This window comes from Schistocerca gregaria, chromosome 8 (assembly GCF_023897955.1).
Source record: "Schistocerca gregaria isolate iqSchGreg1 chromosome 8, iqSchGreg1.2, whole genome shotgun sequence".
Taxonomy (NCBI): Eukaryota; Metazoa; Arthropoda; class Insecta; order Orthoptera; family Acrididae; genus Schistocerca; species Schistocerca gregaria.
In genome coordinates this window covers 358,164,073-358,308,251 of record NC_064927.1, presented here as the reverse complement: position 1 = coordinate 358,308,251, position 144,179 = coordinate 358,164,073, and the positions used below count along the sequence as shown (strand labels likewise).

At 44.4% G+C, this 144,179-nt stretch overlaps 1 protein-coding gene across 1 annotated transcript; it reads right to left on the bottom strand.

The window, feature by feature from the left end:
• Positions 1-33,308: 33,308 nt before the first annotated feature.
• Positions 33,309-129,885, bottom strand: LOC126285186 (uncharacterized). The gene is made up of 3 exons (XM_049984493.1): positions 129,677-129,885; positions 43,477-43,685; positions 33,309-33,475 (listed from the first exon to the last, which is right to left on the bottom strand). Exons 1-3 carry the CDS (start codon positions 129,883-129,885, stop codon positions 33,309-33,311), a joined length of 585 nt encoding a protein of 194 aa, XP_049840450.1.
• Between the last annotated feature and the right edge of the window lie 14,294 nt (positions 129,886-144,179).

Below are 144,179 nucleotides of genomic sequence, written 5' to 3'. Positions count from 1 at the left end.
AGAGTTATAAAAATATCATGTGCGTTTATGCACCATCCCGAATGGTTTCCAAGATAGAACAAATTCAATGTACATTTTTTTTTGGGATAGTGGCACGCACGTGTGTGTCTTACGCAAGCAAGCTTTTTGGCTCTTTATCCTAGCCAAATTACCTCATTTCTTTCAACTTCTTTGTTCGGGATGTCTTTCTGTCACTAAACTAGCCCCTAGTAAGATCAGTTGTCCTCGTAGTGTTATGAATGAAGTAGTGCGAGGGGCTGAGAATGTATCAGAGTAGGGCAGCGGTTAACTGTGTTTGTAGAGGCTGTGGCTAAAATTCCATACACCTACAATAATGGAGAACCTGCAGAAATGGGTTATGTTGAGGACTTTTGCGACTGTAGAGCTCCTTCTGCTGTCGAAGAATACAATCAGTGGTTTCCAGCATACCGAAAATCTGATCGGAGAGTGTTTACCAGAGCCATCAGTAGCCCTACATTGCGTGAAACAGGTATTCCTCCAAGTTTTCGTTTTTCTTCTGAACGTCTAGTTCAGAATCCTAAGCAAGAACATGTGTATGCGAAGATTACATGCGAGAACCTTGTACTTATTTCACATAGAGCGTATTCAAAATCTGCAATTAGCGACATTGCCCCAAGGCGTCTATATTATCACTGATTAAACGACAGTCTCCACTTGCTTCCATTACTGCTATTCACTGATGAAGCCACGTTTACACGGAATAGGATCAACAACACACATCGACGGTCGCGGGACAATTCACACGCTACAATGGAAGCCACTTACTAGGTTCGTTTTTTCACCAATGTTTGGTGCGGCATGATCCGTAACATGTTAATAGGTCCAGTCGTTTTCGAAGAGATAATGATGGGACAGAATTACTTGCATTTTTTGGGAAAATTGGTTTGTCGAACACCGCGAGGACGTTCCTTTCGCCAAGTGTACTGCAATTTACTTCCAGCTTGACGGAGCTCCTCCACAGTTTATCACGCATGCAAGGGAATATCTCAACCCACTTACCCTAATCGCAGGTTCGGTCGTGATAATACAATTAACTGGCCACCTAGATCGACACACGCTACGCCATTAGAATTTCATTATGGGGTTAAATGAAGTCTGAGGCTTACAAACGAAAGGTGAACACGTGAGACGAAATTCTCTCGCCTCACTACGGAATGTGCAGGAGCACCAGCACAAACAACACAAGAGAGCACAAATGCACAGAATTTGACGCTGGGATCTTAGAACATTTATTGCGAAGTATACAATAGCCGTAACGTGACGTGTGCTACATTGAGGTGCCAAGTGATGGTATAGCTATACGCACACACACAGATGGCAGTAGTATCTCGTAAACAAGATATAATAGAGTACTGCATTGGCGGAGATATCATTTATACTCAGGTGGTTTAAGTGAAAAGGCTTCCGACGTGACTATGGCCGCACGATGGAAATTAACAGACATTGAATTCGTAATGGTAACTGGAGCTAGTCGCATTGAACATTCCATTTTAGAAATCGTTAGGGAATTCAATATTCCGAGATTCAGTGTCAAGACTGAGCAGAGAATATCAAATTTTAGGCACTACATCTCACCACGGACAACAGAGTGACCTAGGGCCTTCACTTAACTACCGAGACCAGCGGCGTTTGCATACCGTTGTCAGTGCTAACAGACAAACAACACTGCTTGAAATAACCGCAGGAATCAATGTGGGACATATGACGAACGTATCTGCTAGGACAATGCGGCGAAATTTGGCGCTAATGCGCTATGGAAGCAGACGACCGACGCGAGTGCCTTAGCTAAGAGACAACATCGCCAGCAGCGCCTCTCCTGGACTCATGTCCATGGTTGGACCCTGGAAGACTGGAAAACAGTAGCATGGTCAGATGAGTCCCGATTCCAGTTGGTAAGAGCTGACAGTGTGGTTCGAGTGTGTCGCAGGCCCCACGAAGCCATGGACCCAGGTTGCCAACAAGACACTGTGCAAGCTGGTAGTGGCGCCTCTCCTGGACTCATGTCCATGGTTGGACCCTGGAAGACTGGAAAACAGTAGCATGGTCAGATGAGTCCCGATTCCAGTTGGTAAGAGCTGACAGTGTGGTTCGAGTGTGTAGCAGGCCCCACGAAGTCATGGACCCAGGTTGCCAACAAGACACTGTGCAAGCTGGTGGTGGCTCCATAATAGTGTGGAATGTGTTTACATGGAATGAAGTGAGTCCTCTGGTCCAACTAAATCGATCATTGACTGTAAATGGTTATTTTCGGCTACTTGGGGACCATCTGCAGCCATTCGTGGACTTCATGTTCCCTAACAACAAAGGAATTTTAATGGATGACAATACACCCTGTGATTGAGGCACGATTGTTCGCAATTATTTACAATTTTAGAGATTAATTTGGCCAGCCGGATCCCCTGACATCAAACCGAACGAAAATTTTTGGGACATAATCGAGAGGTCTGTTCGTCCACAAAATCCTGCAGTGGCAATAATTTCGCACTTATGTACAGCTATAGAGACATCATGACTCAATATTTCTACAGGGGACTTCCAACGACATGCTACACCAAATTCCTGCAGTATGCTGTGCAAATAGGGGTCAGATACGGTATTATCAGATGCCCTATGACTCTTGTTACCTCAGAGGTGAATTTATTAAAAATACATATTTTTCAATTGATATTATGTATAATGCATGTTTTAATGTTTATTAACTGTTGTACAAATGTACAAGTGTAATCCTGACGATGTATTCAATAATACATAAAATAAATAACAATGTACATTTAATGTGTTCTACTAAGAAACTAGTCTGAATAGCTCGTATGTCCATGCGACGCCCTTTCTTGAAATGATCGTTCTTGTCCTATCCCTGTATATTGACTTTTCCTCCTGGGACATCTTGCCCGTCAAGCTCATCAGGCTGACTGCTCAGCATTCCTCACATTATTCAAAATAAATTAAAGCCAAGTGGGTGTTTGCAGTTGTAGCACTCTTGATCTCGAGATGAGAGATGACGGCTCAAGGGATGACCGTGTCCGAGCAGGAGGCTACGAGCGTCCAGCGGCCCCTGCCGGCTCTTTTCCTCCCTTTAATACCCCGTCCCCATGCTCCCCATGCTCCCATCACTCCCCCCACCCCTCCGCCCCCACCCGTGGACCAAGTCACGTGGTGGTTTGCGGGCGGCCCGGCTTAACGGCCTAGAACGCAGAAGAGAAGAGAGCAGAGCCGACTTAATCCAATTTCTGCGGTTCTGCCGTGCCCTTCCCCAAACTGCCCCCGCTGCATCGCTACTATATACGCTACTTTTTTTATTCTTCTTTTTCTCGGTGGCCGAGGAAGGGGGCGGTAACCCCTGCGCGGTCAGCCAGCGCTGCCACCCGTATCCAATTATGAATAATACTGGCGAGGGAGGTTCGGCGCCGTGCGCAGAGGAAGGAATCATCCCTCATCCCTGGGGCCCGACAAAAACCTTCCGGCGTGCCGGCCGACCGCGGAGCCGTCACACCGCGCGAGCCTCAAAACAAACTCCCCAGCTTCCGCCCCCCCCCCCCCCCCATCCCCACCCACCTCTTACACTGGCTGCTCCTCTTGTGCTCCCACTGTGACGTCTTTATCCCACCACGGCGCACCGTGCTAATGTCGAGGCTGCCACACTCACACTATAAAGCCTCCCGTCAGAAGCATCACAGACGCAAACGTCCTCCGAAATACCCCGTTGCTCTACAACATTTCGCGAAGAAATAAAATTAGCTAATTGACCATTTGGAGCAAATATACAAAAAAACTTAAGGTCAAAATTGGGGGTCAGGTGGTACACGAACTGTAGACATTCTGCTAATCTGGAAACAAAATAACATGTGATGGGCGAAGCAAGGAATGTAAACACACCACATAAAACATTATTTACCCCAAGGAGACAGCACGACAATATTGCTTCGTGTCTAGGTAATGGCATCATTTCGACTAGGAAGAATGTCCACAACTTTTTCAGGTACACCATCTGATCAACACCACCCGAACACCTGTTAGTATCGATTGAGGTGGCGCAGTTGTTAGCACAATGGACTCGAATTTTGGAGGACGACGGTTCAAACCCGCGTCTGGCCACTCTGATTAGGTTTCCCATGATTTCCCTAAGTCCCTTCGGCAAATGCCGGAATGGTTCCTTCGAAAGGGCACGGCCGACCTTCTGCCCCATCCCTCCCTAGTCCGATGGAACCAATGACCTCACTGTTTGGTCCCCTCCCGCAAATCAAGGAAAAGAACACTTATTAGTGGACGTTACTACGTGATGAGTGCGCCCTTCGTCTTTATAACTGCTTGAACTCCGCTGGAGACTATTTCAATGAGGTGTCTCAATGTCTGTGGAATAATAAAAGCTCAATCTTCCTCAAGGGCCCGAACCGTGTCGGACACTTTGATCTCGAGCGAAGTAGACTTTTTAACTCAACCCTAAAAGTGTCCTCCCTTGTCGAAGTCAGGACTTTGGGTCGATTTCAGGAAAGTTATTTTTCAGAAAACGTGATTCACAGATGATATGATATATGGCAGGGTGCATCTTGCTGATACAGTCATCGTCTCCGAACTGTTCCTCCACTGTTCGTAGTTCACAGTACTGCAAAATGTGTTCATATCCTTTAGCATTTTCTTCATCTATATCTACATCTACATGGATACTCAGCAAATCACATTGAAGTGCCTGGCAGAGGGTTCGTTGAACCACTTTCACAATTATCTATTATTTCAGTCTCGTATAGCGCGCGGAAAGAATGAACACCTATATCTTTCCGTACAAGCTCTGATTTCCCTTATTTTAAAATGGTGATTGTTCCTCCCTATCAGGTCAGTGTCAACAAAATATTTTCGCATTCGGAGGAGAAAGTTGGTGACTGGAATTTCGTGAGAAGATTCCGTCCCAACGAAAAACTCATTTCTTTTAATGATGTCCAGCCCAAATGCTTTATCAGTTCTGTGACACTCTCTCCCATATTTCGCGATAATACAAAACGTGCTGCCTTTCTTTTAACATTTTCGATGTACTCCGTCAGTCCTACCTGGTAAGGATCCTACACCGCGCTGCAGTATTCTAAAAGAGGACAGACAAGTGTAGTGTAGGCAGTCTCTTAGTAGGTCTGTTACATTTTCTAAGTGTCCTGCCAATAAAAGGCAGTCTTTGGTTAGCCTTCCCCACAACATTTTCTATGTGTTCCTTCCAGTTTAAGTTGTTCGTAATTGTAATACCTAGGTATTTAGTTGAATTTGCGGCTCATACTTGAGCGCAATAAAAGGACCATACTATAATCACGAAAAATACCGTCATACCGTCACAATTCCATATCGTAACACCGCCTTCTCTGTACTTAACGGTGCCACAACACATGACTGCAGATAACGTTTTCCAGGCATTCGCCATACCCAGGCCCATCCATCGGACTGACACAGGTGACAGAGTAATTCATCACTCCAAATCACTCGTTTTCGGTCATCCATTGTCCACTGGCGTCGCTCTTTCCATCACCATAAGCATCGCTAAGCACTGACTACAGAGATATGTGGCTTATCAGGATTTGCTCTATTCTTCTTAACTTCCTACACACAGTCGTTGTGCTCCTGGATCGGTGGTAGCACTTCAGAACTCATGAGTGATTCCTTCCGCTGATTTCAGGCCATTTTTAGAGTTGCATACCTTATTGGTAAAGACGGAACACTTAGGGTCACTATAATCCTGTCCGATCGTTAAAACCCGTTTTTCTCAGGGATGGGAAGACGTACCTAGTTGAAATTTATGTCACTTACTGAAGTCTGCGCTTCCTTGGTGCTATAAAAAATTTGTCTTGGGATTGCCGAGACCAATATCTTGCCAGTATCAGGGGCGACAACAGGCAAAAATCGTCGACACTCGCGATTCCATGGATGGATGAACAGTCTATACAGGGTGAGTCATCTAACGTTACCGCTGGATATATTTCGTAAAACACATCAAATACTGACAAACCGATTCCACAGACCGAACGTGAGGAGAGGGGCTAGTGTAATTGTTTAATACAAACCATACAAAAATACACGGAAGTATGTTTTTTAACACAAACCTACGTTTTTTTAAAATGGAACCACGTTAGTTTTGTTAGCACATCTGAACATATAAACAAATACGTAATCAGTGCCGTTCGTTGCATTGTAAAATGTTAATTACATCCGGAGATATTGTAACCTAAAGTTGACGCTTGAGTACCACTCCTCCGATGTTTTATCGTGTGTATCGGAAAGCACTGCAACATACATCGCGCTTCTACAGAATGATCTGCCAACGTTGCTCGAAAATGTCCGACTGGAAACGAGTCGAAGTATGTGGTGTCAGCATGATGGTGTACCTGCACATTCCGCAATTAACACTAGGCTGACTCTTGATTGGATGTTCGACGGGAGTTTCCTAGGCCGTGGAGGACGCATAAATTGGCCAGCCCGTTCTTACACTTCTGGACTTCTTACTGTGGGGTACGTTAAAGGAGAATGTGTACCGTGATGTGCCTACAACCCCAGAGGATATGAAACAACGTATTGTGGCAGCCAGCGGCGACATTACACCAGATGTACTGCGGCGACATTCATTACGCCAGAGATTGCAATTGTGTGCAGCAAATGATTGCCACCACATTGAACATCTATTGGCCTGACATGTCGAGACACACTCTATTTCACTCACTATTTCAAACCACGTGTGTGCGTGTACCTAACCCCTCATGGTAATGTGCATGTGCGTCAGTGAAAAAGATCAATAAAAAGGTGTTAGCATGTGGACGTAATGTGCTGTTCCAGTCTCTTCTGTACCTAAGGTCCATCACCGTTCCCTTTGGATCCCTACGTAATTCGGTGCTCTCTGATACACACGATCGAACAGCGGAGGAGTGGTACTCAAGCGTCAGCTTTAGGTTACAATATCTCCGGATGTAATTAACATTTTACAATGCAATAAACGGCACTGATTACGTATTTGTTTATATGTTCAGATGTGCTACCAAAACTAACGTGGTTCCATTTAAAAAAAAACGTAGGTTTCTGTTAAAAAAACATACTTCCGTGCACTTTTGTATGGTTTGTATTAAACAGTTACACTAGCCCCTGTCCTCACGTTCGGTCTGTGGAATCGGTTCGTCAGTATTTGATGTGGTTTGCGAAATATATCCAGCGGTAATGTTAGGTGACTCACCCTGTATAAGTTTATACGGAAAGCTCAGAGAGCGAATTCTACTTGCACCTGGTCAATTTTGTTACAAGTTCATTCTGCAATGCTCTATGGTACTGTACGTCAGTACATCAAATCTACCTGGTCTTGGTTATGCACGGTTGTTCATTCGCATTTCCATCGCAGAATCACATTACCAACAGTCGACTTGCGCAGCCTTCGAAGGATTGATATATCCCTGATGGATTTGTTAATCAGGCGACATCCGACGACCAGTTCACGTACCCGAAGTCACTGAGCTCTCCTGATCGGCCAGTCCCGCTATAGCTGCTTGTACTAACGACAACACTACACTCCCCGCCTCCCTACTATAATTGCGGGTTCTCCTCTCGTGGTGTCTAGTAGCCAATTCCGCTTTACAACAGAACCTACGGATACTATTGGTCGCATTGTCTATATCAATTTTAACAGAAAAGAAAATGCTATGAAACTCAGCGATATATGGACAATGGCTCTACAGAATCGGTGAGAAGTTTCTACCTTTGACGCACTATGATCGATAGTTATATTTTATCCTTGACAAGGTTTATCTCTGCTGTCACGTGAAATTCTAACCACGCCCACTTTCCGCGGTATTTAGGCCGTTCTTCGGTGTCCGACTCGTCAGTCGGCAAGACTCAGCACAGCCAGGAGCACCTCCGAAGGTGTCCAACGTAAAAAAAAAAAAAAAAAAAAAAAAAAAAATGGCTCAAATGGCTTTGAGCACCAAGGGACTCAACTGCTGTGGTCATTAGTCCCCTAGAACTTTGAACTACTTAAACCTAACCAACCTAAGGACATCACACACATCCATGCCCGAGGCAGGATTCGAACCTACGACCGTAGCAGTCGCACGGTTCCGGACTGCGCGCCTAGAACCGCGAGACCACCGCCGCCGACTGTCGAACGTAACTTTGGACGAAACGTCAGGGATAGAAGAGTTCCATGGACCACAGCCATACAACCCGGAAGAATTCTCGGCAGTTGAAACATCCGGTCGTGAAAGCCTTGATTGTATGATATATCATACCTGGCCGAAGCAACGTCAATAGATCCCGTAAGCTGTAGTACTGTGGGGAAGTCGGCTCTTACGTTTTGCCCACTGTTACAAACAGTTGCCGATATTCGCTAAACCAGTAAGTTGGGTACTGTAGGTGGTCATTCGAGGTATTTTAGGGTCTCTGGGAGTTCGTCAAATTAGGAACGTGTACCTAGAGCCCTCTGAATATCGCTGTTGTCATGTTGCAAGGCGTGAATGTCCACAACATGCTCATAATAAAGGTAAAGAAAGGCATGGCCATCGATAACATTGAGCTAAGCTACCTGTTTCATGTCCGTAACTAGAATCGATGCATTAAAGTCGTGATAAGAAAAACACCCCCAAAACATCAAGGAGCCATCCCCGAGCTGAACTGCACCCTGAAGACACCCCGGGTTAAATTTCTCATTTGGCCGTCGGTGCTCTCTTAATTACGGATGTCTAAGATACCACTTGGGTTTCGTCCACGTTTACATCTGTTTTCCCCTGCAAAGTACATGTTTAATTTACTAAGTTAATTGGTTCTTTGGGGAAGCTTTGGCTTTCTTCTATATTTTCACCTATTACAAATCGATAAGGCCGGCCGCTGTGGCCAAGCGGTTCTAGGCGCTTCAGTTTGGAACCGCGCGATTGCTGCGGTCGCAAGTTCGAATCCTGCCTGGGGCATGAATGTGTGTGATGTCGAGAGGTTAGTTAGGTTTAAGTAGTTCTAGGGGACTGATGACCCCAGATGTTAAGTCCTATAGTGCTCAGAGCCATTTGAACCATTTTGAATAAAACGATAGTTTCAAACGCTACCGTAAACGGAGTATATTTTGACCGCCGTGATTAGTTTGACTATTCATACACCAAAAGGCTTACAGCTTTCTGCTTGCTCTCATTTGGGTGTTTAGTATACACTATTTGGTGGTAAAGTTCCATCAGTATACGCTGAATGGCACCATGTATTGCCGATTTTCTTGCGCAACAGTTGGCGAACCTGTTGTAGCTTATAGTAGCATACAAAAAAGTGTGTTAAAACCAGGTTGTGCAAAATTCACCAATATCATTTAACTGCAAAGCCATCGGTGTTTTCAAGTATATCATAAATCTTACTCTATTAATTCTCAAAGCCGACCACTGATTAGTTTTTTGTTTACATGTAAACGTCTGCCACTATCTGTTGATTTCTGATGTCATTTGCATGTTTTCTGTTTCGGGGTTACTTTGACCAATGGCCATAGTTACAGAGACACACTTTATTAAACAATGTTGACGCCGATGAGAGTGTGGAACTAAGGCTTACATACGGTAAACATCGGTGTACAGACGAAGACTCATTTGTCATTGTCAGTGTGTCTACAACTAAGAGAAACCGATGTCCGTCATATATTGCTCAAATTTCAAGCTGTTATGGTTCAGGCAGTGATTCATATACATCACACAATGTCAAATATCTCGGGAAAAAGGAATAAAATTCTTTTACCTACAAGTACCAGATATTGTCTCGATAAGTGCAGAACAGATAACCTCACATCTAACTGCAGCGGATATTTTGAAACGTGGATTTAGGTTTAAGATGGATGAAATTGAAAATGTTACGCAGAGCTACATTTGGAGCTATGTTTGTGGCACTCCATCTTAGCATTTGTCATTATATTTATAATTCTGATGATGGATACACTGATTTACGTACCGTACTAGGTTTCTTTTTCTTTTATGAGGCTTAATAAAGCAGTTAGGAAGACTTTATATCAGTGTATTTACTACTGGGTGGTCGAAGTTTCATTGCGCTTTTGAATTATTGACCACAGATGGAATGGTAGCTGGTAGTTGTGGTGGAAGTTTAAGCCGGTCAGTGTATCTCCAAATTAGCGGATATAAAATTTACGAAGTATATGGATTTTTGTTAAAAGTGAAATATTATTCTGATACTAGAGACAGTGGTGAAATCTGTAATTATGCGCATTTAATAAATGTTTCGTTTCTGATTGTCAAAGATCATGACATGAATGTGTATAGAAGAAGCCAACATGTAATCTCTTCCTGCTGTGATTTAATATATATGTAACGGTGGCTGTGGGTTCTGTTCGTTTTGCTCTCTCTTGCTACTGTCTTGTTTTGTTAGCTGGCTATCGATCTGATATGCTCGATGGGAGCAATAGCGAATTGCTGTACTCATGCCTGTTACTATGTTACATTTAATTTAGTCTGAAATAGAGATTAAGCAGTAAATTTAGTTCCAGTTTTTATTTAAAGAAATATAAATCCCATTTGCCACATTCTTGAGTTTTCCGCATTCTTAGCTCACGCTGCTGCGGAGGTGAACGTTACGTAGCTGGTCTCCTTACTGTTCGCATTACGCGGAAATTTTAATTTGCAGTAATTATTTATGAAACAGCGCAGCCTAAAGCGCACATACAGTTAAATCATCATTCCACAGGAGTTCTGAGAGCTGGCTGCCAAAAATATTTTTCTACAAAAGGTATAGAAGCGATGTAAAAAAAAAAAGTGCAGAATCGATAACGGTTTGGCTCAGGGCTTAGCTTAGAATAATTAATTCTCAGTTTATACTGGTGCAAAAGTGAAAGTTACTGAACCTTAGCAAAATTACTAATTTACGGGTGATATTTTTCAGTAATGAAAAGGTGTTTTAGTGATGTCTAATTCACATTTTATGCGCACTTAGGTAGAAACGCTTAACGTCGCGAGATTGTTCCTTCTTCCATAGACAGACGAAATTATTTTTCAGTTGTACCGGAATACTTTTAAGTACCTAAGCTCCAATTAGTTTCAATATAAAAATTACTGAGTTAACAAGTAGATAGATATTATTTCGGGGGTCTACGCGTAATGAAAAAGTGTACTAGCAATAACCCACACAATTATTTTGAAGTTTATAGAGGAAGTATTAAACTTTCTGATCTTAAAGAGCGAACAACCTTTAAACATCTATAACGTACATCATTGGTAGAAACATTCTGTGCCCATAACAATAATAATTTCTCCTTTCAAAAGGCACTAAATAACAAAAATGATAGTAATATTTCCCAATAAGATACTACACTCTGCATTTTAGCAAATGTATTGTCCTAATTAGTACGTAATCCTTTCATACAAGTTCCTATGTTCACTAACCGCTCTGTGCTCGACTCACGTCAAGACCCAAACAGCTATATGTCACCGTTCCTACGTCAAGCTTGTATCGATACTCTCAACAAGACAGGCACTGCAATATTGTACATGCGAAAGAGTAGAAAATTCTGTTAAATAGCGCCTGTAGTGGTAAGCATGATATTCGTAACGCTTTTCTTTATCTTTAAAATGGATAAAATGTGCCAGTTTCATGAGTTGTTTGGTGTGATGTATGGCGTACAGTTTTTTAAACCTTTTTAACTGATGGATTCGATAACTGCACAGATCAAGACCGTTTTCTGATTGAGTTGCTGCGAAAGATACACTGGTTACTAAAAATCTTTAATTGTGGATTAACGAATATTAACTTGCTAGGGGCTCCAGCCAATTACTTGCCGTCACTGCGAACGTTCATAATAAAAATGGCGTAATGAATAGCCTTCTGATAGTTGATGTGATGGGAATCTCAACTGAATGCATACATAACAATTATTCTACTAAAAAAAAATTGTCTTGAAGGAATCCTTCGTGCACAGTTGCTGACTTTTGACAAACAAGGATACGAAAGACCTAGTCTGTGGGTAATAAGATAATATTTTTCCGGAGATATTAGTTCCACAACTGAATTTTATTTTTTATTCTTCGTTCGCTGCTAATTTCGTAGTCACAGGTGCATTACCAAGCCATTTTGTATCCAAATAAAAGTTAGAGTAAATCTCAGCATAAAGATTCAGGTTTTGGTGACTTACTTTCATACTGCTTTATATTAGCTCTTACCTTGCAGTTGCGCTCGCATATGAATATTTTCGGTATGATGAGTGAAGGTGAATGAGTAAACTATTGTAAGTGCAATAATGTCAGCCCTCCTCAATCGTCTCCATATTCGGGTAAGCATTTCTCTCGTCTACCCCCTCCCATGCACCACCCTCTGCCCCCCCCCCCCCCCCCCCCCAAACTGATCTAGCGCACTACGACGTGGCATGTGCAGCATTGCTGCGCAGCAGTGCGTGCAGACAGGAGCGCATCTATACACTGTGCTAAGGGGACAGCTATGCATTACGTATATACAACATGCACGTTAGCGTTAAATTTAACAATTTTTTACAGTGCTTAATGTCCATTCATGTAAAATTAGATGTTCCGTGCCTTACCTCAATCTCTTAGAGTCGATTTCTTTTTGTAGTTTATAAAATACCCTATCTTCTTCCTCAGGATTCAGACTATGTCCATATAAAATTTCACTGGAATCGGTTAAGGTTCAAGCCATTTTCATGTAAAATTTTACTGTAATCGGTTAAGCGGTTTAGTTGTGAAAACGTAAAAGACTAAATCACTTTCGCGTTGAAACTACACGATCCAGTCACGTTAACGTGACCACCACTTATGAGGGCCGTCAGTGTGCAATAACCGCTCACGGACAACAGATGGTAGCACCAGCAATGGAGCGCCAATGGACGCGCAAAACAGTGCAGTCGTTGTCGTCATGCGGAAACCGAGCGATTCATCTGATGCCCAAAATGGCATGATCATTGGCTTTCGGGACAAGTGTGGAAGCATTTCAAAAGCTGTTAACGCCCAAAAGCGGCGCTGAGGCGACATTGGTGCACCACGGGCCGTAGATAACAGTTGTGAACGTCGGCTGCGGAGATGTGTACGCGCGAATAGATGTACAACTTTTGAGCTACTGACCGCCCAGATGAAACGAGGGACTACCAACAGTGTCTCGTGAGCGAACGTTGTGTGCATATTGGACTCCGCAACAGGTGCTTTGTTCACGTAACCACCCAGATTGCTATTTCTCGACGGCGAAGTCTGGAATTTGCACGCCAATACCGCAACTGGTCGTCCACTGAGAGGCGACAGGCGGCCTTGCCAGAGGAATAACGTTTTATGTTCAATTGACACATGGCCAATGGCGAGTATGACGTGAAAAATCTGAATGCAAACACCCTACAACAATCATGGGAAGGATTCAGGCAGGAGGGCTTCCCCTGGGTCATCTCGTCATTCTAGAATGCACAATGGGTCAACACAAGTATGCATCTGTAACTGGAGACGATTTCCATCCCTACACGCAGTATGTCTTTCTTCGGTAAAATGGCATCTACCAGCAGGACAATGCAGCTTGTCACATAGCTCGCAGTGTACATGCGTGATTAGGTGAGACGAGGATGATTTTAACTTACCCCATAGGTCACCAAGCTCCCCGAATTTAAACCCAGTCGAGAATCTCCGGGACCATGTCGATCGAGCTTTCCGCGCCATGGAGCCTCTATCGGAAATCCTATAGCATTGCAGTAAGCTTGGCCCCCATCCCTATCGATACCTTCCAGAACCTCGTAGGTCCCTCCCTGCGCGACTAGCAGCGGTCCACACTGCAAAAAAGATGTTTATTCAGGCTTTTGATAGGTAGTCACATTAATGTGACTGTACAGTGTGTTGGTAAGGCTAACAGGACATTGTAACGGACCAGTTACAAATGTTTTTGTTTGTTTTTTGTCCCTTTAAAATGTTAATTTAAAAAGTAATACAGACGATAACGAATTTGAAACTGTTGCTGAGTGACGGGAGAGAGGCAAAAAGTGGAAAAATGCATTTATTAATAGCTTTTAAAAATCTGTAACATATGTACAATACTGCAAAGAACATCATTTTCGCCACCCTGCATCGCTTTTCTGTGGGTGGAGTACACACGGGAAACTAATGTGGATGCGGTGGAACGATCGCCGTTCAATATGAGGCGTTACTTAACCCATTAGTAGAGGTTCTTTTTAAAAAAGAAGTAATTCAGATATGAAAGCGAAAGAGGCTGTTTTCGAATTGTGTCTACTCTACACTGTCGTGTTTACGACTCTGCTAGGAGGACTACTGAATTAATCGCTGACTGTTATTCACACTATTGGGAAAATTAGTCCTACGAGGCACAGAGTATGTAATTTTATTAGTAGATTATATTGTGTTTTTAACTCCGTGATCGTCGGTTTATTTTTCAGAGTGTTCAAAATGGTTCAAATGGCTCTGAGCACTATAGGACTTAACTTCTGAAGTCATCAGTCCCCTAGAACTTAGAAGTACTTAAACCTAACTAACCCAAGGACATCACACACTTCCATGCCCGAGGCAGAATTCGAACCTGCGACCGTAGCGGTCGCGCGGTTCCGGACTGTAGCGCCTAGAACTGCACGAGGGTGATTGCCCTTTGACTGCTAGACGGTCCAGATCTGTATTTTCAGAGTGTACTGATATGAAAGTGCGCTCAGTTTATTTTCAGTCTATGTGTGTGTCATGCAGTTTTTAAATAGCTGCGGCAATAACTTCACAGTTTCTGATCAGTTGTTTAATTCATGAAAGTAAAAATAACGGGAGTGGGCATGACGTCACATACTTGTATCCGACGTACGCCATCTTATTTACATGAAAACATTAGTTTGTGGTACTTTGGTTACGTGGAATAGTAGTTGCTTCATTAGAAATGACAGCTTACGTACTTTGCAAGTGTAGTAATCGTTTTAATCGTACTCTGAAGTTTAATGGAAAAACACATTTCATTCGTAACTGAACTCATTTAAGTGATTTTTTTTTTCTTTTGTATACGTGAATTATAGTCACGCAGTTTATTTATATTGTAGTGGCTTTATTTTAGCCTTTTTACTACAGATTTGCTATCGTAAAGCTTGTTTTGTGAACGCTGTGAGAAGCAAAGAATGTAAACTGATCAAACGTAGCAAAATATGTTCTCAACATTTTCGAGGAGGAGGACAAAGGCCAAACACCATTGTCGTCAGTATGTACAGGCTATTCTCATCACATACTTCTCCTCTTGATTACTGGAAACGTATAACAAAAAGAAAGTTACGTTATCGGGACTAAATACGATGGATGAAATCTGCATTTAAAATCAGATAAACGTATTTAAATGCTTTCCTGACACTGTGCCATTCAAAAAAAACACTGTAACATTTTCTAATTAAAACAACTGTTGCGGTCCCGCAACAGAAGTTAGGAACAAGCAACAATCGTAAACTGTAGTCTGCTGGTGTTTTGCAGGATCTAACATGTCGGTGCCCGATAAAAAACAATGTACAGCGTAAGACTGTGGCGTCATCTCCACTTATTTTTGCTTCTGTGATTTAATTAGCACCACGGGAGCGTCGAAACATTTTTGATACAGTCGGGCGCTAATTTAGAGCCATAGTTATGATTTTCTACTGATAAAAGTAAATTTCTCAAAGCTTTTTCTTCTTTTCAGTCAGGCTCGTTAACGCGGCGTTCACTCGAGTCAAATGACAAATGCGTGCTGAAAAGTAATGCTTCCAAATTTTTTATGTGAAGACTCTTAAAGCTTTTTAAATAAAACGAACTTTATTAATATTATACTTCTTTATTCTCCATATCTACATTTTTATATCCCATCATAATTAAGCTGCTGACGAACAGATTTCTCCCAATGAGAGACTAGTTTGTCGATACCGTCATTGAAGAACATCTGACTTTGTTGACGGAGCCACAAACTCGCCTCCACTTGCACCCCCTCGTCACTATCAAAGAGAAGTCTTCGAAAACGTTCTTTAAGATTTAGAAACACTCCGAGCTCTGTCACATATGCTGAGGGAAGCATCACCGTTTCCTTCGCTAAGAGCAAAGACAACCCAACGTCCCACATCACTGATGTCCATACAATCATCAACGTACGCAGCTCTTGCTCTACTATGGCTTCCAATTCGAGGCAAGTTTTCTGCGGTTAGAAACTCGTTTACAGCACGCTGTTTCTCAGGCACGATGTAGCTACGTTACACACCGCCACGTTATGCGCTACAATGCGTTAACGGCAAAGGGTTGCAACTTGAGTCAGCGAAGTGGGAGAGTCGACCAAGTAATACACTCCTGGAAATGGAAAAAAGAACACATTGACACCGGTGTGTCAGACCCACCATACTTGCTCCTGACACTGCGAGAGGGCTGTACAAGCAATCATCACACGCACGGCACAGCGGACACACCAGGAACCGCGGTGTTGGCCGTCGAATGGCGCTAGCTGCGCAGCATTTGTGCACCGCCGCCGTCAGTGTCAGCCAGTTTGCCGTAGCATACGGAGCTCCATCGCAGTCTTTAACACTGGTAGCATACCGCGACAGCGTGGACGTGAACCGTATGTGCAGTTGACGGACTTCGAGCGAGGGCGTATAGTGGGCATGCGGGAGGCCGGGTGGACGTACCGCCGAATTGCTCAACACGTGGGACGTGGGGTCTCCACGGTACATCGATGTTGACGCCAGTGGTCGGCGGAAGGTGCACGTGCCCGTCGACCTGGGACCGGACCGCAGCGACGCACGGATGCACGCCAAGACCGTAGGATCATACGCAGTGCCGTAGGGGACTGCAGCGCCACTTCCCAGAAAATTATGGACACTGTTGCTCCTGGGGTATCGGCGAGGACCATTCGCAACCGTCTCCATGAAGCTGGGCTACGGTCCCGCACACCGTTAGGCCGTCTTCCGCTCACGCCCCAACATCGTGCAGCCCGCCTCCAGTGGTGTCGCGACAGGCGTGAATGGAGGGACGAATGGAGACGTGTCGTCTTCAGCGATGAGAGTCGCTTCTGCCTTGGTGCCAATGATGGTCGTATGCGTGTTTGGCGCCGTGCAGGTGAGCACCACAATCAGGACTGCATACGACCGAGGCATACAGGGCCAACACCCGGCATCATGGTGTGGGGAGCGATCTCCTACACTGGCCGTACACCTCTGGTGATCGTCGAGGGGACACTGAATAGTGCACGGTACATCCAAACCGTCATCGAAGCCATCGTTCTACCATTCCCAGACCGGCAAGGGAACTTGCTGTTCCAACAGGACAATGCACGTCCGCATGTATCCCGTGCCACCCAACGTGCTCTAGCAGGTGTAAATCAACTACCCTGGCCAGCAAGATCTCCGGATCTGTCCCCCATTGTGCATGTTTGGGACTGGATGAAGCGTCGTCTCACGCGGTCTGCACGTCCAGCACGAACGCTGGTCCAACTGAGGCGCCAGGTGGAAATGGCATGGCAAGCCGTTCCACAGGACTACATCCAGGATCTCTACGATCGTCTCCATGGGAGAATAGCAGCCTGCATTGCTGCGAAAGTTGGATATACACTGTACTAGTGCCGACATTGTGCATGCTCTGTTGGCTGTGGTTCTGTCAGTGTGATCATGTGATTTATCTGACCCCAGGAATGTGTCAATAAAGTTTCCCCTTCCTGGGACAATGAATTCACGGTGTTCTTATTTCAATTTCCAGGAGTGTATGTATGACATGTAACATGCCGATATTGAGAACAGAATAAAACATTCGCAGGCATTACTTTTCAGCAGGCCCTCGTACAAAACGAGATTACGTTTAGGCTTAACTGCAGCGTTCGGGACTGTAGGAAATTTCTGCTCATTTTAAGAAACGGAGCCACCACAACATGAACCCCTACAAAGTATAAAATACAGTGTAGGTTACTGATAGTTACGTAATCTGCTGAGCAAGGAGTTATACTTCGTCATAGGACTAGAATAGACGTAACGCCCTTAATGGCACTGAAAGCGCCAAGACAAAATAGTGGTAATAAACCACATAGTCTAAACAAAATGTGTAATCTGCATACGTTGGTCAGAGCAAAGCTTATGTCATTGGCATCTATTTCATGTAACTGCAAAAATCATAAAATGAATCTCATAAGTAAGCTTAAGATAAATTTTAAGACAGCTGTAATATTTTGGTATGTACTGCTCTGAAATGATATGACAATGAGGGACAAAGTTACCAAACATTGAAAAATTCGTGCAAAGTTATGTTGTTCGTGTGTAATGAAGGAAGAGAATACTTTAAATTCGCGTTAACATAAACGGAATCCAGAGCCACTTTCACTTACAGAACCAAACGAAGATGGTCGTCCTGCATAGCCAAATGATAAAGCAGCTGAGACCCCTAAACTGGTAGTGGACTAAGAAATAAAAAACATAAAGAAGTGCAACTTTGAAATTGCTTTTTCAAGAAAGAATACTTCAGCAGTTTCGGAGCCACACATAAAAATTTCTTCCCATAAAGTAGTAGAAAAGATGACGGGAAATAATTTGGTAATGTTCAGGAGGAGGGGTCTCCTAATAATCAGTCTCTACATATGATCGCTCAAGAAGAGTGAAGTGTGCAGCGTGGATCCTATTCGGAGAAACAACTTCTGACCACTAAAAGGAAGTGCTACAAATAACCAAAAAAAACAGACACCCGTTAATTTTTAACTAAATCCGTCAGAATATGGACGTACAGTCCTCCATAAAGTGTAAAGGTAAGCAAGAATAAAGTGATTTTGGTTGTTGTGTCTATGCGTCTCAACTGTTAAACATGTATTTGTACTTTTCTATAAAGCGCGGAATTTCTCTCTCTCTCTCTCTCTCTCTCTCTCTCTCTCTCTCTCTTACCTTCTTTTAGCCGAATACAGGCAGCTCCACAGAACATGAATAGAACTATGGTACTGTTTATTTCTTTCCTTATCTTCCTGTCACAATTTTATAAATTCTTGTTGCACTCAGTAACACCTGTATTTGTACTTTTATTGGCTTCTGTCTGTATCTTATTGAATTACTTCTGTAATTGTGTCTTTGTATGTAATTAATCTCTGTGTAAATGTTATTAATGCTCTACCAGTATTGTAATAATTCCGTGCCCTGGTTTAATATATTATTATTGCTTAGTTAGGTACAATTATTCTTTGTTTATTTATTATTATAAATAAATATTCTTTATGTGTGCTTTTATTTTCCTTATTGCTTTAGTTATTGGTTTTAGTTGGTTTACCTTAGTTTCTCATTTCCTTTTATCTTTACTTTCCTGAAACCCTGGAAAACGGAAATATTTCGTTTTAAATACCACAGGAGAGTAAGAGATGTATTCTGCAGCGGCCATCTAGCGGAAGTTCCTCGTCGTTATCTGCTCCACCTGAAATCTCTAAAACCTTTACTCGCTACGCAGATCGTGCGTTCATAGCACGGAACGACCGACCGATTCTCGCAGTGGGTATATACCGTTCCCCACAACATCAATCCGTCGCAGAGAGTTTTACCAGAGGAGAAACAAGTGACATCAGTATCACAAAAGATTTTCAGTAGAAATTTTCGATGTTATCACACACGTCTTCGCCACTGTTGTTACTACGGCAGTTTTGAGTAATCATTGTTCGATCCTAAGCACTAAGAGTTTCAGAACCTCTCTTCCTTGAATCAATACTTCTTTCATCCGTTCCTCGTGTGCACTTTGTTCTATTGAGAAAAGGTAACATTGCCCTTTCTTTATCAAATTATTTTCGAATATTTTACTATCTAGTAAGCAGTACTCATTTTATAACTGGTCGTTTCCCGATATTTTTGTATCCTTTACCTTTATTGCTCTTTAATTTAGCTCACTGTTTTATATTATAATTATTCATAAAAATAGGCACCAATATTCAGTAACTGACAGTAATTTTAAATTTAATTAGCTGTTAAATATTAAAAATATCGTTGAATCTAATTTCAAGTCGCATCAGGAATTCCCTCACATATTTTTCTCTGATATTTATTGACATCATTTATATGTGTGTACGTAATTTTATTCGCAAGACTCGTTTTATAAACTCGGGGCGCTTACCATAATCACATGCCTGAAGAATAGTCTACCCTGTATTCCAAATGTACGCTAATTTGGCGACTTTCACAGGTTCTTCAACCCGTTTTGTTAATTAAATTTTCCTTTCCCACCAGGCACGTTATAACAATGCAATTAATTTAAATCGTAGTGACAAACTGAGGTTTCATATTGTATATATTACCACAGAACTGTACGAAATGTAATCGCTGGACTCTCCAATCTTAGAGCAATTCAGTAATTTATTTGCTGCCCTTTGCATTTGGTGCGCTTCAAAACAAAATATTCCAGGCACGTTTTAATAATACTTGGCAAACGCATGTAACTGACGTGAAATTTAAAAGTTTCCTGACGTGTACATTGTTCCAAGAGATTCCGGGTAGACTTCAGGATGTCAGTAACGTTCTGGCCACTATCTTTCACCGCAAAGTGTATACGGTTGAAGATGGTCAAAAGACTCTGCGCCAAAGTATGATGGCAGCAAAATACTGACATCCGGCAACTCGCCCGATATTTCATGGAACAAGCAGGTAATTCGTGTTCATCATAAAAGGGCTGGACTTCATGTCTTCAATTAACAAGAATTTACTTTATAACTTTCTCGAACGATTGGTCAATTTCGGCCTATAGCGCTTAAGAATGGCCTAAAAAGCGAAAATTGGCTAATCATGCGAAATGTACGAAAGACAATATTAATTAAGCAACTATCGAAGTGGAACCATACAGTGTCCTTTAGAGTCGTATCTTTGGTTAAGTTCAGATTGATTATAAAAATAAACTCAGCAATAACTTCAATTTTTTTCAGTAATTAAACTTCATGCAATGTGATTTGATAGAATTTGTTAGTGTAATTCAAATTTCAACGTCTCCTTGTCACATCGATCCGTCGTCGATGGAGTGCAAATCATTGTCTGAAACGTTACGTCGAGTTATAGATCAGTAATGCCTATAAATATATCTTAGAAAATATACTATAGGATGACCTCGAAAGAACGTTCTATTTTTTCGGAGGTTGCAGATATGTACAACTGAAGTAAAGAAGTTGGTGAAGACTGATGATTATTTCAAATGGTACCAGAGATAAATTTTATAAACTGTTAAACATTATTATCAAACAGATACACTTAGTTTTGTATCGTATTTAGCGCAGTTACTAATAAATAAAAAACAGATGTTGAGAAACCCAGTCATACATTCAGTTTATGTAAATATACTGAAAAATAAATTCATCAATGTTACAGTTTCAGTTATGTTTCATCAGGATAGAAAGGAATTCATAATTCGCGAAGGAGTCAGGCAAGGAGTTTCCATATCACCAAAACTGTTCTTATCAGTTCTAGACTAGCCTTACACATCCTTCAACTGGGAGGAAGAAGAAAATATATATGTAACTGTAACAAGCCTGAATCATCACCGCTTTATTGATTGGCTGTTTACATCTACTGCAGATATAGTCAAAAACCAATACAAGTTTCAAAGCAGACTGGAATATTGATTGTAATAACACTAAAAACAACCAACATATAGAAAATAAGATTAACAACGAATTATTTGAACCAGTGAAAGGTTTTTTATGTTTAGTGGAATTTAAGATAATGACTGGATGGATAGGAAAATAAATAAACTGAATATTTAAATTAACCTGGAGTGCGTATGTTAAAGGGGGTGGACACGGATTTCAAAACTAAGTTTCTGATATGTCTGAAAACGGAAGTTTATCAAGTTTGACCTGTGACAATGAGCAACTCTCAATTAACACCAAAACCATTCAAAACCTGATGGTCGCTCAGTGACATAAACCAGTGTGGCTTGGGTATGCCCAGACGAAATGGTCACACAAGTATGCAGAATCGGAGAGTATGTACAAGTAAGTGATTAGGGTTGCAAATCATCTCTGTCATAGGTAGAACAGCCGCCAGAGCTCATTAGTGCTGTTCTCGTTTATTACTGTAACCAGCCCTGATAAAGAAACACACATAGTAGTCTGAACCAGTGTGAAAATCTCGTAAGGATATCACAGGGCAGACTGTGGTGAATATTAATTGTTAAGGAAAAAATTCTATACGTTGCGCCGTTCCTGAGTTAACTGGTGTCGAAGTTAGCGGATCGGACCGTTGCGGACCCATTCCAAGCGGCCCGTCTGAGACGTGTCGCCAAATATGTACTTCGTTTGGTTTCCTAAAACCGAACAAGAGAGCGATACAAAAATTAGACATGGCTCGACAGCTACGATCGACCCTGAGCCGAAGGCTGAGCAGTCTCGTGCGCTATCACCTACGCTATGTCATGTGACTAAGGCTTCGCGTCGGATAGACCGTTCGTCAGGTGCAAGTCTTTTGATTTGACGCCACTTCGGCGACTTGCCGATGAAATGATGATGATCAGGACAACACAACACACAGTCCCTGAGCGGAGAAAATCTCCGACCCTGCCGTGAATCGAACCCGAGCCTTTAGGATTGACATTCTGTCGCGCTGACCACTCAGCTACCGGGGGCGGACACCTACGCTATGAGAACAATTGACACTAATTGTATCTAACGGACCGCTTGAATTAGCGCTAACTTCAAAGGTAATTGACTCGGAAACTGTGCAGCGTATCAAATTCTTTTCCTCAACAGTTTATTCTCAGCACAACCTATCCTGCAATACCCTTAGGATATTTTCAGGCTGTTTCTCACCACCCCATATAGGAGGTGTGGACAGCGCCAGAAGCTGAGTGATCATTGTGAAGGATACAGGGATACCACGAGCTGGTGTGAGGCAGTGTTCTCAGCATCTGACAGAGTTTGAAAGGCGCCTCAATATGGGTCTCCATTTGGCTAATCACGTAATACCCACACTGAAGCGGAACCAGTGGTTCGCTTCATGGCCTACACTCTCTCTTGGGACATCTTTATTCAATACCCCAACTATTGAACTTAGAAATGGATCAAGACAGGTGTTTTATCTGAAAAATTGCACATTGTGTCACATTTCCTAGTCCTTTCTCTTCTCCTTGTGTGTATGTATGCATGAGAATGGATGAAATGGGCTATAGAAAGGAGTAGGTTGGTCCAAAGATAGTAAGAATCAGCAGTAAGCTTTTCACAGAAGAAACTAGCAAGGTTCAGAGCAGGGATGGCTGTAAAGACCCGGAAAAGATCGGATCGGTGGAGCGTAGAGGGCGCAGGCTAGTCAATCAGTCAATAAGTGCAAACGATTTGAAACAAGGGACGTTGAGTCCCGCCGGAAGCCATGTTGGAGGGGACTGCTGGCTGCGTAGCGGTGAAGAACGGACGCGGACGTCATGGTGCTCCTCGGTGAATACGGTAAGAAGCAGCAGTGTTGGTAAATATTGGTGTAAGATGTTTGGGATTATGTCAGGGCAGGTGCAGGAGTATTCTACGTTACCTAGTAAATTTTTTTAGGGCATTTTCTTGTGTGATCTATTGTCCAGCGCATTTTTGGCGAGCCTTTTTTCACGTGGCACCATCAGTGCATCCTGTAAATTTTTATATGACCAAAGGAGTAAAGAGAGTGGGCCAATATCATGATTCACAGGCTTTTGTAGTAATGTTCGTGTAGTTATTTGCTTGATTCAGATGTTTTCTGTTTTTAATATTGTGCAGACTTGAATAATCTATAAGCATGTATAAACAGATCAACTATTGAAAGAGCAGACACCTTAATTTGGTTTTCTTAGAGGAATCCGTTAGTCAGTGTAGCCAAAGGGCGTCGTCGAATATATCAGGCTAACATCGCCTTCGTTAAACTCATTAAAAACTAGAAATATAAAATAGTAAAATCATTACCTTTTCTAGATGGACGCGAGAGGCACTAAGATGTGCATAACGCGTTCACGTTCACAGGAGCGAGTAACAGAGTAAGATGGGGGCTGATATATTCGACGATACCCTTTGGCTACACTGACTAACGGATTCTTCTAAGAAATACCAAGTTAAGGTATCTGTTCTTTCAATAGTTGATCTGTTTATACATGCTTATAAGTTATCCAAGTCTGCACAATGCGTTCGCGATTCTTAAATACATGTATTTGTTCTCTGTTTTCTATGTAGATAACCTGAAGATGCCTTAATAAGGCGAAACGCGTCGTTGAGAAACAAAAACTAAAATTGCAACCAAGACTGTTTTTAACCAATACTGTTAATCACTGGTTTGCTGTATGCCACATATGTATTGCAAAAATTTCTTGATAACGCTTGTGGGCGCTATTAGCCACAGTGGCGATATCTTTTGCGACACACACCTTACACTTATATATCATTCATTTCTAAAGTAAACTATTGATCACTGATTGGAAAATTTAATTTATTCTCCCAATAGATTTACAGACACGGTATCTTGTGGCATTCGAATTCCTAATAGATTTTAAAATGTCACTGACAGCTGCAATATCTGTGGCCGGGCGCAACTAAAAAATTGTCGCTCCAAGATGAATGTAATGCAGTGACGACTATTTTACAATCTGATCTTAATTGCTTCTATTTAAAAATACATATGTAGGTATGACACGTGGAGACTCTTGTTTCGCGGCGACTTTTAGCGCTTCAACAGCATTGCTTTACCGGTTACTCCATTACCGGTAACGGAAAGCCGCAAGAAGACTCGGAGGTACTTTGCAGTAGGCAAAAATATTTTTTCAGAACTATTAATACAAAGGTACAGTAGCGACATGTTTTTAAAATAATAGTTACACCTTCAATTTTATCCTGAATTCTTCGCTATTGAGTACTTAATATTGTCTACTTTCAAACTCAGTGCACTTAAGAATGCTTAGCTTTGACTTACCAATGTTTATTTGATGGACGAATTAAATTACTGCGAAATCTCTCAAAATGCAAATTTAAAAGGAACGAATTATCTCAATTTTGTATACTAACGTTTACATTAATACATTTTCAATATTCAAGTATAAATATTTCAAAAATTACTCTACGATTCAGCAAAATATAAAATCAATTTTAGTACGCACCTTACTACACAACGCAATTTTTTTTTTAAACTTTGTTTTTATGGGGGCCCACAGCCTCAACGTGTTTCGAGAATGAAAACATCGTCTTAGCAGGCTGTATTCTTTCATCTGTATTGTTTTTATTGTCTGTGAAATTGTCCAGTTTCAACTTTGGATCATTTTCAAACACCTGTAATGCGTTCAAAAATGGTGACAATGGTTTATACACCAATTGTCTGCAAACTCTTGCATATATAGCTTGGCTGCGCACTATCGTTCATGCTGCAAAGAATGTCATGGCTACAGTTGTCAAACCACGGACTACCCATGAAACTATACGACTGTAAAACATTTTGCTTGAAAATGACTACACAGCCAAAACGAAAAATGGAGTGGAAATGTAGAGCAGCCAATGCAGGAGGCGTGTATAACTGGACCGAAACATTTATTTTATATGTCTTCTTTAATTATTCTTCATAATTATAGCCTATAATCTGGCAGGCTAAAATAGGTCATAGAACACACATTTTTTTGAATAATAATAAATGTATATGTTAACCAACTGAACTACCCGGTATTGCCCGAGTACTTTTTTTGTCAATTTTCTATTAGGAATGAATACAAAAATAAACTATGTTTGTAGCATAATATCGAAAAAATTTCATTTCCATGAATTCGTGAAAACATTACGGTATATTGATAATTTTTACTTATGGACCGCCTGATAGCAACTGAACAAAACACAATTTTAGTGCCATACGCGTTTCGCCTTTGTCTTCTGCAAGGCATCATCAGTGGCCTTGAATGTGTGCATATGTTTGCTACTTAATTTACATTTTTTTGTCACAGTATCTGTAGGTTATAAGCTCATACATAGAAGCGCAAGAGTCCATGGAATAACATGTCCATTGTAGTTCTATCTCTTCTTCTTTGGCGTACTTGTCCATTATTTATAAAATTTATCGTAATATTTATTTTACCTTCTTTTTTTAAACCTAAGTCCACTCTGGAGAAACAGTACAAATGATGGTCTATATATGAGTAGGTACGTTCAGTGGCATTCGTGGATAGTGTCTGCGATGTATGTTGCGAACAGAGTTAATAGAAAATAAATAATAATACCAAATATTGTGCAATAAATTTAAACGCCATTTACGCTGCGACGTTTTTCACCCAAACCTGTGTTTACGATGCCATATCTCCTAATCTATATGTCATAGAGTGACAATTCTGTAGGTACATTCAGCGGTATATGTGAATACTGACCGCAAAATGTCTTGCTATTAGAGTTAGTAACAAAGAAGTAATAAATTTAAACGTCATGCACAATGTGGCTGCTTTTCACACATCTCATTGTTTCTGACGTCATATCTCCTAAACTGTGGAGGCAGGTAATTCTTATTTCCACCGTGATAGTTGCCTAACTGTGAGAGATATTTTTCTCAGTCGGTCGAGTGGTTTAAGAGGAAATGTAGAACATACACACATACACATACGCACACATACATACATCCATTTTCGTATGTATTGATTAGTTGTTCCTGGTACTTATAAAAATGCTAATACTAAAACTACTTTGTACCACCACAAAAGTACAGTAAAACCGCTTAAATAGTTGCACCACTACTAATAGCTTACTGCTGCTAGTAGTACAGATTCTGTTCTCAGCTGTAGCTTATTGTCTCCGCTATCGGATCTGCCCTCATACTACCGTGGTCAACAGCCATTTTCTGCTAGATTCCCTGAACGTAGGACAGCACGCCAGAAGCGATTCCCCTGTGGCAAGCGACTCCACGATTCATTGTAACATATTAGAATCCACAATTCCATAATCACTTGCAACGCCGCAATGTAAATTCTCGGATAATCATTTTGTTCAGTGGTCGCCGACCTCAGATGTCTTCTCTCGATGTGTACATTATATTGTCTGGCAGGGATGGCAGCATGCTAATGTGTGGTTGATTGCCTCGTGAAGTCGTCCTTATCCTTCCTGGATAAAGCGACTGCAGTTTCGTCCAAGATGCGCCAGGTTAACCCGTTCTTCAGTGCTGTTTTGAGACTTAATGCCTGACGACCATTACCCGCTGCATCTTCGTAGAGCACACAGCCCCACAGGTGTGCTCTGGAGTGGCCACATTGTCGCTGGCCCACCTGTCATCCACCTGTTATGATTTTGCACAGATACTCACCAAACGTGCCATGACAAGGCAGCCACTCGACGGGTTAAGGAATCTCATTTTTAGTCTCTCCCAGACGTTATGGAGAAATTCATATGTTCTCCTGCCCATGTCTGAAGAGTCCCGTTCATTTTGCCACAGGTGTAAAACGCGATATGTGTTTATCTTTTCGTTTTGGCCTCAGTTCCAAGTAACCTTCATACTTCCATTTGACTGCCCTTGTTTAAAGCATGATTTGAGAGTCTAATAAGCATATCGGAGAACTACTAACATTACATCATTCAGGGTAGTGGAGTAGACGCCCGATAATTTTAGTAGCGTTCCTCCCTGAACTCTTCTCACTAATGAGCTTCAATCTATGAGCCAAAAGGCAAGCACCATATCATAAAATTGCTGCGATTACAGATTGTGGGCATTCTCTGTTTTCCAGGAAAGTCGAAATTGTCTATTTGCAATGGTTACAATTTTGTCCATCAGGTTTCCGCCCGCCTTCTCTACATGCAGTGCAAAGTTACGGCGTTCCTACTCGTATGAGAATATCCTTACATATCTCGTGACTATGCTTTTTCTAATCGTTACGTCAATTCATTATATTTTAGGAATTGTTGTTAGGTTCTTTTTCAGCAGGAGGTACGAAGTTTTGTGAGACGTAAATGATAATTTGACACTTCGACAATATTATTCAAGTTAATGAACTGCATTACATTTATCTTCCGCAATTCGTCTGGCGTCTTAGCCTACGACGAACAACATGTCATCTGCAAATACTACCAGTTTGCTGACGTTGCTGCTATCATGCAACAATCTGTAGTATGGACCACCATTAGTGTCGAAAACTCTGGACCACACACTGAACCCTACGGAAAGCCTACTGATACAGTGTTCGTCATTACTTCAATGGGAACATGAAAGATGCATGTCTGCTTTTCGACAGTCTCTTGGGCAGTTGCACAGTACCTCTGGACATTACAACTCCTCAATGCGACCAAAGAGAGGCGGCTACGATACGTTATGGACAGCGCCAGTAATATCGATCTTCATCGCTGGAGAGCACTTAGAATCAGCGACTGTCGCTACCAAGATCGACTTCTTAATTGCCTCCTCTAAACCGTTATTAGCCAGGACTCATTCCGTGTAGTGGTCTATGATCTTGCACTCTCTTTCACAACGGTTTTTTTAAGTTTCAACATTCTGTTGATTCAGGACCAGCAACAATTTTTTAATAGTTCATGAATTTTTTATTAACTGATCTGTGACAGATGCAGTATATATGTTTGGTGACTAAATCAGTTGGTTCATTCTTAACGCTGACCTACAGAAGCTAAAGAAAATAGTAAGTAGTTGTCCGTAAACGGTGAAGTGTAGAATTACAATATGAACAATTCAAAAGCAACAGACAATTATTTGAATTCAGACACACCTGAACTGTAGTTGCCTAATCTTAATAACTAACATCACAATGACAATACAGAATAATCGTAGAGGACTGTCACAATCAAAATGTGCCGACTTTGCAAATCAGAATCAAGCTAGAGGCCATCGCAGCCAACAGTACCAGGAAATGTTCGATGGCGCTAGTCTCACGCCTCATGTACAAGCCCGCAAGCAGTGGGTGTGTAGCATTTTAAATCAGCATTCGTCGAAACACCTTTGTTAATCTTTAGATCAATGTAGTAAATGACAATGACAAATGACACTCTTTAATTAGATTAGCACGTCCAGCCAGTACATTTGTCAGATCATGAGGTCTGAATCCGACAGGTGCCGTAATTCATGGTGAACAGGGTTGTCAGTACAGTATGTATGACTTGGGTAGCATAATTTCTTTAAATTTATGTAGAATGCTTGAGCATCTACCACAACAGCAGTAGTGGAAACGGATACGCACCTTGTTTACAGGACACAGCGATCTCAGTGTGTTCTCGTATAGCAAGATGTCCGTGCCAAGAAACTGTGTTTCATTGGGGCTATGTAACTGGTGTTTAAAAAACCTATTGGCTAAACAAACAATATGTATTGTTTTTAAGTGTTTTATGTATGTAAATGTTTTCTGTGTGTAAGCTTTTAGACGACAATCATCCATAGGTATGACATTTCTTTATTGATATTTTATATTGACTGTCACTGTTTAGTAAAGGCGTTGCAATGCCTCTATTTTATTTCGATTTGCCCATTGGCCGCGGACGCGCACATGAATATGAAGCGCCTGTTGATGTAAAGATTAATAAAGGTGCTTCGACGCATCCTCACTTAAAATGCGACACGTCCCATGTCTGTGGACGTGCGCTTGTACATGAAGCGTGACGCTAGTTCCATCGAACATTTACTAGTATTGTTCGCCTCCAGTTTGATTCTGGCTTGCTAAGTAGACACATGTTCATTGCGACAGCCATCAACAATTACTTTGTAAGGTATCTCTTGGCAGTTTCGGTGCAAGTATGTCTGAATTCAAATAATTATTTTCTGTTCCATTGAAACAGTTCATATTGTAATTTCACGTCTGTATTCACTGTTCAGTGACAACTATGAATTACTTTTTGTAACTTCAGTAGGTCTGACTTGAGAATGAACCAGCTGGTTCGAAACTAGTCGCCAAGGTATAAAAGGGTAGTGCGTTGGAGGAGTTGTCTTTGTTCAGGCGATTCATTTACGAAGAGATTATGACCGCACGAAGGGAATTAACAGACTTTGAAGGAGGAATGGCAGGCGAAGCTAGAAGCATGAGACATTCCATTTCGGAAATCGTTAGGTAATTCAATATTTCGAGGTTTACAGTACCAAGACTGTGCCGAGAGCACCAAATTTTAGGAATTATCTCTCACCACTGTGGTCGACAGCTTTCCCTTAATGACCGAGAGCAGTGGCCTTTGCATAGAGTAGTTAGTGCTAACAGACAAGCAAAACTGCGTGAAATAACACCAGAAAACAATGTGGGACGCAAGACGAATGTATCCGTTAGGACAGTGTGGCGAGATTTGGTGTTAATGGGCAATGGCAGCAGGCGACCGAAGCGATTGCCTTTGCTAACAGTACGACATAGCCTACGGTGCCTCTCCTGCGCTCGTGATCGTATTGGTTGGACCCAATTAGACTAAAAAACAGTGGCGTGGTCAGATAAGCGCTGATTTCAATTGCTAAAAGGTGATGGTAGGTTTCAAGTGTGGCGCAGACCGCACGAAACCACGGACCCAAGCTGTCAACAAGGCACTATGCAAGCAAGTGGTAAACAGTGGCGTGGTCAGATGACCCCTGATTTCAGTTGATAAAAGCCGATGGTAGGGTTCAAGGCACTATGCAAGCTGATGGTAGCTGTTGAATGAACTGGGTCCTCTGGTCGAGTTGAACCGATCATTGGCTGAAAATTGTTATTTTTGGCTACCTGGAGTCCATTCGCAGCCATTAGTGAACTTCATGATACCAAACAACGATGGAATTTTTATGGATGACAATACGCCATGTCACGGGTCCACAATTGTTCGAGATTAGTTTGAAGAACATTCTCGACAATTGGGGTGACAGCTTCGGCCACCCAAATCGTCCGACATGAATCACATTTATGAGACATACCGAGAGCTCACTTCGTGATCAAAATCTTGCACCGGCAACACTTTCGCATTTATGAACGGCTACAGAGGTAGCATGGTTCAATATTTGTGCAGGGAACTTCCGACAAGCTGCTGAGTCCATGTCGAGTTTCTGCACTATGCCGAGAAAAATGAGGTCCGATACGGTATTAGATAGCCCAATACTTATGTCACCTCAGTGTTCATATATTCTCTGATTAGATAGTCAATACAAATCGTAAAGAAAATGGAAGAGAAGCTACAATCCCCCTTACACCTTTGTTTATACGCATCCTTTCTTCTATAGATTCCGTTTCTGTCATGTTAGGTGACTTGTGATCTTTATATATAATATGTGATCAAAAGTATCCGGACACCTCGCTGAAAATGATATACAAGGTCACGGCGCCCTCCATCGGTAGTTCTGGAATTCAGTATGGTGTTGGTCCACCTTTAGCCTTGATGACAACTTCCACTCCCGCAGGCATACGTGCAGTCAGGTACTGGAAGGTTTCTTGGGGAATAGCAGCCCATTCTTCACGGAGTGCTGCACTTAGGAGAGGTATCGATGACGGTCGGTGAGGCCTGGCACGAAGTCGGTCTTCCAAAACATCCCAAAGGTGTACTGTAGGATTCATATCAGGACTCGGTGCAGGCCAGTCCATTACAGGGATGTTATTGTCGCGTAACCAGTCCGCCATAGGCCGTGAATTATGAACAGATGCTCAATCGTGTTGATAGCTGGAATCGCCATCCTGGAATTACTCTTCAATAGTGGGAAGCAAGAAAGTGCTTAAAACATCAATGTAGGCCTGTGCTGGGATAGTGCCACGCAAAGCAACAAGGGGTGCAAGCCCCATCCACGAAAAACACGACCACACCATAACACCACTGCCTCCGAATTGCGCAGTTGACACTACTCACGCTGGCACATAACATTCATCGGACATTCGCCGCACCCACACCCTGCCATCGGAGCGCCACATTGTGTACCGTGACTTGCCACTCCACACAACGTTTTTCCACTGTTGAATCGTCCAATGTTTACGCTCCTTATGCCGAGCGAGTCGTCGTTTGGCATTTACCGGCTTGATGTGTGGCCTATGAGCAGCCACTCGACCACGAAATCCAAGTTTTCTCACCTCCCGCCTAACTGTCATAGTACTTGCAGTAGATTCTGATACCGTGGTAACCGAGCGGTTCTAGGCGCTTCAGTCCGGAACCGCGTGACTGCTACGGTTGCAGGTTCGAATCCTGCCTCGGGCGTGGATGTGTGTGATATCCTTTGGTTAGGTAGGTTTAAGTAGTTCTACTTTCTATGGGACTGATGACTCCGGATGTTAAGTACCATAGTCTTCAGAGCCATTTGATCCCGATGCAGTTTGGAATTCCTGTGTGATGGCCTATTACACATTACGACCCTCCTCAACTTTTGGTGGTCTCTGTCAGTCAACCGAGATGTCGCCCTGTAAATTTGGTGTGCTATACGTGTCCCTTCACGTTTCCACTTCACTATCACATCGGAAACAGTGGACATAGGGACTTTTAGGAGTGTGGAAATCTTGCGTATAGAAGTATGACGCACGTGACACCCAATCACATGACCATGTTCCAACTCCATGAGTTCCAAGGTGTGCCCCATTCTGCTCTCTCACGATGTCTAATGACTACTGAGGTCTCTGAGATGGAGTATCTGGCACTAGGTGATGGCACAGTGCACCTACTATCAAAAACGTGTTTTTGAGGGTTTCCAAAAATGGTTCAAATGGCTCTGAGCACCATGGGACTTAACATCTGAGGTCATCAGTCCCATAGAACCTAGAACTACTTAAACCTAACTAACCTATGGACATCACACACATCCATGCCCGAGGCAGAATTCGAACCTGCGAGGTCGGCCGGAGTGGCCGTGCGGTTCTAGGCAGTTTCGAATCCTGCCTCGGGCATGGATGTGTGTGATGTCCTTAGGTTAGTTAGATTTAAGTAGTTCCAGGTTCGAGGGGTCTGATGGCCTCATAACTTAAGTCGCATAGCGGTCAGAGCCATTTGAACCATTTAATCGAACCTGCGACCGTAGCGGTCGCGCGGTTCCAAACTGTAGCGCCTAGAACCGCTCGGCCACCCCGGCCGACTTTTGAGGGTGTCCGGATACTTTTGATCACATGGTGTATATACATTTTAGTTATTCAGTCAGGTGATTCAGATATCCTGTTTGAGTCAAGATCAGTTCCTAGACTATATTACTCGAATATCGTCCGCGAACAGTTCTCAGTTTGCGTGAGGAGTGGCTGAGAGGAGCGAGTTTAGCGAGACGACTGGCCCGCCCCCGGCTACTAGTCAGCGGCTGCATGCGACCACCCGGTAGGCGGCCAGCGGCCAGCGGCCAGCGGCCAGCCCCCAGCCCCCAGCCCCCAGCCCCCAGCCGCCAGCTCCCAGCCCACCGCCGCTGTTGCGTGTTCGGCCCAGGAAGGAAGCGGATCCGGCGGCGGCCGCCGCTCCATATGCAGCAGGAAGCCGCATACATCACATATTTCACGCGCGCCGGCTGCCGCCTGCACTCTCCGCCCACCCGCCCTGTAAATCTACGTGCGCGGCACCTGCAGTAGCTCTCGCTGCTGCGCTGCTGCTGCTGCTCCAGGGGGTGGGACACCCGGCACCGCATCACCGCCAGAGGACGGCCCAGGGGGCGACGTCACCTGCGGCGGCGAATTACGGCCAACCACAGTATTTGTACCTGGTACGGTGCTGCCTGGAAGTGTTTTGTACGCTACTGATTCACATTTTAAATAATCGTCCTTTTATGGTGATGAGCCGAAACATTATCACCACTGCCCACTATGAGACTTTCTGTGTACTACTTCGTACCCAACGGTAAGGAGAAGTAGGCTGTCGTTGTAAGCTGGACAGGAGTAAAAATGGTTAGCGAACGCGTAAATACAGTAAACGGAAGTTTTACTTGTGTCATTGTGAGACGCGGCCACAGGGGTGTTCTACTCGTTATTCGGGGGCTCGATCTTGGGTAACGCATGGTGTACGGTACTGGGAGTTTTCCCTACAGATATTACAATTTGCCACAAAGCAGGGGCCTACTGGCTGAGAGAGGGAAGACGCGACAGAATAAGAGGAATAACTGGACAAGACAAAAAACATTGTTCGAATGGCTCTAAGCAGTATCGGACCTAATGTTGTGTTGGCAGAAGAGCCAACACCGTGTTATTACTGGAGGCCGAAATGCACGCGTTTTCGCTCACGCAGTCTGGCGTGAGGAGTGAAGAACAATACTGACGTGAGGTCTGGAACATGCCAAGGAATTAGAATTCAGAAAGCGGACATAATTAGTTTGATATTTAACATTAATCCATTAATGATGAACGTCGCTCTTGGCGGTACATGATTGACAATATTATACGTTCGGAATACATTCTTGAAGAATATGGTGACTTGCTAGGTCGTAGCAAATGACTTAGCTGAAGGCTATGCTAAACTGTCGTCTCTGCAAATGAGAGCGTATGTAGTCAGTGAACCATGGCTAGCAAAGTCGGCTGTACAACTGGGGCGAGTGCTATAGAGTCTCTAGACTAGACCTGCCGTGTGGCGGCGCTCGGTCTTCAATCACTGATAGTGGCGACACGCAGGTCCGATGTATACTAACGGACCGCGGCCGATTTAATGGGTACCACCTAGCAAGTGTGGTGTCTGGCGGTCACACCACACTTAACATCTGAGGTCATCAGTCCCCTAGACTTAGAACTACGTAAACCTAAGGACACCACACACACATCCATGCACGAAGCAGGATTCGAACCTGCGACCATACCATCAGCGGGGTTCCGGACTGTAGCGTCTAGAACCGCTCGGCCACACCATCGCTAGCAAAGTCGGCTGTACAACTGGGGCGAGTGCTATAGAGTCTCTAGACTAGACCTGCCGTGTGGCGGCGCTCGGTCTTCAATCACTGATAGTGGCGACACGCGGATCCGATGTATACTAACGGACCGCGGCCGATTTAATGGCTACCACCTAGCAAGTGTGGTGTCTGGCGGTGACACCACACTTAACATCTGAGGTCATCAGTCCCCTAGACTTAGAACTACGTAAACCTAAGGACATCACACACACATCCATGCCCGAAGCAGAATTCGAACCTGCGACCATACCATCAGCGGGGTTCCGGACTGTAGCGCCTAGAACCGCTCGGCCACACCGGCCGGCTGGACAAGACATAACCGACAAATTAAACAAGTGGAGAATCGACGCATGGCAGACAGAATGGGACTGACGAGGAAAGATGTGTCTATTCTTTCCTCCCCAGTATCCGAGAACGGACGAATTTGAAGTATATAAACTTAACATTCGGCATCGTGCACTTTCTCACGGACCACGGCCGGTATCCTGTGCACCTCCACATATTTACCTTAAAACAGACCCTCACTTGCTCCTACGGTGAGAAGGCTCACCACAACATATCATCTGCAATGCCCTAGGACATATAAGACCGAGGTTAGACGACCAAACATTGGACAGTTAATACGCAGACAGGACGACTGGAACTTTATTAACAACATAACATGCGAAGTATCACGAGCACGACAAACGTCATATAAACAGGAAGAGTGACCATACACTAGAATAATACAATCTACACCTGTGAGAGATCAGCAGTACATAGAAAACGACACAGGAACAAACAAAGACACTGATCTGGATGTTACATCACACACAAGAACTGAAGACGAGATACACAAATATAGTAAAAGTAATGATTATAAAGAATTCGCCTTGATTGCAAATAGAAACCGGATGTTGACCTAGGTTTCGGAGCGGATAACTACACCTTCTTCGGAACACACTAAAACTACAAACTGCCTAACGAGGCATGGTCTGTCGGCAGTTTGTAGTTTCAGTGTGTTCCGAAGAAGGTGTAGTTATCCGCTCCGAAACCTAGGTCAACATCCGGTTTCTATTCGCAATCGAAGCGGATTCTTTATAATCATTAAATTATTCACGATTGCTGACGCGCTGTCATGTTAAAAGTTCTCATAGTAAAAGTAAGCTAAGGTTTTCTAACACTAAATAGAATCAAACTGAAAATGTAACTTTCTATGTAGTCAGTTGTTATGCCATTTCATAGCATGTAACACTATCTGAAGACGTGACGTTCGTTTCTTGTTTCAATGCATCAGGTGTGACTGGTTTGAAGTTTTACCGAGCCCTCTCACCTGAGACAGCTGACTGTGACATATTAAATCGACTCCCAACCTCCAGTGTTACATTAAGCTCGGAAATACATTGTAACCTAATTAATCAATACATTATCAATTAAATATTACCACCGTCAAAACAACATTTGCAAAAGGGATATATTAAACACATAAAAGGTACACGTGTAAGAAAATCACATCATGTCTCAGTCAAATTCATTGTCATCTTTTATTTCTTCACCGAGCGAGGTGGCGCAGCGGTTAGCACACTGGACTCGCATTCGGGAGGATGACGGCTGAAACCCGCGTCCGGCCATCCTGATTCAGTTTTTCAGTGATGTTCCTAAATCGCAACAGACAAATGTCGGGATGGTTCGTTTGAAAGGACACGATCGACTCCCTTCCCTAATCCGATGGGAATGGCGACCTCGTTGTCTGTTCCCCTCCCACAAATCACCCACCCACCCACCCCTTCTAGAGGCGACCTTCCTTCTTTTTTAACCCATTAAATAGAATTTTAATTTTAACCTGAAATACACCCACAGCTTATTATGTATTTTATTTACTATCATTATCCATGTTATCAACAATTTTAAACAAAATTGTATATATACATTTGTACTTTTTTTGGTTTCTTTCTTTTACCCTTTTCTAAAATTCTCGAAAATGTACTAGTAATAAAACTGACTTTGTATGATATGACGTGTAAAACTGTAAACTGTGTGACGCGCTGTATAACAACCGACAGATGGTCTGTACTTGAAAAATATATAACAATAATAGTTTCTCCAAGTACTACGAAGAAGAAAGAACAAACAACAACGAAGTCCAACTATTACATGAAGCAAACTAAAGAGTGTCCAGCAGTGTGAGGTTCCCGCTACTAATGCGTGAGCGAAATATGGGAGGCTGACTGACACTGAAAATGTCGAACACTGCGCCTGAGATTGAGTCATCCGCTGCCACCGGTCAATCTACATCGTGGCAGCACGGGGCGCACGTGTCGGAGCCACTGAGGGCATGGCTCAGCGGACGCGCATCATTCGATCTGTCGGGTTCCCGCGCGATTGCTATGGGCGTCTGTGGCAAACGCGCGTTTCGACTGCCAACTGTGAGATGCCAGTGAGGGTGGTATCGATCTATGATACCACAAGACTGAATGCCACCTGATGGGATTGCAGGCACCTGGCATGCTAAACACACTATTCACTACGATTTTTATGAATGGGGACAATCTACTTGAAACGAACTCTTGAAAGCATAAGAAAGAAAAATGATCATATGGAGATATGGCCGGAAACACATTACAAGGGATGACAGCCCCGCGGGGTAGCTACGCGGCCTAGGGGACGTTGCCACGGTTCTCGTGGCTGCCCCCCTAGGGCATGGGTGTGTGTGTGTTGTCCTTAGCGTAATTAGTTTAAGTTAGATTAAGTAGTGTGTAACTCTAGGGACTGATGACTTCTGCAGTTTGGTCCCATAGGAAATTACCACTAATTAACACATATTTGAAGGTGGAGATAAAAGATCCTTTATAGCCACCCCAGTGCGAAACGACGAACAGGTGGCTTACCAGTACAGCATAAAGGAGGTAACCATGTGGAACATTTTCCATGACTACTGCCACTATCCGTATCAATTACAGCGTGTGCAGGCCTTATTGCATAAATTTTGTTGCAGGTTTGTCGCACAGGGCATCTCGATGCTGTTATCCATACTATTCGCAAATGAGCCTACTGTACGAGGAGTGGTATTGCCAACAATCAAAACACCCAGTTCTGCGCTGTGAAGAATCCTTATACTATGCTGGCAGCGAATTATGAGCAGCAGTTCAGCCCATTGTGCTGGCGGGGCTCATTGGGGACCGCCTCTTGGCGCCAGTCAGCCTTCAAAAAATTGTTCAAATGGCTCTGAGCACAATAGGACTTAACATCTGAGGTCATCAGTCCCCTAGAACTTCGAACTACTTAAACCTAACTAACCTAAGGACAGTACACACATCCATGCCCGAGGCAGGATTCGAACCTGCGACCTTAGCCGTCGCGTGGGTCCAGACTGTAGCGCCTAGAACCGCTTGGCCACTCCAGCCGCCAGTCAGCCTTCCACAATGCCCCCCGGGCGAGGCATATCTGCATTATTCGTGTGGGATCCTACCTCCAGTACAGCAAGACGTGGCCTTGCTGCTACGAAACATAATGTTCCTAGTACCTGATGGAGCTCCGGTTCATTGCCATCGTCAGTGTGGTACTCAAAGCTCAGCTAGCCGAATTTTTAATCCATATTGTAACTGAGTGTAGCACATGGCTCCGTTTAAAAGCTACAAACTAAGATAAATTATTCGGAAATAAATAGAGTATACTTTCACGTCACTTCATTTTGAAAACTAAAACTATTGATCACTTATTTGAAAGCATAAAATAGTCTCCCAATACAGTTACAGGCACTGCGAGCCTTGTATTCAACTCCCTAATAGCTACCTCGCTTCAGTCCAGAATGAATATAACATAACGAATGACAGTTTCAGATTAAAATCTTAATCTCGTTCCCATTTTCCTGGTGTGTTCCTATAAGCAATTTCAATCACTGAAATTTACGCTGTTAACGATCTTTTCGCTCCATCTTCTGGAGGGGATATCTCTGTTCTTCGCCTCTATAGTAACGTACAAATTTTGAGTCAAAATAGTCGGTTGCGTAAATGTGCATAGTTGACGTACTAAGGTGTAATGAAAGCACTACTCAGTGGCTTGCATTTGGAATCTTGTATGTTGAAGTGTAAGCTGATTGCTGAAACACATATTACAACTTTATCATTTCGTTACTAAAAGTACTTTATCCATAGATAAATGCGAATTTTACGAGTATACTCCTAGAACGAAAACTCTGTCAAATCTGCTAATATGTATAATGAAAGTACCACATGGGCTTATGCATTCATTTTGCCCATTTCCATATGTGATAAGGCTTCGAGAGCACCCTCACAACTAAGGGGCTTTTAATACCCAGTGTGTGGGGTGTGTAAACGGCTACAAGTGGTTCTGCGATGTTTTAGGTTTCTCATTCAAGTTGCAGTGAGCAAGAACCAGGATGTTTACTTTAGCATTCTCTGTGACCAAATTTCGTTCCTTCTCCTGCGTCTTCATGATGTGTGTGCCGTGGATAGTCCCATTCCCAAGATGACAACAGCATCGAACCTGCGACCGTAGCGGTCTCGCGGATCCGGACTGCAGCGCCTAGAACCGCACGGCCACTTCGGCCGGCAATAATGAATTTGTGGCGTCACGCAAGTTACCTTGTCCGAAGACATCGCGAAAGTTCGGATACGACTGAGATCAGGCAGGAAATCAGTATGTCAATAAAAAGGTACCCATTAATGTCTGTACCTTGTCACGTGTTACAGACAGCGTGAGTCTGTTCAAATGCGCAGCTACGAAGCGTTAAAGTACTCACATAGTAACTCACTCCTCGTTGGAAACAGTGTGCAACTCGTAAAACCTGTACTCTCACGTGCTGTGACGTACGCCACAGGACACTTACACTATGACAAAACTCATGGGATATTTCCTCATATAGTGTCGAACCTTCATTTGCCTGGCGCACTGCAGCACCTCGATGTGGCATGGACTCACCAAGTCGTTGGAAGTACCCTGCAGAAATAATGAACCATGGTGCCGGTGCACCATTCTGTGCACAAACTGACCTCTCGATTATGTCCCATAAGTCTACGACGGGATCTGTCTCAGGCGATGTGGGTGGCCAAATCATTCACTCTAATTGTCGAAAATGTTCTACAGCCTATTGAGAATAGTTGTGATATGGTGACACGGTGCATTGTCATACATAAAATTTCCAAGGTCGTTTGGGAATAAGGAGTCCATGAAAGACTGCAAATGGACTCCAAGTAGCCGAACATAACCATTCTCAGTCAATGATGGGTTCAGTTGGTCCAGAGAACCCAGGTCGTTTCATGTAAACGAAGCCCACATCATTATAAAGCGACCACCACCTTGCACAGAGTCTTTTTAACAACTTGGGTGCATAGCGTCTTGGCATCTGTGCCGCACTCGAACCATACTATCAGCTTTTACCAAGTGAAACCGGGACTCGTCTGACGAGGCAACTGTTTTCCAGTCGTTTAGGAACGAACCGATAAGCTCACGATCCCGAGAGAGGAGCTGCAGGCGAAGTCGACTTGTCAACAAAGGCAGCTGTAGCCCATTAGCGCCAAATTTCGCCACACTGTCGTAACGGACACGTCCGTTGTACATCCCACATTGACTTCTGCTGTATTGCAGCGTTGCTTGTCTGTTAGCACTGACAACTCTGTAAACACTGCTGCTCTCGGTGGCTATGTGAAGACCATCGGCCACTGCATTGTCGATGGTGAGAGGTAATGCATGAAATGTGGTATAGTCGACAAACTCGTAATACTTTGGTTCTCGGAATACTGAATTCATTAAGGATTTCCGAAATGGAATATCCCATTGTAACGTCAAGAGACAATCCGCGATAGTGTTTTAATGCAGTAGGCGCACGTAGCTCTGGAGCCGGTGGCGGTGACAGCCGTTTGTATCCCGACGTGATTCACTCGTACCTGTCGCAAGCACGGCCGTGAGATGTGCTACTTGTGTCAGTTCCATGCGACAGAATATTCAAGTCCCTAAGAATGTAAAGAAACGATACTAGATATTATTCAATGTTGATAAAAATTAATATGTAGACTTTTGTTATTAAAAAGAGGTTGGTTGCAAAATCTCAGCTTTCTGGCTGAGGTATTTTGAAAATTAGAGAAAATTACCTAAAATTCTGAAAACCGACACTTAGGGAATTAAATTCATTTAGGAACTTTAATAGTTTATCTTTTGGTATCATCTGAAAACATAAACAGAACTCTCATTGTGCAGAATTAATTAATTGAGATTTTCATATTAAAACTTTAATTTTCATTTACGTAATATAAAGTTCGGACAAAATTATTATTTGTGTCTTATATCGTTGTGGGAGTAAATGGGAGTGAGTGAGAGTGCGTATGTCAGACATGCGTTAAATTTCAAGATTAATTTCATACAATGCATTACCCAATCAGCGTGGGAAAGATGTTTGTACCCACATTTCTGATGAAGTATGTCCAAGTGTACTTGTTTTTGTATGAATAGTTATTTGTAGAGTAATGTTTTCCTGCCGGCCGCAGTGGCCGAGCAGTTCTAGGCGCTTTAGTCTGGAACCGCGTGACCGCTACGGTCGCAGGTTCGAATCCTGCCTCTGGCATGGATGTGTGTGATGTCCTTAGGTTAGTTAGGTTTAAGTAGTTCTACGTTATAGGGGACTGATGACATCAGATGTTAAGTCCCATAGTGCTCAGAGCCATTTGAACCATAAAGTTTTCCTAAGGTTATCTCAAGATTAATTTTCGTTTAGTTTCAATTAATAAACATTATAGTAATAATTTGCTTGTCGAAGTGACGCCAATGAATCTGATGTAGTGATCGGCTCAGAACAGTTTAGGCGCGAATATGATCTTGAAAGATTGATCTGATTGGCTGTTCATTTGATCAGCCAATCAGAGTGAAGTCTTCCCGCACTCTATCAAGTAGTATATGCGCTTGGAACAAAGGCATAGAGAGAATCGTGGACCATCTTTTGAGACGCGAAGGGCATGTTAAATGTGTCCGACCGCAAAATGTGTAAGATGAAGAAATGTTCGGTCCTTCGCGTTCAGATGAATTTGTAATGGTATCTTTTTCTTGCTACGAACATTTTGTAAAAGTTTAAGAGTCGTCGGATATTTTGTTCGGGAGATATACCTGTGTGACTAGTTGGACTTAAAAAATTCCGCGTGGTGATGTTCTGTATTCTACTACTGAACATATTTGGCGAGCAATCTTTGCGAAAGAGATCCACTGAATGACTTCTATAAGAAATCAACGTTATGTGTAGAAAGTGACTGTATATTCTCGTGATTATTCTCGGAATGGAGTTATGAGAGTTCTGGCTCCATTGCGAGTGACATAAACCGAGAACTTATGATAGCAGTTTTGCGTACTAAACGCGGTCTGATGACACATGTTTAAGCAAAGAAAATGAAACCTAATTTTACCAGATTTCCGAGCATTCAGTGAAGATCAGGACTCCATTTGCCACCCGAAAATTTATTATGAATATTTACAGGAACAATCATAACGAGATTTCCCCGGCCTCAGTAACGGTAGATATTAGGTGCTGCTTTCATGAACTCTGCTTTTTCATCACCTTGTAAGTGTCTACGTTGCAGACTGAAGGGACAGTGAGCGGACGCCGATCTGAGGTAGGTGAATATCAATTTGCAGCTTGCTTCATTGACAGGAAAACTCAGAGACAGTTCCGTCGCACTATACGTCTACTTCCAATTACCATTCCGTCTTCAAAGTCTGATAATTCCCATTCACATATCTCACCTGAGTACACATGACAGATTCGTCAATATTCTTCCATTTGGTGCTTTGTGTACGCGGTAGTGTCGCCATCTGTATATGTGCATATCCCAGGATTTTTGTCACCTCGATGTACTGAGTGATCAAAAACCGCGGAATTATGTAGATAGAGAGGTAAAAATTGACACACATGCTTGGAATGACATGAGGTTTTATTAGAACTGAAAAAAACACCCCGTATTGCTAGACGTGTAAAAGATCTCCTGCGCGCGTCGTTTGGTGATGATCGTGTGCTCAGCCGCCACTTTCGTCATGCTTGGCTTCCCGGGTCCCCAGACCTCAGACCGTGCGATTATTGGCTTTGGGGTTACCTGAAGTCGCAAGTGTATCTTGATCGACCGACATCTCTAAGGATGCTGAAAGACAACATCCGACGCCAATGCCTCACCATAACTCCATGCTTTACAGTGCTGTTCACAACATTATTCCTCGACTACAGCTATTGTAGGGGAATGATGGTGTATATATTGAGCATTTCCTGTAAAGAACATCATCTATGCTTTGTCTTACTTCGTTATGCTAATTATTGCTATTCTGATCAGATGAAGCGCCATCTGTCGGACATCTTTGGAACGTTTGTACTTTTTTTGGTTCTAATGAAACCCCTTGCCATTCCAAGCATGTGTGTCAATTGGTACCTCTCTATCTACATTATTCAGTGATTTATCCAGTTTTCAAATTTATACTGACTTTTTGATCACCCAGTATATCTCCTTAGCACCATAACAGACGGACTGAAAACAAAAAGAAGAAGATGATGATTCAATCTTCCCCCAAACTTTGCCACTAAAGTCCTGAAATATCTATCCCATTTCTTTCAGGTGTGAAAAGCTCCATCGTTCAGCAGGTGTTGACGTAGGAAAACCAGACCGTGGTTTCGTGTTTCCCACTGACTGAAAGTAGTGCAGGAGCAAAAAAAAAGAAAATTGGCGGACCGCCATCCTCACAGACGGCCGCAAATCATTAATAACGGCGGCTCTCTCGGTGCGGACAGTGGGACGGGATTTATTTACCGCCGCCGGACTTCTCCGCCCACCACTAGAGTTCCTTTTTCCGGACTCTGCCGGCGCACAATTTCCGGCGTCTGGCCGACGGCTGGCGGGGCAGACTGCGGCGGTTTTTTACGGCGCTCGTTATTGCTGCGTGGGCGGTGCCGGCCCACACCGCCCCCACCCCGCCCCGGCCAATAACCGCGCTCTCCCAGCGGGACGAGGCGTCCTTCCTCTCCGAGACGCCGGGCGCCGGTGTTAGCAGCCGCGGGCGCCCGTCGGGGCCGGACCGGCCGGCGCTTCTATTGCCCGCCAATAGAATAAATGCGGTCACTCCGCGAGCGCGGCCGTTACATTGGCCAGTCCTCACTCCACAGCGTGCGAGCGGGGGGAAAGCAGGGGGAGGAGGAGAGAGGAAAACAACTCTGCACCGCCGTCTGCGTGGCGGGAAGCCGCTGGCAAAACACTTGTGCAGGCGGGAAGGTAAAGTGATAAGGCCTAGTTTACGGGGCAGTAAGGGGATACTGCAGCATTTCAACGGGGCACAGAAGGGAACACGACCTAAACGTTACACTCCTACAGATCTTCTGCACAGCTCGAAACAAATATAGACACTTTCATTAGCCAAAGAACAAATTTATAAAACAATTTTTAAGATCCAGTCCCCTTTTGCAATTATCTATTAGCACGACGCGTCTCGGGGACACGCTACCATCATTAGGTGCTTCACAATGGCACGTAAATTATATTACATTAATCTGAAGTATGATGAGAGTATAAGTATTTAACTGCAAGACGAAAACAATCACACACACCATGAAGGAATTATCCGAATGGGACGGAAATCGGTAGATGTGATATACATGTATAGACAATCGTACCATCACAATTTCAGAAAAATCTGGATGATTTTGAAATCTGTTTTCTTAAGACAGTGAGGATCAGGCTGTGGAAAGGGGCCCAAAACAGTTTTTGCTAGTTGCACAAACATACAAACATTATTTTGCTAAAACAATTAATCTCACATGCCCTTAAAGGAAATCAGAAACAATACGGCTGAAGACCAGAACACAGGTTATTAAAATTGCCCTAAGGAATTCACACAGCTGAAGCGCTTACCTTAAAATATTTCCCATAAGGTTCGGCTGAAGGCCATATACTGACCATGTTGTTGTTGTTGTCGTCTTCAGTCCTGAGACTGGTTTGATGCAGCTCTCCATGCTACTCTATCCTGTGCAAGCTGCTTCATCTCCCAGTACCTACTGCAACCTACATCCTTCTGAATCTGCTTAGTGTACTCATCTCTCGGTCTCCCTCTACGATTTTTACCCTCCACGCTGCCCTCCAATGCTAAATTTGTGATCCCTTGATGCGTCAAAACATGTCCTACCAACCGATCCCTTCTTCTAGTCAAGTTGTGCCACAAACTTCTCTTCTCCCCAATCCTATTCAATACCTCCTCATTAGTTACGTGATCTATCCACCTTATCTTCAGTATTCTTCTGTAGCACCACATTTCGAAAGCTTCTACTCTCTTCTTGTCCAAACTAGTTATCGTCCATGTTTCACTTCCATACATGGCTACACTCCAAACAAATACTTTCAGAAACGACTTCCTGATACATAAATATATATTCGATGTTAACAAATTTCTCTTCTTCAGAAACGCTTTCCTTGCCATTCCCAGTCTACATTTTATATCCTCTCTACATCGACCATCATCAATTATTTTACTTCCTAAATAGCAAAACTCCTTTACTACTTTAAGTGTCTCATTTCCTAATCTAATTCCCTCAGCATCACCCGATTTAATTTGACTACATTCCATTATCCTCGTTTTGCTTTTGTTGATGTTCATCTTATATCCTCCTTTCAAGACACTGTCCATTCCGTTCAACTGCTCTTCCAAGTCCTTTGCTGTCTCTGACAGAATTACAATGTCATTTGCGAACCTCAAAGTTTTTACTTCGTCTCCATGAATTTTAATACCTACTCCAAATTTTTCTTTTGTTTCCTTTACTGCTTGCTCAATATACAGATTGAATAACATCGGGGAGAGGCTACAACCCTGTCTCACTCCTTTCCCAACCACTGCTTCCCTTTCATGCCCCCCGACTCTTATGACTGCCATCTGGTTTCTGTACAAATTGTAAATAGTCTTTCGCTCCCTGTATTTTACCCCTGGCACCTTTAGAATTTGAAAAAGAGTATTCCAGTCAACATTGTCAAAAGCTTTCTCTAAGTCTACAAATGCTAGAAACGTAGGTTTGCCTTTTCTTAATCTTTCTTCTAAGATAAGTCGTAAGGTCAGTATTGCCTCTCGTGTTCCAACATTTCGACGGAATCCAAACTGATCCTCCCCGAGGTCCGCATCTACCAGTTTTTCCATTCGTGTGTAAAGAATTCGCGTTAGTATTTCGCAGCTGTGACTTATTAAACTGATAGTTCGGTAATTTTCACATCTGTCAGCACCTGCTTTCTTTGGGATTGGAATTATTATATTCTTCTTGAAGTCTGACGGTATTTCGCCTGTCTCATACATCTTGCTCACCAGCTGGTAGAGTTTTGTCATGACTGGCTCTCCCAAGGCCGTCAGTAGTTCTAATGGAATGTTGTCTACTCCGGGGGCCTTGTTTCGACTCAGGTCTTTCAGTGCTATACTGACCATAGAACAACTCAAAGCTTAAAGTATAGTAACAAAATTAAGATGCAAAGGAAAATTCTCAAATTTTCAAATGATTTTTCAAATTTTAATTTGAGATTGCTAAAGGGCTTATCTTTGGCTGAAGGCCACATACTGAACATTCAAGCAAACTAAATTAATACACGGCAGTAGGCCTCGAAAATACTTGAGACCAAAAGAAAATCACAATCCAAAACAACAGAACAGTGGTGTTTGGAAGTGTTCCAAGGGATCGGCCTCAGGATCAAACTCTAACATAAAATTAAGTGAGACACGCAGCCATGTGTAATACTAAATAGTCGGATAGCAACACGACTTAGGGATGGCTGAAGAACCAACCAACAACTAAACCAATTCCCTTCCACCCGACCAACGGCACGACAACCGAAAATATCAGGTAGGACGAAGATATCAGCAGCACTACGTCTTGACAATGGCGTCTAAATACAGTCAAGGCACAATAACAACTCAAAAAAATATGAAAAATGCCAAGCCTGTCAAACTACACGCCATGCTGGAGAGAATCAACACGGTGAGGAAAACACACTGCCGGAAAACTATACTAACGACCAGGGCAGGTAACAGGAACGTTAAGGGCCAAAAGGCAGAAGATACCGCTGATGCACTTCACTAAGTTACAATCAATTCAACAGCTAAACGCCATACAGGAAGACGGCTGCAAAATTTTACCGACTCCAGCACACCATACATCGCTGCTTGCGGGAACGGCCCAGGAAGCAACAACTGGCAATAAAAGAAGAGATGACACAGAAGTTCAGGTTTCATAACAGTTTAACTGATTACTCAACTCCAGTATCCAGGTTGGGTGGGCGACGAACTTTGCAGCTTTCACAGCTAGTGTCTCACAAATCCGACCGCGCGTGCATGCCACCAGCGGCCGCGGCCTGACCACACACCGCGGAGACACCCTCGCTGCTCTGTCGCAACTGACCGACTGCCTACTCCAGTACACAGACAGTATTAACATAACTGCTCAGTCCAAATTACACAAGCTAGACACAGTTCCACTACCGAGCGAGGTAGCGCAGTGGTTGAACACTGGACTCGCGTTCGGGAGGACGACGGTTCAATCCCGCGTCCGGCCATCCTGATTTAGGTTTTCCGTGATTTCCCTAAATCGCTCCAGGCAGATGCCGGGATGGTTCCTTTCAAAGGGCACGGCTGACTTCGTTCCCCGTCCTTCCCTAATCCGATGAGATCGATGACCCCGCTGTCTGGTCTCCTTCCCCAAAACAACCCAACCCACAGTTCCACGAAAACACTTCCACAAGAACTCGAACAATGGTAAAAGCAATCACTGTGGAACAACTAGGACGAATGAGAAGTCGACACACGCAGAGAACCCGAAGCGGTCACCGACCAAACATGCGTCATCCGATGAGACGACCGACCGAACGACCAACCAAGGCCGTCCCCACTCAAGTCACGTGTGTCAGCAATGGTCGGCCGAGTCTTGGCTGTCTGGACCTCACTGCAGCTCCATCTCGACTCAACTTCATGTCCATTTGGAACTCGGAGACATGGCGACGTGGACGTACTGGCTGGCTCAGACCCAACCATGCAGAGGGAACACTTGTCCATTGGCCACCCGACATCTCTGCACAAGAAAGGAACCGACCCACGTCCTGCAAAATAGCCAACTGACGAGGCCAGGAAACGGTCAAAAGACCAAATACACGTCTTCCGATGAGACGACCGTCCGAACGACCAACCAACGGTCGTTCACGCTCCAGTCTCCTTCCGTCGGGTAGTGCATTTATGTCGCCAGCGGTCGGCGAGTACCGGTTGTCCAGACCTCACTGGCGCTGCGTCCCGACTGAACTGCCAACAGACCACGACCCGGAAATACTATCGGTCGCTCTAGAGATAATATGACAGCGCACTTATTGATCAGCGCTGCTGCTGCCACTCACGGGCAAGCAACCAACAACGCAGTGACGTCAGTAAATCGAATAAAAAAAAGGAGACGGCAGCATCGCAAAGACAAACTGTCAAGCAATGAACGGCACGAACTCGAGCCGCGCACGGCTCAGATTTATTCAAGATGAAGAGAGTCACAATTTGAGCAAGTCAATAACGTGTTAGTCCACGTCTGGTCATTATGGAAGCAGGTATTTGTCCTGGAATTTATTGACAGAGTTGTTGGATGTCTTCTTGAGGCATACCGTACTAAATTCTGTCCAACTGGCGAGTTACATCTCAAAATCCCTAGCTGCTTGGAGAAGCCTGATCGTACTGCCCCAAACCTTCTCGATTTGGAGATGCAGCGACCTTGCTGGCCAAAATAGGGTTTGGCCAGTACGAAGACAAGAAGCAGAAACTTTCGCCGTGTGGCAGTTAAACAGGGCCTAGAATTTCGTCAACGCACCGCTGTGCTGCAAGGGTGCCGCGACTGACAATCAAAGGGGTCCTGTTATATGAAGTTAAATGGCAGTACGGAACATTACTCATGGCTTCGCGCCGTATAGCGGGAGGCATCAGACTGGTATCCCACAACTGTAAGGGGCATCTCCAAACACGTTTTCGAACTGTAGTCTCATTGATTGGAATTCTGTCCAATGATGAGTTTCGCTTCGAACTGAGCCCTGACGACCAGTGAAGACATGTTTGCAAACGTTCCAGACAGTGGTGAAACACCAACCTGACAGTCGCTCCAAAAAATGGTTCAAATGGCTCTGAGCACTATGGGACTGAACATCTGATCACATCAGTCCCCTAGACTTAAAAACTACTTAAACCCAACTAACCTAAGGACATCACACACATCCAGGCCCGCGACCGTAGCAGCAGGGCGGTTGCGGGCTGAAGCCCCTAGAACAGCTCTTCCATAGCGGCCAACACAGTCGCCGGCTCCACGGCCAGACAACCACGGGCAGTGCTCTGCGATGCGATTTCTTTCCATATCCTGAGCTTACCTTTCAGCAAGATAATGCCAGCTCGCACACCACGAGGGTTTCCGCTGCTTGTCTGCGTGCTTGTCCAGTAAGATCGCTCATCACTCCCCAATTAAGAAAGATTGGAACATTGTGGTACAACCCTGCTCGGGATTTTAACGAGCTCACGAGCCAGGAATTCCAAACTGCAACAGGGTCCACTGCAAGTACTATCACAGTTAGGCGGGAGGTGAGAACACTTAGATTTCATGGTCGAGCTCATAAGCCACACATCACGCTATTAAATACCAAATGATACCTCGCTTGGTGTAAGAAGCGTAAACGTTGGACGATTGAACAGTGGAAAAAGGTTGTGTGGAGTGACGAATCACGGTACACAATGTGGCGATCCGATGGCAGGGTGTGCGTGTGGCGAATGCCCGGTGAACGTCATCTTCCAGCGTGTGTAGTGCCAACAGTAAAAATCGGATGCTGTGGTGTTATGGTGTGGTTGTGTTTTTCATGTTGTTTTGCATGACACTATCAAAGCACAGGCCCACATTGATGTTTCAAGCACCTTCTTGCTTCCCACTGTTGAAGAGCAATTCGGTGATGGCGATAGCAGCACCTGTTCATCATACACGGCCTGCACAGAATCCTGACCTGAATCCTATAGAATACCTTTGGGATGTTTTGGAACGCCGACTTCGTGCCAGGCCTCACCGACTGACATCGATATCTCCCCTTAGTGCAGCACTCCGTGAAGAATGGGCTATCATTCCCCAAGATACCTTCCAGCACCTGAATGAACGTATGCCTGCGAGGGTGGAAGTGGCCATCAAACTAAAGGTGGACTAACAGCATACTGAATTCCAGCATTACCGATGGAGAGCGCCACGAAGTTGTAAGTTCAAAAAAGTGGCTCTGAGCTCTATGAGGTCATCAGTCCCCTAGATCTTAGAGCTACTTAAACCTAACCAACCTAAGGACATCACACACATCCATGCCCGAGGCAGGATTCGAACCTGCGACCGTTGTGCTGAAGTGCCTAGAACCGCTCGGCCACTTCGGCCGGCCGAACTTGTAAGTCATTTTCAGCCAGGTGTCCGGATACAGTCTGAAACCGCGCGTCCGCTACGGTCGCAGGTTCGAATCCTGCCTCGGGCATGGATGTGTGATGTCCTTAGGTTAGTTATATTTAAGTAGTTCTAAGTTCTAGGGGACTGATGACCTCAGATGTTTAGTCCCATAGCGCTCAGAGCCATTTGAACTATTTGAATTAATGAATATACTCACGACGTTTCAGCGTCCTACGATGTATGCAGCCCGCACTACAGCACTCGGAACATCACCAGTTTAGTTATAACCACCCGCTAGGTGTTAAACGCAGAAATAGTTTGAATAAATAACGTCCTAAGTGAAATAATGCCGCATGCAGGTAATAAACTTATAGCTGTGATAGCCACTATGGATAATAGATAAATGAGATCGGAAATGATGCACGGCAGGTGTCAGGTGACAGGTACACGGTTCTGCAGCTGTTATCTTAGTGACTCGGATGTGGACACCGTGAAGAGAGTGCGACGCCCAACAGCCACGCCCCCCCCCCCCCCACCCCCGCCCCCACCCCACCCCCACTCCTAATCCTCGCGACTGCTAGCGGGCGCCTTTCATGTCGTAGTGGTCCAATATCTGCGGCGGCCCCATCCCGTCATTTCCTTTTAAATTGGCTGGCGCCGGCAGGGAGGCTCCGCGGATCGTCACGGGACTCCTGCACGGCGTATCAAACGCGACGTGACGTCATTGCGGGGTCCGGCACGTCGCCGCTCCTTCAGTTAGCGGAAACACGTCGGTGGTAAAGTGGAGTGTCGGGGGTTACAGTCGGTGAGACGTTGTTCACGTCGCCTGGTTTCCGTAGAAGCCATTTTTACATGTACTTCCACCTCGCCAGGATCAGCCAGCACTTACATTTGTCTTGACACTCGAATATCGCAATAGCGCATTGTTTATGGAATTTCAGTGTGAGAAATGTGCATTTACCATTCTGTTAGCAACACCTTTAAATACAGCTGGTCTGACATGACAAGAGCGTATCTGCTGCATGCATGACGACAGAAAAAACTTGGAGGCAATTCTAACTCGCGCATCGAAACTAAAAGTTTACCTTCAATTTGTCGGCTTGCTGCCAGGGACTGATTGACACGACATTTTGATTCGTCAAAAGACAAATTGGACATGTAAACCTGAGGCAATACTAGCTGCTTACAGATGCACTGGGTAAACATAGCTCCATCGACAAACTTCCTCAGGGACACTTTCTGAGTATTTTTGTACAAGAGATCGACAGCCTCCAGAGACTTTTTACAAAGTCTAAAACGAGCTTTACGACTTTGATCATGTATGACTCAAAAATGGGATTCGATGGAAAGGTATACTTTACAACAAAATGTTCACACTCTCCCAAAGTTTTGGTAGCTCTTTAACAGAATTCATTGTGTGCGCCATCTGTAGATCGCAGCATATCTAACAAGGGGACAATCAATCTTGTTACGCAAGGATGAGTCTTGGGTATGTTGTAGTGGAGCCTGTCTTGAGTACTTGGCCACGGCTCATAATTTCCGAGAAAATCGATGTCTAAGTTTTATTCGCAACTCCTACACCTGTAGCGTACTGATATTTCGACCAAGCCACTGGAGCGAGGCGGATAAGGCACAGTCTGCTTTTAGCAGCGTCGAGGCGAGGTGGTCTGCTGCATCCCCTCATTAGGGCCACGTGAGAATAGTTCGTGTTTACTTCCTCGACGGTGAACGGTCAGTTTGCATTTTATGTTCAGCGCACTACTGTATATTCCTGTAGGCAATATGATAAGGATCACTTTTCAACCGGACCACGCCCGACCACGTGCTTACGAAGTTGAGCAGTACCTTCGAGACCAACTCAGTGTGGATCCATCACTCATTAAGGGCAAACATTTTTCCATCACGGCCAGTATCGTATATACACTCCTGGAAATGGAAAAAAGAACACATTGACACCTTTGTGTCAGACCCACTATACTTGCTCCTGACACTGCGAGAGGGCTGTACAAGCAATGATCACACGCACGGCACAGCTAACACACCAGGAACCGCGGTGTTGGCCGTCGAATGGCGCTAGCTGCGCAGCATTTGTTCACCGCCGCCGTCAGTGTCAGCCAGTTTGCCGTGGCATACGGAGCTCCATCGCAGTCTTTAACACTGGTAGCATGCCGCGACAGCGTGGACGTGAACCGTATGTGCAGTTGACGGACTTCGAGCGAGGGCGTATAGTGGGCATGCGGGAGGCCGGGTGGACGTACCGCCGAATTGCTCAACACGTGGGGCGTGAGGTCTCCACAGTACATCGATGTTGTCGCCAGTGGTCGGCGGAAGGTGCACGTGCCCGTCGACCTGGGACCGGACCGCAGCGACGCACGGATGCACGCCAAGACCGTACGATCCTACGCAGTGCCGTAGGGGACCGCACCGCCACTTCCCAGCAAATTAGGGACACTGTTGCTCCTGGGGTATCGGCGAGGACCATTCGCAACCGTCTCCATGAAGCTGGGCTACGGTCCCGCACACCGTTAGGCCGTCTTCCGCTCACGCCCCAACATCGTGCAGCCCACCTCCAGTGGTGTCGCGACAGGCGTGAATGGAGGGACGAATGGGGAGACGTGTCGTCTTCAGCGATGAGAGTCGCTTCTGCCTTGGTGCCAATGATGGTCGTATGCGTGTTTGGCGCCGTGCAGGTGAGCGCCACACTCAGGACTGCATACGACCGAGGCACACAGGGCCAACACCCGGCATCATGGTGTGGGGAGCGATCTCCTACACTGGCCGTACACCTCTGGTGATCGTCGAGGGGACACTGAATAGTGCACGGTACATCCAAACCGTCATCGAACCCACCGTTCTACCATTCCTAGACCAGCAAGGGAACTTGCTGTTCCAACAGGACAATGCACGTCCGCATGTATCCCGTGCCACCCAACGTGCTGTAGAAGGTGTAAGTTAACTACCCTGGCCAGCAAGATCTCCGGATCTGTCCCCCATTGAGCATGTTTGGGACTGGATGAAGCGTAGTCTCACGCGGTCTGCACGTCCAGCACGAACGCTGGTCCAACTTAGCCGTCAGATGGAAATGGCATGGCAAGTCGTTCCACAGGACTACATCCAGCATCTCTACGAACGTCTCCATGGGAGAATAGCAGCCTGCATTGCTGCGAAAGGTGGATATACACTGTACTAGTGCCGACATTGTGCATGCTCTGTTGCCTGTGTCTATGTGCCTGTGGTTCTGTCAGTGTGATCATGTGATGTATCTGACCCCAGGAATGTGTCAATAAAGTTTCCCCTTCCTGGGGCAATGAATTCACGGTGTTCTTATTTCAATTTCCAGGAGTTTATAAAGATGACATCTGCAACTCTCACTTGTTCAATAAGTACGGTGGTACCCCAAAGTTTAAACACTCCGACGGTCACATCTTCGGAGCCGTCAAGGGGGCCACACAGAACTCAGCCCACAGATGCTGTAAGTATTTGAACTCCCTGCTGAGGTGCCAGAAGATGTTGTCAGGGCAGCTTTCGACCTTACAGCAATGTGAGCAGCCATATGGCGGAAAAATGGCAAATTTTCGAAACGTACAGTGTCAACAATGGAGTACACTGGGTGAAAATCGACATCTCAAAACATGTCCAGTCATACCTGAACATAGGTGGATATCATATCACCATCATGTACGACGGCGAGTCTCAGACTTGTTACAGCTGGCCATGTTAGTAGATTGGCGTGCCTTCGGCGCCATCTTATGAGGCCTCTAACAAAGGATATTGTTACCCATGGCAACAACTATTCTCCCCCTCCACCATGTTAAACCTCTCACATCGCCCTTGGTGGGCAGCAAAAGAGGCAACATGCTGAAGGAAACAGTAGCTGCAGGAGAGCAGGACGGGCCGGCCGGTGTGGCAGAGCGGTTCTAGGCGCTTCAGTTTGGAACCGTGAGACCGCTACGGTCGCAGGTTCGAATCCTGCCTCGGGCTTGGATGTGTGTGATGTCCTTAGGCCAGTTAGGTATAAGTAGTTTTAAGTTCTAGGGGACTGATGACCTTAGGGGACTGATGACTTCAGAAGTTAAGTCCCATAGTGCTCAGAGACATTTGAAGCATTTTTTGAGAGCAGGACGCCACAACACCAAAGCCTCCGACGATTTCGACGACATCTACTATGACCACAGGCCACCAGCTGCCCACACATGTACCTCAGGAGAAGATTGACGTGGACACTAGGATCGTACCATCATTGGCCTTCCTTACCGATAAATAGGTACCAATGGAATGTTCACTACACACCAAAATGGACGTCCACGTCTGTAAACAACGATAACCTCGGCATGACAAGAAACGGCAGCAGGCTCTGAGCCGTGGTTGCACCGTGTCATCCTTGTTTTCTTTTGTCATTCGTTGCCGTCCAGTAGTGTCTTATTTCTCCTTCGGTTACCGCCATAACGTTGCTGTCTTCTCTCAGTGAGTGGCAACAGCAGCGTGTATCGATACTAGTAATGCTGTACTATCTTTGGTGTGGCGGATATTTGTTCCGGGTGTGAAGTGTGTAGCAGTCGGTCGATTGGGGGAGAGCAGCGAGGAAGTCTCCGTGGCGTGTAGTCAGGCTCAAGCCGATGGCGGTGTTCACGCGTGGTTGGAGTTGTGAGGCCCTTCTTGCGATGCTTACGAAGTTCATCGTCCACCGATCCTAGACACTAAAGCTGAGTGCTTACTTAACCTACTACAAGCCTCAACTGCTATCACATCTCTTCGTTTGATCCTTCTTGTCGCTTTATGGGAGATTCCAGCGAGCAACAACGTGTGTGCATTGAAGTCAGCCATAATTGCACACATCTTTCTGTATGGTTGGTAACTTAATTTAATCCATTCCTTCATTAATCAAGTGTAGCGGCGGTACCTTCTGCCTTGTGGTCGTTGACGTTCCGGTCACCTGCCCTGGTCGTTGACGTAGTTTTCGGCCGTGTATTTTCCTCGGCGTGTTGATGCTATCCAACACGGCGTGTAGTTCGACAGCTGAGGTGTTGTTAGTAGGTTTGGACGTTTATTCTGATTTGAGTGGATTGGGCGCCAGTACCCAGAACGTTGTGCTACTGACATCTTGTTGCCGTTTTGCTGGTCGGGTGGAGGAGAACTGATCTTGTTGGTTGGTTCGTCGGCTGGTTTCGGTTGGGTTGCCGTCCGATTAAGAGGTTGGTCTGGCTGCCTGTCTCACCTGCGTTAGTGTCACCTTCCCAGGCCGACCCTTGGAACCTCCTGAGCGCCGCTCCTTGTATTTTACATAGTGATCTCCTTTTTAGTCTTAAGCACTCTCTGTGGCTTTCAGCCGAGTTTTAACTTATTAAAATTACAAGGCTTTTCTTCTTAGGCCTTAAGCCGTAAAAATAAATTGTTTCTTGTTTGGTATGTGGTCTTCAGCCTTTCAAAATTAAAATTGAAACTTCCTTGTGCCTAGGTCTTAAGCTGTAAATTTGTTTCAAGTTGGTATGTGACTTCAGCCGAGTTTTCACCCTTTTCAGATCAAAAGTTGAAAAATTTTGTCTAGGCCTTCAGCCGTAAGAAATATTTTCCAGTTGTATGTGGCCTTCAGCGGAGTTTTCCAGCTTAAATTAAAAATTGCAAATTTCTTTGTCTGGCCTTTAAGCCGTGACATTGTTTGGGTTTCGTATGTGACCTTCAGCCGAGTTTTATGTGAAGCATTTTAGGATAAAGCCTTTAGCTTATTTTAGTTTAAATTTAGAAGCTCTTCTCTTTAGGCATTTGCTGTAAAATTGTTTTCTGCGTGGTGTGTGCCTTCAGCCGAGTTTTAATCTCTCTTAAATTAAAAATTCAAAATCCTTGTCTTGCCCGTAAGTCATTAGATTGTTATTCTTTAATATGAGGCGTTCAGCAGAGTTTTACATGAAATTTTTTAAGGTAAGGCCTTCAGCCTTTTCAAATTGAAAGCTCTTCTTCCTACGCCTTAAGCCCTTAAATTGTTTTGTTGATATGCTGCCTTCAGCCGAGTTTTCACCCTCTTTGGACTAAACACTGAAAATCTTTGTCTGGGCCTTAAACCCTAACACTGGTCTTCATTAACGTGTAGCCTTCAGCCGAGTTCTATGGAAAAAAATTAAGCTAAGGCTTTCAGCCTATTTATATTGAAGATAAATTTTTTTGTTGAGAAAAAGTGAAACCTCCAGAAGGATTTCTATACCTCAAGTCATTGCTTATGCCTCGTGCCTTGGATTTTCGGTGTGGCCTTCAGCTGATCTAAATCAAATCAAAGGAGGTCTTAAGTTAAAACCTTGACAGTTTTGATTCTTGCTGGTGTGATTGTGTGTTTTAACAAATACAGTTTATATGTTGAGTACAACTGACAGTAACTTATTTTGCCCCAATCCACAAATATAACCTCATCTGCTCTGTCCTGCTAGCCCAGAGATTTCAGGCTCCTTCTGGCGAACACCTCCTTCACGTATCTGGCTTCTAAGAGGAGGATGACAATGATGGTGATTAGGAAGAGACGCTAAACAATGACAGTAGACTACCATTTCCCCACTTCGGCCACGATACCGGTATCGCATCACTACCCAGCCAGGTGCTGTTGTTGGACGGCCAGGATGGTGATGAAAGTAATAGCAAGTCATCACTCAGACCACCACCAGCTCTTACAACAACTGTTGCCCCATGGGCTGATGTTGAGGTTCCTGATGGTGTGGCGATGGGGAAGGTGGAGGGCCATGGCATTTCAAGTGACACCTCTAACCACCAACCCCGTTAAGTGGGGCTATGGGCCATGACGTTCAGGGCTTTTCTATCTCCCACTTGTCTGTTCTGATGGCACCTCCAGCTGGTGGGTCTAAACAGCAGGCCTTTCTTCTAGCTACTGTTAACATCAATACAGTCTGGATGCTCCATAAGCTGTCCTTGCTCTAGCAAATGCTCACTGCACCAGACGTTGATGTTGCCTTACAAGAAGTCCATGTAGCAAGCTTCCCTGATTTCTTTGGATATACAGTTTGTGTGTCTCATCTTCCCCAAAGACAGTGAGATTGCCATTCTTCTCCATGAGGGTTTGACAGCCCCAAATGTGCTACACCACTTGAATGCAAGGGGTATTGCCGTTACAGATGGAGATAATGATCACGTTTCTTCTCAGACAATTTAGTGCAACTGCCAGGGTCGACTGAATGACATGGTGATAGGCGGTGATTTCAGTTGTATGCAGGCACTTACTGACCAACTGCCACACCATTCACCTTGTCTAGAACTCCATGTCCTTATACAGGACCTTCATCTGGTCGATACGCGGCGACATACACATGGTGATGTCCCCAGATTCACCCACCTTACGAGTAGCTCACTAAGCAGGATAGATCGATTTTTACGTGACACATACCGTAACGGTGGTGATAAATGGAGTGAAGTACAGCCTACAATCTTCACCGACCACATGGCGTATATCTGTACTATTGCCCTCCATCTCCAACCACATATTGAGGAGTCGAATCTCCTGTGGAAGACGAACATCGACCCTCTCGCCTCACAAATATGCAGGGATGCAGTGGAGACCACATGGCATCAAGCTGTTGGCCATTTTGCCCTCTTTGGATCAGCATTAACTTGCTGGATCAAAGGTGCCAAGCCTGCTCTCTGGCAGACACAGATGGGATGTAGCAGTGACGCAGCTACATAGAGGTGACACATGGTCAATTTTTAATATACTGTCATACGAGAATGTTCCACTATGCCACCATAACCGAGTCGCCAGACGCTGATCAATCGTGCTAAAGCTAAGATCTACGCTCAGGTGAGCCTTCAGCTACTCGGTTCCACTATAAGGGTATGAGCTAATGGCAGAGTACCTTAGGAATGACCTTCGATGCACCACATCAACTTCACATGTAAAATGTGCACTAGAGCACTGCTGCTTAACCTGGTTATTGATGTCAGCCAACTTTTAGTGGTGCAATGGGATATTGTTGGAGCCTTCCATGTGCATTACTTGTGCCTCTACATACCAGATCTTGAGATGGTAGCCTCTGTTTACAATTACTCCATGGTATAGTTCTGCTGGTTGTGTCAATGGACTTACTGCAGGATGTGATGGAAGATGAAGCTCACGATGTTATCTATAAAGAGGCAGTTAACTAATTTCCAGGGCCCAAAAGGCTCCCATTGGAGCGTTACAGCACTTTCCAATGACTGTTGATACTGTGTTGGACTGAGATTTGTACAGAATTACTGTCTGCTGACATATTCCCCTCTGAGGCTTTCCTCAAAGGCCTGATAGTGCAAATACAAAGACCTCAAGGTGGAAACTGCATAAGAGACTATTGATCCGCAACTATGCTTAATAGTGACTTAAAATTTTCACATGGCTGCTGGAAAACCAAATGTGATGTTCAGTCTGCCACTTCTCTAGGTGGTCCATAATATCAGGTCTGCTCTTGCCAATAGATGGACTTAATCTCCATAATACAGATCCAGCGCCTCTTATGCATGCTGGCTTCACAGGATTTTAGTCAGGCATTCGGTCATGTCGACCCCACCTATCTCACTGCAGTGCCACACCATAAGCGATATCGAGATATCTTTATTGATGCAGTCATGTGCCTCCTACAAAGGGCACCATCAAGGGGATTCTTCAATGGCCACCTGACGGTTACCCTCCACATCAACCATTCAGTTCACAAAGACCGTCATTCATCTTTGATGCTTTACACTTTGACGTCGGAACCTTTGCTTTGTGTCAGCCCCAACGATTAACAGGACTCCAGTTTGACATACCAAATCACGATGCACACGATGTGATGCCCATCGTCCATGGAGACAATGACATGACATAGGCCATGTCCTGGATTGCAACATATGGAGTGACATCGGAAAGTAAACTCAATATCTACAAGTCGCTTGCGCTGCCTATAGAGTTGATGTCATGAGAGTGCTTTTTCCCATTTCAGCTTACTGACACACTGAAATGCCTCGAACTGGACTTCACAGTCGACATCCGGTGCATAATAACGTTGAACTACTGACGGTTATTGCAAGAGACATGGGCCAGCATGGTGTTTCAATGTTTATCGTCCCTCAGTATAGTACAATGAGCACATTATATTAGTCTCTGCTTAGCATCGCGGCTTCCGGACATCGTACAATCTCTGCCCATCATTCTCTCACTAGCTCGTGGCTTTATGGCGCTTATAGTTCCTTTGTCAACTCAGGAATGTTATTTAAAATTATATTTGACTCTCTCACTCTATCCGAGGACAGAGGGGAGAGGAGGCGCGGTTTCGTCAGTTTCTATGATAGAGCAGTGGCCCTCTATACCAGTACCCACCTAAAGTTGCAGCGTAGATGCCCATTAAGCCTGAGGAGCTCGTTACTGATCGCGATGGAACCAGCCTTTCTAGACCCACCAGTTATGTTAAGATATCTCCCTGTGCCATTCAGTCACCTCAGGTGATTCTATTTGGACCACAATTATCTATATCAAGTGATCCGAACTCCACTAGTGAAACAAATCTACAGTGAATGACAGCCTGTCGTGATCGAATCCAAATATCCAAATAGTAGAGTTGGATAAAAAGTATCGGTAACACTGCTGTAACATGAGGGATGTGAGTGAAATAGCATGCACGGTGTCTATAGTTGATAGCAGAAGGTCAGATGAAGTAGTGCAGTGATCAGCGAAAGTGTGTTTGAGTCAGTTGCAGTTTGAACTGTCTGAAAGTGTGGGAGGCTAGTTCGAGCTCCCTAACAGTACGTTTAGGAAACACAAACCACTTTCATGGGACAAGATCGAAGTGGCACATAATTGGAGTGCCTGACAATGTTTTCAGGGACTTCATGAGACACGTGGTGATGCAGCATTGCCATATCATACAGTGGGTATAACAACATGCAGGAGCTGCTACACACCTCGCGGTGGGAGATAGTGTAACATCCGCCATATTCACAAGATATGAACCGTTCGGCTACGAATCGTTCGCCAAAATGAAGAAACCTCTCGTCGCACATGCTACAGCACAAGAAAAAGCATTATCCATACCATAGGGCAGTAATTGCGAAACATCCATAGAGATGGACGTGTTGACTTTCTATGACACCTTCCATCTATGTGGGAGAAGGTGATCGAGATGCAGGTCGATTATATCTAGGTCACATAATGTGTTAAAAGTCTATCAATAAATTCTGGAATGAAGTACATCAATGTTGTCACTACTTTTTGTCCAACCCATGAAGACAGTGAAAAGTGGCGAGGCGGAAAGATACACCATCCCACATCTCTGATGCACAAGCCACTTGACATGTGGCTATCAATATGGAGTAAGTGACAGATCCAAATGGTGTATTTACACAGTTGCCTGATGTGGATACCAACAAACACTGCCTCAGCTCTGGGGACACAAGGCAGGTGTGGTACCTTGCACCAGATTTTGGCGTATGTCTTACGTGCATCACCTCACCATATCGGTGCAAACATAATTCTCCTACCAGATGAAATGTTCTACCTCAGGGGTCAGATGAATGCAGTCTTATGGATCTACAGCTATGCTGTGAAATATATGTATCGTGACGACCCCAAACACGTTCTTGATTTATGGTGTTATCTCCATGATCAGCACCATGCCATTTTTCGATAGTCTCAATATGGTCAGTTTTATTTAATTACTTTTGGAGCGTCTTGCACCATCCAATGATTAGATGGAACGTCCCTGGCTAGAGAAACTAATGTACTGATTATATACTTTAACAAGCCCTGCCCACTCTGCTGCCTGACTCCCTCCTATACACCCCAGATTTTAAGAAAAATAGTAGGCTCACGGATACCATGCTGGCTGTATAGGCTCAAATCTTACAGTGGGAATGGTGATGGAATTAAAAGTTCCCTTGCATGGTCGGGCACCTTTTTTGTATTGGGGTTCACAGCCAGACGCGAACACTTCTAACTCAAGTCGAAATACCGGGCATCCCTGTTAGAGCTGTTGGCGAAGGAGTGAGCAGCTTTTCATATGGTAATTGGCTCAGAGGTTGCAAACTGAATGCTCATGTCTGACTGTCAACGTCATCATTTCCAGTCGACATCAACTGTTATACTTACTCGTACGTGATGCTGGTTTCAATGACACATGAAAATAAACTAAGTGGAATGGTAGTGAGGGGGAATACAAGGAAAGTGTCCCGAAACTCAGATACTTATGTATAAAACACTATCTTTAAATCCTCTGCGTTACAAATAATATGGACGGCCATGTCGCGTAATTATACCAACGTGATGCAACGGAATATTTAATCAATCCAAAATTGAATTCATTGCATGATATATTAATACACCTCCAACGCTCCTTTCGTCCATGCCTCGGAGGTTCCATGGCGTCTGGCAGAAACCTAGTTACGGTTGCGGTAAGTGTCCAGGTACCCTTACGGTCGTGTACGACAAATTATGTGGCGTATTGCTCCGTACGTATTGTCTGATAAAAGATATCAGGACACACCTATACAGTACGAAATCGGCCACTAGTAGTCGCGAGAGACAGACCTGCCCGTATTATTGTGCATTCGGTAGGAAAGCAGTAACAACAGAATGAGGCACTCAAGAGAGCTCAGCGACTTCGTACGAGGGATGGTCTTTGGATGTCAAGAGAGTTACAAATCCATCAGCGACGTTCAACCTTTCTAAAGCTGCCCAAGTCGACTTTCGGTGATGTGACTGTGAAATGGAAACATGAAGAATCAACCACAGATAAACCGAAATAGGTAGACCTTATGTACTGATGGAGTGGGGTCGTCAATCATTATGGTCAATGCATATAAAATATCACATGAAATTAGGGGAAGGAATCACTCATGTGTGCAGCACCGCACCAGATCGGTGCACACATGATTATTCTACCGGATGAAATGTTCTACCCCATGTGTCAGACGAATGCAATCTTGTGGATCCAGAGCCAGGCTGTGAAATGTATGTATCATGACGATCCCAAACACGTATGCTGGACGCAGTACAGCTAGCACAATGAGTGTGCATAGGGAGTTATAAATAAAAGTACGAATTTGAGTGAAAATGTCCTCCTCTGAATGAGAATTACAAAATGTGTGTAGGAGGACAGGTTGTAATGCAGGAACGACGACATACGATACTTTAGGTCTGGCCATGAGTTGCGCGTAGGTAGCCCAAGTGGTCAAAGGAGAAACTGTGTACCTGTCAATGTACTTCACTTACGGTCAGTCTGTTGGTAGAACTGATGCCGACATCCATTCTCCCACGTGCTACGTTTGCCAACATCGCTCCCTCTCTTTGCCATGCCTCGGCATTCATACTATAAAATATTTACGTGCACCCTAATCTGCCCATCACTCGAGCTCTGAAGGTGGGAGATATCTATCGTTTGCTGCTGGGATTCAGAGTAAAAAGGTGGCCGTACTGTGGTCTGAGGTGCGGAAAGCAGTCTAACAACCCTTCCACCCCATGCGGGTACGAGCAACGTGGTACGATGTAGTCAACCATAAATAAGTGACGCGACACTGGTTGCACGCTATTGGGCTGATGGATTCGTCCCTCTGCCCATAGTACCACCTCTGGGCACTGAGGAACACCGTTTCACATGTGGAACAGCATTTGACGTATCGATGCTGCTACAGAAGATCCTCGCCTGTTGCCTTCGTGGCCTGGCTCAAACGCTAGAGTCCCGGCTCCTCTTATGCACAGAGGATAGTTACTTCCCGACTGGGAAGACTCACGCTGTCACGTGGTTTAAAGGCACGTCCATTTATTATTTATTCTGTGTGGTGAGAAGATGGTTCTTGACTATTGACAATACGATCTCCAAGATAATCATGGCACACTTGAGCAGGCTCCTCGCTATCAACAACTCTTCTCCAATTATTTGAGCAATGTCTTCTTTAACCTCCCTCACAGTTGGGGTGCACCGGGCACAAGACGACCCCCGTAGTGGACTTCACGAGGCCAAATAGTTATCGACTTGGTACCACTGAACCGTTGTCCGCAGATGGGAAGCGCGCATGGAATGGTGTGCTGGATTTGGTTTCCACTATTATTTTGATTTCCTTTGGCCGTTTAGCTGTTCTTAAGCAATACAAATATAAGAATTCCCATTCTCCTAATTGTTATTAGATGTTTTGAGTTCAACCGTTTAGCTGTTCTTAAGCAATACAAATATAAGAATTCCCATTCTCCTAATTGTTATTAGATGTTTTGAGTTCAACCGTGTATTGTAAGTAGGACACATGAAGGTAATGTGGTTAAAAAGAATTTCTTTTCTTTAATTTGTGTACAACGCCTTCTTACTAAAAGCTCGCGATAAGCGGGCATTCCAAAAAATAGAAATAAAAGCTATTCTAAGGCGATGAAAAAAAGTGGTTAAGGTGAACGTTCGCGTAAGGTGGGAAATGCAGGTTCGAGTCCTCCTCCGGCACAAATTTTCACTGTCGACATTACCTTATACGAGTTAATGGTTCTTCGTATTCGCAACAGAAGATACACTTCATGTACATAAAAAAGGGTACAGTGGTCAAACATATCCTCATCAGTCGGAGGTAATTTGGGTATAAGCTCACGAACCGTATACGAACCTAAAGTATCGTTACTGCCTCGTGGTATCTATGACAAATTCACACACAGACACACACACACGCACGCACACACACATACACACACACACACACACACACACACACACACACACACACACACACACACACGCACACAAAAAAATGGCTCTGAGCACTATGGGACTTAACTTCTTAGGTCATCAGACCCCTAGAACTTAGAACTACTGAAACCTAACTAACCTAAGAACATCACACACATCCATGCCCGAGGCAGGATTCGAACCTGCGACTGTGGCGGTCGCGCGGTTCCAGACTGTAGTGCCTATAACCGCTCGGCCACCTCGGCCGGCCATACACACACACACACACACACACACACACAAACAGTATGTAGATGCACTTTGTTCCACCGTAGTCAAACAATGAACTTAAGTACAAAGAATACGAAGCTGCTAGATATCATACTCTGCCATATGGCTAACTTTGACATGATATGCATTAAATTGCAGCATAAAATACTAACAGTCATATACAGTGGACACAAGTGAACACTGCAAGCTATAGATTTTTCATGTGTTAACAATATACATTTAATATGGACCACAAACGCTACAGATAGAAAAACAAGAGTGAGATTTTTGTTGCGTAATTAAAGACTGATTGAGTTGCTAGCATACCTGTATGTGACAAGGAAAGACAATATGGAAAACTGTAGGTCTATATACGAACGAGCTTTTGTTTTCAGAATCGAGGCCATGTGAAATAATGAAGAACAAAAGAATTCTGGGTAAAGTAATAGAAGTAAATAGTTCCTACATGAATAAAAGAATAAAAGTTGCAAAAATAAAAGTTGCAAACTACATTGTCTACACAAATGAATACCGAAAGCTGTAGGGGTATACATGAGCTGAATTACTGGCTGCGTGTTGGTGGAATAATAGGTTATGGAGGGGAAAGCATAGCTTACTATCCGCTTTTTTGAAGGTGTTTCGGTGTCCGGATGTCTTAAAAATTCTGGAAGGAAACGCTCTGTGATGATCCAGTTTCACCATTGAGGAATTTGCAGATTGATTTTAACGTGCAAGTCCGGATCTCTTACTGTTCGAGAATACCCATCTACCACCCTGTATCAGCAACGCATAACACAGAAAAGTTGTCATTCATATCACGAAAACAATGTGTTGGGGGCAATATGTTACGCAAAGCTGTACTTGTTTGAGTTTTTGAGTGAAAGGTCATTGAAATTTTCTGTGTAGCAGTTTGTTAATTTTCTCCCTTTTTGTGAGTCTGTTCATGGATTATTAAAATGGTGATTTGCTAATATTCACACTGTCAACACCTGCCTTCTTTGGAACTGGAATTATTATTTTCTTGTTGAAGTCTGGGTGTTTTTCATCTTTCTCACATAACTTGCACATGAGGTGGAACAACTTTGTCATGCTTGGCTCTTCCAATCATCTCAAAATTCGAAGGGGATGTTCTCTAACTCAGGGACTTCGTCCCAGCTTAGATCTTTCAGAGAGATTATATCCATGCCTTTTGCTTATTTACGTAAGTTTGTTCATTTCAGTTACATGCATCTACTTCACCAAGGGGGATTTGAAGCATATGGTTCACAGATGACCTAAAATGCCATTTTATGTTGCTTGAGGTGGTATTAGCTGTTGTCAATGCTTACATCAGTGGGTTTTTGTATTTATCTGGTTACTGTATCTGTTTAAAAGTGTTCATAGTGCAAGATGTCTCTTTTTTAACTGCAGCATAAGCCTTGCAGTGGTAATTGAAAACTGATGGTAGTACAGAAGAGAACATATCAGACATTTGGCAGGAGTTGAAATCAGAGTGTTCATTGACGTTAAAATACAAGTTTTCAGAGTAAAACTTGAGACAATCACATTAGTATAAAATGAATTTAATGTCCCCATGCATCGTCTTGTGGTAGCAGCTCGATCTCGCCATGGTACTGCAGGTGAAAGCTGAAGTGGCTGCGGAATCAGTCATTGGCAGCGGCTAAGTGCAGATCAGCTCAATTTTTTTCTGAGTCTCCAACGCATTGCGTGGAAGTCTGATAGTGAAGGCACCCAAAGATTGATAACTGATTCCCGATTGAATATTAATAAACAAGAAATCTCATATTGCTCTGTTTTGCGTCTCTTACTAAACTCATACTGGCAGGTCTCTGAATATTCTGAGTACCAACAAGTAAAAATGCTCCTCATAAAATACTGATCTCCTTCCACTAGCTGGTTAACCAGTACTGTACGTCCTACCATCTTCTACAGAAAAATAGACGCTTCATTCTCTCTAAACTCTATCTCTCTCTATGACCAATGAGGCAGTCTGTCTCGTCACTTTCCCATTTCTTTCTCTAACCTGTAATTTATTAACGTTAGCCAATACTGGATGTTCTTACAATCCTTTTTGCATGTTCAACAGGTTCTAAATCTACATCCATACTCCGCAAGCCACCTGACGATGTGTGGCGGAGGGTACTTTGAGTACCTCTATCGGTTCTCCCTTCTATTCCAGTCTCGTATTGTTCGTGGAAAGAAAGATTGACGGTATGCCTCTGTGTGGGCTCTAATCTCTCTGATTTAATCTTCATGGTCTCTTCGCGAGATATACGTAGGAGGGAGCAATATACTGTTTGACTGCTCGGTGAAGGTATGTTCTCGAAGCTTCAACAAAAGCCCGTACCGAGCTACTGAACGTCTCTCTTGCACAGTCTTCCACTGGAGTTTATCTATCATCTCCGGAACCCTTTCGCGATTACTAAATGATCCTGTAACGAAGCGCGCTGCTCTCCATTGGATCTTCTCTATCTCTTCCATCAACCCTATTTGGTACGGATCCCACACTGGTGAGCAATATTCAAGCAGTGGGCGAACAAGTGTACTGTAACTACAATGGCATTATACATTTCCAGAGGCCCTAAACTGTAAGACCCCCAATCCACCACTGAAATGTTTATCTTCGGCATCCAGTACTTTTTGGAGTAACAGTCATCTTTCAATAGTTGGACACAAATGTGTCTCTGGCCAAAAAGCGAACCTTCTCACTCCACTTCCAGGATGTAAAATGTTATCGCCAGAAGTTTTTGCCGCAGGACATGCTGCCTGTGTTCGTTCAGAACGAAGCTAGTCATCGAAGTGCGGCACTACTAAAGCTAGGCCGATGGCCGGTGGACTGTTGACCATTGCGTCTGTCTCAGCAGGCCTTGTGTGAACTGGCTCAAGGGGTGACAGCCCCTGACGATACACATGCTTTTCCCACCGTCCGGAAAGATTTCAATGTTCTCTCATTCCTGAAAGGCATCTAAATTCAAACCAAAGGCCAATATTTCTTTTACTCATAAGTCAGATATATGTTCAGTATTTATAAATCCTTTTCTAAGCATTGGGCTGGTGAATTAAATAAAAACTTAGTTTTTACAGGGAATCACATTACTCTCTCGGAAAATGCCTTTCCGAGATTGATGTTTGAAATACTCCTCTGTGATACTGACCAGGGGGATATTGACTCAATAATTAAATCACTGAAGACTAAGGACTCTCGCGGATATGATGGAGTGCCTAGCAGAATATTAAAGTACTGTGCTACACATGTTAGCCCTGTAATTAACCACATTTGTAATTTTTCCTATAACAATGATCAGTTTCCTGAACGATTAAAGTACTCAGTAGTAAAGTATGTAGGCAATTTTAGACCCATTTCTATGCCATCAGCGTTTCACAAAGTTACTGATAAGGCTGTGTATGTAAGGATTACTGATCATTTTGTATCACATAATTTGCTATCAAATTTACAGTTCGGCTTTAGAAGTGGTTTAGCAACTGAAAATACAATATTTTATTTTCTCTGTGAGGTGCTGGATGGATTAAACAAAACGTCTCGAACGCTAGGCATATTTTTTGATTTAACTAAGGCATTTGATTGTGTTCATCATAAAATATTGCTAAAGAAGTTGGAGGATAATGGAATACGGGATGTAGTACACAATTGATCCACTTCTTACTTTAGCAACAGACAGCAATAGGTCATTATCCACAGTGTTGAGAATGGTTGTGATGTGGGATCTGAGTGGAGCACAGTCAAATGGGGGGGGGGGGGGGGGGGAGGAAGAGGGTGCCCCAGGGATCAGTGTTGGGGCCACTCCTATTCCTTATTCGTATAAATGCTTTCGCCTCTAGTGTAAGAAGTAATTCTAAAATATTTCTGTTTCAGAAAATAAACTAACGCTATATCAGAGTAAGACTCAGTTTATACAGTTTCCACCACATAAGTAAACAAAACCCGACGTTTTAATTTCCCAGAAGGGGAATATGATATGAACGGTTCCAATTTCTAGGTGTTCAGATAGATAAACTGTCATGGAAAGCCGACTTTCAGGATCTTGTTCGAAGACGTATTGAAAATTAGTCATTCGCTTATGTAGTATGATATTATATTTTGCGGTAACTCTTCCCATTCTCAAATGATATTTTTGGCTCAGAAACGTGTAGTTCGGGCAAGAAGTGGTGTAAGTTCGCGAACCTCTTGTCAACTTCTGTTCACTAGCCTGGGCATTCTGACATTGGCCTCTCCTTAAACATTCTTTACTGTCGTTCCTTGTTAACTATATCAGCTTATTCCCAAGAATTAGCAACTTTCACTCAGTTAATACATGGCAGAAATCCAGTCTGCATTTGGATCGCACTTCCTTGACTCTTGTGCAGAAAGGTGAGCAGTATACTGCTGCATCCAATTTCAATAAGCTACCACCAGAATTCAAGAATCTTAGCAGTAATCCACGCGCTTTCAAATGGAAACTGAAGAATTTCCTCATGGGTCACGCATTCTATTCTGTCGAGGAGTTACTTGAAAAATTAAGCAGATTCCGTTTGCTTAAACGTAAGGCTTGAATTTTTTTTTGTTTCATAAAACTTTATTTTATCTGTTATTCTTTTTATATTGTAGTTTCATGTACTGACGCATTCCATGACCTCGAAGATTTGCTCCTCGATTTGGTCCTACAGAGCTAGACGTGTAAAATAAAAAAAAGGAAGAGTAAGGTTGCATTAGTCAAATACAGACAATCAGTAGACTGATATTTACCACATTCCTCTGTGTCAGTTAAATATTCCGATCAAATGGGTCTTTCATTGTGTATTTACATACATTATGTGACAGTTTCGAGAAAAATAGTCATGTAACAATAGGCAATTAACATACTGTGTTTGTGGATCTGTGGAATCTAACTTTCTCTATTACTCTACTCTCTGTGGTAGGACAAAGAAACACTTCTAATGAAAACTTGAAAGAGGTTTCGAGAAGAGCTATATTCGCTTTTCAGACCCCAAACGAGAGCGGAGAAGGCAATCTGCGTACGCCGGCAGAGTGCGGCCGTATATATTCTGGTGTAGGCAGTAGCGGGCCGACCTGTCACATTCCGCCGCCACTGCTGGCTCTTCAGTTACACCTCGGCTGCCGCGGAAGAACCTGCGCCGCTGCCAAATTATTTGCGCAGCCTGTCGACACTTGCGACCTCCCAGCGGGGCGATCCCGGAGCGTAATATGCCACCAACCAGTCTAAATGAACCCGCCTCGCCGCGCCGCAAGCGTCGGCCAAAGATGAAGACAATTTCATTTCGGCGGAATTGCGTTTTGATTCAAATGAAAGCTCTCAACTCGCGCCATCGTGTCTCCATGGTGACGGGATTAAGAGTTCCCTGAGCGGTCGGCCACCTTTTCATATTGGAGCCCGCAGCCAGAATCGAGAACTGCTAACACAAGTCGTCCCGGCTCCACTATTAGAGCTGTTAGCGAACGAGTGATCAGGTATACAAATGGTGACCAGCAGAGAGATTCCAGGCTGGGTGTTCGTATCTGACTATCAATGTCGTTCTGAAAAGGTCTTACCTCGTATCTTGATGTCTGGGACATCACTAGTACCGGTCGATGTCTACAGCGATGCTTGCGTGGCCATAGTTTCGCTGACAAGTGTGAAAAATAAACTAACTGACCAGCTGGAACTATAGTGAGGGGCAATCAAATGAAAGTATACCGAAACTCAAATGTTCGTCTATAAAATGAATTTATTGAGTCACCTGCATCGTAATGATGTGTGTGTAATTATACCAATGTGATGCAATGTGATATTTAATCAGTTAAAAACTGAGTTAATTCCATGATAATTTAATACATCATTACGTTCCTTTCGTTGGTATCCCCGACATTCCATGCCGTCTGGCCAAGATCCAGTGGCGGCCGCTGCAACTATATATATAGGATTTTGGAACGTGTTCGAGCATTATGAAATACTCGAAGAAAACTGTCTATTGACAGACAGTCAATACCGTTTTAGCAAACATCGTTCTTGTGAAATAGAACTAGCTCCTTACTCGCATGAAGAGTGAGTGCTACTGACAATGGATTTCAGATTGATTCCATATTTCTTGGTTTCTGGAAGGCTTTTGACACTGTACCACACAATCGACTTGTAGTGAAACCGTGTGCTTATGGAATATGGTCGCATTTATATGACTAGATTCGTGATTTCTATCAGAGAGGTCACAGTTCGTAGTAACTGACGGAAACTCATCGAGTAAAACTAAAATGATTTCTGGCGTTGAGATAGGCCCTTTGCTGTTCCTTATTATATAAACGATTTGGGAGTCAATCTGAGCAGCCATCTTAGGTTGTTTGAAGCTGTCGCTGTCGTTTACCGACTTGTAAAGACATGAGAAGATCAAACCAAATTGCAAAAAAAATTAAAAAACATATCTGTGTGGTGCAAAAATTGTCAGTCGATACTAAATAATGAAAATTTTGAAGTCATCTACATGAGTGCTAAAAGGAATCCGTGAAACTTCGGTCACACGATACATCAGTCAAAGCTAAAACCCTTAAATTCAACTAATCACCTAGGTATTACAATTACGTACAACTTAAATTAGAAGGAACACACAGAGAATCTTGTGGTGAAGGCTAACCAATGAATGCTTTTTATTCGCAAGACACTGAGAAAATGTAACAGAACTACTGAGGAGACTGCCTACGCTACGCTCGTCTGACCTCTTTTAGAATACTGCTGCACGGTGTGGGATCGTTCCTTACCAGTGATGGAGTACATCAAGAAGTTCAAAGAAGGGCAGCACGTTCTGTATTATTGCGATATAGGGGAGAGAGTGTCACTGACATGATACAGGATTTGTCATGGACATCATTAAAACAAAGGCGTTTTTCGTTGTGGAGGAATCTTCTCACGACATTCCAGTTACCAACTTTCTCCTCCGAATGCAAAAACATTTTTTTGACGCCGACCAACGTAGGGACAAACGATCACCTCATAAAATAAGAGAAATCTGAACTCGTACGGAAACATATAGGTGTTCGTACTTTCCGCGCGCTATACGAGATTGGAATAATAGAGAATTGCGAAGGCGGTTCGACGAACCCTCTGCCAGACACTTAAATGTGATTTGCCGAGTATCCATGTAGATGTAAATGAACCTTAGGGCCTTGCACTACAAGTACGCGTTGTATTGCTCCATATACACTAACTGATAGAAACGATCACCCGTCATTTCGCAATACGGAATTGACCACTAGACATTACGGGAGGCGGACCTGCCAGTGTTATTGCGTTACCATAGAAACTCGCTAATAACAGAATGGGAAGCTCGGGAGAACTCAGTGACTTCGAAAGAGGACTAATCATTGGACGTCACCAAAGTTATTAATCCGTCAGAGACATTTCAACCCTTCTAAAACGGCCAAGTCGGTTGTTGGTGATGTGACTGTGAACTGGAAATGCTGGCGTTCCCCAAGGAAGTGTTGTAGGCCCTCTGTTGTTCCTGATCTATATTAACGGCATAGGAGACAATCTGGGTAGCCCTATTAGATTGTTTGCAGATGATGCTGTCATTTACCGTCTCCTAAAGTCATCAGATGCCCAAAACTAATTGCAAAATAATTTTAGGTAAGATATCTGTATGGTGGTGTGAAAATGGCAATTCACCCTGAATAAAGAAAAGTGTGAAATTATTCACTTGAGTACCAAAAGCAATCCGCTAAATTTCGATTACGCGATACGTCACACAAATCTGAAGGCTGTAAATTCAATTAAATACTTAGGGATTACAATTACAAATAACCTAAACTGGAACAATCACGTAGATAATGTTGTGGGTAGAGCAAACCAAAGACTGCGATTCATTGGCAGAACTCTTAGAAGGTGCAACAGCTCTACTAAAGAAACTGCTTACACCACGCTTGTCCGCCCTATTCTAGAGTATTGCTGTGCGGTGTGGGATCTGCATCAGTTGGGAGTGACGGATGACATCGAAAAAGTTCAAAGAAGGGTGGCTCGTTTTGTACTATCGCGAAATAGGGGAGATAGTGCCACAGACGTTACATGTGGATTGGAGTGGCAATCATTAAAACAAAGGAGTTTTTCGTTGCGACGGGATCTTCTCATTAAATTTCAATCACCAGTTTTCTGGTTGGTTGGTTTGAGGGATTAAAGGGACCAGACTGCTACGGTCATCGGTCCCTCCAGTTTTCTGCTCCGATTGTGAAAACATTCTGTTGTTACCCACCTACATAGGGAGAAATGATTATCACGATAAAATAAGAGAAATCAGGGCTCGCACAGAAAAATGTAAGTGCTCGTGTTTCCCGCGCACCGTTTGAGAGTGGAACGGTAGAGAAACAACTTGAAGGTGGTTCATTGAACCCTTTGCCAGGCACTTTATTGTGAACAGCAGAGTAATCACGTAGATGTAGATGTAGATGTACTGACAGACTGAGGACGTCGAGCATTGCTTGTAAAAAATGACACGAAATCATCGGAAGGAATCACTCATGAGTTCCAAAGCGCTGTCAGTAGTACAATTACACAATGACTGTGCATAGGGATTTAAAATAATTGGAAGCAAGTCAGATATTCCTGTCGCCAGTGCCAAAAGATGGTTGAGGTGCAGTAAAGAACGACGTCACTGCGTTCTGGATAGCTGAATACCGCTGTAACCTACGTCACTCCGATGGAAGGTTTCGGCTTTGGCGAATGCCTGCAGAACGTTCCAGTCGTCATGTGTAGTGCGAACTTTGTAGCACGAAGAAGGTGGTGTTTTCGAGTGAGGGTGCTTTCCGTTTTCTGTGTGTGGTGTCCTAAAACTAAACTAAACTAAACTCCGTCCGAAAAGGCCTTGGAAGGTCCAACGGTACCGACCGGTCGCCGTGTCATCCTCAGTCCACAGGCGTCAGTAGATGTGGATATGGAGGGACATGTAGCCAGCAGACAGCTCTCCCGGCCTTGGGTCAGCTTACGAGACCAGAGCCGCTTCTTCTTAATCAAGTAACTCCCCAATTTGCCTCACAGGGACTGAGTGCACCCCGCTTGCCAACAGCGCTCGGCAGACCGGATGGTCACCCATCCAAGTGTTAGCACAGCCCGACAGCGCTTAAGTTCGGTGTTCTGACGGAAACTGGTGTTATCCTTATTGCTCTTAATAAAACACTGCATGCGGAAGGATGCGAATACATTTTACTGTGTACAGTAAAGGAACAAGTTGTAGGCCATGACTGCTTGTATTAGCATTAGAGTGCACCCTGTCACAAAGAGGCATCTCTGAGGCAATAGTTTTCGGACAGTAACATTTCTGGAATGGACTGGCGTGCTGAGAAAACCGACCTGAACCCATTGGAATGCATTTTCGAAACCGCGTGACATGCGACTTTCGCAGTCCGAGACAAGTCAGGAAATAGGATAATACTACGGTGCATACGCAAAGGATAGTACCCAGCATCGTTTCCACAAGGTTACTACCCCTGTCGGCAGCCACGCACACGCTATATTTTACCCAGTTGGAGATTAAATATGTGAATCTTCCTATGACACACCTAGGTTGTCGCGAAATAATACGCAACGCCGCCCAAGTAAAACACAGTAGTGATGGATGGGTAGTGGACTGGGATATAATAAATCTTACCAAACATCCAACTAAAGACCTACGGTTTGTTAACAGTGTAACACTAACAGCGTTCCTCTAACTTGTGCATCTAAAGAGTCCCGCTAAACATTATCCCTTTGCCCTCGGCAAACTTCAGAGCATTTATTTTCCCCCCCTATGGTTTAATTCCTTTTCCAATTTCCCTCTTATTTTCTTCACTGCTTGCTCAATGCACAGATTGAATAAAATCGTGGAATGGCAGAAAATCTATCTTATTCTCTTTTCATATACTGCTTTCCTTTCATGTCCTTCGACTTCCAGAACTATAGTCTGGTTTCTGAAAGTTATAGCTAACCTTTCCTCCTCTCTGTATTTCACAGCTATCTTCAGAATTGCAAAGAGTGTTTTCCGGTCAGTGATGTCCAAAGGTCAGCTATGTCTCTTAAAGGTACACGTTTGACTCTCTTCTGTCTACCTTCTAAGACAAGTCGTTGGATCATTATTAATACGCGTGTTCATACTGAATAATCCCAAAGAAATACTGTTCTCTACTGTCGTGTGTAAAACATATGACTATTTATCACATTGTCTGCAACCTACTTCAAATATACTTCTCCATTGCTTTAAATAAGCCACTTAACCTTTTTGACGCTTTATTTAATGCATTTTCGGATTGTTTTATGTTCATCAGATGCGACAACAGAATATGGTTTGGCTCACTTTGTCTCTCCATGAATTTTGTTGGTATTAGCCAATATTTCATCTTTACTGGGGTGATCTTCTATGCTTTCTTCCTTGCCTTCTTCTTCTTATTCTTCTTTATGCTAATTTTCAATCCCTTTACCACTCACTTCGTACACCATCAACGACGTCTTTGTCATATTTGATCCCTGAAATCGGTTTTTCGTTGTCTACGGATGCCCAGCAGTTGAAACCGTCAAATCAATATTACACTGCAGACTGGATGCCACTGCAGTTGAAACTTGTGCCTCTACATTCTCCAAATGTTGCATTTTCTTTTAGGCAGCACTTGTTCCATGGCGGGCGTACTGAATATGCAGCAGACTTCAGATTCATACATTTCAAGAACCTTTCCATTTTCTCATCTGAACGCACTAGTTAAATGAGCAGTTAACGGCAATAATGAGCCTTAAATGTTCTTGTGGTACTCTGAACCACAGGGTGAATTAATACCGATGTGTTTTCCGGCAGACACAAAGTTTTTATTTTTCCATCTTCTGACTGCAATACTTGGGCAAGTGGATCAGCTGGTCATTGATCAAGGGTTGGAAGAGCTTATTCTCTCTGTTGAAGTGAGCGCAGCTGCCTTTTAATTGAAAGAACAAACTTTTATTTATACTATTGAATGAAGATATCACATGCCGTCCAAACAATCTTTGAATACATGTAAGTGAATTGTAAAGCTCTCAAGCTATGTTTATGGGCTTTTACTTTGTCCCTGTAGAAAAGACTCATAGCTGCTCAGTTTATTTGTGGCATACTTTATCCTACTCCGTGAAAGTATCAGTTGCTCGACTGGATTCGGGGTTCACAGTTCGCAGTAAGTGATGGAAAGTCATCGAGTAAAACGGACGAGCTATCTGATGTTCCGCAAGGAAGTGTTATTCGCCATCTGCTGTTCCTAGACTATATAAATGACAACTGGAGACAATCCGAGAAATCATCTTTGACTGTCTGCAGGTGATGCTGTCGTTTACAGTCTAGTAAAGTCATCAGATGAGCAAAAACAATTGCAAAATGACTTAGATAATGTATCTGTATGGTGCGAAAAATGGCAGTTGACCCTAAATAGTGGAAAATGTGAAGTCATCCTTATGAGCACTAAAGGGAATACGTGAAATTTTGGTTGCATGGTAAATCAAACAAATCTAAAGGCTGTGAATCGAACTAACCGTTTAGGAATTACGATCATGAACAACTTAATGTGGAACGATCACGTAGATAATGTTGTGGAGAGGGTAACCAATAGACTGTGGTTGATTGACGGATATTGGAGAATATGCAATTGGTCTACTACAGAAACTGCCTACAATACGCTTGTACGTCCTCTTCTGGAGTATTGCTGTGCAGTGTGGGATTCGCATCAGATAGGATCGACAGACGACATCGAGAGAGTTCAAAGAATTGCAGCTCGTTTTGCACTATCGCGAGGTAGGGGAGAGGGTATCACGGACATGATACGCGAGTTTGGGTGGCAATAATGAAACAAAGTCCTTTTTAGTTGTGGCGTGATCAAATGGTTCAAATGGCTCTGAGCACTATTGGACTCAACGTCTGGGGTCATCAGTCCCCTAGAACTTAGAACTACTTACACCTAACTAATCTAAGGACATCACACAGAACCATGCCCGAGGCAGGATTCGAACCTGCGACCGCAGCGGTCGCTCGGTTCCAGACTGTAGCGCCTAGAACCGCTCGGCCACTCAGTCAGGCAGGCGTGATCTTTCACGACATTTCACTCTCCAACTTTCTCCTCTGAACGATAAAATATTTTCTTGACACCCACCTACAATGATAAACGATACTTGTGATAAAATAAAAAAAATCACAGCTCGCACGTTTACATTTAAGTGTCCGTTGTTCCCCCACGCTGTTAAGAGTGGAATGGTAGATAAACAATGTGAAAGTTGTTCGATGAACTCTCTTTTAAATATTCTACAAAGTAATATTTATTTATTTCACAAACCGGTTATCGGCTTCTACCCCATCATCTTGCGAGGTGCCGGGGCTAGCAGTGTATTTAACACTAAATTCTTCTAAAATCCTCATATGTAAATGATGCTCTAAGCCCCCCCCCCCCCCCTCATTCTAACTCCGACTTTTGCTGTTGCACATGGATTAAGAAGAAACGCGAACTGGCTGTAATCGACCCTGCAAGTGGAGTAGAAAAGCGTTTGGCACCAGCAATAATTTAATTTGATAGAAATTAATTAAATAAAGCAAAGTTTCATTAACGTAGTGAGAAATGAAAAGGTTGCTCTACCGATTAACAGAATGAAAGTTCTGTCCAAAATAACAATATTATTTATTATGACTAAACTCAAAATAATAAACAAAACACATGAAACATTTACAGTACATCAAATTGGCTACTCAAGTAAATGCTGTCAAGGTGAAGTTGTCCCTAAACTAGACTGTGACATTTATGACGAGGTGGTATGTGGAGCCAATTCCTTGCAACTCAAATCATAAGAGAAACACACAGCCAATCCAACATTAATTGCTGCTACAGTAGTGAGAACTCAGACAATGAACACCCAAGACAGAACAAAGTTAGAAAAGACGAACAGGCGCGCTCTGCTGAGCTCTGATTATCACCTAGCAAAGTCCCTAATCTGCCGGTGTGCGGACATACATTACCAAGCTGTCTTCTTAACCGCAAGAACACGATCTGGCGTACCGGAGGCGATGACTAGTTGCCTCGACGTCCCGTCGTGTTGATGATAATGTTGTGAGTGTAGTCCGAAACAAATTATTCCGGTCTGGTTGTTCCAGTCTAAAGACTTCCTAGCAATACAAATGCGCCTCTGAGGGAGATGAAGAACGCCCACCACACAATCACTGACGGTACAGTGATTGATTTTAACAAGCGAAGTCACATAGTAACTCCAGTGCAGTCAACTTTAGCCAAAACTGCTCAAGACATAGGCCGCTTGTACGCAGAACGCTCAATTGCCAACTGTAATCGGAAAGTTACGTTGAAGTCAAAACTTCAGCAACTTCGTCAAACAGTTACAATTAAATAAAAGTATATTAGACATCCAATGGAAGGCAGGCTTACCAGAGCAGTGAAAGCTCAGTCTTGTAACCTACTCCGACCGAAAGGCGAGTGCCGACTCTCTCAAGAGCACCCGTACAAGCCGAACACAGAACATTACCGCTGCCACGACAGTAGTCGTGGTTAAACGTTCCAGTCAGCAACTCGAAAACCGGCGGAAAATTCCCCTCTATTGCCGACGCAGTACTATTCCACCAATGGAGATACTTGGCGCCAATTTCTGCGCCGATTTTGCTACGTCACGGAGCTATTCCCTGAGCAAGCCAATCACAGTTATAATTTTGCAGAAAACTCGGGAATTTGCCCACCAAGACTGCCTAGGAGCACAAGTCATTCCTACGCCTCGCTGGTAGCCCGCCAGAAAGTGTTTTCACTAAGTTTCTGCGAATTAACGGAATCTCTAGCCCAGCACCTCCTTCTGGCCCCTCTGGGCGTGTCGCTCCAGCTGTTATGACAATGTCGGCGTCTGGAAAGCATCCACTCCACTCCCTCACACCCGTCGGCTTAACCCTTTCAAGTTCAGCAGAATCCGTTTGTCACCGGACCACCAGTGTGACGAGAGACGCTGCGTGGGAAGTCCACGTGTGAAGGAATAGCGACTTTTCACCTCATGCAATTCGAAAGGAAAATCGAACTACGCAGAGTAAGATAGAACTATGAGAGGGGGCTCATGCCACCTCTCAATCTTTGTACCTGATGATGGCGTGACAGCTGAAAACCGGCTTTTGCAATCAATAATAAACACTGCAGAATATTAGACCAGTGTGTTTTCATTCATAATGTATAAAGTATTCCACTAACAACAGACGAAACAGTTAGTCATGTGAAAATCTTTTAGTAACTTGTTACTCACAGGCCCAGTCTTATGTAAAGCGGTATTGGAGAGTACATCTGAGAGTTTGGAATCTGCCAGCACAGTGGTTTCGTGCCAGCGCAGCCGTCCGCCTGCCACGGCGGGAGATTAATGTGGCTGCGTCGTCGATTCACGGCTGGCAGCAGGGGTGTGGAGCGGCCCGGTGGAGCGAAACATCGCCTAAAAGCTTTTCCCAACAACTGCAAGTCACCGCGGATTCAGAGAAACGGAAGCTGAGAGGGTAGGATCGCTGTACGAATGGCAACACGAAACGCAAAATTCGGCAGGCGGTGGCAGCGGCCACAGTATGGTGGCAGCCATACCTGAAAGGGTGGGTGAGGGGAGGGTGAGGACGACGAAGAGGCTGAGAACTTTTTGAGGAAATCTAAGTTCCTGCCGTGGCGCTGCCACCGGTAAGCCTAGAGCAGGATTGTCCTACACAGGGTATTCAAACGCCGGCCGCGGTGGTCTCGCGGTTCTAGGCGCTCAGTCCGGAACCGCGAGACTGCTACGGCCGCAGGTTCGAATCCTGCCTCGGGCATGGACGTGTGTGATGTCCTTAGGTTAGTCAGGTTTAAGTAGTTCTAAGTTCTAGGGGACTGATGACCACAGATGTTAAGTCCCATAGTGCTCAGAGCCATTTGAACCATTTGAAGGTGTTCAAACCTTTAGCGGCAATACCATTCCCAAAACGGACTGGCCTCTTCATAGTCCCGACCTTGCCGAAAGTCTGTGTTGTTTGATCACGACACGAATTCACTCTGGGTATGCAAATTACCAAATCTTGCTAATTTATGGTACAGATCTTCATAGATGATATAATATCCCAATGAAGCACGTGGACTACACGGATATACCGATTATTGCCCATAAGAAACGCTGAAACTAAATACCTGAGAAATTGCCAGGTGGCCTCATCCAACGGCTTATGGTTAGAGAATTTGGGTTGTCAACATATTTATTGATATAAAAGCGTAGCCCGCCCGGTTGGCCGTGCGGTCTAACGCACTGCTTTCCGGGCGGGAAGGCGTGCCGCTCCCCGGCACGAATCCGACCGGCGAATTACTGTATAGGTCCGGCGCGTCGGCCAGCCTGTGAATGGTTTTTAAGGCGGTTTTCCATTTGCCTCGGCGAATGCGGGGTGGTTCCCCTTATTTCGCCTCGGTTACACTATATCGGCGATTGCTGCGCAAACACTTTCTCCACGTACTTGTACAGCATCATAGGGGTTACACTTGTCTGGTGTGAGACGTTCCCGGGGGGGGGGGGGTCTACTGGGGGACGAACCGCAAAGTAACCTTGTGTTCGGTGTGGGGCGGCGGTTCGGTGAGTGGACTGCTAAGCCTCTCCGTCGTTTCTAGGTCCCCAGTTCCATCCAATATGGCTCTGAGCACTATGGGACTTAACTTCTGAGGTCATCAGTCCCCTAGAACTTAGAACTACTTAATCCTAACCAACCTAAGGACATCACACACATCCATGCCCGAGGTAGGATCCGAACCTGCGACCGTAGCGGTCGCGCGGTTCCAGACTGTAGTGCCTAGAACCGCTCGGCCACACCGGCCAGAAACTAATAGCTACTAAATGAGCCAAATCTAATAACTTTTTATTTTCAGTCGAGAAAAACTAAGAACGTCAGAGAAATTCATGAATAGATTGGAATCAAAAGAGCTATTAAAAATGGAATTTTTTAACAGGTTTTACATTCAGTAATTAAATGCAAATGGTCACCACCGACATTACACTAGACACATCGATTGAAATAGAGGACAGAAAATTATTTACAGACACTCAAATAATAATTTCAATAATAATAGAAGAGTAATCGAATTAGCATGACACAAACAGAGTAAACAACCGTAATAGAATTTGGAATTAAATAGTTGAAAAGTCATTAGAATAGTCGTCAGGCCTAAAGCTGATAATAGCATCAATTAATTTATTCATTACTGATTAGCGACTGAAAATCACCAAGAAAAGAAAAGTTGACTTGAAAAAAAAATGACTTCACGTAACTCAAGCAGTGCCTCAGAAGTACAAACTGAGCTGCAAATAGAGGTTGAGCCTGTCTTACACCACACTTCCGGGTAACATGAAACTGAAGACGCGCAACGCGTTCTACAGTCTTACCGCAGCAATTGAAGTCGACCACTGAATCCTGAGAGCTTCTAATATAATATCCCGCTGGTTGTAGTGGGTTGAAGGCATGAAACTGAACTCATCACGGATTCGATACCGATGCCACTGAATAATCTCTAGAGTGCAGAAAGTTGAAGCGTAGTTCTGGAATGACTTGGCGGAAGGTCGACATCCAATCATATCATCACTCGAAGCATTTACAGGTCCTCCAGCAACCAACTGCTTGCACAAGGCCCGCAAGAGTTCCTCCTCCCCACAGATGCGCACTTGTAAAAATCTATCCGACACCAGTCGCCGTCCGCTGTGGCCGAGCGGTTCAAGGCGCTTCACTCCGGAACCACGTGTCTGCTACGGTCGCAAGTTCGAATCCTGCCTCGGACATGAATGTGTGTGATGTCCTTAGGTTAGTTAGGTTTAAGTAGTTCCCAGTCTAGGGGACTGATGACCTCAGATGTTAAGTCCAATAATGCTTAGAGCCATTTGAACCACTTCGAAACCAATCAGCAAAAGGTCCTAAGTTAAACGCCAAGCCCACAAATGAAAGTTGGTTCCCTGTTTCCCACCATATAATTTAACATTCACCATAGTTTATCTAACCCATTAGGTTCTCCATGATAGGAAATTCTGCACTTTTAAGTAGGCTACCAGTCTCGTTCCCACGGAAGGTGCACTGGAAAGATTTTCGAAGTGCATGTGTGGCAATCCTAATTCTGGCTCAGCAAGAGAAAGCCAAGAGAGTAAACCAAGCAGTAATTTCACTCTCGACTGCCAAAACCGTCTGTCGAGTGCTTTAATGAAGGCCGGGTCTCAACCCGATCACTTGTGAGGTAACGGTTGTTATTGTGCGGAAAGTAGGCTACGCTTGAGTGCCTTCTGGTCCGTTTCCAATTGATCAGACCCGGCCAGCTGATAATCTCTGGGCTGCTGCTCACTCGGAAATCCAGGTGCCAGGGAAAATGGGGCTGGCGGACATGTTGCTCTACACAGCGTGAGAAGGTTGCTGTTCTACAGCCCCGAATCAAGATATTAACAGAGAAATCTGAAAATCACCACAAGGGAGCTTGATACAAAAATCCAATATGATCATTTATCTACGTTACTAGCAACTACATCCTAATCACACATGAGTTACTTCCGTAAAATTGTAAGTAAAGCATGATAAACACAGAAATATTCGGAAAAATGAAGAAATGAAAGTTTGATATAAGAACCGCGTTTGAAAAGATAAGACTTGGAACAGGTCGTCTCACAACCTGAACCCAAAGCAAATCTCTGGAAAGAGTCAGAAGTCGACTTCCCTCCAGACCCCAGCGTCCAACATCGCTGCCTTCTTTAGTTTCGGTATCGGGGAAGAAAGAGCTCCCATTCCTCCACAGATATTCAGACAGCTCACTGAAAGTGTCCCCAGCAGAGCAGAAGCATAAAGTCGGAGAGGATACTTAACCCACATTAACGTCCATTGGGAGCCCCTGGTAGCTGGATAAGAAACTGAGTGAATGGATTAACTAAGAACCTAAACGGGTGTCTTCGGACGTATGCCCGGAACAAAATGGAAAATAATGAGAGATACAATAAAAGGCGGTCAGCGCGACAGAATATCATACATAACGACCCGGGTTCGATTCCCTGTTGGGTCTGAGATTTTTCCGCTCACGGACTGGGTGTTGTGTTGTCCTTGTCATCATCCTTTCATCCCGATCGACACACAAGTCGCTGAAGTAGAGTCAACTCGAAAGACTTGCACCAGGCGAACGGTCTACCCGACGGGAGGCCCTATCCACACGGCATTTCCATTTCCAATGTCCATTAACAGGAGTCCAGATACTTTTTACCAGCCGGCCGGTGTGGCCGAGCGGTTCTAGGCGCTTCAGTGTGGAACCGCGCAACCGCTACGCTTCGAATCCTGCCTCGGGCAATATCCTTTCTTTCAGGAGTGCTAGTTCTGCATGTCTCGCAGGAGAGCTTCTGTAAAGTTTGGAAGGTAGGAGACGAGGTACTGGCAGAAGTAAAGCTGTGAATACCGGGCGTGAGTCATGCTTCGGTAGCTCAGTTGGTAGAGCACTTGCCGGCGAAAGGCAAAGGTCCCGAGTTCGAGTCTCGGTCGGGCACACAGTTTTAATCTGCCAGGAAGTTTCACCAAATTTTATGGTCGCGTTTCGATTTCCTTCGCGTGATAATTAAAACTGAATGACTATCCCTCTTTTAAGGATGGACGACGACCCTGGTCTAAGTACTTTAAAATAACAAACCATTCGTCCGAAATGATGATTAAAAAGCTGCTGATTGAAAAAAATGCCGTAACTCATTCTCTTATTGTGTATTAACTGTGTTTCTTCAGTGAATAGGTCTATTAGTTGAGATTTCAGAGCATTTTTCAATAAGTGCCCCACGGGCCGTATGCGCTATGAACGGGAAGGATTCTTTTCTGTACTCTGAAGGGTCTAAAGCTGGGGAGATGATTCGTAGAATGCAGGTAGAGTGTGGTGACAGCTCTTTTAGTGGTAAATAAATTTACAAGTTGTAACCTCCCCTTAGAAAAATTTATGAATTACTGTGCTGATAAACCTCTTACGTCATTTGGTTTTCAAACAGCTGAGCAGAACTGAACGTTCTCACGCATTTCGCTCTTTACTTATTCTGATCAACACTAAACTGACACACAATGTCTTTAGCGCAACGCAATCTGACTTTCAACAATCCCTACAAAAGAATGGCCCTGACTAACAATAACCCATACCTTTCATGAATCACTTGCCTCAAAAAATCTTCGTTACTCGAACTGCTGCAATACAGTGAGCGCAAATAGTGCCAGCTAAATGAAAGATTCTAACTACTGAAGGCACTAACTGCTGATATCCACAGTTATCAAATGAAAGATTTTGATAGAGAACAAACAATGTATTTACCTTAATAGTGTTCAAAAGTTATATATATATATATATATATATATATATATATATATATATATATATATATATATATAAGCTCATGACATCCAGTCTCACAAATTTCGTTTTTCTGACGGACACACGTCCAGATCCTCGGCTCTCAAAACTCTTCCATCTCTCTTCCCACATCCACCACTGCTGGCAGCTCACCTCCAACTGCCCAACACAACAATAGCTAATATTCCAACAATGCCAACCAGCCACAGACTGCACACAGCACAGTCAGTGATTTTCATATAGAGCGTTACCAACATAAAAACCTAAACAGACTACTTACAAAGTGGACAACATGTTTAAAAAGTGGACTTGTAGCAGCCCTCTACTATGATGAGAGTTCTAGTAGGCCAATGACTGTTGGGCCGAAGTCGATAATATCCCGCGTGAGTTGGATATTAGCCACAAACCAACATTCGGAATCGTTCATGAACCTTTAAAGCATCACACAGGTTGTAATATTCGGGTGCCAAGTCAACAACCACTAACATAAGCAGTAATATTTACGTTATTGCGGTGTCTGTTCTTTCGGACGTGCAAAATTAAATAATATCTGACTCGGATGCAATTACCCACTGAAATTTTTTTCACGGACCACAAGTGAAAATTTGTGCATGATCGCTTCGGCTATCCAGACACGACACCATTTCGACCCAAATTCCCATCTTGTCGCACACTACTGGCTAAGCACCCCTTGTACATCATATTCAATGCTCGCCATCACTTGCTGAACTTTACGAGAGTGAGAGTGCATTCCCATTGAAGAGAGCTTATGGCCTTCAAGCCGTGTGTACATTCCCATATGTGTGGTGCTATATCACCACATCCCCAACAGAACAAATACTCATGCCATGGTGAAAGCCACGTATAACACGATTATACGGGAAATTGTGCATATACTAACACGTCATAAACGTGGCTACTTTCCACAACTGTCGTATAATGTTACCACTTTTACAGGATTTGACCGTGATGCATAATTAATGGATATGGGAATCGGTCTATTACTTCCGTTTTCCAAGAGTTTTCTTGCTGTTAGAAGGAAATTCAGTAAATTGGAATAATACAGAATCTAGGATATTTCTGTACCAAGTACATTAAGTGATTTGTCTAATGGATTTCCGGTCACCAGCCTATCTAGGCCAAAAATGGTTAAGTTTCAGAAAATCAGAAGAAGTAAACTTAGTCTACTTTTCTCCTGTTCCTACAGCGTCAGTGCCAATATTTAGTGTCATCAGTGTATTCGACAGTGCTCGTGGTTTACGAAGTGATGAATATTTTTCCAGAAATGAGTTTTAAGCCTATATGTGAAAACTGATAAATAAACAACTTTTGTATTATGCGAAATGTAAATACACTCCTGGAAATTGAAATAAGAACACCGTGAATTCATTGTCCCAGGAAGGGGAAACTTTATTGACACATTCCTGGGGTCAGATACAGCACATGATCACACTGACAGAACCACAGGCACATAGACACAGGCAACAGAGCATGCACAATGTCGGCACTAGTACAGTGTATATCCACCTTTCGCAGCAATGCAGGCTGCTATTCTCCCATGGAGACGATCGTAGAGATGCTGGATGTAGTCCTGTGGAACGGCTTGCCATGCCATTTCCACGTGGCGCCTCCGTTGGGCCAGCGTTCGTGCTGGACGTGCAGACCGCGTGAGACTACGCTTCATCCAGTCCCAAACATGCTCAATGGGGGACAGATCCGGAGATCTTGCTGGCCATGGTAGTTGACTTACACCTTCTAGAGCACGTTGGGTGGCACGGGATACATGCGGACGTGCATTGTCCTGTTGGAACAGCAAGTTCCCTTGCCGGTCTAGGAATGGTAGAACGATGGGTTCGATGACGGTTTGGATGTACCGTGCACTATTCAGTGTCCCCTCGACGATCACCACAGGTGTACGGCCAGTGTAGGAGATCGCTCCCCACACCATGATGCCGGGTGTTGGCCCTGTGTGCCTCGGTCGTATGCAGTCCTGATTGTGGCGCTCACCTGCACGGCGCCAAACACGCATACGACCATCATTGGCACCAAGGCAGAAGCGACTCTCATCGCTGAAGACGACACGTCTCCATTCGTCCCTCCATTCACGCTTGTCGCGACACCACTGGAGGCGGGCTGCACGATGCTGGGGCGTGAGCGGAAGACGGCCTAACGGTGTGCGGGACCGTAGCCCAGCTTCATGCAGACGGTTTCGAATGGTCCTCGCCGATACCCCATGAGCAACAGTGTCCCTAATTTGCTGGGAAGTGGCGGTGCGGTCCCCTACGGCACTGAGTAGGATCCTACGGTCTTGGCGTGCATCCGTGCGTCGCTGCGGTCCGGTCCCAGGTCGACGGGCACGTGCACCTTCCGCCGACCACTGGCGACAACATCGATGTACTGTGGAGACCTCACGCCCCACGTGTTGAGCAATTCGGCGGTACGTCCACCCGGCCTCCCGCATGCCCACTATACGCCCTCGCTCAAAGTCCGTCAACTGCACATACGGTTCACGTCCACGCTGTCGCATCATGCTACCAGTGTTAAAGACTGCGATGGAGCTCCGTATGCCACGGCAAACTGGCTGACACTGACGGCGGCGGTGCACAAATGCTGCGCAGCTAGCGCCATTCGACGGCCAACACCGCGGTTCCTGGTGTGTCTGCTGTGCCGTGCGTGTGATCATTGCTTGTACAGCTCTCTCGCAGTGTCCGGAGCAAGTATGATGGATCTGACAGACCGGTGTCAATGTGTTCTTTTTTCCATTTTCAGGAGTGTAGATACTGCCTACAGGAAAATTAAAGAGACCTTTGGAGAGAAGAGAACCACGTGTATGAATATCAAGAGCTCAGATGGCAACCCAATTCTAAGCAAAGAAGGGAAGGCAGAAAGATGGAAGGAGTATATAGAAGGTTTATACAAGAGCGATGTACTTGACTACAATATTATGGAAATGGAAGAGGATGTAGATGAAGACGAAATGGGAGATTCGATACTGCGTGAAGAGTTTGACAGAGCACTGAAAGACCTGAGTCGAAACAAGGCCCCCGGAGTAGACAACATTCCATTGGAACTACTGACGGCCTTGGGAGAGCCAGTCCTGACAAAACTCAACCATCTGGTGAGCAAGATGTATGAAACAGGCGAAATACCCTCAGACTTCAAGAATAATATAATAATTCCAATGCCAAAGAAAGCAGGGGCTGACAGATGTGAAAATCACCGAAGTATCAGTTTAATAAGTCACAGCTGCAAAATACTAACGCGAATTCTTTACGGACGAATGGAAAAACTGGTAGATGCGGACCTCCGGGAGGATCACTTTGGATTCCGTAGAAATGTTGGAACACTTGAGGCAATACTGATCTTACGACTTATCTTAGAAGAAAGATTAAGAAAAGGCAAACCTACGTTTCTAGCATTTGTAGACTTAGAGAAAGCTTTTGACAATGTTGACTGGAATACTCTTTTTCAAATTCTAAAGGTGGCAGGGTTAAAATACAGGGAGCGAAAGGCTATTTACAATTTGTACAGAAACCATATGGCAGTCATAAGGGTCGAGGGGCATGAAAGGGAAGCAGTGGTTGGGAAAGGAGTGAGACAGGGTTGTAGCCTCTCCCCGATGTTATTCAATCTGTATATTGAGCAAGCAGTAAAGGAAACAAAAGAAAAATTTGGAGTAGGTATTAAAATTCATGGAGAAGAAGTAAAAACTTTGAGGTTCGCCGATGACATTGTAATTCTGTCAGAGACGGCAAAGTACTTGGAAGAGCATTTGATCGGAATGGACAGTGTCTTGAAAGGAGAATATATAAGATGAACATCCCAGGTCGACGGGCACGTGCACCTTCCGCCGACCACTGGCGACAACATCGATGTACTGTGGAGACCTCACGCCCCACGTGTTGAGCAATTCGGCGGTACGTCCACCCGGCCTCCCGCATGTCCACTATACGCCCTCACTCAAAGTCCGTCAACTGCACATACGGTTCACGTCCACGCTGTCGCGGCATGCTACCAGTGTTAAAGACTGCGATGGAGCTCCGTATGCCACGGCAAACTGGCTGACACTGACGGCGGCGGTGCTCAAATGCTGCGCAGCTAGCGCCATTCGACGGCCAACACCGCGGTTCCTGGTGTGTCCGCTGTGCCGTGCGTGTGATCAATGCTTGTACAGCCCTCTCGCAGTGTCCGGAGCAAGTATGGTGGGTCTGACACACCGGTGTCAATGTGTTCTTTTTTCCATTTCTAGGAGTGTAATTTCCACAATAATATGATTTATTGTTTTTTAAACAGTTTCCTGCAAAGAATAATCATATAACGAAAGATAATACCTCTAAAAGAACGTACTGGCGCTGTATTGTCTGTGAAATTTTTTGCTTCCATTGTTCTCTATGATGTAGAAGCGTCTGAGATCGAAGACTAAGCTGAGGTCTGCCCTTTATATATTGTAAAAGGAAATAATCGTGTTGTGTGAGGGGCAAGTAATCTAAAATATAACGTACAATTTACTAAATCGAATTCTAGTGTGAGGACTTTTATTTGTAACTAGATAACCTACCATGAATGTTTTAAGTTTTGTATCCGTAGCAAACAGGAAAGCGACCATTAGCGCTTGGTACGGCGCTACTGAATTATTGGTAACTGGTGAATAATATTGATATTGTGAACAGTAGGAACGGTGTAGGATTCTGACATTTAACCCAGCATAAAGGGAAGGGTTGATATTACTGATTTTCTGTGCAAAATTGCTTTGATAAGAATACCCAATCCAGACTGTGTTTTGATTGCTGTCATTACGTGATCGTATGCAGCGGCAATTTCAAAATGCAGGAATAATCAAACATTAATTCTTTCGATCGGTACTACAATATTTGAACTCCGAGGACAAGACCCCACAGGAATTTATTATTTCTCTGTTCTAACATTGAAAATAACATTCAGTGGAACGTAAATGAAATAATTTTCGTGGCTGGTGTGTAAGAATGGTTTTTCTCAGAGTAATTTATCAGTTACTTAAAAAAAAAGAATATTTACGACACCAGTGTTGTTATGGGAAGAGGTTGTGGTGTGATATATTAATTATTTGGTACATACATTTTAATGTTACAAACTGAATTAATGAAACAGCATTTCAATATTTGTTTGTAGTGATAAGGTATGACAAAATAATTCATTATAGTCAGGTTCAGCAGCACATAAATAAGAATTATCAGAGATTATTTCTTTCTTTTAAATGATACTTTTATTCTCGCTGCTACATTTTATACGTTTTACAATGACACGTACACACCACCATAACAACTATAAACAAACGGAACAAAAGCCATAACATTCCCTAACATGGCTTCACAAATAAATATAACTTTTTAGGATATGGTTCTGAGAAAGACATAGGAATCTTTCAGCTACTACACTCACATACATATATAGTTTTGATCTAGAAAGACCACGAATTTTTAATCATCACTACATAATTTAAAAAAATTGACCAGGGGGACTTGTATGTTTACTTTTTGTATAACCAACAAATTAAATACCTAAAAATTCCAATAGCATAATAAACACATTTAAATTTGTTAAGACACTTTGTCTACACCATTCTCTTAACAAAGCATCTGTCAAAAGTCAAAGGTAGGATGTGGTCACTCTACATTGTCAATCAGTATTTTTATGCAGTCCTACTTCAGTGTTATAGAGCCACTTAAGCAATTTTCTTTCTAAACTCTTTGTACTTTCCTCAATTTTATTTATAACTGAAAGAATTTTCTATTAACTTAACTCAAAACTTCAACTTGAAAAACCTCAGTATTGATGCATGACAAGATCGTCTTTTTAGCAAAACTTATTCACTGACCTTCTCTTTACTTATTACCACAACGACTGTAATAATATTAAAATAGTTAAAAGTATCTGAAAATATCTAATTCAGTATTTAAGCAAAATTTCACTTCAGCACTTCTAATACGTAAATCATACAGTACTTTTGCCTGCACTGTAAAAGTTAGACCACAACAATCCTTTTCAGACATTTATTCAAAGATGAAAATTATTGCTTGTAGATGCTAAATAAAGTCCTTCAATTTTTTTTATCAGACGGATGTAATTAATAGGAAGGGTGTAGGTTTGGAGTTTAAACAGGAGACCGAGATGCCAGACACGGTCGTAGGCCTTTCCAAGGTCAAGGGAGACAAAAATGGCGGAGCGACGGGAGTTAAGCTGGAGGGAGAGGAGATGAGTGAGGTGGAGGAGTTGGTCATCAGCAGAGAAGGAAGGTCGAAAGCCACATTGGGTGGTGGGGAGGAGGTGGTTTTGGCTGAGGTGGTGATGGATGCACCGGGAAGGGATGGATTCCAAGAGCTTGCAGAACACCGATGTGAGACAGATAGGACGATAGGAAGAGGCATCAGATGGAGGCTTGTTGGGTTTGGAGAACATCAGGATATGGGAGGTTTTCCACAGGTCAGGATAGAAGCCAGTGTCAAGGATGACATTGTAGAGGGCGGCAAGGATTGAAAGGAAGGAGGGAGGGCAGTGTTTGAGATGACGGTAGGTAATGCAGTCATGGCCAGGAGCAGTGTTGCGTTTAGTGCAGAGTGTGAGGCCGATGTCCTGTGTAGTGATGGGAGTGTTCAGTTCAGATGGTGGTGTGTGGCCCAAGTACTGGAAGCTAGGAGCAAGGGGAGGAACAGAGGTATCCGTACGATCCATGAAATCAGGGAAGAGGGAATAATCAAAGTGGGGATCATCTGGAATGGAAAAAACATTGGAGAGGTGAGAGGCAGAGTAGTTGGCCTTACTGAGGTTGTCAGGAAAGGGATGGTCATTAAGGAGGAGAGGGTACTGGGGGGCGGGGTGGTTCTCAGTAAGGCAGTGGAGAGCAGACCAATACTTGGAAGAGTTTATGGGGAGCGTGGTGTTGAGTTGGGTACATGTCTGGGGCCAGGCACGGCGTTTCTTCGCTGTAAGCAGGTTGTGGATGTGTTGCTGTAATTGCCGGTGGCGGGTAAGTGTATCCCGGTCACGAGTGCGGAAAAAAGAGCGGCAGAGGCGGCGGGACTCTCGAAGGAGGAGGACGGCCTGTGGAGGCAGGGCGGGGCAGTGAGGCTGGATGGCTTTGGTGGGGATATGGGTGGCGACGGCGTCAGACAAGGTCTGGTGCAGGAAGGCAGCAGTGCGAGAGACGTCATCAGGAGATTGGAGGGTAAGGTCGTGGCCGGCAACCTGGGTGTGAATGGAGTCCCGGTAGGCATCCCAGTTGGCATGGGAGTAATCATGGACAAGTTTAGGAGGGACGTCAGGGCGAGGAGCGTTGCGGGGATGGCGACCATTAGAGATAGTGAGGAGAACAGGAGTATGGTCACTGCCAATAAGGGCGCTGATGACCTCGATGTTGAGCGCCCATAAGCCCCAACACACCACCACTGCCAATAAGGTCAAGGACATCTGCGGTGATGCGCCCAAAAAGGTTGGGAGAGGCAAGGACAACATCGGGAGTGGTGTTGGATTCGGGTTGGGTGTGCTGAGGCAGGGGAACCAGGTCTCCCTGGAGGGTGGTGAGAAACTGATGCCACCGCTGCAGGTCGGCAGGATCACGGCTGTGGATATTGAGGTCGGCAGCAATCACATAGGTGGAAAAGGTGTGGTCAATATGGGCCAGGAAATCGTACGGAATGGGGGTGCGAGACTGGACATAAATGGTGGCACAGGTGATGGTAAGGGTGGGGAAGAAGAGGCTGAGGGTGAGATGCTCGGCAGGATTGTTAAGGAGAGGTTGGGGCCGGACAGGGAGGTGCTTGAGGTGTGGTGGCCTATGGCAACTCCGCCACTCACCAGAGGGTACGTGTTATCAGTGTGATGAAGGGTGTAAGGAGCTGCTTTGGAGATACGGGGTTGAAGGAAGGTTTCATTTAGGACAAAGGCATCCACTCGGTGTTGATGAAGGGTGTGGAGGAAGAGGAGTTTGTGAGTGGGCAGGGAGCGAATGTTGTGGTACAGGATACGGTAGGGTTGTTGTACCATGGGAGAGGAGAGTTAGACGAAGGTGGTGAGAGGGGTGAAGGTGAAGTGGGCCTGGTTGTGGGAGTATGTGGCATAGGTGGTAAGATGGAAGATGGAGTGTGGAGCAAGGGCGATTTGGGAAAGGGTGTGAGAGCGCTGGAAGGGGTGGATGTTTTGGAGCACTATGTTGATGAAACAGATGATGTCTTCTGCAGTAGGTGGAGGGCAGAGCGAGTTGTTGGGGTGGATGGGGTCATCAACAGGATGGAAAGGGACGGTGAGCTCAGGGGTGACTGGAGGAGGTTTCGCTTTACACTTCGAGGAGTAGGCAGGATGTGGTTCATTGCAAGTGTTGCAGGAGGGGGCAGAGGTGAGGTTGGGGCAATTCTTGAGGAAGTGTGAAGCTTTGCAGTGGGGACAAGTATGGGGGTTCTTGCAGGCAGAGGTAACATGGTTGTTGTACGTGAGACAGCGTTGGCAGCAGTAGGATTGGACTGGGGAATGGAAGGGGTCCACCTTATGACAGCGATTGTAGATGAGGACTCCCTCGGTGAGGAGGCGGTCAATGGAGGAGGAGGATTCGGTGAATATCCGCATGAGAAAAGTCGGCTCGGCATCATTGAAGATGCGACGGGCGAGAAGATTTCAATGTCGGGCCGGGAGTTGAGTTCCGCCAACACCTCAGCCTCCGTGATCACGGGGCTAAGCTTCGTGATCACAGCGGTGAAGGTCGGCGGACATCAGGGAGGTTGAGGCTGATGGGGAGAGAACGGAGTGTGGTAGGGGGTGTGGATTGCACGTTGGCCAAATTGGATACGGGGAATGCGGGAGAGGAGATTGGTGTGGAAGGAAGAATTGGGGGATTTAATGAGGACCGAGTCCTTGCGAGGAATCAGAAGGGAGATGGGGGCATTGGGGTAGAATTTCCGGATGGCGAGGGTGAGGCAGCGGGCATCAAGAAATTGAGGGTCAGGATTGCAGAGGACAAAGGTGTGGGTGGTAGGCGTGGCAGGGGCAGGGGTTGCGGTCGCATCCATGGGGGTCGGTGGGTCACGGGGATTGGGTTTTTTTTTTGGAGGAGATTGTGGGGGAAGGATTTACATTCGGGCGCTTTGAAGGTTTCCTGGTCGACTGGGTGGAGAGGGGGCTGGGGGACAGGTTGCAAGGGGAGATGGCGGGGGGCAGGACCACCCTGAGCAGCGGATGACGCAGAGGGAGTGGGCGCGGGTGTCACAGAGACAGTGGAACGTCGAGCCGAAATCCATGCTGGCTTGGAGCCCATCGGAGGCGGTGCAGGGAGTGGCGGAAAGTCAGTAGCTGTTGATGGGGCGACAGTGATAGGGGAGGTGGAGGGGGAGGGGGAGTTGAGAGTGGTTACAGCCGAAAGTGGCCCAGGGGTGGGGTGGACAGGGAGAGAAGGAAGGACGGGAAGGGGGGTGGAGGATGAGCTCCATGTGATTGTGGTTTGAGCAGTGGAGGGAGAGGTGAAAACTATAGTGGTGGTGGGTTGGGACATGGTGGCGGCGCGCGAGAAAGGGTGCAGCGGCGGCGAGCACCAGCAGGCGGCGACAGAGCGGCGGGGCTGTGGCGGGGCGGAAGCAGGCGGTGACGACGACGGCGACAGCAGGCAGCGACCGAACGGCGGCGGCGAGCACCGGCAGGCGGCGACAGAGCGGCGGCGGTGGCGGGGCGGAAGCAGGTGGTGACGACGACGGCGACAGCAGGCAGCGACTAAACGGCGGCGGCGAGCACCGGCAGGCGGCGACAGAGCGGCGGCGGTGGCGGGGCGGAAGCAGGCGGTGACGACGACGGCGACAGCAGGCAGCGACGAACGGCGGCGGCGAGCACCGGCAGGCGGCGACAGAGCGGCGGCGGTGGCGGGGCGGAAGCAGGTGGTGACGACGACGGCGACAGCAGGCAGCGACCGAACGGCGGCGGCGAGCACCGGCAGGCGGCGACAGAGCGGCGGCGGTGGTGGGGCGGAAGCAGGTGGTGACGACGACAGCGACAGCAGGCAGCGATCGAACGGCGGTGGCCAGCACCAGCAGGCGGCGACAGAGCGGCGGTGGTGGTGGGGCGGAGGCAGGCGGTGACGACGACGGCGACAGCAGGCAGCAACCGAACGGCGGCGGCGAGCACCGGCAGGCGGCGACAGAGCGGCGGGGCTGTGGCGGGGCGGAAGCAGGCGGTGACGACGACGGCGACAGCAGGCAGCGACCGAACGGCGGCGGCGAGCACCGGCAGGCGGCGACAGAGCGGCGGCGGTGGTGGGGCGGAAGCAGGTGGTGACGACGACAGCGACAGCAGGCAGCGATCGAACGGCGGTGGCCAGCACCAGCAGGCGGCGACAGAGCGGCGGTGGTGGTGGAGCGGAGGCAGGCGGTGACGACGACGGCGACAGCAGGCAGCAACCGAACGGCGGCGGCGAGCACCGGCAGGCGGCGACAGAGCGGCGGGGCTGTGGCGGGGCGGAAGCAGGCGGTGACGACGACGGCGACAGCAGGCAGCGACCGAACGGCGGCGGCGAGCACCGGCAGGCGGCGACAGAGCGGCGGCGGTGGCGGGGTGGAAGCAGGCGGTGACGACGACGGCGACAGCAGGCAGCGACTGAACGGCGGCGGTGAGCACCGGCAGGCGGCGACAGAGCGGCGGCGGTGGCGGGGAGGAAGCAGGCGGTGACGACGACGGCGACAGCAGGCAGCGACGAACGGCGGCGGCGAGCACCGGCAGGCGGCGACAGAGCGGCGAGGAGGACTGGACGACGAGCAGCGGTAACGGCGAGCAGACGACACGGGAAGGAAATGGTGGGGCTCTTCCACGTCGAAGATGCACCCTGAGAGTAGCTCAGGCTGTGCTAGTCCTCGATACTGAGGTGAGGGAATCCAACCGTCGAATATGGAAATATTACCTTGAATGGAGAACCCCTCAAAGTGGTAGAAAGTTTCACTTATTTAGGGAGTGAAATATCTAGGGATGGAAGAATAACTAACGAAATTAATAGGAGGTTACAGAAGGTCAAATGGATATGAACTGCGTTTTTCTAAATAGGAACCCCCATTTTTATAACATATTCAAGTAGTAAGTAAAGAACTGTGAATATTTTAGTTGGAACACTCTTTTCGCTTTGCGATAGATGGCGCTGTAATAGCCACATACGCATAACTACGTGGTATCACGTAACATTCCGCCAGTGCGGACGGTATTTACTTCGTGATACATTACCCATGTTAAAATGGACCGTTTAAAAATTGCGAAAAAGTTCTATACCGTGTTGATGTATGGCTATTGTGATCAAAATGCCCAACGAGCGTGTGCTATGTATGGTGCTCGGCATCCTGGACGCAAGTGTCCGGACCGTTCGCCGGATAGTTAACGTTATTTAAGGAAACAGGAAGTGTTCAGCCACATGTGAAACGTCAGCCACGACCTGCAACAAATGATGATGCCCAAGTAGGTGTTTTAGATGCTGTCGAGGCTAATCCGTGCATCAGTAGCAGACAAACTGCGCGAGAATCGGGAACCTCAAAAACGTCGGTGCTGAGAATGCTACATCAACATCGACTGCACCCGTACCATATTTCTATGCACCAGGAATTGCATGGCGACGACTCTGAACGTCGTGTACAGTTCTGCCACTGGGCACAAGAGAAGCTATGGGACGATGACAGATTTTTTGCATTTTCTATTTATCGACGAAGCGTCATTCACCAACAGCGGTAACGGAAACCGGCATAATATGCACTATTGGGCAACGGAAAATCCACGATGGCTGCGCCAAGTGGAACATCAGCGACCTTGGTGGGTTAATGTATGGTGCGGCATTATGGGAGGAAGGATAATTGGCCCCCATTTTATCGATGGCAGTCTAAATGGTGCAGTGGATGCTGATCTCCTACGTAATGTTCTACTGATGTTACTACAAGATGTTTCACTGCATGACACAATGGCGATGTACTTCCAACATGATGGATGTCCGGCACATAGCTCGCGTGCGGTTGAAGCGGCATTGAATAGCATATCTCACGACAGGTGGATTAGTCGTCGAAGCACCATACCAAGGCCCACACGTTCACCAGATCCGACGTCCCCGGATTTCTATCTGTGGGGAAAGTTGAAGGATATTTGCTATCGTGATCCACCGACAACGCCTGACAACATGCGTCAGCGCATTGTCAATGCATGTGTCAACATTACGGAAGACGAACTACTCGCTGTTGAGAGCAATGTCGTACACGTATTGCCAAATGCAATGAGGTTGACGGACATCATTTTGAGCATTTATTGCATTAATGTGGTATTTACAGGTAACCACGCTGCAACAGCATGCGTTCTCAGAAATGATAAGTTCACAGAGGTAGATACAGGGTGTTACAAACTTTCAGGAAACATTCCTCACACACAAAGAAAGAAAATATGTTATGTGGACATGTGTCCGGAAACGCTTACTTTCTATGTTAGAGCTAATTTTATTACTTCTCTTCAAATCACATTAACAGTGGTATGGAAACACACAGCAACAGAACGTACCAGCGTGACTTCAAACTCTTTGTTACAGGAAATATTCAAAATGTCCTCTGTTAGCGAGGATACATTTATCGACCCTCCGTCGCATGGAATCCCTGATGTGTCACAGCCGTCCACAATACGAGCACGAAGAGTCTCTACATTTGGTATCGGGGTTGGATAGAGCTTTCAAATGCCTCCATAAATGAAAGTCAAGAGGTCAGGAGAGGGTGGAGGCCATGGAATTGGTCCGCCTGTACCAATCCATAGGTCACCGAATCTGTTGTTGAGAAGCGTACGAACACTTCGACTGAAATGTGCAGGAGTTCCATCGTGCATAAACCACATGTTGTGTCGCACTTGTAAAGGCACATGTTCTAATAGCACAGGTAGAGTATCCCGTATGAAATCATGATAACGTGCTCCATTGAGCAGTACATACTGACGGAACTAAAATGATCTCTAACATGGAAATTAAGCGTTTCCGCACACATGTCCACATAACATCCTTTCTTTCTTTGTGTGTGAGGAATGTTTCCTGAAAGTTTGGCCGTACCTTTTTGTAACACCCTGTATACCACATTGGAACAACCGAAATAAAATGTTCAAACCTACCTACTTTCTGTATTTTAAATTAAAAAATCTACCTGTTACCCACTGTTCGTCTAAAATTGTGAGCCATATGTTTGTGACTATTACAGCGCCATATATCACAAAGCGAAAAATGTGGTCCAACTATAACATTCATATTTCTTTACGTACTACACGAATATGTAATAAAAATGGAGGTCCCTATTTATAAAAAAAAAAAAAAAAACGCAGTTGATATCCCTTTGACCTATAGCAGCGCTATCTAGCGGGCCAACCATAGCGCCATCTGGTTTCCCCCTTCAAGTTGACAAGTTTCGTTCTCTGTAGTTTTTTCGTTTGGTGCTTATTTCGTGAGATATTTGTCACGGTCACGATCAATGGACCACTCTGTATACTCTCCATTGCCAGTGATGTCACCTGACGACTGTGTGCAGTTGTTACACATTCACGTCAAATATCGGTGGGGGTCACATTAATGTGACTGGACCGTGTATTATCACGCGGGAGCCTCGTTGCGCTAGCGCTGACGTCTGGTGCTGATTCCTCGAACTATTGCAACTACCCTCGTGTTATAGGGCCGTAACTTTTTAGTATGTTATTGGAGATATTAGACGCCTCGTATCCGCGACAGGAGCGCCCGTCCCGTTCGCGGATGTGGCCGCGGCGCCTGCGTCGGCGCCGCCTGACGCCACGGTTTACGACGGCGGAAGTGACGCCGGCGGGCGGCGGGTCACGCGAGCGTCGCGTGACGTACGGCGGCGCCCCACGCGGCCCGCCGGGTCGGGGACGGCAGCCCTTTTAATAACAGCGGCCCACTTGCGCCGCCCTTATCGCCGCAACTTCTTTATTGTTTTATTTTCGTTTCGGGCGAGGCCGCCGCCGGCGGTGGCGGAGCAGCTAGCGTGGAAAATCTGCATTCGCCGCCGCCGCCCTCTTTCCTTCCTTCCGGGCCGAGGAGCCGCTCTAAGCCGATATTGCGCATTCATTAGAATGTTTTAAGCCGCGCGCTGCAGGTGCACGCCACTTCTTCCTCCGCCTTTCTCAGCCTCCTCCTCCTCAGAACCGCCCCTCCCTCCCGTCTCGCCCTCCGAGTCTCCGTTGCACATCTGTCGAGTTTTCCCGATTTTCTCGTAGTTTAATTCAGAGAGCGGAGGGGCCTCTCACAGCCACGCGTCACCCTACTCCCACAGCTTACTCACCGAGCAACTCGGAAGTTACTCTGCAAAGAATCTTCCAAAATATCTGTTCTCTATCAAATATTTAAGCTGTGTTAACAGGATATTGAAGACTGACAACAAAAGTGAAGTATGAAAAAAAAAAAAAAGGACCTCACAAATTGTACGACAAAGTCGGCATTCGGGGAGAATCGTTATGTTCTGAAACGTCCCCTTAGAACAATTATACATGACTGTGCTTAAACTGACACAATATTTTTTTAGCGCAACGCAATCTGACTTTCAATAATCCCTACAAAAGAATGGCCCTGACCAGCATTAACCTATACATTTCACAAATCACTTACCTCACAAAAATCTTCGTTACTCAAGCTACTGCAATACAGCGAGCTAAACAAAAGATTCGAATTACGGAAGGCACTAACTACTGATAGTCATAATCAGCAAATGAAAGATTTTAATAGAAAACAAACAATGTATTTACCTTAATAGTCATAATATATATAGCAGTTCATGACATCCATTCTTACAAATGTACTGTTTCTGATGGACACACCTCCAGATTATCCATTCTCAAAAATCCGAGATCTCACTTCCCCACATCCACCACTGCTGGCGGCTCGCCTCCAAGTGCACAACGCTACGCGCTGTTAATATCCAGCTGCCCAACACTACAATGGCGAGTGTTACAACAATGCCAACCAGCCACTGACTGCACACAGCACAGCCAGTGATTTTTCATACAGAGCCCTATGTGGCGTTACCAATAAAAAAAACCTAAACAGCCTACTTACATAGCCCCCATGCTCCCCACAAAAAAAAAATACAAATTGTTTTGGGCAGTGGCCAATACAGATTTGAAATTTTTTTTCATAATTACCATAACAAAGAAATCAAATGCACACACTTATCGATACAATGTTGGTCAAAAGCTAAAATTTTCTCACAGTCCATAAAGACAGTCCTGATCGTTCATCATAGTAAAATAGCAGTGTTTTTGCTTAATGTCTGAGCAGTAAAAGAAAATGCACACGGAAGTAGTGGATTTCCATGCAGTCTTGAAGTAGTGTTGTCCTTCCAACGGAAAGACAGTGCTGACTCTTGATATGCAGACAGGTAATGGGCCACAACAGAGCCAATCCACAGCAGAGTGTGTCGAAGTTTTGAAAAATATTGGTAGGTTGATCATCACAGAGCAGACCCACTGCATGTTATTGGTGGGCCACCAGAAGTGTAGACAAACTGCAGTCCTTGTAGAAATAATGGTATTGGTGGGTCATCAAAGGTGCTGACCCACTGCAGTCCTTGTAGAAATAATGGTATTGGTAGGTCATCAAAGGTGCAGACCGACTGTAGTCTTTGTAGAGACGGCTAGCAGCCATGTGTTGCGACTGTGCAGGTGCACAATCACCATCGAAGAGTCTTGTGGACAATATAGCAAGTCCATAAACCACCACTTGTGCACTCACAAAAATTTTTTTTCAAATGTCCTTAGAACTAGCAATGCTGTTATCCAGTCCCTTGCTGAATTATTAGCACGTGTGCAAATAATAACAGTCCCAACTTCTCACATAATGTGCATTACTATGACCAACAGAAACGTGTGCAGTAAAATGTAACTTAATTTGAAGAACTGGTGTCTGTACAATTATAAATGTACAACATAAGAATACAATTACAAAGGTACAAAATACATCATTAAAGAACAAGAGTACAGATAACATTTGTAGTAATACAGGCTTTACAGAAGAATCGAAATAACATACACATCAGTGTTACAGGAATTATGACATAAGTACATACATAAAAGATCAGAATAACTTTTGAAACATCAACTTCACACATGAGCATTAGAACAAAACAGAATAAATAATGTGTAAACATCTTTACAAAGTAAATAACATGTTATTAATGCAAATTATATTTGAGGATAGCAGTATTCCTCATCATAGTGAATGTAGCTTAGTATTAGAAGAGAAAAAATTCTATGAAACAGTACACAGAGACAGGAAGAAAATAAATACACAAGAGTACACAAACACATAGTGGGATAACACAAAAGGAAAGGACAGGGTTTGTTTTCAGCGTAACATTTGGTACTGCAGTCCAACCCAAAACTTCATTCCATAGATCGTACCTCTTATTTCAACATTTGCTCCAGCCAAAAAAAAAAAAAAAAAAAAAATCCTATCCAAGCATGCTTTCTGTATTCTGTTCATATCCTCTTTCAAAAATAGTTTTTCTCCACAGTACACTACTTTTTTGGCCAAACCATTTTCTTATTGCTTCTCAATGCTTTTCTTCCAATTCATCATAGTTAGTTTCTTATATAGTCTACCCCCTCTTAAGCTAACTTAAACTTACTGAGCTCAGACACTAAACTAAGGGACGAAGCAATGCAGCAGCACAAAACAATTAACACAAACAGCAATGACAAAAAAATGCAAATTGGCAAAAAAAAGACAGCAATATAGGACTTAGCAAAGCAAATGCAACATTACAACTAATATGATGCAATGAACAGCAACAAGAAAAATTAATCAGCAGTAAAACTGGCTTAACAGAGTAATACAAAGTGAAATTCAGTAACACAATGCCTGGCAAACAGCAGCAGCAAATGCAATAACTTATATCTAAACATGACAAAGCTCAAGCAGAAAAAATATTACAGTAAAGAGAACAATGCAGAAAAGGGAAATGTCTATTCACATATTAATATCTATGTCATTAAAGTGCTGCACCACAAAACTAATTCTACAAAAGATATTACCAAGTAGTTGAAAAGAAAATTAAGTATGCAGTAACTGTTATTAATCCCTTCTTATTCTTCTTTCCTTTCCAAGTGCTCCTTTTTCGAAGAATGTGGATCATAAAATGATTATTTAATAGATCTGTTGACAGAAAGTGTTCACATTATCAAATGAATTTAATTTTATTTTATAAAACCAATGCTGCAACACAGCTGGAAACCAGATATCAAATGAAATAAGCACCTATGAAAGGCAAAGCATAAAAATATCATTCAATAGTCATGTGACATTTCATAAGTTAGTACAAATTCTCTCAACTCTCGTAGAAAGATTCTTGTCGTTATCAGGTGTGCAGATGTAAGAAAGTATATTTCCAAGTAATGAGCGTGTCGTTTTTGCGATGCTTTCTACAAAGGAATGTCAATAGCGAGGATAATGGACTCATTTTTTTCACCTAATGGCTTTCTTTTGTCAGGTGGCTGTCGCGCAGCTGGGTGCCCACAACGCATTACGTGCAGGTGGTCACTTAACTGTCTTACCGAAATATTTACGACACCAGTTTACGCTACAGTGGCAGTCTCATATTAAAAATTTCACAGGTCAAGAATTTGCGTTACATCTACATCTACATGACTACTCTGCAATTCACATTTAAGTGCTTGGCAGAGGGTTCATCAAACCATAATCACACTATCTCTCTACTATTCCACTCCCGAACAGCGAGCGGGAAAAACGAACACCTAAACCTTTCTCTTCGAGCTCTGATTTCTCTTATTTTATTTTGATGATCATTCCTACCTATGTAGGTTGGGCTCAACAAAATATTTTCGCATTCGGAAGAGAAAGTTGGTGACTGAAATTTCGTAAAAAGGTCTCGCCGCGACGAAAAACGTCTATGCTGTAATGACTTCCATCCCAACTCGTGTATTATATCTGCCACACTCTCTCCCCTATAACGCGATAATACAAAACGAGCTGCCCTTCTTTGCACCCTCTCGATGTCCTCCGTCAATCCCACCTGGTAAGGATCCCACACCGCGCAGCAATATTCTAACAGAGGACGAACGAGTGTAGTGTAAGCTGTCTCTTTAGTGGACTTGTTGCATCTTCTAAGTGTCCTGCCAATGAAACGCAACCTTTGGCTCGCCTTCCCGACAATATTATCTATGTGGTCCTTCCAACTGAAGTTGTTTGTAATTTTAACACCCAGGTACTTAGTTGAATTGACAGCCTTGAGAATTGTACTATTTATCGAGTAATCGAATTCCAACTTATTTCTTTTGGAACTCATGTGGATCATCTCACACTTTTCGTTATTTAGCGTCAACTGCCACCTGACACACCATACAGCAATCTTTTCTAAATCGCTTTGCAGCTGATACTGGTCTTCGGATGACCTTACTAGACGGTAAATTACAGCATCATCTGCGAACAATCTAAGAGAACTGCTCAGATTGTCACCCAGGTCATTTATATAGATCAGGAACAGTAGAGGTCCCAGGACGCTTCCCTGGGGAACACCTGATATCACTTCAGTTTTACTCGATGATTTGCCGTCTATTACTACGAACTGCGACCTTCCTGACAGGAAATCACGAATCCAGTCGCACAACTGAGACGATACCCCATAGCTCCGCAGCTTGATTAGAAGTCGCTTGTGAGGAACGGTGTCAAAAGCTTTCCGGAAATCTAGAAATACGGAATCAACTTGAGATCCCCTGTCGATAGCGGCCATTACTTCGTGCGAATAAAGAGCTAGCTGCGTTGCACAAGAGCGATGTTTTCTGAAGCCTTGCTGATTACGTGTCAATAGATCGTTCCCTTCGAGGTGATTCATAATGTTTGAATACAGTATATGCTCCAAAACCCTACTGCAAACCGACGTCAATGATATGGGTCTGTAGTTAAATGGATTACTCCTACTACCCTTCTTGAACACTGGTGCGACCTGCGCAATTTTCCAATCTGTAGGTACAGATCTATCGGTGAGCGAGCGGTTGTATATGAGTGCTAAGTAGGGAGCTATAGTATCAGCATAATCTGAAAGGAACCTAATCGGTATACAATCTGGACCTGAAGACTTGCCCGTATCAAGCGATTTGAGTTGCTTCGCAACCCCTAAGGTATCTACTTCTAAGAAACTCATGCTAGCAGATGTTCGTGTTTCAAATTCTGGAATATTCCATTCGTCTTCCCTGGTGAAGGAATGTGTAGAAACAAAATCCTATTGATATAACAGTGTCCAAAAAATTTTCGTCGGCATTGTAATACATTCACGCATTTACATACATTTCATAACTCTTAAAGTACGATTCTTGGTTGCCAACCTTTTTCACAAACCAGAGTCCCTAACCACTACTCATTATTCCTTACCTTATTCGTCGACACTTCTTCAATATTTCATCAAAACAGATACTTAGCATAATCAAGTAACTCATATAGCATCAGCTTATTGATCATAAACATACCGCAACAGCATAATACACATAGTCATCGTAATAATAACATCATAACACCTCAGTCAACTCTCAAAATCGTCGTAGCTTCCTCCAATAATTTCAAAAACCTAAAAAAAATTCTCTGCTCATGTCAAAAGTGTCATCTGCCTCAAACGTACATAAAAATCATGATCCCATACCAAATACATCATTCAAAGCTCTCATAGTATCACAATGGTTCCGAAAAAATATGAACATTTCACAAAGTACAGACAAAATACAATTACATAAGTGTGAAGTTGTCCAACGGTGTAGTTACATAAAAATCTCTCACTGATGTAGTAAAATAAATATTTGTCTCTCTCAGTTAAATAATCAGATAGCTGTGTAATTCTGTGTTAGAGAAATATGGTACCGATATGTAAAGTTGTATAAGCAAATAGGATATTAGCTAGGGATCCTTGTGCTTGCCATACACATGGTACACAAAGTAAGCGTGTACCCCCCTGAGGATTAATGTAATTATACCCTCAGGTGTTACAGATTACAGCAATGGAATGAAATGTGTTACGGAAAACCTTTGTATCATTGTACTTCAAATATCTTTAAAAATAAATGTTTTAAGTACAAAATTAGTCACTCAAATACGTGTACTGTAGCGCTAAACTGTGCGTCGCGTTGTAAGATAATCTCTGTGGAAGTGTCGTAGCTATCGTCCTCCGAAAGCTAAGTTCTGCAGAAGTCAATGTACTTACCTCATGATAAACAAAAGTGAAATGCTATGCGTATAGATATCGTAGTTATTACGTACCTTATCGTGATCAAGAAAGTACTATAATATAACGTATTGTTGTGCTACGGAAAAGGCTGTCTCATTGTAGCTATACCACAAAAGTTACTAGTGAAACATGTTTTACTTTCCAGAATAATTCAGAAAGACTGTACGGATATAAAACAGATACACCGCAAAAGCAACATTGTAAATTGTCACTCATTAGTAGCGTCGTGATATAATCGTGTATTTGTCTCTCTCAGTTAAATAATCAGATAGCTGTGTAATTCTGTGTTAGAGAAATATGGTACCGATATGTAAAGTTGTATAAGCAAATAGGATATTAGCTAGGGATCCTTGTGCTTGCCATACACATGGTACACAAAGTAAGCGTGTACCCCCCTGAGGATTAATGTAATTATACCCTCAGGTGTTACAGATTACAGCAATGGAATGAAATGTGTTACGGAAAACCTTTGTATCATTGTACTTCAAATATCTTTAAAAATAAATGTTTTAAGTACAAAATTATGAACATATGAGACAAATAAGTACAAAAATACTAACCACTGTGTCATCTGGTATCTCACAGAAAGTACTTTAAATCCAGAATGTATTTTCAAGTAAACCAAAATGTTTCATTAAAATCTCATTAACAGTATATGTTCTAAGTATGCAAGCCTTATAGTCGTTACGTAATCGTGCAACTAACAAGCAAGGATGTACAAATTACAACACTGTGTCGTCTGTTCACTATAGCAATGCATTCGTAATTTCTGTTCAAACATGTTCCCTAGGTTCTCGACTGGATAGTTAACTTCAAAACATTGTTGCATGTCAACAGTTTCTCAGTGTGACAAATTGTACTACTAGCGTGAAGTGAAAAGTTTTATAGCAAAGACTAAGTTAAAAAACAGGTTATCTTTCAATAAACGGTTTTACATGTGAAATGTGGTGCAATCCTTTACTCTTTCTAGTGCGCAGAGTTTCAACTTTGAAGTAATTATCATGTTGTATACGTCGGTAAGGAAAGCTAAAATCTTCTCAAGGTTAGCGTCTATGTTATTTTTCGCTAAGCCAGCCGGCGCACGTGGCTGCCTGCGGTGCGAGTCATTGTCTGTCTCTTTGTTGGCGCGCGTCGTTATTGGGATTAGGAGGCCTAACTTCTACAAATTCACCTTGCCGAGAGGGCCCAGCTTTGTTTGAATCCCGCCATTTCTGATGAAATTCCGGTTTGTCGTTATGAAATAACGTCTGTCGTCATGTCGGTAGTTCCTGTAGTTTCTTTCTTGTCGGTTAAGTGGTGGAGAATTTCTCCCTCAATCATCACTGCGTGGTGGACCCTTGCGTCTGAAATTATTCTGTCTCCCGTGATAATAATAGTTCTGGTTGCCATATTGTCTGTGTAATATTCATTACTACGGAAATGCGATCTTTCTCTGTAACTTCACTCCTGGAAATGGAAAAAAGAACACATTGACACCGGTGTGTCAGACCCACCATACTTGCTCCGGACACTGCGAGAGGGCTGTACAAGCAATGATCACACGCACGGCACAGCGGACACACCAGAAACGGCGGTGTTGGCCGTCGAATGGCGCTAGCTGCGCAGCATTTGTGCACCGCCGCCGTCAGTGTCAGCCAGTTTGCCGTGGCATACAGAGCTCCATCGCAGTCTTTAACACTGGTAGTATGCCGCGACAGCGTGGACGTGAACCGTATGTGCAGTTGACGGACTTTGAGTGAGGGCGTATAGTGGGCATGCGGGAGGCCGGGTGGACGTACCGCCGAATTGCTCAACACGTGAGGCGTGAGGTCTCCACAGTACATCGATGTTGTCGCCAGTGGTCGGCGGAAGGTGCACGTGCCCGTCGACCTGGGACCGGACCGCAGCGACGCACAGATGCACGCCAACACCGTAGGATCCTACGCAGTGCCGTAGGGGACCGCACAGCCACTTCCCAGCAAATTAGGGACACTGTTGCTCCTGGGGTATCGGCGAGGACCATTCGCAATCGTCTCCATGAAGCTGGGCTACGGTCCCGCACACCGTTAGGCCGTCTTCCGCTCATGCCCCAATATCGTGCAGCCCGCCTCCAGTGGTGTCGCGACAGGCGTGAAAGGAGGGACGAATGGAGACGTGTCGTCTTCAGCGATGAGAGTCGCTTCTGCGTTGGTGCCAGTGATGGTCGTATGCGTGTTTGGCGCCGTGCAGGTGAGCGCCACAATCAGGACTGCATACGACCGAGGCACACAGGGCCAACATCCGGCATCATGGTGTGGGGAGCGATCTCCTACACTGGCCGTACACCTCTGGTGATCGTCGAGGGGACACTGAATAGTGCACGGTACATCCAAACCGTCATCGAACCCATCGTTCTACCATTCCTAGACCGGCAAAGGAACTTGCTGTTCCAACAGGACAATGCACGTCCGCATGTATCCCGTGCCACCCAACGTGCTCTAGAAGGTGTAAGTCAACTACCCTGGCCAGCAAGATCTCCGGATCTGTCCCCCATTGAGCATGTTTGGGACTGGATGTAGCGTCGTCTCACGTGGTCTGCACGTCCAGCACGAACGTTGGTCCAACTGAGGCGCCAGGTGGAAATGGCATGGCAAGCCGTTCCACAGGACTACATCCAGCATCTCTACGATCGTCTCCATGGGAGAGTAGCAGCCTGCATTGCTGCGAAAGGTGGATATACACTGTACTAGTGCCGACATAGTGCATGCTCTGTTGCCTGTGTCTATGTGCCTGTGGTTCTGTCAGTGTGATCATGTGATGTATCTGACCCCAGGAATGTGTCAATAAAGTTTCCCCTTCCAGGGACAATGAATTCACGGTGTTCTTATTTCAATTTCCAGGAGTGTATTACTCTGCCAGTGGTTGTCATATGGGTGTTGTCTGTTTTGGTCACGATTTGTGTTGTGAGAATAGCCTTGTCGTGTCCAGTTATTGTTTTTTTCATCGCGGAATTGCTACAGATGTGACCTGTAGCGATTGATTTCCTGCTTTAGCATCCCGCGACTGTCTGTGTCAATTTCTAATTCTTGTAAGAGTCCCTGAAAAGCTTCAATGTCGTCTTTGAAACGCCCTGCCAAAATGATTTGTGGTAAATGTTCAGGTAATTTGTATAAGCAAATGCGGATGAGTTCTGAGGGGCTGTATGGGTTTGACAGGTACTGATTCTTGTGCAACATGTCTTCAAAATATTTCACAAGACTGGAAAATTCAGATTGTTCGAAACGTTTCATCATTATGATGCTATGTTTTACTCGGTCTTGTGTAGCTTGAGACCAATACGCTGAGAGGAAGGCAGGATAAAATTCTCCTTCACTGTGATAATCGTGAATGACCGATCGCTTTCTTACAGCTGGTTCATTCTACAAATAGCCACACATAAATTCTAACCTGTACTCCAATGACCAGTTGGGAGGAAAACAATGAGAGAATTGATGAAGCCATGCTTGTGGATGAATGTCGTTGTCAGAATACTTAAATGTTTTGAATTTACGTGTAGTAATGAACAGCTTATAGTCAAAATCATCGCGTCGGCGAGTCGCATATCGGTCATAGTTACGTCGTGTCGGCGGTTCCATCTCAAAATTCGGCGCACCTTGCCAATTTCTTTCATAATTTCCGAAATGCCTTGTGTTATTATTTTGTGGCTTTTCCGTATTTCTAAGTCCCTCTTCCAGTGTTGAAGCTCGAGTGTCCTCTGAAATATGTAATTTTTGTATTACCTGCATCAATCGATCTTGTACTTCCCGGATTTCTCTTTTGTACTGTGTATTGATTTGATTTTGATTTTGTTTGAATTTTCTAATTTGTTCATATTCTTCTGTGTCAGTGAAGGCTATGGGTCTTCTGTCATTCAGATCATCATCTACCTTTGTAGGTAAGTTAGTGAACTGATCCGAAAGTTCGGCTACTTTCTCTGATAGTGAACACATTTCCTCAGTGTGTTTTTCTGAACCAAGTTTCAGCGTGTCCATTTGTGTTGAAATCGAGTCTACTGTGTCCTTTAAGTGTTCCTGAATTCTTGCAAGTTGCGTAACCGAATCAGTGGATGCAACTGAGTCCATTTTAGCTTGTAAGGTGTTGTGATTTGCAGTTTTTTATGACTGGTTCGTGATTCTGTAATGCATTTTCATGCCGCGAAAAAATAGGTTAAAAATGCTCACAAATTTGTGTTTTTACGTCATTACAGATCTTTTGACATTTCGATTCAATGTTATGTAACTCAGTAGTTAAATATTCACGTGTTTGTTCAAGTGTGGTGTCTAACTTCCGAAGATTTTGTTCCATTGTGTCTAACTGTTGCTGTGTTTGTCTCTGGTGTTGTTGCATTGTGTCTAACTTTTGAAGATTTTGTTCCATTCTGTCTAACTTTTAAAGATTTTGTTCCATTGTGTCTAACTGTTGCTGTGTTTGTCTCTGATTTTGTCTCATTTGTTGCATTAATTGCAATAATAATATATTAGTGTCTGGAATCTGTTCCTCTATGCTTTTCGGCAGTGCATTTGCACCGGCAAAATTCACATTTTGACAAGCAGAAAATGTGTCTTGACTTATTTGAGAAAACGGTGAGGACGCAAAACCTGAATGTACAGTATTTGCAAGATTGTGTCCTGTCATTTCGGATTCCTGACGCGAGCTATTGCCGACCGATCGATCGATAATGCTTCCCTGTTCACTAATTGTATCACTGCCTACACAATTGTTTGCAGCCCGCTCCATTTCCCTACTCACAATTACTTTGAACATTAGTTGATTCATTACATGGTGGCGCTAACACACTGCTTTCGTCTTCACTGTCATTTCTCAGTTTACCTTGGAGCCTAGTATTACGTTTTTCACACGCCATTATTGTCACAATATTTCACACGACAACACAGAAAAACTCAATTTGAAGAGCAAAAATAAGAGAACACATTAACATACACTGAAAATAATATCTAGTTAATTGCAAACGGAGCTGCGAAATACTTGGTGCAAATTTACATGCGTGCCCCACCTGTTTTACTGTACAACAATGAAAGACTACAACTACAAAGGAGATTCTCTCTACAATTACGCGCTAGCAATAAACAAAATCTACACTAATGACACAAACTACAAGTAAAAATCAGAAGACTCCAGTGAGGTATCCTCGGCTATGGGTCGACATATGAAACGTCCCCTTAGAACAATTATACATGACTGTGCTCAAACTGACACAATATTTTTTTAGCGCAATGCAATCTTTTAATAATCCCTACAAAAGAATGGCCCTGACTAACATTAACCTATACCTTTCACAAATCACTTACCTCACAAAAATCTTCGTTACTCAAGCTACTGCAATACAGCGAGCGCCACTACTGCCAGCTAAATAAAAGATTCATATTACGGAAGGCACTAACTACTAATAGGCATAATTAGCAAATGAAATATTTTAATAGAGAACAAACAATGTATTTACCTTAATAGTCATTTTATATATAGCAGTTCATGACATCCATTCTTACAAATGTACTGTTTCTGATGGACACACCTCCAGATTATCCATTCTCAAAAATCCGAGATCTCACTTCCCCACATCCACCACTGCTGGCGGCTCGCCTCCAAGTGCGCAACGCTACGCGCTGTTAACATCCAGCTGCCCAACACTACAATGGCGAGTGTTACAACAATGCCAACAAGCCACTGACTGCACACAGCACAGCCAGTGATTTTTCATACAGAGCGCTATGTGGCTTTACCAATAAAAAAAACCTAAACAGCCTACTTACAATGTTTAAAACAAGCTTTCGATAGAGCTCTTACCAGCCATTCTCAAGTTATGAATGAGTGTCGAGTTTGTAATCCCCCCAGTTATTTGTTATGATTATGTTAATCATTCCGTCGCAGCGTCTCCTTATCGATACATATTATAAATTAAAGTCATTTGCCGCGTTTTTCTGTATCTACGAGAAGGCTCGACAGCAAGGATTTTGACATGATTTTCACTAATTGATACACTGACTCATGAGGGACGTATGTGTACATAATTTATAATTATAGTAATGATAAGCCTACAGTGTAAAGAATCTTAACTAATATGTGGTCTGACAAATGGCTAGAGGACTTACAAAAAGAAACAAAGTATTTTTGTACTTTCAGCAGTGCAGGACAGTCAGCAATCGTGATAATCTAATATATAAGAAACTATCAGCCTCGATTGCGGTAATGAAACCAACCTTTACCTAGGTTTCAGCCCAGATAATTGAGCCTTCTCCAGATGATATACCTGACTCTATAAATTGTCTAAGTGGGCATGGTCTAGAAATAAAACTAAAACAGCCTGAAAAGGTGTAGTCATATTTTAAAAATGCGGTACATATGTACCGCATCCTTGAAATGTGACTACGCCTATTCAAGCTGTATTAGTTTTATTTCGAGACCATGCCCCTTAGACAAATTACAGATGCAGGTATATCTTCTGAAGAAGGCTCAATTATTTGGGCTGAAACCTAGGTAAAGGTTGGTTTCATTACCTCACTCGAGGCTGATAGTTTCTTATATATTAGAAAAAAAGTAGTTCATATTTACATACGGTGGATTTTCTTTATTTTCTTCGTTACAGACACATATTTTGTTTGTACATGTTTGCTTCGTTTCTTTCTTATTCTTTTCATATTTCCACCTCGGTTCTAGAGTTACTTTTTCCTTTCAAATAATGTTTTCTGAACGCTAAATGAACTACTCTAAATGTCTACAATTAGCTCTAACACAAACATCTTAAAGCTGCATCAAGGATTGTCTCACTTGCTCTTACATTCCAGGTGTTTGCAGTATCCGCTGAAATCCCTCTCGAGCACGCTGGCGAAGAACATCAACATTCGCAATAAGTCTTAAATACACTATGCCCTTTATATGGCCCAAAAAATAACAATGCAATGAATCAGTCTCCTGATCTCAACCTACTTGGACTTTTATTCTTGGGGCATTTAAGGGACACAGAGTAGGCCCTATTCAGGACCCCTTGCGAATGATGAATTTTCCTCATACGTATTCAACAAGGATTTCAGGAGAAGTAGCAAACACTTCGAATACGGGATTGAGTAAGACAATCCTTTATGAGACATTTAGACGCTTATGTTACAGCTAACGGTAGACATTTTGAGCTTTTCGTTTAGGCATCAGAAGACAACGTCATCACCATCATCATATTCACCGCACGCATTACACCTTTATTGTTTTGCCAGTTACGGTACCAATCGTTTTGTCGGTCTTCCTTGACTTCTTGTCGCAATTGGCTTAAATCTTGTTATCTGGAGACGTAATCTTTCTCCACTCATTCTTTCGAAATGTTCATTCCAAATTCTCCTATTTTCTTGTATTTCTTTGAAGATGTTAAACATATTCAGTTCGTCTATTATTTCCAAATTTTGAAATCTGTCGGCTCTTCTGCATCCCTTTACTGTTCCTATAAACCTCACTTCCATAAACGAGCGTTGGAACTGCCATTGTCCCATAAAACTGCAATCTCGTTTTATTTTTTAGACATCTGCTTATAATTCCAGAACACATCTGAAAAGAAAAAAACTACCTGCAGAATCAAACTGCAAATTTGAAAACAAAAAGAACGAAACAAAGCAAGGATGTAACAACAAAACAGAGTCTGTAACTAAGAAAAATGACTTTCCGACGATTGTTGCAGAGTGTTTGCTAACGTTTCACACCGTACACACACACACACACACACACACACACACACACACATATATATATATATATATATATATATATATATATATATATATATATATATATATATATATATATAATCTGTTCCTCATTTAATTGGCCGTTTGGAGTGACGCCTCTTGGCAATGATGGGAGCTACGAGCTGATCACGTGCAGGGGAGGAGGCATCTGGTAGTAAAAGCACTCAACGGACTCCGCAAATACATACTGCAGCGAACCTCGTCTGAACAGTCCTTAAAGGCCGAACGGTAGCGAGCGACCGCCGTGCCATCCTCAGCACATCCTCAGGCATTACTGGATGTGGATATGGATGACCATATGGCCAGCAAACCGGACTCACGGCCGTTGTCAGCTTTGGTGATCGTAGCCGCTATTTTGCAATAAAGTAGCTCCTCAATTAGCCTCAAAAGGGCTGAGTGCCGCGTGCTTACCAACAACGTTCCAGAGACCTGGACGATCACCCACGCAAGTGCTATATAAGTCTGTGAACGCTTAACTCCGTTGACCTGACGTGGACCGGAGTGACCACTGTGGCAAGCTCGTTGGCATACAGTAACCAAGCTAGACTTGAACCTTTCCTTGTCTATAAAATGTAAGGCCTGTGGTGTAAGATGGTGAACGGCTATGGGTCTGACAGCAGGTGGAGCGCCTCCTTTGCACCCGCTGTGGCACTGTGCGGGGGTGGGGTGGCGGTTTCCTCGTACCGGCCGCCTTTTGCTACCAGGAAAGAGTTTAACAGAGGGCCGAGTGGACCATGGACAGCCCGGGAGGGTCTGAAACAAGGAGAAACCCCTGCCCTTGCCTGATACTGAACACAGAATCTCCAGGGCCACGCCGAGTTTAACTTTCTCAATGATTAATCAAACTATTCGATATTGCGGTCAAGGATACTGCAAGGATCACCTCAGGATGCTTGAAGCCAATACCAGTGCAGAAATTGTGTCCGATTGTTGGGATAGCCCCACCCAACATTCGGATGGCCACTGCTGCAGACAATGAGAGAACAAAGCAGGAGAACGACCGCCGACATCCTCTGTATGGTCATCAGGCAGCAAGATCCCGCCTTAAATCCCGCAAGAGTTTCCTTGCTACGACTGCGCCACTGGAGGGAGCAGCAGAGGCAATTCGTCTTGCAACATGGAAGAGCTCACTGCCCATTGACGTCTCACCAAAAGAAGAATTAGCTCCTGGCGCAAACCTGTAGTACCCTGTATGGAGGTCCCCCAACCGCCTGAGAGTAGGCATCCCCCGATGCAAGACCAACCTGAAGAAATGGGGAATCCTTCCTGAGAGCGCAGACACCTCTTGCGCCTGCGGGACTTAAGAAGATCCAAGCCACATACTTGTATGCCCCTTCCTGGACAACCCGTGCACAATGGAATATGATTGTGAAGGAAATGACAGAGCTATCGCAGCAGCTATTTTTTAGAAATGCTGAGCGGACACGGAAATGAATGACTGATCAAACCTATTACCAATCGGTGTATCCTTTGTCTTAATCACAGAAAAAAGTATTCGTTCCTCCTTGATACCGATAAGTACACGAATATTTTATTTCGAGCTGATTACGGTGAATGAAGTAAGACTTCGTTGTATTTTGTGTCTCTTACTGTAAAGTCTCCGATCCAAAAACTTTTCAACACACTCACGGGGAATATCAGTTTTAGTCCTGATGAAACTGAAGTATTTGTGCAGGTCTTTATGTAATTTCGTATGATCGCCCAACTGTGATTCTTTCGTTTATACAAGAGTACCGACAGTGAATAATCATTTTCGTTTTACATTTGTCCTCGACGAATATATTGAAACGTCCCCTTACAAAAATTATACACGACTGTGCTTAAACTGACTCACAATATTTTTTAGCACAACGCAATCTGACTTTCAATACTCCCTACAAGAGAATGGCCCTGACTAACATTAACCTATATGTTTCACAAATCACTTACCTCACAAAAATCTTCGTTACTCAAACTACTGCAATACAGCGAGCGCCACTAATGCCAGCTAACTAAAAGATTCAAACTACGGAAGTCACTAACTACTGATAGGCACAGTTAGCTAATGAAAGATTTTAATAGAGAACAAACAATGTATTTACCTTTATAGTCATAATATATATATATATATCAGTTCATGACACCAATTCTTAGAAATTTCAAAACTCCGCCATCTCTCTCCCCACATCCACCACTGCTGGCGGCTCACCTCCAACTGCGCAACGCTACGCGATGTTGACATCCAGCTGCCCAACACTACAATGGCGAGTATTACAACAATGCCAACCAGCCACAGACTGCACACAGCACAGCCAGTGATTTTCATACAGAGCGCTATGTGGCGTTACCAATAAGAAAACCTAAACAGCCTACTTACAATATGTGTAAAGAACAGTAACCTTGAAGTAACACTGCAGTAAAGATTAACGACCAACATCACTCTCCCTCATAACCGAAGCCTTTGACGAATCTGACTTCAGCTACTCCGATTCGAAAGTCTAAACTGATGCAACATGCATCTGTCAGCAACAGTGGCGCAAATTAAATTGGTATCCGATGCACGATAAAAGATTCTCTGTAAAAATCTAGAGCGGAGTATTTTAATGGCCTCCTACTTTTTTCTGGCATTTCATCGATGGTTAAATGTCGTTTCAAGAGAGCCGCAAAAAAAATTGTAGAACACGAAGTAGTCAGTTGGCATTGTAATGTTGTTTCTTCAATTTCCCGAAGATAGCAAAGTACTCTTCGGAGTTGATCGTTGCACCGTGAGGGAGCACATCATACAGAATAACCCCTTCAGAGTTCCATAAGACCGTCGCTATGACTTTACCGACTGAGTGTGCGGCATTTAACTTTGTCTTCTGAGGGGATGTGGTGTGGCGCCAGGACATTAATGCCATTTTGTTTCCGGTTAGATGTGATGAACCCATTTTTATCGTCTGTGAGGATGTTCGACAAAAAGTTGTCACCATCAGCCTCGTAATGGGCAAGCAACTTCTGACAGATGCTCTTTATGGTCTTCTGATAGGCGACTAGTGGACGAGTGTGTCAGCACTACCAACAGAGCCGTCCAGTGGTGTAGCGAGGTGTTTGATTGTGATCCGCTGATCAACTCGAGTGAGAGTGTCCGCACGTTCCAATACTTCAGGAGTCACAGACGTGTGCGGCCGACCGGCACGTGGAAGACCCGACACGTTTGCGCGACCCTGTAGCAATGATGACAGACCCCTCGCCCAACGACCCACCATACTGTTGTTCAGTGCCAAGTCTCCGTACACATTCTGCAAGAGCTTATGAATATCTGCTTTCCGCCGAAAGAACTCAGTGCCAACCCACAATCTGGAGCGAACTTCCGTTACAGGTGCCATTTTTAAGACTACTTATAGCGCTGCCAGCCATCGGAAGTTTATGAAACTATAGGGGCTGAAACGGGATTTTTCACAATGACCCGTAACAAATTCCTCATTTTTTGAATCGAAATCGGCCGAGGAAAAGAAATGTTGCATTACTTACTGAACGTCCCTCGTACAAGGACTAACCTTCCTCATAAACGAGTTTATTTAGTAATGAAAACGGTATTAAAATGTATGAAGATAGTAACTGTTCTCGAAAGAACAAATACGGCTGATTGCAGCTTCTCTAGAATGAATGACAATTAATTGAAACCCTCAGCTGCCCACAGGTGTTGTTGATATACCTCGATGGGGACAGCTGAAAATGTGTGCCCCTACTGGGACTCGCACCCGGGATCTCTTGCTTACATAGCACACGCTCTAGCCATCCGAGCCACCGAGGACACAGATGAATAGCGCGACTACAGGGAATTATCCCTTGCACGTTTCCCGTGAGACCCACATTCCCAACTGTCCACAATCTACATACGTAATGTTAACATAGTTAAATGGCTTCCTGACCATAGACCTTCGTCTGTGCGAATTCGCACAGGTTGCCCGAACTCTTACGGGAATCGTCACCTTAGTGTACGCGAGCAATGAGTGGATGGGCAAATATCTACTTAGAACATTACGTACGTAGATTGTGGACAGCTGGGAATGTGAGTTTCATGGGAGGCGTGCAAGGGATAAGTTCCTGCAGTCGCGCTGTTCATGTGAGTCTTCGCTGGCTCAGATGGATAGAGCCCGCATCTCGTGGTCGTGCGGTAGCGTTCTCGCTTCCCACGCCCGGGTTCCCGGGTTCGATTCCCGGCGGGGTCAGGGATTTTCTCTGCCTCGTTATGGCTGGGTGTTGTGTGATGTCCTTAGGTTAGTTAGGTTTAAGTAGTTCTAAGCTCTAGGGGACTGATGACCATAGATGTTAAGTCCCATAGTGCTTAGAGCCATTTGAGGGTAGATGGATAGAGCGTCTATCATGTAAGCAGGAGACCCCGGGTTCGAAGCCCGGTCGGGGCATACATTTTCAGATGTCCCCATCGAGGTATATCAACAACACCTGTCGGCAGCTGAGGGTTTCAATTAATTTTCAGATATTAAAATTCCAGCAGCAGTACCTGAGATTAGCCTTCATATATAGAAAGAAAAATGCTGCGAGGGACTTTAATTTAGCAATATGCACAGACAACGCGCCCGAACTGGCTTAAATTGTGCACTGAATGTGTCGCTTGCACTATTGCATTGCCTTTTTAGCAGTCGCTTAAACCTTTTAACTTCACGTTCCGCTCAGTGCTCCAGCGAGCAGCAGGCTTCCATTACTCTATATTGAGGTAATCCTGATATTCTCTCTTTTCGCTGCAGATGCATTACCTCTAACTTCTCTCTAACCGAGCCTTTCGCCGTGAAATCAGCTCCCCTCTTGTGGTAGCTTACTTTCAATTCTCTTTTCTCTCTTCTTTCCGTCTCATCGCATACGGCAAACTGTGAAAACATTTTATCGTCGGCCTTCCATCAAGGTGCCGAACCAAAGAACTCTATTCGCAAGGCTACTTTAGAAACTGTTTTTGCAGTCCGCTGATCGAAGCGACAGAGAAGGCGTCTTACTTCGCGGGAGGGACGAGCCTCAAAATTGTTCTGGAAGACAAAGAGATGGAAAGGAACCGTGGGAGCTGAAAATTCCGAACCAATTGGAGTGGAGGAGGCGGGGGCGAGGAGGAGAGAGTGTTCCTCACTCGCAGTAGGCCGGGTGGGCGTGGCCACGGCTACTCCTCGGCACCCCCTGGGCAGACATTGGCCACCGCGGGGGGTGCCGCTTGTCTAAACAACAGTCGTGTGAGTTCCCGCCTCCACATAGCAAACACGACCGTACCTGCAGCGTCTCGTCAAATAGACGTACCACTTCGATGCGTCCCGCACGATTTAACAGTATACTTTTGTCCACGGTCATTGACGCTGATATGCAGCGGCGAAGCAGCGTATTTGAGGATCAGTGGACAAAGTTCAAAACCATCGTACAATATGCGTTAGACGAGTATGTGCTAAGCAAGATCGCAAGAGATGGAAAAGAGCCACCGTGGTACAACAACCGAGTTAGAAAACTGCTGCGGAAGCAAAGGGAACTTCACAGCAAACATAAACATAGCCAAAGCCTTGCAGACAAACAAAAATTACGCGAAGCGAAATGTAGTGTGAGGAGGGCTATGCGAGAGGCGTTCGATGAATTCGAAAGTAAAGTTCTGTGTACTGACTTGGCAGAAAATCCTAAGAAATTTTGGTCTTATGTCAAAGCGGTAGGTGGATCAAAACAAAATGTCCAGAGACTCTGTGACCAAAATGGTACTGAAACAGAGGATGACACAATAAAGGCCGAAATACTAAATGTCTTTTTCCAAAGCTGTTTCACAGAGGAAGTCTGCACTGTAGTTCCTTCTCTAGATTGTCGCACAGATGACAAAATGGTAGATATCGAAATAGACGACAGAGGGATAGAGAAACAATTAAAGTCGCTCAAAAGAGGAAAGGCCGCTGGACCTGATGGGATACCAGTTCGATTTTACACAGAGTACGCGAAGGAACTTGCACCCCTTCTTGCAGCGGTGTACCGTAGGTCTCTAGAAGAGCGTAGCTTTCGAAAGGATTGGTAAAGGGCATAGGTCATCACCGTTTTCAGGAAGGGACGTCTAACAGATGTGCAGAACTATAGACCTATATCACTAACGTCGATCGGTTGTAGAATTTTGGAACACGTATTATGTTCGAGTATAATGACTTTTCTGGAGACTAGAAATCTACTCTGTAGGAACCAGCATGGCTTTCGAAAAAAACGGTCGTGTGAAACCCAGCTCGCGCTATTCGTCCACGAGACTCAGAGGGCCATAGACACGGGTTCACAGGTAGATGACGTGTTTCTTGACTTCGATACAGTTCCCCACAGTCGTTTAATGAACCAAGTAAGAGCATATGGACTATTAGACCAGTTGTGTGATTGGATTGAAGACTTCCTAGATAACAGAACGCAGCATGTCATACTCAATGGAGAGAAGTCTTCCGAAGTGAGAGTGATTTCAGGTGTGCCGCAGGGGAGTGTCTTAGGACCGTTGCTATTCACGATATGCATACATGACCTTTGGATGACATCGGAAGTTCACGAAGGCTTTTCGCAGATGATGCTGTGGTGTATCGAGAGGTTGTAGCAATGGAAAATTGTACTGAAATGCAGGAGGATCTGCAGCGAATTGACGCTTGGTGCAGGGAATGGCAACTGAATCTCAATGTAGACAAGTGTAATGTGCTGCGAATGCATAGAAAGATAGATCCCTTATCATTTAACTACAAAATAGCAGATCAGCAACTGGAAGCAGTTAATCCATAAATTATCTGGGAGTACGCATTAGGGGTGATTTAAAATGGAATGATCATATAAAGATGATCGTCGGTAAAGCAGATGCCAGACTGACGTTCATTGGAAGAATCCTAAGGAAATGCAATTAGAAAACAAAGGAAGTAGGTTACAGTAGGTTGTTCGCCCACTGCTTGAATACTGCTCAGCAGTGAGGGATCCGTAGCAGATAGGGTTGATAGAAGAGATAGAGAAGATCCAACGGAGAGCAGCGCGCTGCGTTACAAGATCATTTAGTAATCGCGAAAGCGTTACGGAGTTGATAGATAAACTCCAGTGGAAGACTCTGCAGGAGAGACGCTCAGTAGCTGGGTACGGGCTTTTGTTAAAGTTTCGAGAATATACCTTCACCGAAGAGTCAAGCAGTATATTGCTCCCTCCTACGTATATCTCACGAAGAGACCATGAGGATAAAATCACAGAGATTAGAGCCCACATCGAAGCATACCGACAATCCTTCTTTCCATGAACAATATGAGACTGGAAGAGAAGGGAGAACCGATAGAGGTACTCAGGGTACCCTTCGCCACAAACCGTCAGTGGCTTGCGGAGTATGAATGTAGATGTAGATGTAGATTTCAAACACTGCTCTAGACAAAAGTGAAACGCTATGAGAGAGAAGCTAGAGCCCTCTGACCAGAGCAGAAATGTCGCGGTGACGTATTGTTGCACAGAACATACGCGCTTTCAGTTCCTGCAGAGGAACGATTACCAACCTCGCGTTTTGTTCCAGTGATACAATTATGGTGAGAAGAGTTAATCTTAAGACATATTCACAGAATGTCTGCTAACAAGACTGCTACGCGATATTTCAAAGAATAGTTTCATTTTGCTTCAGGACATGAAAGGGAAGGAGTGGTTGAGAAGTAATTGAGACAGAGTTGTAGCTCATCACCGATGCCAAGCAATAAAGGAAACCAGTAACATTTGGAGAGAGCATTTAAAATCAGAACGATCACAATGTAATTCTGTCAGAGACTGCCAAGGTCTTGGAAAAGCAGTTAATCGGAGTAGGTACTGTCATGAAAGAGGTTATATTATGAACATCAACAACTTAAAACAAGAGAAATGGAATGCAGTTGAACTGACTCAGGTGATGCTGAAGTATCTAGATTAGCAACTGAATCACTAAAAGTGGTAGATGAGTTTTCCTATTTGGGCAGCAAAATAACGGACGGTGGGCGGAATTAAAGAGAATGTAAAATGCACACTGGCTGTAGTAAGGTAAGCGTTTCTGGAAAAGCGGAATTCGTTAACATCTAATATAAATTTAAGTGCCTGGAAGCCTTTTCTGGAAATATTTATCAGGGAAAGCGTTGCATGTAAGTGAAACGTGAACGATAAACAGTTCAATCAAGAAGACAACATAAACTTTTGAAACCTGGCACTAGAGATCGAATGCTGAATATCAGGAATTCCTAATGTCTTTATTCCTAAAAGGGATAAATATCAACTTCTCTCCCTCAGCAAAACGTCTAGGAGTAATAGTAGACGAAACTCTAAACTGAACTGAGCTCGTAATGTGCAAGAAAGCATCAGCCCTACAAAAATATTAAAAAATTTCTTCCCCCTTGACCTGAAAAGGACATTTGTACAAACACCTATACTTTCAATTATTGATTACAGCGATATTACCCGGCAAGGTCTTCCTCAGGGAAGCTCCCACCCCTTGTAATTAGTTCTGAGTGCCGTTGTTCCCTGTATCTGTGACACTTCGATCATATCTCACCATCATATGCACAGCTATCCTGGCTGCGTGCTGACTAGCGCAGAGGTTTCCATTCACTCTGTCTCCTCTACTGTCTTTTCAACGTACACTGCCCCTTATATCTATACCCGATCTTAACGATCTTATATGAAAAACATGCAAAAACACCCGTTCCCGTCAGAGCAATATCCTTTGTGTCCCACTCAATCGCTCAGACACTTTCTCGAAGTCCTTTTCAGTAGTAGGAACCCGATTCTGGAACAACCTCTTCATTTCATTGGAGAACTGAATAGCGTCTCCAGTTTCAAAAGACAGAGTTATCTCTACTATAGCAACAGTAATGAGTACTATTATCCCCGTACACACTCGTTCCACCCTCACACCCTTCTTTCCGACCAGATCTTCCTCTTTCCTCAGCGTCCTTGACCTGTGCAGTCTCCTTAAATTTCCCTTCCTCGAACCCGCTATATCAGAAGACATCTACTTTGTACACATATAAAATCTTTTTACGTGTACCACTGTTATTATTACTATTATTATTATTATTTTGGAAGTAGTAGTAATAGTAGTAGTAGTAAAAAAACTACTCCAGCATTAAATTTACTAGCTCTTAGTATTGTCTATTCGCATTGTCTCTAAGACACTCAAATAACTTTATTGCTGTTAGTCATTCAAATTATTGTAATTTCTTAGGTACCTATGCTGTAGAAAAGGTACTGTATGTGTGAAACCCTGGTACTATGTAAGAGAGGTCCTGAAGGCCCTAATCTGATCAAGTTAAATATACACTCCTGGAAATTGAAATAAGAACACCGTGAATTCATTGTCCCAGGAAGGGGAGACTGTATTGACACATTCCTGGGGTCAGATACATCACATAAGCACACTGACAGAACCACAGGAACATAGACACAGGCAACAGAGCATGCACAATGTCGGCACTAGTACAGTGTATATCCACCTTTCGCAGCAATGCAGGCTGCTATTCTCCCATGGAGACGATCGTAGAGATGCTGGATGTAGTCCTGTGGAACGGCTTGCCATGCCATTTCCAACTGGCGCCTCAGTTGAACCAGCGTTCGTGCTGGACGTGCAGACCGCGTGAGACGACGCTTCATCCAGTCCCAAACATGCTCAGTGGGGGACAGATCCGGAGATCTTGCTGGTCAGGGTAGTTGACTTACACCTTATAGAGCACGTTGGGTGGCACGGGATACCTGCGGACCTACATTGTCCTGTTGGAACAGGAAGTTCCCTTACCGGTCTAGGAATGGTAGAACGATGGGTTCGATGACGATTTGGATGTACCGTGCACTATTCAGTGTCCCCTCGACGATCACCAGAGGTGTACGGCCAGTGTAGGAGATCGCTCCCCACACCATGATGCCGGGTGTTGGCCCTGTGTGCCTCGGTCGTATGCAGTCCTGATTGTGGCGCTCACCTGCACGGCGCCAAACACGCATACGACCATCATTGGCACCAAGGCAGAAGCGACTCTCATCGCTGAAGACGACACGTCTCCATTCGTCCCTCCATTCACGCCTGTCGCGACATCACTGGAGGCGGGCTGCACGATGTTGGGGCGTGAGTGGAAGACGGCCTAACGGTGTGCGGGACCGTAGCCCAGCTTCATGCAGACGGTTGCGAATGGTCCTCGCCGATACCCGAGGAGCAACAGTGTCCCTAATTTGCTGGGAAGTGGCGGTGCGGTCCCCTACGGCACTGCGTAGGATCCTACGGCCTTGGCGTGCATCCGTGCGTCGCTGCGGTCCGGTCCCAGGTCGACGGGCACGTGCACCTTCCGCCGACCACTGGCGACAACATCGATGTACTGTGGAGACCTCACGCCCCACGTGTTGAGCAATTCGGCGGTATGTCCACCCGGCCTCTCGCATGCCCACTATACGCCCTTGCTCCAAAGTCCGTCAACTGCACATACGGTTCACGTCCACGCTGTCGCGGCATGCTACCAGTGTTAAAGATTGCGATGGAGCTCCGTATGCCACGGCAAACTGGCTGACACTGACGGCGGCGGTGCACAAATGCTGCGCAGCTAGCGCCATTCGACGCCCAACACCGCGTTTCCTGGTGTGTCCGGTGTGCCGTGCGTGTGATCATTGCTTGTACAGCCCTCTCGCAGTGTCCGGAGCAAGTATGGTGGGTCTGACACACCGGTGTCAATGTGTTCTTTTTTCCATTTCCAGGAGTGTATAAATAAATGGGTAGATCTAGTGGCTAATGAAAAGTACTGAATCTGTGGGGTCTTTCCCACTCGTCGCTAATAGGTTGCCTAAGGGATGCAGCGATCTCGGAATGCTATACAACAATTCAAACAAATAATATTAGTAGTTTTATTTCTAGAAAGCAAATTGACAATACTTAACTCTGATTACAGCAAATGTCGCTAGCGACAGTCGACATGAAAGCAATAAAGTTCTTGCTATACACGGAGTCCAAGTAAGCACTTGATACGGATCACGACAATATGATACCGTAGCACTAATGTCCGCTGCAGACAGTGCCGATCTGAGGGGCCGAGGCTATCTGAAGGGGCGCTTATATTCACTTCTTCCAGGTGTGGCTCTTGGTGGCTAAAAGAATAGGTAAGTTGATATTACATGTCATAAAGGCAAGAAGGACTTATCAATTTGGTAATAGAAGGAAGTGGGGCGAGAGGGTGAGCGGGAAGAGGGTGGTAAAAATTGTAGAGGGGTGACCAAGGGAATACAGTAAGTGTGTCAAATGCATGTAGCTAGCTATTTGGAGATGAAGAGACTTGCACGGGATAGAGTAGCATAGAGATCAGTCTTCGGACTGAAGAGCACAACAACAAATGTTATTTTACAAAGAGTGGAACAGAGAACGTGTAAAACAAATGTAGATACATTAATCTTATTCACTACTATCTTCGACATTTACTAACAGCATCACTAAGTGCAGGACGCAAACGTTACACTTCAACAACAATGGAGTACCTGTATTTAATAGAAAAGTTGATGAATATAAAATTAGCACTATGGAACCGAATGTGACTAGTCACTGGACTTGAACTCGGAGAGACAATGGTTCAAATCTCCGTCTGTCCACTCAGATTCGGATTTATATTAAGATTTTCCTAAGCCACTAAAGGCAAATTAAGGGACTTTTCGTTCGAAATGGTCACAGCCAACTTCAGTCCCCATATTTTCCTAAATACAGCTCGTGCTCCGTCAAGAAGAACACAGTCGTCGACAGTACATTAAACTGTAATCGCACTTTGCACTTTGGCCTCTATTTGTTTGTTTCGTGAACACATTATAGCAGGAAAATACTGTTTTCCTAGTTTACGCAGTGCGATCAAAGCATTTCCATTCCGTTGACTCCAAAGAAAGAGACCGTCTCGCGAAATATCCTTCCCAATACAGGACTAGCTAGGGGGATTTTTACTGCACGGAAACGACTCCGCCTCTCAACAACCCGTGTATTTATCTAAAACAGTGTCAACTTAAAACTGTGTGAAAAGAAAGCATCGTGTGTAAAGATTTAATAAGCTGTTGAAGCAGAGCATTACGATTAATTTATTACGATGTATGATCTAGAAGAAAACATTAGGATTACTAAAAGGAATTTCGATTGCGCGATAAGCCACGCAAATCTGAAGGCTGTAAATTCAACTAAATACTTAGGGATTACAATTACAAATAACCTAAATTGGAAGGAACACATAGATAATATTGTGGGTATAGCAAACCAAAGGCTGCGATTAATTGGCAGAACACTTAGAAAGTGCAAAAGGGCTACTAAAGAGACTGCTTACACCACGCTTGTAGCGTAGCGCTACACAAGGACTGCCTAAAATAGCAATACAGCTCAAAAATTGACAATGCCGGACAGCTAGTGTTATCCAGCTGAGAAAAAAATTTCACAGTATCACTCTAAACTAGTGCCAGGCGGACTCATACTCAATCCTTCACCTAAAAGTCGGCGAGAAAAAGGCTAGGGTGGAAGGTAATGTCTTTATATATATATATTTTTTTGTGGGATTATACTTAGAAAGGACTGTTACGATATACTTCATCAGGGAACTGAAAGATATAAGTTGCGTGGTGAACAGAAATCATACTTTCAATCAAAGACAATGATTACACGGAATTCACCGTGATTTATGATTGTTCCCTGAACATTACAAAATATGAAACATGGTTCTTAGTTGGGTGTGTGATCACCCAAGGCTGCACCGCATACTCTGCAACGTGCTGCCATGACGGTCCCAAGTTTGGTAAGGAGCACTTGTGGCAGTGCGTTCCATTCTTCCTCCAGCGTGGATGACAACTGCCAGAAAGTTGTTGGTGCAACACATCACCTAAACGAATCCCATATTGCTCCAAGGGATTTAAGTCGGGGGAATGGGCAGCCAGTCAATTCGACAAATATCCTCCCGTTCCAAAAGTACCTGCACCTGAGCTGTTCGATGTTTTGCACACTGTCATCCACAAAAACGTAGTCAGGGCGGAATGTTGGTTGCTCTAAAAAGACGCACTTGGAGAAGGAGTACAGTGTTACAATAACATTGACCTGTCCGTGTGTCGTGTACATAGATTCGGAGATCAGGACACCAGTGCAACATTCTGCCACTCCACACTATACAACTGGACCACCAGAAACGATCGTACAGTATTGCAATGCCCGTTTTGTTCAGAAGTACGATGCTGTGTTTCTTGGTACATGCATGCATGTCCAAAGGAGCAGGCACTGCGGCGACTACAGCCTTAAATATGTAATAACAAATAGATATTTCGCGCCGGTATCCTGTAAATTGGTAAGCGTGCTACCAACAGCGTGCAAAATGGCCTGAAGGTGGCAGCATAGTGCAGATGCACACATACCATCGCAGTATCAGTATAAAGATGGCCACCCCACTTGCGACTTGCACCAGGGAAGAACAGCGTTCTGTTATTAGGTTTTTGCTTAGTGAAAGCGTGAAACCTATTGAAATTCATCGACGAATGAATGTTTAGTACGGTAATGCATGATTGTCACAGCAGCAAGTCTACGAATGGAGTAGGAAGTTCGCAAATGCTGTGACTTTAGTGGAAGATGCTGCTCGTCCAGGTCAGGCACAACGAGCTGTGACTTCACAGAACATTGCAGCAGTTGGAGCCATAGTGAAGGAAAACCGTCGAGTGACACTGAATGACACTGCAGCATGTTTACAGATCAGTCATGGGTCAGCACATCATATTATGCACGATGTGCTCCACTTTCACAAAGAGTCTGCAAGATGGGTGCTACGCCAGCTGACTCCTGAAATGAGAGAACGACGTGTTGATGCTTGTGAAGAACTTCTTCGGCGCTTTGAACGAGAAGGTGATGGCTTCCTTGCAAGAATCGTTACTGGGGACTAAACCTGGGTTCACTTCTACCAACCAGAAACGAGGAGAGAGAGTAAGGAATGGCGCTATTCCTCATCACCAAGTGATTTCCAAATGTTTGGACCACTCAAAGACACAATAGGAGGAAAGAAGTTCCGTTCTGATGAAGAGGTACGCCACGCGGTGCATGAGTGGTTGCGTAGACTACCAACATAATATTTTTCTAAAGGAATTTATACACTTTGTAAGCGTTGGAGGACTTGCATTGAGCGTGGGGGAGAATATTTTGAAATGTGATACAGCTTTGTACCACTTCTGCACAATATACAATATTTTTAAAAAATTATGGTTTTCATTTGACTCACCCTCGTGCTTTCGTTCGCCCCATACGTGAATATTACAGGAAATGAAGTGATTAACGCTGTTAATAAATACACTGTTCGGTGCACGGAACCAGACAAGGTAAGGCACTGACTCACGTTCGGAAGGAAGGCTGTTCAAAACCTCGTCCAGCCTTTCGAATTTAGGTTTCCCGTGGTTTCCCTAACTCGCTTAAATCGAATGTTGGGACGATTCCTTTAAATACAGCGCCGCCGATTTTCTCCTTCTTCCTTCCTTAATTCTAGCTCACGCTCCGTCTCTACTCTTTCTTCTTTTTCCTTGCAGTGCACGTGAATGTCAACTTATTTAATAGCGCTCCTCCTTGTAGAAACAGAAGATTTAACCATACGAATAACGAAAATATGAGTGAATATTTCCTCTTGGTCTCCTAAAAGCAACGCGATATACGATTTGCATCAGGAGATGAACGAAAATAGCAGGAATGCACTGGAAACATATGAAATGCACAAACAGGTAATGAAGTTACGTGTTCATGCAGAGAACCAAAGAAAGACGCAAGGTCAGAAAACTATGGGGGACCAGGATTGTGGGATGTAGGCAAAATCATCTTATTTGCCAAATTTGACAATGAAACAAGTAACGGAGGGAAAAGCAAATGGTATTTGAACCTGCTTCACCAGCATATCACCCGAGTATCGCAACAACGTAGCCATCTCTCAGTTGACACAGAAGAAAAAAGTTGTAGGGCCTGTTTCTACAGAATCTGGCAGGAGTGTTGTGTACTATGACTCAAACTTCTTTTGGCATTTCTAATGTTTTATGCATATTTTGATGTAATTTGAGTTGTTCCCTTAGTGCGCTTTTAAGTACGAAAGATGTAGAAAGGCAACAACGTAAACAAAATAATCGGAAAACTATTTCGCGCAGAGTTCCCAGTTGTAGCAGACATCTCAATAACCTTTTCCCCAGTTTAAACGTAAGTATTGTTTGCAGTTAGTAAGAGTGTGGGGCAGCAAACTGGAGTCTGAGCAAGATAGAGAAAGTAGGCAGTGAAAAGAGATGCAGAAAGGGAGAAATTCATCCTAATACTAAAAAAAGAAACTCTCTTACATTTGTACTCAGCCTTTGAATTTTATCGACGGCTGCCAATGTCAGAATACGTCTGTACAGATTTTATTTAGAAAATCAATACTAAAATGAATAGGTAGATAGTTTCAGAGGCATATGAAGCAAGTGACATGTTTTGGTTGACTGGTTTCAAATGTTTAGAAAGCACAACCTTAGCAACACAGACGCTGCTTCCAAAGAGCGGACCACTTGAATCTGCGTCAAGCTGCAAGGATATCGAGCTGCGTAGAGGGCAGCACCTGTCTGCCGAGCTAGTGACTGGCGGACGCTAAAAAGCAGCTGCAGTTTACTTGGAGACAAAATCTGGAGTAGGGTCTTACACCAGTCCACCTCTCAGGTACTAATTTCCTATCATTGCATTCGGTACATTACGATAGGGTGGAACTAAACGACACAGAATAATGTTTAGCATGATGCGCGGGGCAGTGAAATTATCATTTTCGAAGTGGGAGTCAAAGTTTGAGAAGGCTTCATATGTGCTGATGTGTCTGTGTCCCACAATTCCGCAATCAACCCAGTAGGAGAAGCGCCTTGTACGGCAAATGTGAAGGAGCCCCAATTTACTCTTTGATATTTCGACATACCCAGTGTATTATTTAGCAACTTTCTCCATTTTACAACCATAATAATGCAATAGTCGCTGATTATATGATACCGAAAGATTTTTTTCCTTGTGTCGAAATGTTTCTCTCAGTACCAACTTCACTCTCTGGTGCGAATCACAATTGAACTACTTCGCACGCAACTGAGAACAGTATGGTGATATCTCTGGTCGTGAAATATTCAGGAAACTCCATAAGATGATTATGAAAGTATCATTAAACACAAAATCTAAAACAGAGGGCTAGAATTTCTTTTCGCGGTTTTCTTAGTAAGTAAGTAAAATCCTCAGCTTCTATAAGTTTGAGTCATTTAATTCTGGGTTACATCGCCGTAATCCACTACTAAGTATTACAGTGCTTAAATGACAAGTGATAGTATTTTAATTGGGAAAGAATGTTAATTTTTTAACGAATCGTTGACAGGGTCGTCAGACATGACGCAATAGCGCAACTGAACAATGATAAGTGAAGATCAGTTCCGTGGCCTTGTTGAAAGAACCATGTCCCGGTATTCACCTAAAGCGAATTGTAACAGCCTCGTCAATCCTACAGCTAGATACTGGACTTAAAGTACAATCCGTTCGTATACACATCCAATGTCTTGACTGAAGATTGCAAACTTTCTGAACATATATGATGTGGAACTTCCTGGCAGATTAAAACTGTGTTCCGGACCGAGACTCGAACTCGGGTGCTTTGCCTTTCGCGGGCAAGTGCTCTACCAACTGAGCCACCCAAGAACGACTCACGCCCTGTCCTCACAGCCTTACTTCTGCTAGTACCTCGTCTCTACCTTCCAAACTTTACAGAAGCTCTTCTGCGATCCTTGTAGAACTAGCACTCCAGAAAGAGACGATAATGCGGTTACATGGCTTATCCATAGCATGAGGGATGTTTCCAGAATGAGATTTTCACTCTGCAGTGGAGTTTGTGCTGATATGAAACTTCCTGGCAGATTAAAACTGTGTGCCGGGCCGAGACTCGAACTCGTCCCGAGTTCGGGACGAGTTCGAGTCTCGGCCCGTAAGTTTCACATCAGCACACACTCCGCTGCAGAGTGAAAATCTCATTCTGGGCATACATGATCTCGTTTCCTACCTCCAAACAAGTCAGTAATGTCGAGCTAAATTTTCATTGTTAAATTTGGTTCCCAGGTATTAGCTTACGCAAGATATTAAACAGAGGTCGTCAGTAAGGCGACTTGAGTGTCGATGATGAAATGATGAGAACAATACAAGACCCAATACCCGAACAGAGAAAATCCCCGACCCAGCCTAGAAGCAGACCAGGGCCCTTCGCATGGCATAGTGAGCACCCTCTGCCACGCACCGTATGATGGATTGCGGAGGATAGATTTAGTTGTAGATGTAGATGGTCGGGAACCCAAATAGGGAAACTGAAGGCAAATTCCTGGAAACCATATGTGTCCCACACACATGGATAACAACTTTCATTACGATGATTAACGTCACCTCTGTTAGCAGTTAACCGAATAATGAAAATCATAACATTTGGAATGACATTGTAATCCTGCAGAGACTGCAAAGGACTTGGAAGATCAGTTGAAATATATGGATAGAGGTTATAAGATGGCTTTACAGATTATGATATGAATTTCAACAAAATTAAAACAAAGGTAATGGAATGTAGTACAAACAACTCAGGCTATGGCTGAGGAAGTTAGATAATACATGAAAATAAATGAGGAAATCCGAAGCAGAGACAGTATGAAGTGATAGCAAAGATGTTGTTTCTGCAATACAGACATTTGTTAATATTTGATATCGACGTAAGTGTTAGGAAGCATTTTCTGGATGCATTTGTCTGGGGTGTAATCTTTTAAATGGACGATAAACAGTTGAGAAAAGAAGAAATGAAGGTATGTATATCATATTCTGACTGGGAGTCCCCTTTCGCCTAGTTCGCTGCCTGGTGTGAGGCTTCCTAGATGCCACCAAGGCGACTTGTCTATGATGAAATAACGATGACGGCAATAGAAGATCCATTACTCGAATAGAGAAAAGCTTCCAAGGGGCGTAGAATCAAATACGGCCCCCTCGCATGGCATTCAACCACGCTGACGATTCACCTGCGGAGGCAAACAGACGGTAAGAGAGTACAAGTTTTTGAAATGTTGTGCTAAGAAAGACTGCTATAGATTACGTGGGTAAGTCAGATAAATGAAGAGATACTCAATCGAGTTAGGTAGAGAAGAAATTCGTTTCACAACTTGATTAAAAATCGAGATTAGTTGATAGGACGCATCCACGATTGTAGGAAGTGTGCGGTTCCAGAACTGTAGAGGGAGAACAAAGGTTTGACTGGATTATCGATGTTATAATAGATATAGTTTGCTGTAGTTATGCAGAGATGAAAAGACTTGCACAGGATAGACTAGCGTGGAGAGCTGTATCAAATTAACGTTCGGATCGAAGACCACCAAGTCTTGTTTGACGCAGAAACTTTCTCGCGACCTATTGCCCTAATATCAGTGCTGCCTGCAACAACTGCAGATTTCTGCTCAGTAGCGAAACCCTGGAGCTGTGCAGGGCAGGTGCTCAGTCGGAAGGCGCTCAGCCCTTTTCTTTTTCTCCCGGTCCGGCACGTGCTGAGCTCCGGACCGCCGCCCCCGCCGCCCGCGGAGCGCCTCAACCTGTTCTCCGGCGACGGCGGCCGCTCTGTTACATTTATTCATGCGACCGCGCCTAGCTAGTCGGCGGCGCCGGTCCGGGCCGGCCGCCATCTTGTCTTGGGAGGAGACCACGCCCCGGGGCGGAACCCGAGACCCCCGACCCCGCCCCCGCCGCGGGCACCGCCCCCGAAAAACTGCGCCGACGCCCCGCTCGCGAGTCGCCGCTGCGTCTTCAGGCCGCGACGCCGGACGGCGGTCGCCGGGCGCCACCTGCTGCTGTATCGACCTCTCGCCAGATCCGACGCCGCCGGCCCCGAAGGCGGACGGCGCTCATCCCGTCCTACAGACAGCTGGAGCTAACATAATTCAGAAACCACCGACGTGCTATCCTGACGAGACTTACGTGCCAGAATTGCGGGACATACCATCTCCTCTTAAAGGTTTTCAATGTCATATAATCGATAAAAATCAAAAGGACAAAACATAAAAAAAAGACATCAGCTACCCCCAAGGATCATTTCTGGGACCAAAGGTATTTTACCTGTCCACTGATCCGATTAGGACTCTGACGCTTAACTACACTTCCTTTCCTTATTTTTCGGTACATACCTCATATGTCCTATGCCGTTAACGTGCAGTTTACATGCCGGAATTACGAAACGTATCACCTGCTCTTAAACGTTGTCAATATCGTGTTATCGATAAAATCAAAAAATGCAATATGGAAAAACGTCACACGCCTTAACGATCTGATCTGGGACCAGATTTATTTTGCTCTGATGAGCGTCTCTGACGCTTAATGACATTTCCACACCAACCTGTATATGCCCCGGGCACGACAGTACACACCTCCTCTGTTAAAGTTTGTAAAAGTGCAGGGTACATGTTCTCGAAATCCGGCCAGAATGGCCGAGCGGTTCTAGGCGCTACAGTCTGGAACCGCGCGACCGCTACTGTCGCAGGTTCAAATCCTGCCTCGGGCAGGTTAGTTAGGTTTAAGTCGTTCTAAGTTCTAGGGGACTGATGACCTCGGAAGTTAGTCCTATAGTGCTCAGAGCCATTTGAACCATTTTTTTGCTCTCGAAGCCATGAGCGACGCGGAATTGTTGAGCATACTGTTATTGGCGCACTTGTGTTATTTCTCTATGAAAATCGGAACTTTAGAAAGTAACACAAACTTGTTTTCCCGGTGGTGGTTACTGTCGAAAGATCTTATTTTCATCGGAAATTAACACCATAAATGTGCTGAATGCAGGTTGTTCAGAATTACGAGACGCTGGTTCTTGTCACACAGGTTATCAAAAACGCATGAGGTATAAAAAGCAAAATGTGTAAGGTAGTAAAATAGCCTGCATGCGAAACGCGAATAAACAACTAGAATTAAACAAGCCTAGGTAGACATCACCGTCGAGCACCGCTGACGGTGGTTGTAATAAATCGATGAATCAGCGGAAGAAATAACTATTGAGTTCCAGAGTCCTACCAGCAATGCAGCTGACACAGTGACTGTGCGTAGGGAGTTAGAGGAAATGGTCTTTATAAGCCACACTTTTCTGCAGCAGTGCGAAGCGACACTTAACGTGATGTGGAGATCGACACCGTTGGATAGTGGATGACTGGAAGCGAGTGATTTGGTGTTATCTACCCTGTGGCAATACGATGGAAGGGTTTGAGTTTGGCGAAGACATGGAAAACTTTACCATCATTTGTGGTGCCAGCTGTGAGGAAGTGATGTGTTTTGGGTGGCGTGTTTAGGGCATGGTCCCCTGATTGCACTCAAAATTCGGTAAATAGGGAATGATATTGTTCTGCGTACAGTAGAGGAACAGCTCTGAGACGATGACTATTTCCAGCATGACAATGCACCCTTTCATAAAGCAGCATCTGAGAGACAATGATCTGATAATGTTCCTTAAATGGACTGGCCTCCTCACAGTCAGATGAGTCAGAACGTCGACTTCGCTCCAGATTCGTGTCCAACATCACTACCTGCTCAGATTAAGGCTTTGGAGAAACAATAGACTCCTGTTCCTCGACAGATATTCAGACACCACATTAAAAATGTCTCCAGCAGGCCTGAAGCCGTCAGACAGGCGAAGGGTGGACACACCCCATGTTAATGCCCGTTAATAGGCGTTCAGATACTTTTGATGGGACAGCTCACGTCTCTACGTCACAAATTAGCAGTTATAGAACGCGTGATTTCCAAATACATCGTGGGGAAGAAAGTGATTCATAATAGTCGCGTGCTGTCCATAGAGGCACAGAAATTTTCAGTTTATTAATCACGCCTTATTTGCGGTCACAGATTCTGATATCAGTTACAAAAGAACCTGTTTCAGTCTATGCGCGCCGGCCGCGGTGGTCTCGCGGTTCTAGGCGCGCAGTCCGGAACCGTGCGACTGCTACGGTCGCAGGTTCGAATCCTGCCTCGGGCATGGATGTGTGTGATGTCCTTAGGTTAGTTAGGTTTAAGTAGTTCTAAGTTCTAGGGGACTGATAACCACAGCAGTTGAGTCCCATAGTGCTCAGAGCCATTTGAACCATCAGTCTATGCGGCCGTCTTCAAATATTCTGTCACTAGAGAGTGATCCGTTATTGTAGAAGCGTGAGGTTTCCATGTGCATCAATGGAGCGACATGGATTATCATCAACATAATGGCCACACGTAACGCAGAATCGTTACGCCATATTCTGCACTCATTGTTCGTACATTAAAAATGTTCAGCATAAAATAAGAGAACAGATGAAATATATAGTGACGGCTAGGTAGCATTTTACGCATTTCGACTAATCTCTAAACATCGGAAGAAATATGCAACCAATGTGCTGGACATCGAAAATTAGTGCAATTTTCCATCCAAGCGCCCGTTGCCTTGCATTACCGAAAACTCGTCTAAAGACAGGAAAACAACGATAACTTTGTCAATTTTACGCAAATGTCTCAAAAAGATTATTTATCTAATCGTAGAGGTAACCCATTTCTTTCGTCATGTTATTATGAATGCTCTTAAATGAATGAAAACACTTATGTTTACCACACATTTAAAATGCTTTCGAACTCTTTATCAAATACTAGTCACATTATTAAATGTATTTTTCAAGACTGTGTAGTAAAGTATATTTTTTACTGTAGTGTCCTGGCCGCAGTGGCAAGCATATTTGGCCAGCAATCCGGAGCACAATCTTGCCTTTAAGTGCAACGTGTCGTTTGTAGATTAGTGGTCATTGTTGTTAAAGTGTAGTCAGCTTATGTTTTCGTTGCCATTTTAGAATAATATAGATGCTGTTGCTGAGAACAGGTGGACAATTACGCTGGCCATGTTTGCGTTTGGTTTGTGTGACGCCAGTGTCACGTAACTACACAAAGCACCGACGCTTGTTCTCCCGCCCTGTTGAAGCTGCTAAAGCGACGCTCAACAGCCACTCTGGACAGAACTTGCAAATATAGGAAATGGGTATCGCTTAAAAAACGCAGAGACTCAGTTTTCTTATATAGGATCAACCTGCATGTTCTTGAGGTAAGCAGTTGTAACACTTGTACCTCAGGCTATGCGAAGCAAAACATATGACAATTAATTCGGTTTCGCTGACTGCGGGATTCAAAGCCACATCCAGCACCTTGACAGTTTCATTAATGATTCTGTAAGAAGAGTCGAAGGAACATTGTGGAGTGTCTTGAGATTTGTAGACATATATAGTAAACAAAGAAGGTTTAAACAATAACTGCACTAACGCTCGTTTTATGGTCAGATTTTCTTTGAATGTTGGCTAAATCGCCATAACGAAAAGACATTGGCCTGTCGTAAACATTTGTCTGATGAATGGGGTGCGTGAAACAGGAACTTCATGTCAAGACGTATTATTACGGTGACAAAAATGATAAACTTCGTCGTCTTTTACTTTCGGTTGACTCTTGTACGAACTGTGTCGAATTCAAGGAAATTGGTGTTACGTGCAAAGAAAAACGTATCGTTTCCGTCAGGTCATCTTAAAACGCCCCGGACGTTACTGGTGCCTTCGCATTCCTGATTCCTACACAAACCCTTCTGGGCTCATGAATCTTACGGTGGCCCTCTGTATGCAGACAGTACGGTCAGCAATCGAGGAAGAATTATTTCTTCCCCTTCTCGCACCATTCGCAGATTGGCATATGGTGTACAGGAAGAAAAAGTGTCAGTGCCCTCTGTGTACTCCCTCCACCAATCCCTTACTCGAAATATATGTTTGAGGAAGCATTATTTTCCTTAATTCGTATGGGAACTCTGTGATGTAATTTTATTGAATTCGCCGCTCTTTTCATGAATCCAAAATCGGTTACGACCAATCGATCTATTCAAAGTTGACTACTTCACACAAAAATATTGTGTTCGTTGTAACCCATTTCTACGGAAAATAACAGACTTTCGGACACTACATAAAACTATCATAAGTTATCCGTCCGTTTCCAATTTGGTCTTTTTACATACGTTTATTTCATCACTTTTCATCATACAGCTAAATTTTTCGCATTTGGTTTCTCTTTTGGAAATTATCCCGAGCTTTAGCAATGTGTATTGGCTATCAGAACCACCTCTTTTTCGCAGTGATATTAAAGGTTTTGTGGAGGATGACTTCCATCAACCACTCCTGTAGAACGTAATGTGAGAGCAATGCTCACCTTAATGTTAGCGCTCTTAAAGGAAAACCTTTTGGAGCAATTGATGTATTTCAGTCGAAGCATCAGGTCAAAATGCCTAACTTCTGCATACCAATTCCAGTTAAAATACGATGTCGCAATTGCTAGTACTAATGAAACGATCGATAAAGATACATCGGTAACTCTAGTAATACGCTGGCGTGCCGAAAATAGAGCCTCCGAATTTTTTATGTGAAAATTCTTAAGGCCTTATAAAATAACACAAACATTATAAACATTCTACATCTTTATTCTTAACGCCTACATACTCGTATTTCCAGCCCTCTGCTGCGACTTGGCTCGTTACTGTACCCTGTGAAATGGCGCTGTGTAACTTAACTATGTCGGTGCGTAAGAAATAGCACACCATAATCGAGTTTAGAATTCGTAGAGTTCGTCCACACATGGACCACCACCTCCTTCAGCACGACAACGCCAGACCACGCACTAGCGCTACCACGTCTGCAACAAGCCAGCGACTTGGGTTCACTACCATCGATCATCCTCCATACAGTCCTGACTCGGCCCCATCCGATTTTCATATGTTTCTATAACTCAAAGAACATCTTCGATGTCTTCACTTTGATAGAGGTGAAGCGGTGCAAAGCAAGGGTGAAATTGTCGCTCCGTCAATGTAGTGAAACGTTCTGCAGTGGAGGTATCAACATACTGCTATCTCGTTGGGAGAAACGTGCTCGTCACCATGGTGACAATATTGGGAAATACACAAGTAGACATTACGAATAAAGATGGAGAATGGTAACAAAGTATGTTGTATTCAAAAACCGTTAAGAGTTTTGACATAAAAAATTCTGAGGCATCACTTTTAAGCACGCTCCAGTACTTCACCTAGACAAAACCCAATTTCGATTTTATAATCGTCTGATTAAACAGAATCGTTTGACATTTGAGATTTGACATTTGATTTTTATTTTGACATTATTTTGTGATTTTTTGTTGTTGTGGCGCTTGTGGGAAACGTGCGTTCAACGACGAGGTTATTAGAATCCATACGAAAATGAGTAGAAATTAATGTGGTGAAAAAGTTGGAACCGCCATAGAAAAAATAAAAAGCAGTCTAAGATAAACTCGCTTTCTCTCTCTCCCTAACTCATGCGTGATCAACCGCACAATCACACTAGCTCACATCATGTAAGGTAGCATTGAAAACAGTCAGATTTCTGAAACCGGCAATTAAACTACAAGTTCAAATGGCTCTGAGCACTATGAGACTTAACATCTGAGGTCATCAGTCCCCTAGAACTTAGAACTACTTAAATCTAACGTCACACACTTGCATGCCCGAGGCAGGATTCGAACCTGCGACCATAGTGGTCGCGCGGTTCCAGACTGAAGCGCCTAGAACCGCTCGGTCACACCGACCAGCAAAACACAAGTAAGACAAGAGGAAATCTAAAAAAGAATCACAGGAAAATATGGTTGGCTGATCGCTTACATTTTGTATGGATGAGCCAGCCACCTTTAGGGGACAACTCGAACATTGCACAAAACCTTAAAAGACGTACCACATTTTTTTATTTGTATTTTCTTAACCCTTCCACCACATTTCATTCAATATGTTTTATAAACATGATTCGTATGTGGTCAGAATCGGCAATTTTTGACGGACTCTCAGAGTTATTTGGATGCACTGAATTACCTGCATAATTAGCCACCAACATACGTAACTCAGTTTACCTGAAACTTGATCTGAGTCATTAGACATTTAACTCTGACGAAGGGGTTGCCTAATTTGATCTGAGTCATTAGCCATTTAACTCTGAGGAAGGGGTCGCCTAACACCGTGGGAATGACGTCACTATCCAGTAGACTAAAAACAGTATCTCAGCTGAATGGACGGCCATTGTGGCAGAGCGGTTCTAAGCGCTTCAGTCCGGAAGCGCGCTGCTGCTACAGTCGCAGGTTCGAATCCTGCCTCGGGCATGGATGTCCTTATGTTAGTAAGGTTTAAGTAGTTCTAAGTTCTAGGGGACTGATGACCACAGATGTTAAGTACCATAGTGCTCTCAGAGCCATTTTTTATTTGAAGTGTTCTGTTCGTTACTTACAAAGTTAAAAAAAAAAAAACACCTCAGTCAACATGCTAAACCCTGGATCTGCAAACATGGGCAGCGAAAGACGACTAGACAACCAGCCGGAGTGGCCGAGCGGTTCTAGGCGCTACATTCTGGAACCGCGTGACCGCTACGATCACAGGATCGAATCCTGCCTCGGACATGGATGTGTGTGATGTCCTTAGGTTAGTTAGCTTTAAGTAGTTCTAAGTTCTAGGGGACTGATGACCTCAGTAGTTAAGTCCCATAGTGCTCAGAGCCATTTGAACGACTAGACAAGTTACGGAAGTTATGGATTTCGGAACCTACGTTATTAGTGGAACCTCCAACTGATGCCGTTTAAAACAAGCTACAGGTGGGGCTCAGTGTTACAACATTAAAGGTGCCCGGAGCGCTGCATGAAGAGAGAACGTTTCCGATTTCGGTCATTGACCCCTAGAGGACTTCATTGTTCGCACACTTATACTGTTTACTGCAGCGCTACAATGTACATCTTCGTCTGTTCTCCGCAAACAGTCCTGAAATGGATAGGTGCACCCACAGTCCCGAACTGAATCTAATGGAACACATCTGAGATGAGGCAAAACTTCGACTTCGCTCCAGACCCAACATCCAACATCACTCCCTTCTCTGGTCTCCGCCCATGTGCAAAAGTGGGCTGCTATTCCTCAGCTGATTACACACCATCACAAAGGCTAAGGGTTGACACATCACATATTATCCATTAATGGGTATCAAAATACACAATATTCGAACCGCTCACATAAGGTGCTGCTCTCTCTGGAATCGTATCTATTACCTCTACTAATCCTACCTGGCATAGTCCCAGAACTGGCGAGCAAACATCAAGAATCAGTCAAACGAAACTACACTTGCTTACGCCAGCTAATCTCAGTCTGACGTTTTCCTTAAACGCTGAAAGTTTTATCAGGTCGTTCCACTTTAAATCCTCCAAATGCATATTCATTGATATCTAACGGCCGTGACTGATTCTAATGACTGATAGATCGTAGTTTAATCAAACAGTAACATGGTTTTTCCTACTTTCACAGTTCCTGTTTTATGTTGAGGGTCAACTACTATTTCCTAATCATTACTTTGTAGGTCCTGTCTTGTTTCGCCACAAGCCTCTGGCATTGCAATTTTCTACACACAATACTACCATTGGCCAAGTTGCACGGAGCCAACGATCTCAACGTGCAGGTCTACATGTAGAGTACCCATAAAGCTCCACTATCATTTCAAAAAATTGTAACTTGTCGCAGATTTGACCTGGAGGGCAGCAAAATGGAAACAGACCATGAGCAGGTGAGATGTGTCATCTACTATGCAAATCCAAATCTGGGATAATGGTGGTACTTCGGTACTATTGGCGCCAGTGCAACGGGGCAGCACCGTCGAAAAAAACAATAATGAGGTGCTTACAAAAATTTCAACAGACAGGAAGTGTCAAGTAACTTCCTTGAACTGGCCCCCGTACTCTCCTGACATACTGGCAGTAGACTTCTTTTTGTGGGGTAACGTCAAGCGTCGTTTGTACACCACCAGACAATGACGCTGCTACCCTTCGTGCACGAATTAATGACGCAGTCCCAACTGTTGATGATACAACGCTCACGGGTGCATGGGCACAACATCGCGTTGGTGATCTAGGACCGACTAGAGAGACGCACATTGAAATCCTGGCGTAACGGAAAGAAAACTTCTACAGCTGCTTAGTGTTCCACAACAAACCATTATACTTTGTCTCTAATACAAGTTCTAGTTACATTAATGTGACCACCAACTACGTTCGACGCCAACGTGCAATAACCACTCGCAGACGCCAGGTGGTAGCACTAGCAATTGAGGGTATATAAAACGTGTAAAAGGGTGCCGGAAGGGGGGCGGGGGGTTATGCGCAAAACAGCCATTGTCGTAACGTGGAAACAGAGGTATTTATCCAACGTCCACGATCTGTGGCTTTTGGCCAAGGGTGGAAGCATTTCTGAAACGGCTACGTTTGTAAACTGTTCGCGTACCGCCGTAGCTAAAGTACACGTTGCATGGCAAACTGGCACCATCAAAAATCGGCTCCTAGGTAGATGTGGCGCACCACAGGTCGTAGATGCCAGCGGTCAACAACGGCTCGAAATTTGTACGGGCAAACAGATGTGCAACTAGAATGAGATTTTCACTCTGCAGCGGAGTGTGCGCTAATATGAAACCTGCCAGGAAGTTTCAGACTGCAACTGTTGATCAACTGACCACCCCAATGAACCAAGGGGCTATGAAGAGTGTTTCCCAACGACAGTTCAACATTTTTGCTGCGTACAGGCCTCCGCAGCAGGTGCCTGTCTCATGTACCCATCGGCAACGAAGGTTGGAAATTGCACACCAATATCGCAATTGGACGTCCACTGAGTGAAAGTAGATGGCTTTTCATATAAATCACGTTTTGTACTCCGCCGAACAGATGGCCGTTGGTGTGTACGGTGTGAAATATCTGATAGCAAAAATCTTGCAACAATTATCGGAAGTGACCAGGCCGGAGAGCATTCCATGGGTGATCTCGTCATTGTGGAAGACACAGTGGATCAGCACAAGTATGCATCTAAACTTCGAGACCATGGACACCCCCCTACATGCACTTTATTTTTCGTCAGCATGATAGCATCTATCAGCAGGACAATGCAACCAGTTACACAGCTCGCAGTGTACGTGCGTGGTTCGAAGAGTGCTACAATGATGAGGTTACCATACTCCCATTGCCACCAATCTGCCTGGATTTAAAGCCAATCGAGAATATTTGCGACCACCTCTATCAGTCTCTTCGCACCATGGACCCTCAACGAGAAACCTATAGCAGCTGGCAGCAGCCCTGGAGTCAGCGGGGTTCCACATCCACATCAGTGCCTTCCAGAACCTCTTGACTCTCTTACAGTACGTCACGCAGCGCTTCTAGCTGCAAAGGTGATTATTCAGGCTTTTGATAGGTGGCCGCACTAATGTGACCAGGCAGTGTAGTTTCTAAGTAATGATTTTTCAAAGTGATGGCAGGACTTTGTGGACACGCTGTAGACCTCCAACAGAATGGTTCTATAACAATACGGGCGACTCACATGAATGGAGCTGAAATTCGTTGCTTCATTTGTTACAAGTGTGGACGATGAAATGAGACATGGGCGATGGAACGACAATAGGGCAGATTGAGATTGCGACCTTTCGAGATTTTATTTCTTCTAATGCAAGAGCGCAAATTTAAGTACTGCTAGATGGTCAGTCCGCGTTGAAACGCCAACGAATCGGGAGACTTAATTCAGGAATGCGCCCTGGGCCGTCCAAACATGGTAGCTCCTTTCTGCCTTTCCGTTCCGTGTCTACGCCGACCCTTATTACTGCGCTGATTTCATACAAGAGACTGAATCATTCATACCGCTTCACTGCCACAACCTACGTCAGTGGTGGGAGGTCACATGACTGCCGCGCAGCAGTTTTATGCTGTCGTCATCGCTGCAAAGCGATCAGCGTGTTGTTGTAATCGGATGACCAATCTTTTGTATGGTTGCTAGTGTTTCCAGTGAATTATCGCTAATACTTTAATCAACCACTCATGTTGCTTTCCCCAATTTATGCGAAATACGCTACATTTCCTTACGTTGAAGGTCAACCGCCAGATTCAGCTTCACTTATTGATCCTCTGCAGATCCTAATGCATGTTCCTACAATATTCTTGCATTCCTATATTTAGAACAGGTCTTTTGCGCTCGTTAATAATGACATATTGCGTTCTATTTACTAGAAAGGTCTGAATTCAGATGCACGTATGGCGTAAGCAAACGGCAGTGCTACTACAATTTTGTGGAACACTATTGCAGTAACCTTCGCTATCGTCTAAAGTAGACGCAGACCCTAACGTAAAGCAGAAGTGACAGTAGACGCGGCGAGAGGCGAACTTTCTAGTACAGAGGGAGGCGGAGCTATTGTGTTGTCTGTAAAGAAGCTGTGACAACAGGATAGTTTGGTTCAGATGGCTCTGAGCACTATGGAACTTAACATCTGAGGTCATCAGTCCCCCAGAACTTAAATCTAACTAACCTAAGGACATCACACACATCCATGGCCGAGGCAGTATTCGAACCTGCGACCGTAGCGGTCGCGCGGTTCCAGACTGTAGCGCCTAGAACCGCTCGGCCAACAGGATAGACAAGTCAGGAGAGTTCAGTGACTTCGATGTGGACTACACATTGGATGAAACTTGCTAGCAGTTTAAAACTATATATCGGTCCGGAAGCCGAACCCGTCACCTTTGCCTTTCGCCAGCACGTGCTAAACCAGCTGAGCTACTGGGCCTCGACTCACGACCCGGCATCACAGCTTTACGTCCGCCAGTGCCTGATTTCCTACGTTCCAAACGTGACAGAGTTCACCTGCGAAACTTGCGACTCTAGCTAGCTCTCGGGTAAGAAAGGGTATTACGGAGACATGGCAAATCCGTAGCCTGTATAGCTGTGTGGGCGGATCGTGAGTCCTGCTGCATAGCTCACATGGTAGAGCAGTTGTCCGTGAAAGGCAAAGGTCCCAGTTTCGAGTCCCGGAGCTACACAGTTTTGATCTACCAGAAAGTTTCCCATGAGCCCACACTCCACTGCAGAGTGAAAATTCATTCTGGAAATAGTCACTGGATCACACCTCATTAGCTATGATTGAGCAATATTTCCGTCAGGAACACTTCAGCCCGTCCTAAAGCTGCTGAAGTAGTCTGTTGGTGACGTGACTGAGAAGTGGAAACACGAAGGATCAGCGGCAGCTACACTAAGCCCAGGCTGACATTTTATGAAGTTCCTCGAAGAAAACGATTTATTGACACACAGTCAGCAAGGATTCAGAAAATATCGTTCTTGCGAAACACAACTAGCTCTTTATACTCATGAAGTAATGAGTGCTATCGACAGGGGATGTCGACAGCACTCATGTCCACATTTTTAGATTTCCGGAAGGCTTTCGACACCGTTCCTCACAAGCGTCTTCTGCCCAAACTGCGTGCCTTTGGAATATCACCTCAATTGTGCGACTGGATTCATGATTTCCTATCAGAAAGGTTACAGTTAGTAGTAATAGATAGAAAGTCATCGAGTAAAACAGAAATAATATCCGGCGTTACCCAAGGAAGTGTTATAGGCCCTCTATTGTTCCTGATATATGTTAACGACTTAGGAGACAATCTGAGTAGCCCTATTAGATTGTTTGCAGATGACGCTGACTTTTACCGTCTCGTAAAGTCATCAGATGGCCAAAACGAATTGCAATGATTTAGGTAAGGTGCGAAAAGTGGCATCATATGGCCAAAACGAATTTCAATGATTTAGGTAAGGTGCGAAAAGTGGCATTTGACCCTGAATAAAGAAAACTGTGAAGTTATTCCAATGAGTACTAAAAGACATCAGCTAAATTTCGATTACGCGATAAGTCACACAAATCTGAAGGCTGTAAATTCAACTAAATGCTTAGGGATTACAATTAAAAATACCCTAAATTGGAACAATCACATAGATAATTTTGTGGGTAGAGCCAACCAAAGACTGCGATTCATTGGAGGAACACTTAGAAGGTGCAACAGGTCTACTAAAGAGACTGCTTACACCACGCTCGTCCGCCCTATTCTGGAGTACTGCTGTGCGATGTGGGATCTGCATCAGTTAGGAGTGACGGATGACATCGAAATAGTTCAAAGAATGGCAGTTCCTTTTGTATCTCGCGAAGTAGGGGAGATAGTGCCACAGACATGATACGGGAATTGGAGTGGCAATCATTAAAACAAAGGCGTTTTTCGTTGCGACGGGATCTTCTCATGAAATTTCAATCACCAGTTTTCTCCTCCGATTGCGAAAACATTCTGTCGGCAGCCACTTACATAGGGAGAAATGATCATCACGATAAAATAAGAGAAATCAGGGCTCGTACAGAAAAATTTAAATGCTCGTTTTTCCAGCGTGCAGTTCGAGAGTGGAACAGTAGAGAGACATCTTGAAGGTGGTTCATTGAACCCTCTGCCAGGCACTTTATTGTGGATACCAGAATAATCATGTAGATGTAGATATACTGACAGACCGGGACCGCACTGCGGAGTACGGTTGTAAAAAATCACTTCTAATTAGTGGAAGGAATTACTCGTGAGTTCCAAATTGCTACCAGCACTCCAGCTAACACAATTATTGTGCGTGTGGAATTAAGAAGAATGGGGAACAGTGGTCAAACAGCACAAGCCAAACAATGTTTTAGACAAAGGAAATCGACACTTGAGATGGAGCAAAGAGCGAAGCTGGCAGCAGTGGTTGACTGGAGTTGTGAATCACGTTATTCCGTGTTGCAGTACGATGGAAGGCTCTTATTTTGGCGCAGTGCTGGAGAATGATACGTGGCGTTTATGCCACATCACTGCCCACGTTTATTACATTTTTGTTGCTATGCTTTAGTGCTCAATATAGGAAGATTTTGTTACAGGAGACTAGCAAGCAGGTAGGGTCACAAAACAGAGTCATCGAACGACGCTCCAGGTGGCCACATACCGTGAGAATGGCCAGGCGACTAAGAACCGCATCGTAATGGAGCAGAGGGAGATAATGGGGATAAACCTACCACGCCGGACGCCAAGAAGCGAATACTTTTATTATTTATATTTACTGTTTAAAGATTAATATCAGCTCCAGCTGTGCTGATGATATTACTTTTACTGAGGACAGCTTAACAATAAAAAATGAAATGAAACGACCATGTGACATTGCTGGCGAGTAGTCCCTGTACGGGGAAGTTCGGCCGCCGGGTTGCAAGTCTTATTCCAGGTGACGGAATTAATTCTTATAGTTGTCTCGGAAAAACATATTTGTGGGATCTTATGTTGATTCAAAGATCGTGTGGAGCTTCTTTTTTGCGTTGGTCGCGAACTAAAGATTATTGACGATAGAAATCGTTTTATTAATTTTGCGACTGGTGAAATAAAATTAATTGGCAGCCTAACATTTTATGGCAATGGCCTTGCCGCAGTGGATACACCGGTTCCCGTGAGATCACCGAAGTTAAGCGCTGTCGGGCGTGGCCGGCACTTGGATGAGTAACCATACAGGCCGCCATGCGCTGTTGCCATTTTTCGGGGTGCACTCAGCTTCGTGATGCCAATTGAGGAGCTACTCGACCGAATAGTAGCGGCTCCGGTCAAAGAAAACCATCTTAAGAACCGGAAGAGCGGTGTACTGACCACACGCCCCTCCTATCCGCATCCTCACCTGACGATGACACGGCGGTCGGATGGTCCCGATGGGCAACTTGTGGCCTGCAGATGGAGTGCTTTAACACTTTAGCATCCCTATTATACTTGCAATTTAAACCTACGCACTTGGCACATTATCAAGCACTGAGTTAGAGGATGTGACCGATGGAGAAGAAACCAGTTGGGACAACATCTACGAGACACGATGTAAGCAAGTTCGCTGCAATTCATTTACGAGAAGTAGGAGGAGGACGCACTGGACCTTCACCTGTAAATCACACGTAGCACCGCTGTGCATCCCCGTGTACGTAACGTTGCAGTATATATTTGGAACACTCATTCCCAGTGTCTGCTTGATAGTCGTACACTTGGCGTCCGTAGTGTGGGGAAGAATGCGCTTAAAAAG

Bases quoted from the DNA above. Each gene is read 5' to 3' on its own strand.
- LOC126285186 (XM_049984493.1), bottom strand. From the start codon at position 129,885: ATGGCGGCCGGCCCGGACCGGCGCCGCCGACTAGCTAGGCGCGGTCGC. The intron at 43,686-129,676 runs GTTTCGCTACTG...GGCGGGCAATAG, and splicing joins CTGCCCTGCACAGCTCCAGG to AAGCGCCGGCCGGTCCGGCC. The intron at 33,476-43,476 runs GCCGGAAATTGT...AAACACTTCCAG, and splicing joins CCGCCAGCCGTCGGCCAGAC to GCAGCACCGTACCAGGTACA.